Source organism: Thermobia domestica, chromosome 2 (genome assembly GCF_964235325.1).
Source record: "Thermobia domestica chromosome 2, izTheDome1.hap1.1, whole genome shotgun sequence".
Classification (NCBI taxonomy): domain Eukaryota; kingdom Metazoa; phylum Arthropoda; class Insecta; order Zygentoma; family Lepismatidae; genus Thermobia; species Thermobia domestica.
Window position 1 is genome coordinate 280,645,586 of NC_137455.1, and position 121,896 is coordinate 280,767,481.

General features: G+C 34.9%; 2 protein-coding genes across 2 annotated transcripts; one reads left to right on the top strand and one right to left on the bottom strand.

Annotated features, from left to right (window-relative positions):
* Positions 1-7,479: 7,479 nt before the first annotated feature.
* On the top strand, positions 7,480-18,863 carry scu (hydroxysteroid 17-beta dehydrogenase 10). The gene has a single exon (XM_081748769.1). The coding sequence runs from the start codon at positions 7,632-7,634 to the stop codon at positions 8,397-8,399; it is 768 nt and encodes a 255-aa protein (XP_081604895.1). The 5' UTR covers positions 7,480-7,631; the 3' UTR covers positions 8,400-18,863.
* Positions 18,864-29,675: 10,812 nt separating this feature from the next.
* On the bottom strand, positions 29,676-121,645 carry LOC145678523 (uncharacterized). Its single transcript, XM_081748768.1, has 6 exons — positions 121,536-121,645; positions 108,937-109,002; positions 88,604-88,709; positions 81,951-82,052; positions 46,735-46,891; positions 29,676-35,987 (listed from the first exon to the last, which is right to left on the bottom strand). The coding sequence occupies exons 1-6, from the start codon at positions 121,618-121,620 to the stop codon at positions 35,523-35,525; spliced, it is 981 nt and encodes a 326-aa protein (XP_081604894.1). The 5' UTR covers positions 121,621-121,645; the 3' UTR covers positions 29,676-35,522.
* Between the last annotated feature and the right edge of the window lie 251 nt (positions 121,646-121,896).

Sequence of the window (121,896 nt, forward strand, 5' to 3'; positions counted from 1 at the left end):
TTATCTTCAGAAATGGTTTCTTACAGATTGTAAAGAACATTTGGTATAATATTTATGGAACTCCGTTGAAAGCAGAAAATATCATGAGAATGATCAAAATTCGAACATTGAAGAACATAATTAACAGAAAAGAAATAGGATACCCAAACCATAATTTTAAACCTACTATAAAATGTATATCCTATATTTTTACTAATTCCTTACTCCCATGAAAGTATCCTGGGGAGGATATTCTCTCCAATTTTTTCAGACTGAAATCCTTTTATCCCGTACGATTTCACCCACTGACACAATACGAAAAAAACAAATGCTGTTAAAATCCATACACATGACCCTTCCGGGACTCAACCCGGGGCCTTCAAGCCGATGGTCTATCGCCGCAGACCGCTCGGCTTGGTATGAAGATGTACGTTGTATGATTGCAAATAGATCACGACAATATTAGAAACTTTAATAAAAAAGGTCCACCCAAAAATCAACTTTTTTTTAGACCACTAGCTAATCTGGGTGTACTGTCATGAGTTTGTTACACAAACGGGGCAACCACCATATAGTGGCACACACCCCGCGGTTATGGGAACAGATTTGTACCATGGAGGTGAAGACTGGCCCCAAGCATTCTTTGGTCCGATGTGTCGTTCAGCTCCCATTACTATAGCACTTTAAGTAGAGCTTACTGTGCAGTAACATATAAAATTTCAATCAAATACTTTCCATTACTCAATATATTTTTTAAAAATTTCAAGTTACTCAATAAAATTATTTGGTTTCGACCTTTTTTTTAAAAAAAAAAAAATAATTGCAACAAATCTAAACATGCTAAAATGGAAAGTAGGTTTTGGATTGGTATGGAAATCTATAGGCTGGAATACTGTATATGAAATCAAAGTGTACACACATATCTATCTCTCTATTTATCTATATATCTTTCCATATCTCTCTCTCTCTCTCTCTCTCTCTCTCTCTCTATATATATATATATATATATATATATATATATATATATATATATATATATATATATATAGTGGCGGATCCAAGGGGAGGGCTATAGGGGCTATAGCCCCCCTTGACGCTCAGGTATACACTGGATAAAATGGGCTTCAATCCTGCTTTACACTGGATAAATGGCAAAATATGGTTTAGCACCTCCCTTGATCATATCCTGGATCCGCCACTGCATATATATATATATATATATATATATATATATATATATATATATATATATATATATATATATATATATATATATATATATATATACAGGGACGTACGCAGGGGGTGGTTCCTGGGGGTCCGGACCACCCCCGAAATTCCAACTTTTGTGTAAATGTAGCCTAATTTTTGGGACAAGTTTAGGAATTTCAATATGAAATACACAGATATTGAGTTTGGACCCCTCCCGAAATAAATTCCTGCGTACGCCACTGTATATATATATATACAGACACTATAAAGCAAGTGGGCTGATACTATACGATAGTTTCGGGGATGATGACACCTTTACATCGAACTTTGCTTAGTCGTGTAAACATTATTTGACATTAGTGTCTTCATCTCCGACGTACCTATGAGCAATTTACTGTATATTCGTGTATTGAAACTGGTGAAACAAATTTCAATGTTTCAGAATGTTAAAAAAAAAAAAAAAAAAGCCAGGGTCGAGAAGCCTCAGACAACTAACAGCAGAGATATATTATCTTGTAAACTATTTGTCCTTCCCTTATGAGCTTATTTCAAATTATTTTAAAGACCTTTAGGCAACTTTGGCCCACCCCGAATGCATGATGATGGGAAAATTAGTGGAATGAAGAAAGTGGTATGATACTAGACAACTTCGAGAAAACACACACATTCTAAAAATGAAATCTTTGAGTTTTACGTCCCACAGTTATGCTGGTTAGGCTAAAGGAGACGGTAATGATGAGTAATGAATGAAATGGTGGAATGAAGAAGGTGGGAGGAAACGGGAGAACACCGAGAAAACCCACGCACACGGTGTTTGTCCACCACAAAGTTTACTTGGCACTAACCGAGATCGAACCGACTACCACATACACCAGAGGTGAAGGGTTCACTGTGTAGCTACCTTGATATTTCTTGTCTTGTGTGTTCTGGGAAATATTTGTAACTTAGTTGTATCTTGATTACCATGGTGCAGCCTGCTACATTTTACTTTCGTTCCCATGGTATGCTGCTATATTTTTTACGAGACAAGACGAGACAAAACTAGACAAATGAGACGAGACGGGACAGAACCTCTCGAGACGAGACGGGACGAGCACATTTTTCGAGACGAGAAACGAGACGAGACATGCTTTGCACGAGACGAGACGAGACAGCCTGAAGTCTCGTCTCGTGGCAACACTAGCAGTGATGTAGGCTTGCTCTTGCTCAAATGCCATCCCATTGGTTAAAGCAGACGCTTCGTTCAATTCAACGTCCAATCCCAGGAAAGAGAAAATGCGCGAACACAAATACCAACTTAAAAGCACGCTCCGTCTCTACAACAGAAAAGCGAAAGGAAATGAACCGAAATGGGAGGCTCGTTTTTAATAAATATACTTGTCATCTTTGTATAACGATAACTGTAGTTCGAGGAGACACAAATACTAAATTTTTTGCTTTTATATTTATATAACTTTCATGAAGAATATGGTTATTTTATATTTGAATTTTATATTATAAGTATGTGGAAAATAATTTTAAATCATAGCCATTTATGTTTATTCTGTTCTAACAGCACTCAGATTTCAACATGCTACAAACTTTCGTTCTATTGAAGATAGAAACAAATATTCAGTGGACGAAATGGGAAGGGAAGTCCAAGGTTTATTTTAAAGAAACCCCCCTGTCTTCACCTATCACGGTCCTTGAGTTAGAGGATGATATGTGAACATGTTTCCTGGTCGCGGAAACAGAGCGTGGGGGCTAGTGAATGTAGCAGGAGCGTCATTTCAGGTTTTGCTTGGAGGGGGCAAGACCCCATGATATAAGTAAAATTTCGCATTTTTCACAGATTTACTACCATTTTATTGATAAGATCTATATAAATCTCATACTCAGAGGGGGGCAATTGCCCCTCCCTGCCCTTCCTAAATGACGCCCCTGGAATGTAGCTTCGAAAAGTACAACATTTACCAATAGGACATAAGAACAGCACTTTCAGGAAATACACACAAACAAATTAATAAACAAAAGCAAAATGAAATGAACTGAAAAGCGCGTGTTTTCTTGGTGTAGGGCTGCACAGTCTGTGCTGACTGGTGAATTTTGTCAATCCTTTGTTTTATTCTTGTTCTCGAAATTTTGTGTAAGAATGGATGATAGTACCGTAAAGAAAGACAAGCCATTGCATTGTGATGCAGGAGACATAGTTTTTAATGTTTACAACTTTTCTTGCAGCAAACAATAATAAATCTGACAGTGTTTACAACCAGTACATTGTATATTTGTAACTTTGGTTATTCTAAATATGTACTAGGCTGGCTGCAGAAGAAGAGAAAGAAATGTTTCAAATAATATGATGGTCGATAATGTTAAATAATAAGACTTTGGGACGTTGTTGTCAGGACAACATAGATAAATATAAATAAATGGTATCAAACTAAGGGACGGAGTGTGTATTATTTAATGGCTCGAATTTATATAAAAAGGAACCAGTGATTTAATCGTTGTATATGGTGCCGAAACCCGGGAATGGAAGGAAGAAAAGGTTGATATTTTAATCGTTGTAAATGGTGCCGATACCCGGGAGTGGAAAGGAAAAGCAATTGTATTGTTTTCGAAGTATAGTAGGAAACAATCAAGATTGAGCCATATATTAATTGTACTTTTTCATCCGACAACATGTTGTAAGCTTTGAAAGAAATATCCCGGCAACTCAAAGACCAATCACAGCAAATCAAAGATCAAGCTCGACGTAATGATGAGCAATTTGAGAAGATTCAGAACCAAGTTCAAGAACAGTTCGAAAAAGTAAATTCGCAATTGGAAAAACTAGACCAAACGATGGATCAACGAATGAAAAGAATAAAACAAACAATTACTGAAGAAACCTCATCATCAGTCCTCAGGAACACGTTAAATGAACCTGAACATTCTACAGATCCTAGATTTTTATCGACGAAGAAATATGACATTATTGATTTGAATGTTTGGATGAAATTAGATGAATGTTCGTATAAGCGTATTGCCGTACTGATTGGATCAGATCATCCTAACTTTTCTCTTCGTTCAAATGTTTTTAGTTGTCCTAATGCTGTTGTGTATAATAAAGATTTTGGTATGTATCAATGTGCGAGAAGTTATGATCATTTTCGTCTCATGAATGCTATTGATCGCTTGTATTCACGATATATTCTACATTATATTGATGCTGGAAATGGTGTAATGGTAATAGAACCGTTGGGTTATATGTACACGACATTGCTTCATGTAGCAGGAAGAAAGTTGATTCCAATATTTGTGAAATTCAGAAAGAAAACGTGCGTTCCCACCAGTGCTTGTAGTGATTGTTCAACTGAATTGGAGGTGTTGAATTGTGTATTCAACAAAAAGACCAGAGTGATGTTGATGAACGATCCGATGGTGTCTTCGCAGAACGTAATGCAGTGCGTTAATTTCAGTCATCCAGGTGTGGTGTTGCAAAGTTTTGAAAATCCATCAGTGATGCAATACATTGCTACTTGAGTCAAACTAACATTAATCGAGACCAACTTTGATGTATTCATGTGCGTTGAAGTGTGATCCCAATGTGCAGGAAGATGTTAAATTCATGTGTACCAGTGATACAACTGAACCTAATCACAGAAGATACAAAACCCATGGTAGGACAAAGTACCGTGAGCATTGTGAAAAGAATAGGTACAGATATGTTAAGAGACACGATATCTCGACCTCAGTAAAACGAATGAGAACTGAACCTTATTTTACCGGTGATCTAAATGAACCTAATCTTGGTAGTAACAGTGGTAGTGATTGTGTAACTCAACCTAATCCTAGTGTAGTACGATCACGTATGCCTAAGAAGCATGTAAGCATTAGATCTAATTTCGTTCGATGTGGACTTCGTAAAAATCTCATAGATGAAGAAAATTCTCAACGTAAGAAACGAAGAACTGAAGAAGTAAATAATGCGCAATATTGTGTTTCTATTTGTGACTTTCAATGTGACTTGAATGAATTTGTTGACCATGTAACTTAGACTGGAATTCCGATGTTCGAAAAGATCGTATTCAATGGATTTTACTTTAAATATCATTATGATTTCTCGGTTTATTGTATCTTACTTTATGTTATTTAATCTTGAGTTCATGTCTATGATCGCAGTTACTCAATTTATGTCAGCATATGCATTAATGTTATGTGTATTACTTAATATTTGTGTTTCATACTATTTATGTGTTTTTCTTATGATTGGCAAAATGCAATATAAATCACATTATTCATGTTATGATGTTAATAAGATGTTAATTATTATTTTATGTTCTGATTATTATCGATATTTCAATCTTAATCTATATCTTGTTTAACTATATCTTATATTCGATCATTTTTGTGTTCAAAGAACAACTATATGAATATCACATACATCTTTTTCAAAACCTTCTCCATGTTGACCAAATAGATAATGATTGGATTGTAACAAGCATGTAATGGTCCCGAAAAGGAATCAAATAACTTGTAAATCAAATCTCGAATGTGCCTTATCGTCGTTGAAATGAATGAATAAATAAAGATGATGATATAGTTTAAAATACTTATGATAATAATATTGTGATAAAATTTAGTATAATATATATGTATAATTATATGAATTGTAATTTCTAAATATACGAGGTGCATTCGAAAAATCGAATGATTAACATGTATATGTAAACGGTCCAGAGTTCTTTTTCATTTTATGGAGTTAATGAATAAAAAGAAAAGTCCGTCGGGTGCCATAATATAAACCAGTACATTGTATATTTTGTAACTTTGGGTCATAAGTTATTCGAAATATGTACTAGGCTGGCTGCAGAAGAAGAGAAAGAAATGTTTCAAATAATATGACTGTCGATAATGTTAAATAATAAGACTTTGGGACGTCGTTGTCAGGACAACATAGTTAAATATAAATAAATGGAATCAAACTAAGGGACGGAGTGTGTATTGTTTAATGGCTCGAATTTATATAAAAAAGGAACCAGTGATTAAAATCGTTGTATGGTCATGAAACCTCCCGAGCAACATGTGTCAGTGAGAGATCCGTGTGGCGAATTGTGAAAGAGAAGGAGTAAGGTCTGGATAACCCGTCGTAACACCCTGTAAAGCAATGCCAATTACAAAGAAAAGACAAACACATTTAGATTCTTTCGATGAAGTAGTAGCTCGTAGAACAATTCACAATCTCTATGCTAAGGCATTGTCGCCACCTCAAATAAATTATTGTGCGAACTTAAGCATTGACTTCAAAGGTTCTGAGTGGGCATTACAACAAATGCTGCGCAAGTTGGGATTTAGGTTTAAAAGAAAATTCTATTGGAAATAGAAAACTGCTTTGTGAAAGGAAAGATATTGTCGTTTGACGTCATAAATATAGGGTCTAATCTTATTTTTTCTTTCTTTGTCGTAACAATGCAGATATATATGCTAGTATTATTCAAATACATTGTTATCTAAATTCTCTCTAGTTCGCTACCAGCATTATTTTAAACTGTAGTTACGACGTGACGTGCGAAGCGTTCAGTGTACCATCTAAGCACTATTTGTGAATAGCGTAAGTTGGTAGCCTTGCAACTGAGAGCGTTGACGTCACTGCCAAGATAGTTCTCGCCGACTGTAGTTACAGTAAAATTTGAAACACGTCGCTTATACTTCCCCCCTTGGAAACTACAACATGGGTGCCCTTGGCTTCAATCCTGCTTTACACTGGATAAAACGACAAACTATGGTTTAGCCCCTTCCTTGATCATATCCTGGATCCGTCACTGTATATATATATATATATATATATATATATATATATATATATATATATATATATATAACCGGTTGTTAGAAAATTAGAATAGCACCACTGCCAATTCTTAATAATAACCCGCCTTATGCAGGGTCGTTTTGAAGAATGATTAGCGTCATGTTAAAAGCCTGACTACTGCACGAAACATATGTTAGTCGAACTCTTTAGTATGATACTAATCACTCATCAGAATGACTCTGCATATGGCCCAACATATTTAATAATGTAGTTATAATACCAAAATAAGCATCGTCATCCTTCTCGCTACATTATATGAAAATTGTACCGGTACGAGTAATGCCGTCGAGAGTGAAATGGCCAATGAAGAACGTTGATAAATATGATTGGCAATCAGGATCGAAGCAAGCCCAAGATGGACCCAAATGGCTGCTGTATCATTACTCGAATAATTTCCATTCATTTTTGCAACGCACAATTTATGCGTAGGGCTGATAACCCGACTCTTATACCGTTGGCAACACTGCGACCAGAGTGACTTGCGGGAACTTTGCTCGTGCGATAAGGAAACGAGGCACTGGAGGCAGTAGCACAAATAAGCTGATTGTGTGGAAATTCATAAGCAGGTTGTGTGTTCAAGAGGTTGCTTCTAAATTTCCTTAATAACATGTTGAAAGGCGTTGTTGGATTAGTAACAGGAGGTGCTTCAGGTCTTGGTCGGGCTACAGTGGAACGTTTAGTGCGAGAAGGTGGGCGAGCCGTTCTATGTGATCTTCCAAATTCCAAAGGTGAATCTGTAGCGAAGGAAATTGATGGTAATGTTATCTTTGCTCCAGTTGATGTGACATCTGAAAAAGATGTTCTCAATGCTCTTGAAATTACAAAGAACAAATTTGGTCGTTTGGATGTCGTTGTGAACTGTGCCGGCATTGGTGTAGCTTTTAAAACTTACAATTTTAATAAGAAAGTACCTCATAAACTAGAAGATTTCACAAAAGTTCTAACAGTAAATACTATTGGAACTTTCAACGTCATAAGATTAGCAGCTGGGTTACTGGGAGAAAATGAGCCAAACGAGGATGGCCAAAGGGGAGTTATTATAAACACAGCAAGTGTAGCAGCTTATGATGGGCAAATGGGTCAGGCAGCTTACTCGGCAAGTAAAGGTGCCATTGTTGGAATGACTCTTCCAATTGCAAGGGATCTGTCCTCACAAGGAATTCGCGTTTGCACAATTGCACCTGGTCTGTTTGATACCCCGCTTCTTTCAGCACTGCCAGAGAAAGTCAGAAACTTCTTGGCAAAAACTATACCCTTTCCACAAAGGTTAGGTAAACCAGATGAATATGCCCAGTTGGTGCAAAGTATTATTCTCAATCCAATGTTAAATGGTGAAGTGATACGGTTAGATGGTGCACTTAGAATGCAACCTTAGTTATTACAAATTTCATGGATTGGCTTTGAGGTATGAATATTAATGTATTGGGTGAATTGGTCATACGTAAGTGTCCCTTATGTACTTTAAATCATTTAGAAAATAAGTAGTAAGATTGTGCAGTAAGTGTTACAACTGGTAAATGTGTGGGATGGCGCTTAGTATTCCCCCTCCCAGTCCATCGACATTTCCGGAGTCGGTACTGTGATTTATAGTAAGCCGTTTTAAATGACCGTTTATGCATATACCCACCGTCGCCAACGCGGTTGAACTGCCTCCCGTACCCGCTTTCTCGCCGCTCGAGCTCTCCTGCTGCGCTTCTTTCTCTTACTCGGTTAGATGGCATTCGTGCTTTTTAGTTGCTGCCTAGCACAAGTTTGCTTTGTATGCACTAGTTTTTATGCCATACGTTCACATTGTATTTATGCTCATAACTACATCGCAGTTTCAAATAACGAGCAGTAATCACTACCAAGTGAGCCAGAGTTACTACGAAGTGATTTGGGGGAGAAGGTAAATAATGCCCAAAGTGACTCGCAGTACTTCGAATAATGTTAATTTAAGACATGTTGCATTTCTCGGTGCTGGTTTGTTTGAGAGCGCTATTCCATTTTAATAAGAGCACAGGTTTATAAAATTTACAGAGGAAATATGAATTATGATTTCGAAAGCGGGACATACAGAAATGGGAATACCGGTAATTGTAAATATGATTATGTGTAATACAGAGTCTGCACGTAAGCACATAAGAACGTACTGTTACATACTGAAGTCATACCAATCACTGTTGTAAATCGTGGTCCCTAATAAGAGAAGTATCCGAAAGTTGTCCAAAAATGTCCGATTTGTTCGGATGAGTGGTCTAAAGTAACGTACTGGCAATAATAATATTGTCCGAAAACAGTGCAGAACTCAGTGGTGTAGTGTTATAGCATCAGAGAAAATTAAGGCAGAAGTTAGAATTACTGGTTATTCGAAAACGTAAGCGTTAGGATTTCAAGAAGTTTGTCTAATGTATAACAAAGTAGAAATATGAAATGCAAAGTTTGTTCCATAAACAAGTCTTGATAAAATGACGTGCTATTTAAAGTTATCACAGACGTGTCACAAAAAGGCCGTGGTGTTTTTCCACTTTTCTCGTTCATGTATATACCCACTGTTGCTGATACGCCTGCTCCTACGGGCGCACCCTCTCGCTAAGCCCCAGGCCTCCTGTTGCACTTGTGACACTTAGGTCGAGATAAGTCTACGTACCAAGCAAGGTTCTAGGACACAGGTCCCCCTTCCCATTTAGCTGTAATAGTCAGAAAACAGCGTGCCCTGTGGGGCTCTAACCCACCTTCTCTCACTGACGCTCGCTCGGCAATACTATGTGATTTAAATATTGAACTTCGGTATAGAAAGGAACCAACCTAGCTACTAAACTATTTGGGGGCACATGTGTTCTCCATATACCAAGTGTAATCTTTAAGATACAAGCTGTCGATTTAAAGGTAAACGAAATATGTATGCAGTGAATTTATGTATGAGTCACTATTGTAAATTGCACCAATGAGGCGATAGAATTTGGCTCAAATTGCTTTAAAAAGTTACGAATTTGCTGCGTGAAGATGATTCGTTTCGTAACGCAGCAAGTATTGTAGGAACCTAGAGAGCGAAGACAGTCATGCAGGGTAGAAAGTTGGAATGTAGGGGCAAGCCTATGTAGATCAGTTTTATAATTAAAATGCCCTACTTGATCGTACCTAATTCGTGTGTCCATAACTTTACCTCTGTATTTACTTCTGGGCTTCCCTAATAGACTAACTACTTCTACTTGATTGATGTTATCTCCGACAGAGCCACGCCAAGGGAACAATTCTTTCACTTCTTAACGGTCTAATATTCATTACAGGTATCATTTCAAAGGTTTTCAGTTTTGATTCAGTTTGTACATTCGAAGATAAAGAACATTTCCAAACAGAAGGAAATACAACATTTCTAATCTCTGAAAGCGCACAATACCTTTACTATGGTCATTGGCGTAGTCTTGTAATCCAGCTCTCCTGGAGGCAGGATTTTGTGTTGGAAAAGATCCTATACTGTGAGGGTTAATCTTGTGTTTTAGGCTGTGCATCTGAGAACTGCATTAGATTTTAACCCCGGTCGTGGTTTGGAGCCCCCATTGGGACTCGTACTATATACCTCGGTATTGCATAATGATGCAAAACACGAGGGGAAGGGAGAGGCTATCCGTCGAGAAGATTGCGTCAGCGATGATGAATGTATTCGTAAACGAGGATAGTGGAAATACTTCATTTGGAATAAAACACACATTTACTTCTTGCACCTACCATGACCACTTTGTACAGTGCGTTCACATTAGTGCTTCACATTTCCTCTTGTAATGGTAAAGAGCACACTTTGCATTTTATATTTCTACTTTATTATACATGTATTGTGAAATCAAGTAGCATATTTTTTTTCTGTAATTTTATAAATAGCGCCCAAATTTCTTCTGTAAATTGTCTGAATATTAATACTCCTGTTCCTAATCGTCACCAACAAAGAGTGATACCTATTATGCTTTTTAATTTTGCAAATGTGCTCATCTGATGATGGTGTGGCAGTCTGCTGTTGAAATTATGAACGTATTTGCACAGTTAAACAGCATATTAGGTAACATTCTTTTATTTCGTTGTTAAATTTTATTGCAGGCACTTCATTCAATGCTATGATTTCTGATGTATTCATTTAAAATTTAACTAATTATTGTTATTAACCTAACCTCAACATCTTAGAATGGACACTAAATAGTTATTTTTTGTAATATGAAGAATACCTGATAAAAATTATTGTAATGTACTGATTGTCTAAAGCAGCGTTTCCCAACCTTTTTCAACTTGCGGCACACTACGGGTGTTACTTGGATTCTCGCGGCACACTTATAGATATTATTTGTAAATATAAAGCACAGTGGTATTTTTTCTGTGATTATTGATCTCCTCCTCGCAGAGAAGAAAGGTCTATCACTTGTTTTTCCTCGTGGTAAATCATTATGCTTATTTTTCATTCTAATTTAAAAATAGAACAATTGCAATAAAATATTGTGGACTCCGGTTTTTAAAAATACGCTTTCTTTTCAAAAACTATATCCAACATTTTACTAAGAAGGAAGATCACTAAATAACGAACGAAGAAACAAATCTCTTTTACTTTTAAAACACAAATGTAGGTAATTTGTCGAGAGGATTGAATGATATTTTAAATTTTCAAGTTAAGAAATAGTCTGCAACAATAAAGAAGCAATAATGGTCATAACAATGACAACAAATACTTTTTTCAACATTAGAAATGCAGAACAGTGACCCGGTATGAAACTTAAAATTGTCGATTCATAGTAGAGGTTCGTAGTAATGTGAAATACAAATATACATTTTTCCTACGTTTTGCAATTTTATTGCTATAAAATTATTAATTTTGTTTCGATTCCTCGCGGCACACCGGTTGGGAAACGCTGGTCTAAAGTCAAAGAACAAAATGTTACAGTGGGATCAATATTTTTGTAATAATACTAAGCTCTCTTAGTTTATAGTGGTTTGAGAAACGCTTGATATAACATTTTTATTAGACAGTGACGATAATTTATAATGTTGTCTGTGAGAGTTATCAAAAGACGAGAGCAAATGGTTATGTCACAGTCAAGAGTATAACTGATAGTTTGTACTTGAAATGTGGCTCAGTTCATTTTGATCTGAATAAGAGTATTTGTCCGTTATTTAAGTTAATTCCTGGATGAGACTTTGTCAGACGCTAAATGTCCATTTTATGATGGTCACATATAATGAACACAGATATGTGAACTCAAGCACAAGGTTACAATTTTAAATTTTCAAGAGTTCTATACTTTCAAATTTTTAAGGTTCTTAATTCTCACATATTTTAAGACAGATTAGAAATTGCTTAGTCAGTTTGTTCTCAAGCTGGCATGGTATGTGGAATTGATAAAGAAATAAATGATCGAAAGGGTGGGATATTCATTCTGGAACTGATTAAGAAGAAAAGCTTTTACGAGACTGCTGAGTAATTATCTATTTGGAACGGAGATATCATTGCTAAATCAATTTTTCATGCTGTGCCATATAATATTTGGTAATAGTTAGGAACAGCTACTTCTCATCTCCCGTGCACGAGGATACATCTTACTGTTGCACTACCTAAACACCCTAAGTACAAGGGCAAGAACTCAGTCTATTACCTACTTTTTAACATCCTAGATAGTCATTGAATAATTCCTGAAAGTATGGCGTTTCTCGTCCTTCCCTAAATGGGAAGTACGGCTCCTTAACTATAACCTAATATTTATGTAGTTAATATCATAATAATACGTGTGTACTATAACCATCAGTTGGAGAATATATAAATATATATATTATTTCAACAAACTCAGGAACACTACAAAATAAGGTTTCCTTGAAGTCGGCTAAGCAATTTTTAAATTCCTCGATGGCCATATTATGCATATATGTTAACATATTCATAAATTGTATACTTATAATGAGGTAGCTGTGGTTAATTTTTGGTAGTCTGCTAAATGATGTTGATATATTTGTTAGATCTGTTATTATATGATAGCTTATCTATAGAACATAATAGATGCCTTTTGTTTTATATGAATCTGTTTCCTATTGATAAATAAGTTAACAGTTACGATAATTTTTGAAATATTTTTTCGGTGCATTTGCATCGTTCGCGATTGTTTGTTCAACATGTCATTATTTGTTTTACTTAACGCTAGTTATAGACACATAAGTATGTGAGTATAGTGTGCTAATGATTTTCGAGCTTTGCTATATAAAAGAATTAGTGCATTGAAACCCGAAAACAATGATTTGGTAGCCGATGTGCTGACTGCGCATCGCTTAGTTGGACGTAGTTATCTGATCGGCCATGATTCTTCCTAGACATTATTAGTTTTCTCTTCGATTAATAATGAATAATAACTAGGTATTAAGAACCTTACAATTTCTCTAACATTGATTCTAATTAGAAAAACACATACTGAAAGGTTACGTGTACTAGTCCTTTGTTAGGTACGAAAACAAAAGAATTTTAAATCTCAACATAGGGATGTTGTTAGCCAGCTCCCCCAAACGGCCAGGATACAATTGATACTCCCGTGAAAGAAGTCAATTGGAATGTTGGCAATAACCTCTTGAATCCATGCCTCCAATTCCTCTACTGTGTGAGGTTTTGGACTTGTACGCCTCCTCCTTAGGGTAGCCACACGAGAAAAATTTCAATCTGGACTTCTTGCTGGCTGTTAGTGAGGTCCTCGCCGTCCAAGCTAACGTCCAGGAAGTTCATTCATAAATAGATAAGCGGTCTGCGTGATTATTTACATTCCATGTGGTGCTTCTACTGCGATTGAACTAAGTAAAGTATGAAGTGTGGAATCTTAATAAATATTTTGTATTATAGCACTATTTTCAAGATGAAGTTTGTAATAATATAATTTTCCTTGACTGTTAACAGTATCTACTTATTTTTCACCCACATGGTAGTTCGTACTGAGGGAAAAATAACATAAGTAGAAATATTGTCTTTGTAGTTTTGAAGAAGACGCTGGTCAGAATTTTGTTAGGTATTTACGTACAAGTCGGAATTTTGTCATTTTCTTCTACATTTAGGGCACAAACGTTCTTCACAATAGTAAATTTTGTACTAGTAAATACTAACTCGAAGATATTGGTTGACAGGTTCTAAACTATATAGGTTAATTGCTGATGCTATAGAATACATAGTGAATAAGTCAAATACATAAGTGTTACCGTGTATCACAAAGTAGCATAAAAGTGAAATTACAGTTGTCAAAAAATTTTGTTCCAGTTTTCACTGACGAGAACAACAAATTAAAGCAACTGTAAGCCAATAAACTAAGCATCGTATAGAAGGAACTTTCTCAGATGTATCTAACAGGGTTCCCACTCGTCCTGGAAATCCTAGAAAACCTGGAAATGTCCTTGTATTGATTTTGTCCTGGAAATGTCCTCGAAAATGCATTTCTGTCTTTGAAATTTACAGAAATACTGAATGTCAGATTTTTCATAATTATAATGAAGATTTTAATTGATTGCTATTTTTGAATGTTCTTCCTGCTTTTGTGCAGAATAATAATTTGTCATGATCCGGCATGTGTAGGTGGTTGGCTTCCTTTCTTCCAACAGGGTGGTTGGCTGGGAGATCCTCTCTCTTCTTCCATCCAGTAGTCTGTCAACCCATTCTTGGATGTTATCTTCACTAGCACTATCCTCCAGAAACTGTGCTTTGTACCAGTATCAATTTTCCATAATCAGTCTATTTTTGCAATAGTACTTATTCTTCAGTAAAATTTCATACGAATGCTATTTATGACAAGGTCATATGCAGGTCAAACTCAATTTTTTGCTAGGGGCCGCGGTGGCTCAGTGGTAGAGCGTTCACCTATGGTGCTAGGGGTCCCGGGTTCAACCCCAGCCCCCGCCAAGTGGACCTTGTGGTGGACAAACACCGTGTGTGTGGGTTTCCTCGGGGTTCTCCCACTTTCTTCATTCCACCATTTCATTCATCTCTCATCATCACCGTCTCTTTTAGCCTAGCCGGCTAATCGTGGGACGTAAAACCCAATAATTTCATTTCATTTCAATTCCTTGCTATACCAGCAACATGGTGAGTGCATCAAATGTGGACTTGAGATTTGCAACTTCACAGTCTCCATAGTACATGCGAAGAATGTTACTGAAAGGAAAAACTCCATTTTAGTTCAGTGCCAGACTTTCCTGTGAAAATTGCTGCTGTTTGTCATACAGAAGAAACCTTACATGCCTAGATCCAGATACTGTCATCCATTAAGTTTCGTGGTGTCTTTCAGTCACTGTTGGAGAAGAAATTAGCTACATCTAAAGAATGTGATCAACTGTTTGTTTTATATGGAAAATTTACTGAGCAGTTTAAAGGTGCACTTGCTGGGTATAAGTTGGACCCTGAGAGGTTGGACTGGTTTTACACAAAACTGTTGGATGGTTCGGAAGAATTTAAAGATTTGTTGTTAATCATAGAAGCTTCTGGTTTTGTCTCATGGACAGGCTGCTCTCGAACGAGGCTACAGCATAAATAAAGATCTGCTTGTTGAAAGTATGAAGGAGAAATCATTGGTCCGTTTTGAGATTGATGTATGATAATATTTCCCATAAAGACCTTACTTCAATCAACATCACGGAAGAGATACTGCATCATGTCTTCCATGCAGGGCGGCGCTATATGAAAAAAAAAGAAAGAAAAGGAAATCGTTTAATTATTGTGTATTAATATTGTACTTGCATTAATATCACTACATAAGCTACTGTACTTTTTATTTCACTGTTGGGAGTTTTGAACCTTCAGTTGCAATCCTGTTATATCTTTCTGTGCCGAAGTCCTGGAAAATTGGTGATATGTCCTGGAAATTTTTTTGGTAAAGAGTGGGAACTCTGATCTAATTTAGCACATTTAGAAGTGATCGACAAAGGTGTCAATACACGCTGAAACTGTTTGAGTGAAATACAATTACTTCGTGATATAATTAAGGCTATTTGTTTGAGTCACTTTATAGATGGTTATCGAGTATATATTTTACTTTGAAAATAATCTGATATATGAAGGAGTTAATGAATAAATTGAAATTACTAACCTTATAATCGTGAAGAAAGAAAGCTTTTAAAAAAAAATCTCCGTAATCTCTGCCACTTTCTTTAGAAACTTGTTGAACTGATACGCTGCTCATTGCACATTCGTAAATCGGTAGTTTTGCATAAGTGTTTAGTCAATGAAATTTAATGTTATTGTTTCTTAATATGAAGGAAATTGAAGTCTTGTATGTTCACTTGTACTGGAAAAATTGTATGTTATTACTTAGATTTCATGGTTTCACCATTTATGAAATTAAGCTTAATTGTAGTTTTACATCCTAAGTTTGTTGCCCTTTAGGCGAAAGGAGACGGAAAATTAATGAAAGTGAATTATTATGAAAGAAATGATGGAATGAAAATGAGGAGGAAATCGTAACTTTAAAACCTTGTGCAGCAATTAAAGAATGAATTACTTCAGAATTTTGTTTAACAATATATATTCAGGTTCTGAATGAGCATTTACTCTGTCATTTGATTTTTGTTTTATGTACTCTCTTGGTAAATTTCCTTCCTGTACTAAGTTTATTTCTTTCATATGCTACATTCAGCTGTTCTATCTCTTCTCTAGTTTAATGCAATAAAGATACCGTGATGGTCATGTACTTTGTAAAATTTTTGCTGAGGTATACCTGTAATTGTTTTTAGGGGGGAGGACTTTGCTTATGTAGGTGCCATACCTTAGTGACGTTTTTGTCCTAAATATGTGGAGTTCAAGGGTAGACTGAAGAGTCGTAAAATTCCTTTGTTCAATCCTGATTTTTTTTAAAAATACATATATATATTTATTTTCATGCATGAATTAAAACTTTATTATTGTCGTTCATTTGTGGTTGATAACCTTGAACGATTTGACAAATTATGGATGAAACGGTCTCACAATTTAAAAGAAATGCGGAATATGTGATTAAAAAACTGCAGTAAAACATACAAAATATCCTTACACATCTGCACAATGTATCGATTTCCTACTTGTATGCGTTGATACTTCTTTATACCAAATCAAGCTTCGTCAGCCAACACTATTAACGCAGACAATCCATATCATACTTTTGCTTGGAACATAAACATGAACTTTGGAATGTAGAAATTGTTCCAAAGTTAAATAATAAAAGAAAATAGAAACTGTCAAATCCAGAGGAATCCGCCAATCCTATGTATTCAAAGTACGTCTACGACGTATGTGACGTTTCATTTTGCAGTTGAAACGTCCTGCTAATGCAGAAGGAAGTGTATATAATTAAAGTTTTATGAAAATTGCTCACAGCTTCACATTCTAAAGTATTGTCTCAAATTGGAATAAAAGTGTGACAAAAAACTCACTACTTCTCGCTACTTACTGTTATTACAATGGGAGAGATTGCTTCAAGATGTGAAGTAAGTGATTTTCATAAAAAATGGATTATGTACACTTCCATTTGCATTAGTGGGGAATTTCAAATGCAAAATAAACGATAACATATATCGTAGACGTACTTTTGCAATAGGGTTTCCCCTGAATTTGAGGGAGTGCTTGCTTTGTTTCTTACTTAGTACGTTACAGTTAATTCTATTGTATTTTTATTCATTTAGCTTTGAAAAAAAGTTCTACATTCCAGATTCCATGTTTGTATTTCAAGCGGAAAGTATGATGTCGTTTTTCTGCATTAAAATTGCTGGCTGACGAAGATTGATTTTAATATATAAAGAAGTATTAAGGGATACAAGTACAAAGACGTTGCTTTAAATGAAATCAGTAGATTATGTAGCTGTGTGAGGATATTTTGTGAGTGTTAGTGCAGCTCCATAATTACATTTGGCATTTTTTTTAAACTGAGAGGTGGTTTGTCCATAATTTGGCTTAAACAGTGCAAGATTATAGACAGGAAATGGATGACAATAATGAAATTCTGAATAATGTGCGTCGGAATATGTAAAAAGATTCATGACGAAACTCACAACCCTTTCTCTTTAGTTCTGCAGATTTAGAATAAAATCGCAGTCTAAGAACTTTAAAGTATGGAAAAATGAAGTTTCTTTCTTTCTAAAAACAGTTACTCCAAACGAAGACCTGAGAACCATTTGAGAATAAAACATCAGTTATGAAATAAATAAAATGCACAAAATTAAATAAAACTTTTATTATATTTTTAAGTAAATTGTAGAGGTCAACTGAAGGTATATTTAGGATTTTGTAGACTGTAATGATTGTTTGCATTGTTCAGAACGAAATATTGTGAAAATATTCAATTAAGATTGAAATATGAACCATTTTATTTTCTATATTCTAAATGCGAGGTTGAAAGAATAGAAGAATGGCACTTTAAGAAACAAGATTATTCTGATTGTCATTTTAATGTGTAGTATCTTGTGGATTTGAGTTCTTAGTTTGTCAGTTGCTAACCCTGTTTGCTGGAATCTTGGCCATTGTGTCATGGATGGACGTTGCTTATTTCAAATAAACTGGTAATTTAACAGTGAATTGCAAATCTTACTGCTTCTTGTAGTACTGACTGGTTATATTTTTTAGATGATTCATGTATAGTTATATTAATGGTGGTAGGTAAGGTGATGTTTATAAAATATTTTTATCCAGTGGAGGGATAAGTTTTCGATATCTGCATTCATTGTCGATATTCACTCTTACTGGTTATGTGAACTTACTATTTTGGATTTGTTTTGGTTGACCTTACTTCTTTTGTTTCATATAGGTGACCAATATATATGTATTCCTTTTTTTTTCTTTTTTTTAACAATGTTGTTGATACAAATGTTTGTAATAAAGTTTTCTTGCAAATTGTAATTGCTTGAGTGTTATGATTTTGAAATCAATGCTGTATCACTTTTATTCGAATAGTTACACGAAGGTCACTGTGCAGTTAGAAAGGGAAATTTTATATACGAGTTTATTAACCTGGTTGATACAAATGTTGCAAAAGCTAACTCATATTATTATGCTATTTACGGATTTTCTGACATGCACATAATTTCTCAGAAAGAAAAATATATTAAAAATAGAGAATCTCGAACTCCTATTTATTGGTAGTACTGCTTGAGAAATGTATTATGCTTTCGATATATCATCTCCATTACATGCACATTCTATGGGAAATAATAATAAGCATCTAGTGCAATTATGTATTACTAGGATATACCAGTCTTTACCTGACACGCTTTCTATTTATACTGATTTTGCTAACATTGTAGAAATCTATTCATACATGAGGAAGGAATCAAAGCTTGTAAACCTTTTTCGTATTGCTAAAATTTTTCAACTATAGACTTAAGCGTTATTTATTTACTATTTAAAGAAAATCACTATGTTCACTGTTACATAGTCTTCTATTATTATCATTAAAATAACTATATATATGTGTATCTCTACTATTACACTCAATCGTGAAGAATCAGTGGCAGTCCCAGCTGTCTGCATTGGTTCTAGTAGCTTCAGATTTGGTTGAAAGCTCAATTTACAATCTGATGTTTACCGGATCTACTTTGTATTAAACTAAACCCATAAAAGTTACGGTGTATACGGTGCACTTAACAGTGAGAATCGAAAGTTGTAAGCGTGACGGTGTGTGTAGTAATTTTGGCAGGATGTTTCTAGTTTCAGAGATGTACAAAATATTTATTGGTTAAGAGGTAAGACATAAACACCTTTAACCCTTTTAGGATCTATGGTAATTTTTATTATCATGGAGTAGTGTTGTCTTTGACCGCTTATTTATGTCCTATTTCTATAATAGGTATTTAAGTTTTTCTTGTCAAGTCAAGCATGGACTAAAGAACACCCCAGGTGAATTTTGGAACCGGATGGTCAGGTTGCGCCAAATGGGGGCGGAGGGGCGTAACTTTTTTTTGTTTGTTTGTTTTTCTTAAGGCAAATTTCAAAAAAAATTCACGCACTTAGTTTTCAAGATATCAAATTGAAATTTTGCATACGGATTGTGTGTACATTTGAGTATTTCTAATTTTTTTCTTTTTTTAGATCCTGACGTGAACCCTAGGCCCGAGGGCGCAACTATTCCGAGGGGGTGAGATAGAAAAAAATCCGGTTTTTTCCAAATTTGCTGGTTCAGGTGTATGATACGAACACGTAAGTGGTACCGTTGGAAAGGGCGCGTTATACAGAAGACAATGGCATTTGAACCATGGCTCTAGGTCAAATAGTAATGATGCAGTAAATTTTTATAATATATACCGGTATGTATATATGGCTCACCTTCAGATTTTCAAAATTTTTTCTCCCTTTGTTTTCAAAATACAAGACCGAAATTTTGCAAACAAATTGTGTGCATAACTACGTATTTTTTAAGAGATTTTCAAATCTTTACGTGAACCCAGGCCCGGGGCAGAGTGGCGAAATGTTCCGGGGATAAATTTTGAGAAAAAGTTACGGTTTTTCCCGATTTTTCTCTTTCTGGTGTATAATATGGACAAATGAGTGATAGCGTTGGAAAGGATGCTCTGTTCTGAAGAAAACGAGATATGAACCATGATCCTACGATCAATAGTAAGGAAGCTGTAGCTGTTTGACTGAAAGACTAAAATTTACCTCAAAAAGTGGAAATCTTAAAAGGTTAACACACAGAGTATATAAGTTATTATATGGTAAAGTAAATTGATTGATCATATCTAGTTTTTCTCAGACTTGCATGATGTTTCCTATAATAATTTCATTTATTGTATTTGCGTGTGTATTATATTGGCTCCTACTTAAGAAGAAGATGTAAATAAATAAATCTGCACGGCTTCAGTCGTGCTTTCCTATAATTAGTCTGAACAATGAGTTACATGACATTTAGTGGTTGTGACACGACTCAAATCAAATTGTAGGCAGGAACGATTTTAAACTAATTTTCATAGCACTGAGAAACAAGTTAATAGTATCAATAAATATGTAATGCTTTGTAGACGGTCTGCTTGGGAGCAACTCTCAAAGCATGTTCCTAGGCAATGCAGAAATTGTCTTTTGCATTTTAGTAGTATTCCCTGGTCAAAATTAAGTTACCTGTAAATGCAATTTTGTTCCATCCTGAGTTAAAGCATACAGTTTTTGTTTTTAAAGGCATTTAAATATGTAAAGTGGTTTAATGATTCATATATATCTGCAAGCTTTAAACAATAAAATAATAGTGATTGTTTTTCAAGCAGGTCAAATAATCAGGCAATGACAAACAACTGTAGTATATCTACTGAAGAACGCATTGCTTGTATATCTATCTATCTAAGTTCGTTCAAAAAAAAAAAAAAAAAAAAAAAGTTATTGACAATCAGTTTGTTTACATTCCCAGCAAACATTCTGTACTTACGAAAACAAATATATACGTACAACTTACGAATTTCTTTACCGTTAAAAGAATGCTTTTCTCTTCTCTTAGCATAGTGACTGAGGTAAGAAGTAATACTCTCCGACAGAACATACTACTTTCACTTTTGCCAACAGCGAAGTATCACTAGTCTACTCAACCTTTAAAAAAGAAAAGTTGTAGTTTTAACGTCCCTCGATTCTTAGTCTCAGAGAAGTAATAAATAAGATAGACTTATAAATAAAAAAATGAACAGTGCGAACGTCGAAAGGTGCGAAGGCCGAAAATATAGGTCGAACGTCAATTTGAAATCAATTTGTAATTTGAACTGAAGGACACCGAAAATTCCAATATTAATTAAATGTTGGTAGTTTTGGTCTTCCTACAATTTATGAACCACTCAAAACTGGCATGTAGGAGGCAAGTTAGAATGTATTAAGTTTTTCATTCTTTAAAACTAGAAGTGGTGAATGAATTTTTCTCATGACATTAAAAATACAAGATAATAAATAAAATACTGAGGGACACGCAGATGGATAGATTTATTAAGCTTCAATGCACCTGTCACCTAGAGCAAAAAATCGCCATTTCTAAAACAATGAATGTAGCTTTCCGAAACAATGAAAACTGCAGCTGATTATCTGGAAATGTCTATCAAAAATAGCTTCGTGAAGGGAAAGAGATGGAAGGAGATTAAGAAGGCAGAGGAGGATTTTGTAGACGCAGAAGCACGTTTTCATTTGGGCGACGTAGTAGTTGAGAACAGGACCATTGTCTTTCGAGTGTAGGGACATTTTTGGAAAGCAATTACGTATTTTTAAAAATTATAATTACAAATAATAATAAAAATAATAAAACAAAAATAAATAAAAGGGTATAGGCCTTTTTCCATGGAATGGATCATCTCTTCCGGCAACATAATACTTCTTAACATCAGTTTTCTAGCAGAGGGTTGAAAATGTTTTTACAATAAAAAAAATGAATAATAAATAAATAAATAAATATGAATGTAGTGAGAGATCAATTGTGTATGATGTTCACTTTCCTTAGGACTACGGATTGTGTAAATGTATCACTGACTGGTGGCCGCAAACCTACTGGGCCCCGTGTGAGTATGCCGCCAACAATCACTGATCCATTCACCAAGCCAATCATCCCCGGAAAATGGAACTCAAATTTCCTCAAAGATGATAATTCCATAGCCTCTTCCACCTCAACCAATAGCTCAGCATCCAGGCCTGCAGTCCGTCATCCGCAATTCATCGTGAGAAAGATTGGGAATCACAAACTACCGACACAGAATGTCGACCTCCCAGTTAAGTCGGCAATGAGCACTACGGAAATCTGAAATTACATCTGTAATGGCCCTAACACAGAAAAGAAAGAAAAAATCCACAATAACTTCCAAACAGAATTTAGCGCAGCGGAAAATAATTAAAGAGAAAATCCGAACTGAAAATTTTGAGAAAACTGAAAGAATGAATTTCACCTCAGATTTCGGTTGTTTCAACTCCCGGTCACACTAGGAAAAGCTTTTCCATATTTCACAGCGTTAATCTTTTCACATGTGAGAGCATTTTCATCTACTGCTTTAAATCTCATCAGTATACCGTACACATTGTAAACATGACTATATTCTTAATGACAAAATTAAAGTGGGATTTTCCATTTTCTGCTTTCAAAGAAAATATTCAATTCACGGCTTGTACACTTTATTTCCATAATAGCTTAAAATTTGACAAGCTTTGCTGAAGAAATTAAAAAAAAAAAAAAAAAAAAAAAAAAAAAAAAAAAAAATAGTATTCTCCTTGGAATCCAATGTGACAGTTTGCAATAAAGATTTCTTTAGCTTGAACAATCTTATTCAACATATAACTTGTTTGCATCTTTCAAATGAAAAAAAAAAAAAAAAATGCAATTGACTCCCTGTATTATATTTTCAGTATCTATTAGGTTGACAAAATTAAAAAAAAAAAAAAAAAAAAAAAAAATGAAAATGAAACAGTCTGGTTACTCAATATTCTAATAATATTCGGATTACATTATTTTGCTTTAATTTCTGGTAAGCTAGTTTATTTTTATTTACCCTTTTTTATCTTTCTGCTGTGTGTCAATGTTCAGCTTAACATGGTGATGTAGCACGATTCTGTCATTTTTACCGTGTTCATCTTACTGACCCCTTTCACACCCGACACAGCAAAACATACAAAAGAATCATAGGAAATATTCTTAAGCTAAAATATCTAACTAAACTAACTTAACCTAAAGAAACAACACATACATTGACATTTTCACTTTAAAATAAAAATATCGGGTCATATGCAGAGTCCTTCTGACGTGTGATTAGTGCCATACTAAAGCGTTTCACTTACAAATGCTTCCTGCAGAAGTCAGGCGTTAAGCATGACGCTAATCATTTGTCGAAATGACTCTGCATAAGGCGGATCATTTCTAGCTACCACACTTCCTCAAGAACGTGTCAGGATCGAACCAGCTGTCTTTTTATTTGTCTTAAAAGATTTTCAGTTTAAATATTCCAAATTATTCTACTAAGAATATGAATTACTATTGTTCTTATCAGAATGTAGTAGTCGAGACACGAGCTGTCAATGAAAATCTCACCTTAACATTAAAAAAAAAAAAAAAAATAAAAATAAAAATAAAATAAATAAAAAAATGGGTATATGGGTACATTAAAAAAAATGCACCCATATACTTCACTTAAGCCGTGGTATAGTAAATTAATGCAATGGGAATCCACTTAAATCTGTTTTCTGTTTCAAAACATATTTACTAAATGACTTCTCAGAATTTAAGCAAAGAAAAGAATATGAGCACTACTATTGTCACCCAAAACACCAATTTCTGCAAGTTATATGTTCTAAAAACAAGGTTTAAATTTTGGATAAACGTATGTACGTGTAGTACATACATTTATTATCATTATGACAACCGATATTACTATCATGCCTCCCCCTCCCATTGAGTGTGTTCTTACATTCACATTATGAATCTGTATATATGTAATTTCTGGGGAAAACTTCAAAACAGCACATTATAGTAACTTGAACTACTCGTGCAGGGTCATTCCATAGTAACAGACGGGACATTCATAGATATTTCAAGTACAATGAAGTTTAATTTTCTAGTTGTCCTTAATAATTATAAATGTAATATACACAACAGGGAAAACGTAAGTAAAATAGGCTTTCTGTAGCTTAATTTCAGAATATTGTCAGAGATATGAACTGAGTTGTTAATATTTTTATGGAGCGTAACGGACGGGACACATATTGGACGTGGTTCGCAACTGTCAAATAGGTAGTGTAAATTTCTGCGAATTGTTAAGAAGTTTGCAAATGTTAAGTATAGTACGAGGCGTCTTGATCTTTCAACTACTGCTACACAACATATTGTGTCAATTTGGTTTGTTGGACATGAGTTCTGCTTGATTGATTAACCATAGTATAGCGAACGGACGGGACAATTTATCCTATGTTTCAAAAGCCATATTTTATACATACTACGTTATAATTTCTAATACACGTTTTACAATATGTGTGATATGAACATAGTTTTACTGATGTAACGTTATTTGTAACTAATAGGATTGTCTATTACACAACAACTTTGGCAACATAAAGACCATAGACGTATTCTGTAGGAAAAAAAAAAATCAGTTTTCATCGTCAGAGTACACATCAGAAAAAGACAGTTTCTGTTCTACTGCTTCTTTTGTATTAAACATACTCAAATCCAAATCAGAACTACTGCTGCTACTACTACTATCGTCCTCGTCTAACACTGTATATGCATGGAGCTCTGATAAAGCTGTTCGTCCAGCTACAACCTGAAATGGATTGATGCCCCTAAAGTAATGTTTGGTTTGAATGTGTGGTATAGCCTTAACAGTTTTCCACCTGTTTTGTAGGACGGATTTCTGCATGTCTATTGTTCGAATGTCAACAAAATAGAGTTTTATCCCTTTACAATAAGAAGAAGCAACATGAAAAAACTCTGGCTGAGCTGACCATCACCGTTCTTTCTTTAACCCTCTGCCAGACCGTTCTTTTTAAAGTCCCACCAACACCATCTACAGCTCCTTTACCGTGGAATGTTGCAAAGAAATTCCATTCTCCCTGTACTCCGAAATCGTTTTCCATGTAACACATGTTTGCAATGTTAAACTTGTTTTTAAACTGCGCGGCACAGCCATCAGAAAATATAGACACTTCAGAAACATTGAAATTTGATCGAAGATCGTCAATAATTATCTTCAGAAAACACCACACACTAACCTTATCATGAAACACATGATCACTCACAATAGCGTAAGAGATGGTATGATTTTTAACCCATGCAACACATGTGAAAATTGTAACTTGTTCATGATTCCAATGTGCACTTTGTATTTCATCTTGGGTTAGAGTAGTATAATTCTCTGCGAAGTCCACTTGTAACACTGCTTCACATTCTTCCACGCTTCTTTTTTTATATTCAAAATGTTGTTCTTGTGTCTTTTTCACAAAATAATGAGTCTTGAAATTTGTCAGTTGACCCTGAAGTTCATTTATAGCTTCAACTACGGACCCCTCGACAAATACTTGCTTTAGGCGGCCATCTATATCCTCCCATTGCTTCCATTTTATCCTGTCACCTAAGTTAAAGTCATCGGGTTCGGGCAATAAGGAAATGATTTCCTTACAGCTTTCGCATAATCCTGTCATGCACTTTTCGGATCCCACATTGCAGCATATTTCTTGCATAAGGTCACTGCTGGTGGAGGGAAAGCAAGGTATCTTCTTCGCCAAAGCTTCAATAATGAAGGTAAAATTTGAATGATATTTACACACACACAAATATTATGAGGCATTTCCGATGACGGTAACACAAACTTCGGTCGTAGTTCATATCTGCTGAGTTTAATCTTAACCGCAGGGTTTTCAGTTGTAAACAGACGGTAAGCTTCTTTAACTGTCGTCATCATGTGACGTTTCTGTAACTTCATTCTACCACCATCACTGCACTTAACACTTTTAAAGTCCTTTTTCCCAGGGGACTGACGGCTTACATCATCTCTGCAGTAAAATGCTTCAACCGTACGTACATCTTCAGTAGACATTCTTTTCCCAGATGGTTTTATTGTTTGGTCAACGAATTCACGGATGAATCGCAATTTCGAAGAGTATCCGAAAGCAGTTTCTTGAATACAGCTCTTTTCTTTCGTGGGCTTTGTGGCAGAGCCTTCCTAACTCTTTGGATTGCCTTTCCAAGAGATTGTGGACACGAGAAGGAGCCTAGGTCACTTAACACACTAATATGGTCTTTCTCTAAACTTTCCTTTTGTCTTGCTCTGTATTTCTGTTTTCTTACCCTTTCCATAGACCTCTTTGCATTCAATAGTCTTATTTCCTGCCATTCTTGCCTTCTTCTTAGCACGGGCTTCTCTCTTTCTCTGAGCTTCCTTCCTTAGATGCGTTTGCCATTCTTGACTGTTTGTCTTCAGCTTCTCCGTGTATTTTCTCATTCTTAATCTAGCCTTTTCAGCTTCTTTCTTTCTATCCACTTTTACCTTGAAAAGAATAGCAGCAAGTTGTAGTATCATCTTCCATGAACTCCTTTAATACACATCAATAAATGTAAAGCAAATGAATTATAAAGAAAACAACAAATTAAATTAGATTTATTATCTCTCCACCTCTCTCTCTCTCTCTCTCTCTCTCTCTCTCTGGAAACTGTGAATGAATAAAGACTTTTTTTTTTTTTTTTTTTTAGTTTTACGTACAACGGTTATGCCCGCAAGGCTAAAGGAGATAGTGATGATTAGAAATGAATGAAATTCCAGAATGAACAGTGAGGAAACGGGAGAACCCCGAGGAAACCAACGCACACGGTGTTCATCCACCACAAAGTTCACTTGGCGGGGGCTGGGATCGAACCCAAAACTCCAAGCACCAGAGGTGAACGCTCTACCACTGAGCTACCGCGGCCCCCTGAATAAAGAATAGGGTCCCTAAAGCACATTTGAAAAAGAAACATGACATATACTTTTAAAGATAGCCAGTAGAGGGGCCATTACGTGGTTGAACTATTTCAGTCCGCGTGATTTACTAACCTTACTAATGCATAATAAAAGAACGTTTATTAAAACGCACGTTCAGAAATGTAGTCGTTGGTTTAATTCTATTTATCTCTCCCTTTCTCTGTCTTTATCGCTCTCTATATATTCATAACAGTTCCAGTACAAACCACATAATTACAGTACGAACTGAAGTATTGTAAGCACAACTATACTTTTATATTCATCAGATTAGTAAACATTAAATGAAATGCTGATATTCTTTTCTTTCTTTTCAAGCACTTATAATATAATTTACATTAATGTAAACCAAGAATAACCTTGACCCTACGTCTGTACGAAAGGAAACAATGAGAATTTACTCACAGTCTGAAATCCGTAACGGACGGGACATTTTTTTAGTAGAACAATACGTGAACTTCAATAGCACATGATCACACAACAGTTAGTAATTTATAACTTACTACCTGAATACTCTTTAATACCAGCAGCACAAATATTAATTTTACGAACGTCAACATAATAATAAACTTTCTTTCCTTTCAGCGTAACGGACGGGACACAACACAATCGATATTTCATTCACACTTTCCTAACATCTCCAATGATGTATGTGGCTTGAACAACGTCAAATAAACTCTACCTTCCTGCCTTTCCTCACTAACAAACAACTAAGAAACACGTGAACACATTGATTGCTGCATGGGTGCAAACATTAGACTATTCTCACTCCGTAGTTGCTCCCACGCGGACCCTTGATTTCAGCGAAGCTAGATGACGTAATTTTATTTCGCCGCGAAAAATGTTCTCGTATCATTACCTGGAGACTTTCTCCCACATGACTACGTACTGAATGTTTTTTTTTTTTTTTTTTTTTTTTTTTTTTTTTTTTTTTTTTTTTTTAAATATCAATGTTTGTAAAATGGTACCCAGGCTCAGTTCGACGTGGAATGACCCTGCATAAAACACCATTTTTAGTGTCACGACACTAAAACAATTTTGAAGATTAGATACCGAACTGATTTTTGCTTCATTCTTACTACATCACTTACTTGATATACAGCCAACAACTGTTGATAGTTTGAAAGGTTATTTTGTAATTATAAATCCACTAGATCTTACCAGAAGATCCTATCCGTGGTTTCAAAACTTCAAGGAGTCTTTCATACAACAGCCATGTCTCGCCGTCATGGCGGACTAGTTAACTTCTTCGTTGACGTCAATCGCTGCTCATAATTTTAGCTTCACTGTCCTGAGAGCATTCCACAAGGAATTTCACTCACTTCTCCACTTCTTAGAAACTGTGCAAGTCCAAAATGCTACCATTATTTCACACTTTTTACGTTTTATAGACGACGATAAATTTTGATGTCTAGCTCTTAACACTGTTTCAGGTAAAATATAATAGGAAGAAAATCCCTAATTGGCTATTATTGATGACGTAACTATAAGACGAGATTTTATCTATTTAACATCAAAAGACGCCGTAAATCTCAAACGCAGCTGTGATTTCTGATGATCCAATAGCAGATAATTTTTACCCAAACAAAGGGATGTGCGAAGAAGACATTATGACTGAATTTCTAAACTTAAAAATTTTGAAGAGATTACGAAACAAAATTTTGAAATTTTCTTAAGAAGATTCCCTGCATCAAAATTACCTTTGAAATAAACTAAAACCCACTGAGAACTATAAAATATACTCTCGTTTCTTAAAATAATTCAATATTTTTAATTAAATTAACAAAATTCTGAAAATAATATTACAACATATATTTTTTTTATGGAATCTATACTTAAATATTACTCTTGACTAAATTATGAAAATTTGGCGACTTAATCCTACAGTAACACAATAAATTTCTACATATTTCTAAAATCTCTACTAAACAAACAAACAAAATAAAAGTGTGAATATATACAGGATGTCCAAAAATTCTCGAACCATGTTACATTATACCAAGCTATAAGGTAAGATCGTGCAATTTCAGGAATGGAAAGTCGATGTTTTCATTATTTATACTGGGCTTTAAAGATGGAACCATATATCATCCTATGTAATGAAATGTCAGAGAAAAATATTTTTAGTGGATTGAAAGACACAGATAAAAGTTCGTAGGAACAGCTGACTGTTTTCTCTTTGGAACTCGAAAAAATAAGAACTCATACTGATACCTTCTGCATGCTTCTGGATGAGTCCTTCAAAGATTTCTACTAATTGGACTCTGTCACCTCAGCTACGCTACTTTCCAGTTCTTTATTAGACGATGTTCTAGTATAGTGTCTCCAATATCATGATGATCTATATCCATTGATTGGCTGGTCGACCATGAATAGAAACAATTACCATTGATGAGAGCCCGTAGTTGAATCGATTGTGGATGCTTTATCGGGGACTTCTAGACCATAGATAATCATCGTCATCTAGAATTCGTTCGGTTTCGACAGCAGACGGTAATGATAATGAACGAAGTAGTGGAATGAAGAAAGCAGGGGCGTCATTTAGGGGGACAGGGAGGGGCATTCCCCCCTCAGTTTGAGATTTATATAGATTTTATCAATAGAATAGTAGTAAGTCAGTGAAAAACGCGAAATTTCACTTATATCAAGGGGTCTTGCCCCCCCCCCCCAAGCCAAATCTGAAATGGCGCTACTGGAAGAAAGTGTGAGGAAAAGGGAACCCATGAACATAGTGGTTTGTTCACCACAAAGCCTACTTGGAGAAAGCTGGGATCGAACCAGGGATCCACGCATTGGATGTGAGCACTTCATTACTGAGCCACCGTTGCCCCAATTAGCTGGAAAGAAAACTTAAGATTAAAGAATTGAATAAATATGGTATAACCGTAAAAGAAAGAAAAATCTTCTAACTCTTCAATTTTTATTAAAAAGTTATTTAATTAATTTACAAAACAGTTGTTCAGTCTTTACAAGTATATAGGGCTTACAAGTCTCTTCATAACATGCACATACGGATTCCTTCACGATTTAAATATAAGTGTAGTGTATATTTAATGTAAGGAAGAATTTAAATTCCTTCATAGCTTGTTTTTTAAATTTCACATCAATAAACCATATCAAGTAGTCCAACTCTTAAGTTTAAGGAAATTTGCTACAATAACTTATATATATATATAAAATTAGTACATTTGAAGAAGTGACCACAGTAACTTATTCTTCATTACTATGTTAAAAACATACCAAACATGAACGTAAATGTACAAATATTTTTTTTAAAATGTAGTTTCTTTTGAAGAAAAAACCTCGATATATCATAGGAGCAAAAAAAAAAAAAAAAAAAAAAAAAGAAAAGAAAGAAAAAAAGAAAGATACATTTCAACAAACTTAGAAGTTTGTTGGTCCTTATCCTTATAAAAAGTAAAGGCTTATTTAAATGTGCAAAGGCTCTAGGTTGAAAACCAAGAATTGCGATTTTCTTTAAAGCTGTTCTAACGGTTTTATTCGTAATGTTAGAACATCCATTTATTTATTTATTTATTTATTTACAGGGTTGAACGCAGTTAAATCATACTTATATTGGAATTCTACGGTAGTTTGTTGGTTTTGAGCTATAGAATGTAAATCCTTGAATCTTTATCAAGAAAAGAGAAGATATATTAGTTATTGGCTCATATGTATTGGTTAAAAAAAATCATTCCATGTAAATTCAATCATTTTTTTTTTTTAAATTACACCCACAGTCTCATATATTCTTCAAATTTGGTGAACATATTCGTTCACTCAAACTGTGAACACCACATAAACATTTCATTTATATGTTGCACTGCGTCTGTGTAGCAGCCATTACAAATTATAAAAGTGGCACATGTCATGTGTTTTCAGTAACTCTTTGGACAAAAATGGTTGTAGAATTTCAACTACTACATTTAGAATCATGATTCTTGTGTCAAAATAAGCGTTGATTATTACATATTTTAGAATTTATATTACTGTGAGATATAAGTTTATATTTTGTAGTTCGTTTTTTTACAATCATGTATAGATACACTAAATTTTAATCACAAATATGTTCCTTAAGGCATGCTCTATCTTCAAAATTGCTTGTATTTGGACATTAAATACCTAATGCTATAAGCAATAAGCACAAGAAATTATTTTGGAGAAAGGAGATTAAAAAAAAAACACTTAGTTCTCCATTCCTTACTAGTTTTTTTTCAGTAATACATATGTACGTTTTAATCCTTTGGTGTACTTCAAATTTCCTCCCACTTTATCATTCCACCAATTCTTCCATCCTCATTCATTTGCCTTCATCGCCGTCTCTTAGCCTAAAGAGCATAACCATGGGACGTTAAACTGTTTTTTTTTAAAAAAAAAAAACCCACCGGAACAATAATGATAATAAAAAGAATAGGTAATATAGTGCTACAAAGTGCACTAAACATATTATTTAAAAATCGTGGCTCTAGTTATCTTCATCCATTTTCTAAGTTTATTTTTGTTTAATTTTGCATTCGGTAATACTGATACCTGGTATAGATAGCTGAAAACTTTAACGGTCTGTATCTCTCAAACATTGCAGTCAAAGCATTAAAAGTTTGTCGAATTCCCTTTCTATTTCCTTTCTATTAAACAGAAAACTCCTGCCAAAATATCATGAAGATCGCTGTCGGTGGATGTCATGAGCGGTTGAATTGATATGAAATGACCCAGAATTTTCTTAATATTTGTGAAAGCAGATTGTTAGAAATCGTAAATTCGACTATGTCTGGAATGCGACTAAATATTTATAATGTTGAAATTTTTAATTGTGTGTGAACAAATTTTGTGAAGAAAAAAGAAAAAAGTAAAACACACACACACTAAAAGGTGTTGTTCGAATTATGTACACTTTCAGTGTGCAGTGTGGGAGTGTGTTAACAACAAATTTTATGGAAAAAAACTCAAGAAGCTTAAACATTTAATTTTTCACTTCGTTTTGTTTTCTTTTCTTTTCGTTCCCCCCTTTTTTTCTTTTTACATTTTTCAATTCCTCTCAAAATCTGTTTTTTAGCAACATATTACCCTTACCTTCGCCCCCAAATCTATAACAGACTGCATCTAAATTCTTTCTGTACAACACCTCCACATGCATAGCAACAAAATAAATATGTATATATATGTATATAATTAACATTGCACTAAAAACTTGCTGTCATATCTGTGCCTTAAATTAAAAAAAGCATTTTTTTAAAAATAAATCTGGTATAAAAACAATACACTCCACCCACCCAAAAAAAAACTATCCTTTATATCCTTCCTTTTACGTCATTCATAATACCTCTCATATGATTTTTTTAAAAACAAAAATGTCACGATAACCACAATGACTGTTGGTGCAATCCTGGTGGGGGACTGTCACGTACCCGCCAGGAAGGACGAACATTTTTTTTAAATCTTTAAGTGTTAAAAACAGTTTAAAATAGTAAATAACTAACGACGATAAAAAACAGTATATAACTAAATAAGACTTGTCCCCGCATCTAACACCCAACCTTTAAATAAATATCAAAGTGGTTTTTAATAACAACAACAACAACAAAAAAAAGATATTTCCAAATAAAAAAAAAGCTGGGTGGGAGCAGCGGGGGTCATCTCGGAAACCTTTTCTGGAGCATAAAACTAAAAACAATAGTGTAAGTCATTGGTGTTGTTCAAATTATGTACATTTTCAGTGGTAGAGTGTGTTAAAATAATTATGAAAAAAAGAATAAATGAATGATAATTTGTAGAAAAGTAATAGTGCTTAAGTGAATTATAAGAAAAAGCCTTAAAAAGTAATCAAAAGGAACCATTAATATGTTTTTCCTTTGTTATAATAACTTGTCCTAAGGGACAACGGTAATAAAAACTAATAAAACATTTTAATTGCAAAAAAATCATAAAGCACTTAATTTGAAATTAAAAACTAATAAAATTTAGTAATATAATGGAAATTCAGGCTGGCAAAATAGGAAGTAAAAACGGAGGCAACAGATATGTCGTTTTTTTAGCCATGTGCAAAAAAATTAACCTTGAACTTCGGGTGAGAAGTTACCTTGCTACCACTTGTAAAAATTAGCTAAAAAAACAGTCTGAGCTTTCTAGCTTTGGTTTCCTAGCGTAATTAGTTTTTGTAACAAGTAACTCAAATATGCAAATAGCATCATTAATATCATCTTGTGTATGTTTAATTTTTCTTTGTGTAAATAAAATTGTAATTAAGCATTTCAAGGTAAAACAGATTCTTTTACTTAACTTCTACAAAAAGAAAAAAAAAATAAAACCTACCTCTTATGCACAGATACAACAGCGTAAAATACTATTTGTCAGTAAATAATATAATCTAAAATCATCTACCATACCTGACTAAATATAACTGATTAATCATTTTTATTAATCAATTGGAAGCCCTACCTTCATCAGCGGCTTTTATTTTTGTTCACTTAAACACTAACTGCTGTTTCAATCGCGTAAAGATTTCGACATTAATAAATATTTAGATACATTTCTGAGTTCAAGATAACAGGTTTAACTACGTGTCAGTTTAATTCCTTTAGTGGTTGACTCTTGTTGGGTTTCCTTTCTTTCAAAATAATATACTTAATCTGTATATGCAAGAAGATTTGCTTTTCTTATACAATTACAATTATTTAGTGATACCAGTTTATTTAGGAAATAACTATCTGTGTTTTACAGTGACATCCCTATAAAGTCGCCAGCAAGTGCGTGTACTTGATTCACACGTTCTTTTGTCAATCATTGTGTAAACAAAGAACAATTTAGGTGGCTTTCGATTTTTACAGAAAATTATGTTCACTCTCCATCAGTAGAACCTAATAGAATTAGTCCACTAGTTCCGAACTCAATAATAACAGAACATATGTCAAGTTGGAATGTACTTGCTGGCGACTGTACAAATCTATAGAAACGGTTCAATAATAATGCTCCATTTCGGCCAGTATTTCCCTGTGGTAATTAGTAAATGTTGCAATTAAAATTGTATTTTAAAAGTCTTGCTTTAGGTAGAAATTAAGAAAATACTATAAAAATTGCACTTATCACCCGATATAATCACACAACACTAGTCGCAATTATCGTTTCTCTCTCTTTTAAGTATTTATTCTAAAGAAAAGAATACTCGTACTACAAAGGAAGTAAATAAAATGTCCCGTGTGCAAGAAAACATAACAAACTAGTCTGGATTCTAATAACTTTTCTGTTTTCCTATTTATGATTAAATTTGTTAAAGAAATTTAAGGACGGAATAGCAAACGTAAACATACACCGCCTTATGCAGAGTTGTTTTGACGAATGATTAGTGTCATACTAAAGGCCTGACTACTGCAGGAAACATGCTAGTCGAACTCTTTAGTATAGCACTAATCACGCGGCAGAACGACTTTGCATAAGGCCCACAGTATGTTAACAGTGATAACTTGTTGACGATTTCTTTGCTACTAGAAGGGAGAAGAATCTAAGAATCTGATATTTATAAATCAGTTTACTTAAAAAAAAAAAAAAAAAAAAAAAAAAAAAGTATATCTTGAGTTTCATTAAAAAAAAAAAATACTCTATTCCCTCCTCTAATCTTACAGTAATTCTAATATTGGGTGTTCAGAAAATAACTATGGAGTGCCATGTTGTGGTGTGCTAAGTGATGACTGATATGATTGTCAATTAGTAATACCATTAACATGATACTGACGATTGAACAAAGAATGTTTCTTGTGGAGTATGTGTTCCGCAATGGAGACAAATTTACCTCAGCAACTGGGTCTTCAAGTGCAAGGGGATCACTTCCAGCATCTCTTATAAACTTCCACGACATTAAAATTTAGTTTCGAGTTAATTTCAGTTGTTTACGTGTAAAGTGATTTGTGGAAAATAAAATACGGCAAATTATGAACTGCATAATTACTTTCTGAACATCCGGTAGATATGTTGGTAACACCAGTAGTTGTTTTCCTTCTTTCTTTTTGCACATAATGTACAGAATAAATTCACTCTAACTTTACGTTTATTTGGAAATGATATCTTTTCAGCTGCTCCAATATCATTGGCGTAATGAAAAACGTTTTCCACGTTGTGATTATATGTGATTGTCTTCGATTGGAGAAATATATTCTGAGGAGACAGCAGAATTGTTTAAATCTCTTGATACACTGTAAAGAGAATTGTGATATTCATTAATAGTTTGGTTTGATGATGGTATTTCTTCTATACTTCCATTAATAGACATTGACTCACAACTTGTCCGACTAAATGATAGTCTCACAAAGGAATCATCAATGTTAGGTTCCGCATTGGTCATAACATTATCATCCCAAAGGTAAGAAGCATCTGGTGGTAGTGAATCAGAAAGGGAAACAGACTCAAAGCAAGGATTTCGGAATTCCAAATATCCATCGGATCTATTGCTAGTGAATGTGCTGCCCTCGTCTGACGTTGTGAGACTTGGAAAATTTGAAGCTTGCTCCATTACCATTGTGTATGTTGGTGGCGGACCAGTGTCATCTGGGTTAAAGCTAGCGTTGTCTATTCCACAAGCATTTGTCTGCAAAAGAGTCAAATAAGATCAATTTTTTTTTCTGGAGCAACAAATAATTTAAATCCTAAAAGACCAAAACTACTACTTACATTAACGATCTTCGTATAGTTATATATTTTAGATATAATTCTGCATGTAATATTTTCTTGGAAGAAAAATTTCTATACGCGGATGATTCTAAGAGAACGGTGTTGGATGTTGAGGGACAACCAATTGACACTAGGAGTTAAAAAGAAGTTCATAATAGTTTCGATAATTTTCCATCATGAAGGGAATGTATTTGAATTGAATTGAATTGAATTGAATCTGGTAATGTTCAGGTACAGTAAACCTTGCTGTACGGTTTGGTTGACCTGGGTTTATTTACTTGGACTATGGTACGGAATTAACGTTATTAGACGATTATTGTGACAGGATGTGTATTTGTCTGAAAGTCGAAAGTATGGATAATTTGTTGATTATATCTGCACTTATTTTTCTCATTATTTTTTTAAAACAGATTTCAAAATTATTACCGGGTTTGAAAAGTCACTGTGCCTTATACTTACAAAACAGATTTTAAACAAAATATTTGGGACTACATATACCAATTTTATTTAGGTGCTCACAAATGTTCAGCATGCTGCACTGTAGATATCTGTCAAATATTCAAATTCTTGCTACAAATGACAGCTGAATTTTTGGTAATGAGACCCGTACCTTTAGCTCATCAATGGACTGAGTTAGGAGATGAGGATAAATAACATCAGAATTACATGATGAGAGATCATTGAAGTAGCCAGGATAAGAAATTATGGCACTCAATGTTACTGCGTCCATCCATCGCTGTTACAGTGTGTGGTTCAAGAAATTCCGCATCTTTATTTGAAAATGGGAAGGAAAAAATTCCTCCACTCCTGTCTCTGCAGAAACTTCTCATAACAAACTACTAAGAATCTTGAGATAACAGTATATGAGCAGGAAGTAGAGTAGTACTGCTTAAATGCAAAAATTTTCCATAATGAAGTGTATCTGATTGTACTGTAGTTCCATAGGTGCTTAAATCCCTGGAATGAGTATGTCACTTTAAAATTAAAAGGTGTTACTATAGATATAAAGACTAATTATTGATAACAGAGCGTGATATTCTATTTAAAAATTATAATAATTGACAATATACAACAACGAACATGATATACGATAATTGACAAGATATATTCATTGTACAACACGATATACATTTCAGAAAAAAACTCAAATCGCTTAGCCGTAATGGTTTTAATTGTTTCTGATAATGTCGTCGATCAATCTAATGCTAATTATCTTTACTTTGTTATAAGTTGAGTTAGTTAAGGCATCAAAAGAATGAGGCCCTTATTAGAATAAAATGAGACTAGAGCTTTTGGGCCTTATGAAGGGTCGTTTTGACGTATGATTAGCGCCATACTAAAGGCCTTACTACTGCAGGAAATATATGTTAGTCGAACTCTTTGGTATGGCTCTAATCACGCGTCGGAACGACTCTGCATAAGGCCATTTGTAATTAAAATCTTCCTTTAGTGTAGATTTATTTTTGTAACTATATTGATATATGTAAAGAAACATCTGTAGATATTTTGGGGATACGGACAGAAAATACCATAAATGACTTCTTATTGATTACTTTACATACAAAGATAAATAGATAAATTCTAGTTCTCCATTCTGCTCAAAGCTTTTATAGGTTGTGATGCAATAGAGGGCTTTCATTTTCGAACACAGGCTACCGAAAAACAAATTTTAAAAAGTGCCAAAATAGAATACAAAATAAAATAGTTAACGAAATAGAATTTCGAAACATAGAGTTAAAAATTTTAAATTTCAAAATTAAAAATGTATATTTTACTGCTAATAATTATAATTATACAGGAAGTAGAGAGACTGTCTACCCGCACTCGTAATGGTCACCATCATTTACGAGCATCCTTATAGTTAGAGGCCGGATGTTTAGGTATTAAAAACCTGGAAAATAGGCACTTAAAATTTAAAAAATAGGCACTAAAATGTAACTCGAAATAATGGAGATAAATTACTCGAGATAATTAAAAAATAAATTCAAGTCATAGATAATGTTGGAAAAATATAGAAACATACCTGTTTATTAATATATTCTTTTATTGTATATATATATATATATATATATATATATATATATAATATAAATGAAACATGACATGTATTCAATATATATTTGGTAAATACATTCTCTACATCACTTTATCACTACACATAACTTTTATACACTATAAGTACATACACCAGTCCAAAGTTTTACAGCACCTTATCAGTGTACCAGCCCAAAGTTTTACACATCTTATCACTACAAGAGGCAGAATCTTTTCTTGAAATACTAAATTATATATTTCCCCCCAATAAAGTCTTACTTTGAAGAAAATACAAGTATATAGAATAGGCAGCGTTAGGCACTAAAGCAATTATTTAGGCAGGAATGGGCGAAATAGGCAAAATAAAATTGTGTTAAATTGAAACTATAACACTCTATATAAACTTTAAAACGTTATTTTTCATTATATCTTTAATATTAAAGAATAGGCATATTGTCTAACATCTGGTCTCTACTTATAATTTATAGCCGGTCCGTTCATTGCCCAACATGTGTGAGGAGTATTTACAAGAGACTTCAAAAGAAATCCCTTGCAGAATGATTCCCCAGTTTGCTCAGCCCTTACGATCGTCGGCCACCCTAACAAGTGGAGGCAACCACCATATACAATTATGGCACCCGGGCGTTATAAGGTAAACTCACCTCCTTTTGGAGAACATAGCCCCAAGTTACCAAAAACCACGGTATGACCACAGCCCGGCAGAGTGAAACTCAAATCAGATCCTCGGGAGGGTTCGGATCCTGACCCCGCCTAACTCTATATCGTTCAACCAGCGCCAGAAGGTATCGCGCAGACGCCCAACCAACCTCTTCCCAAACCCAAGGGCACATCTTGCTCGCCCATTTGAGGGGTATCCCAAAGGCTTCCCTCCCCGGGTAAGGATGATAGAATCTCGATCCCTGCCTACCTCATTTTACGAACGGAAGAAGTACACCGTACATTATCTTCACAAGGCAGCTATTTCCGTTTGAAAGGCATCAATCACTCTACCTGGTAGGCGTGGCTACAATAGCCTACCTCATCATTACTCGTAATGAGGTACCATGTACACTCCTCAGTCCAATGATTTCGTGCCATTGACCCGTTTGGGAGGCTGGCAGCTTCCCCAGTAGAATATCTCATCACCATGCTACGTATAAGAAGAGTAATGCTAAATAGAGCACAAGGCAATGTTCCAATTCTCTCACACCAATTTCTTTTGCTAGATTAATGTTCCCCTACGTTCTCATCTGTTTACACAGGAAAGTGTTCGTTTAATGTTCTGTTCGCCAAGCTGAGAGTGGAAAGGTGAAAAAGTGTTTCTATTTTGTAAACAGAACTTACTAGCGCCGTTGGGATGGAAGAACAATTTTGGTCAAACATTTGTGAATAGTTTTCAATGCATTATCAGAGGCATAAAAAATTGAAGTTTCAAGACAGGAGTCTGTAAGAGATGTGTGAGGATCTAGAAGTGATACCACAAAATTCAAAGGGTTTTCAGATGATCTTATATTTCAAAACAGTCTTCTTCGAGGAAGAATAAGTAAACAAAGAGGAATGGCAGTAGCAAAGTTATTTACGAAGGCCTCAGGGACGCCCGAAATGGTATGAATTACGAATAATCATTTTCGGATAAAGATTAGTGCTTGTTATTTAATTTTAGATGTGTAGCCTATAGCGTTCATTAGCAAGTATTATTTAGATTTTTTTTTTTTTTTTTCGTAGGAGGCGGAAGGGAAAATTCAATTAAGATTATTTTGTTCTGCAAAGTTTGTATTGGCAAGGAGTTGTTTATATATTAGATAAAATTAATACTGTTTGATAATCTTTGAATATGACAAAATTTAATTTCTGCATTATAATAGTGCAAACTTCACAATGTGCGAAAATACTACACACATATGTGGTACTTGGAGAAAATATTTAGCATATTCTAACGTAAGATTAGTAATACCAGGTAGTTGTGTGTTTTTATTGGTATGTATATAGTTCTTGATGTGCATAATTGACAGTTATCAATATAAAAAATAATACAGTTCTAACATTAACGCAATTTGCTTTGATATAAATTTATTAAATTTGATTATACATATTAGTCTCTCTCATGACTATATATTTAGCGTACTCATGTTCGGCGCAGGAGATCCGGGTTCAGTTCCGGCAGGACCTTATATGGGTCAGATCCTACGTTAAGTTGTAGGTCGACGTTTCATATAGTCTCGCTGCTGAAAGGGACGCTAAACCTCAATTCAACCAATATTAAGAAATGTTTCTATACAATCATCCAAATTTCTCATTTAAAAATTTATGAATATTATAGAAACTATTGTCAATCTAACTTTTAATTCGTTTAAAAAAACTATCTACATTATTATTATTATTATTACTAGTTTTACGTGTGTTGGTAAGTGGTTAGAAAATTAATTCCTGTGAATATATATGTGTGTAATTGTGTAACTTCGTCCGGTGTCTATAAATCAGAAACGACTGGAGATAGGGAAATGCCAGTGACAGGATGGTGAGAAACTTAGAAAACCGATGAAAGGCAGGAAATTTGTGAAGACCGTGAATTCTGGTAAGAGTCAGGGAATTTTGATTTGCTAAAAATGAGATTTTTACAAACATTGAAAAAGAAAATTCTAAGATGATTTCAGATGTGGTAGAATGGTTGATTTTTAATTGCCAACTTCAAACTTAAAAACTTACTTTTTGTGTGTTTTCTACTAATGATGTGTAACAAACTTATGCTCTGTAGTTGTGTGCATTATATTTTGCTTTTGTTTGTGCAGTCGAATATCAGATTGGTGAATCATCCACAAAATGCAGTTGGATCTGCGATCTAATGGTAAATTTATTTTTGATGCACACATAATTCCAACCTTTTCCGATTTTGTTCCTACTAATTTATATTTTATTGGAGTTTCCTATCCTGCATTAAGTGAAGTTAGCTAGTCATCCACATGAAAAGAAATTAGAATATGCTTAGTCGTATTTGAGCTTCTGTGCTTTTATTGTAATATATTTTAATTTTTAAAGAGGTTTATTTCAGAAAATCTTAAGAGTTTATGAAAATTGCTGATAAAGTTCCACACCTGCGTATGCATTGAGTCAATACTAAGTGGACAGACGGACTAATTTTATCGGACTCGTGATCTTTAAATATGGGATACTAAAGTGTACTTTCTACTTTGTGGTTATAATGTAATATTTATTAATTGTTATACATTCAGAGGTATATGTTTAATCATTTTCCATCACGTATATTAATAATGACGCGTCTTATAAGCTTTCAAAAAATATTCTATGACTAGCGATTTGCAAACAATATTTATGGTACAAGAGTTCAACTAAAATTTCATTCTCTCTCTCTCTCTCTAATAATTTTTTGAGTCAAATTTTTGTATACTCTTGCAGTGCCAATACGAAATGTTCAACGTATTATAAAACAAGATTATTCCAGACAAGAGTGTAAAAATGTTATGTAACTGAAATGCAACTTTTTAGAAGGGAGCACTAAAACTGTTCTGGGCGCTGGAGGATGTGGCGCCATGGGAATAGCCCTACTAGCCCTCTCTTCATAAATATCTAACAAAGACTGGATTTCTTTATTTAGCAATTCGCAGTGAAATGAAAGAAATGGGGACGGTTAGAATTTACAATTCAAATTGTTGTAAAATAATATTCATTTGTTTCTAATTTATTGTGGTAGTAACGAAGTTTCATGATGTATAGTTCGTGATTTAATGTTGATCTCTTCATATCTATACTATAGGAAAAAAAATCGTAAATGGATCTGCATCATGTTTCTATATCTTAGGTTTTAGAACTAGGAAAGCAAACAGGTCACTTCTCGCTGATGGTTCATTATCACGTCCACATTGAATGAAGTAAACTGATCCAAGAGATCGAGCATGTTTTAGATCGAGCGGTTTTGACATATTTTACATGTTAATACTAAAACAAGTTCGGTGGTGTAGTCGGTAGAGCGTTCACTTCTGGCGCCAAAGTTATTGCGTTCAAATCATAGGTGCACGACATTGGTTTTGTGGTATATAAACATCGTATATTTATTTTATTATTATTATTGGAGTTCTTCCGTTTCCTCCGCTATTCGCATTCCCTTCGTTCTTACGTCGTTAACTTAGTAATTGATATTCATTGGTGTGATTTAGTGTAAGTTATAAATATTAAACAAACAGCTGTCGTCTGTCTATAGTCGTAAGGCGCCGTCAGGGTTCAGGCACAAGATTGTATTTTTCTCGGGAATAGGCTGTTCTTTGCTTGCTCTCTGGCACAGGAATTTAGTTTATTTTCACAATAGTATTTGTTGCTGGAAAATAGAATTTTGTAAATACTCAAATGTGAGAAACTAATAGTTTACGTGAAATATTGCTGCAATCCTTTTAATATTTATGGATATAATACATGTAGAAACTTGAGACCAGTTTCTAAGTGGATGATAAGGAAAGTACCTGTACTAAAAACTCAGCAGAAGATATGTGACAAATGCCGAAAAGAGTTGGCATTTTTGCCTGACGTCAAGGAGCATAATTCTGATCACAAACAATAGTGTCTTTCTGCACCACACCTGAAAGAGGATTTCAGTTGGAAGAAGGTTTAGGGAAACTAAACGAAAGCATTGGAGAATCGCCAGTTCAGAAAAGAAAAATTGAACAGCAAAAATGTCCCAAATTAAAACCTAAGAAGATAGAATGAGCAATGAAGAGAAGTATTGTTTATGTAGACAGCAGAGCTGATATGTGTAGTGATCGTCAAGACGACACTAGTGAAATAGTGCAACAATTAAAGGTCAAATTTGGGAGTTCCACGCAAAAGAGACAAAAGGTTCAGATATTAACTATTTTGCCTAAAACTTGATCAAAAAAGAATTTAATGGAAGTAATTATGTGGTCTGCAAAGCCAAACAGTTAGTGAAGGAAATGGGTGTATTGTCTACTTCAAATATAGTACCTGGTCTTTGTCTACTGAGGTTCTACAAAAAATTGCAGTTCTTTGAATCTGGTGATATAAGCAGGATCATGACTGGCAAAAATGACTGTATTTCTCTAAAGATTGATGGGGAAACTATACATAAGCAGAAGTGGTTGATTCTTTGTGGATTGAAAAAAAAAAAAAAAATGGATCAAGAATTCAAAGATCGTCATTCTAACATTAGTGTTGTGTTTTCAGAATTTGCTTAAGTTCGACCCAAACATTGTATTCTGGCAGGAGCTCCTGATACACACGCTGTATGTATCTTGCTATTCATCAGAATATGAAGACAATGGTAGAAGAAGTAAAATTAACTCTTTTAATTACAGAGAATGATAACTCTATAAAATACAAATCATACAAGGACTGCTTACAACGTATTATCTGTGAACTATTAACTCATTCATATTCTACTGGTTCTTGTGACACCTGCCTTGGAACAAACAATGTCATAAACCATCTGGAACGTATCATGGATAAACGTAACATTGACATCATTACATATTGCCAGTGGCTTGCCTAACAAATCCATACAAGAATCAACAATCTAAGGGAAAGACTTCACACTTCGTTACGTCATTCCTTCATTGCCAAAGAACAGAGCAATTATTTTTCCCACATCAAGGAAAGTCTTGACGCTGGTGACTTTTCGCACGATTTGATATGAACGGTTCATGATTCTCACAATTTGTTTCGCTACATTTCAACCACATCAACACATACACTATAGTCTGTCACCTCAAGGGATTCTTCCAAGAATAATTCACGTCGGCGAAAATTTTGAACGAAAATCACTTGCCTTATCTTCCGCTTTGTACTATTAAAATCAAGTTCCGTTTCACGTCAAGGATCTCAGGAGATAGTTCCTTCCGTCATTCATGGATTGTCCCCATTCCATTGTGGTATTCACTTTTATGTTTAGTGAAGATATTTTCAAATAACAGACACATTACTACTGCAATTGCAAATGTCCCAGTTATTTGGCCTAGAACGTAGGTTTTCCAACAGGTTAAGACGTTTGGAACGATATATTACTTGCACGATCTTCCTATTTGAAATATCATAGTTAGTTTGTTTCCTAGGAAACCTGACGAGAAAGCTATTCCAGTCTCAAGGGGTTATTCCCCTCCCCTTTTGTTATTCAGATTTTCGTTCGGTTCCTGTATTTTGAACAAACTCGGAGATATGGCCACTGGACGAACTTACACGAACATCTTATCGCAAGGCATACCTTGTCACTTAAGATTCTCAAGTGATATTCCAGGACCCCAAAACTTCCAAAATGCTCCATTCGATGCATCTCCAAACGACTCTCGTATCTTAGATTTGTTTGTTTGCTTCCTTTTTCTTTCTTTTTTTTCTTTCTTTTTTTTTTTTTTAATCTCCAACCGTTTTTGATTTATAAGCACTGAACGTTCTCCCTGTTAAATGGTGGAAATTTTGTAGACCGTGGCCTTTCCAGTGGTACATCACAAGACATACCTTGGCATTTGAAATTTTCGAGTAAACCTCAGAGCCCCTTTTTAGAGGGCCTTGAGGATAAAAAAAAAGTGCTCCATTCGATGCACCCGCTGACATCTTCCTATCTGAGTTTTAGCTTCAACCTTTTATTTCCAGTCGTTTCTGACTCACAGGCACTGGACGAACTTACAGGATGATTCTACAGACGTGTTCAATTTATTAGACTCACGCTCGAAAAATGCAAAATTGATGTAGGAGTCCTAATTTCAGAGTTCTAGAACATTTAATTTAATGGTTGAACCACTAATATAGGGTCCTTCATTTGTTTGCTGTACAGTTGAACTTGTGATGTCACCGTTGAACAGTAGATGGTATTAGTGAGGGGGGAGGGATTCTGAAAGTGGTGTTTCAGTTGTAGATAGCTATTGTGGTTCCTATCAACAACTTGCAGTCTGAAGTGTTGTGGTTGCTGTCGTAAGAACTTAATGACATTCAAAGCGTTCAACAGTTCGAATGGGACAGTTTAAAATGATCGTGACGTATTTCGTGTATCAATCTTGTATTCTGTGTAGTCCTGTAATTGCAGCATGAGAAAAGCAAAAGACCTTTCTTCTCGTAAAATGAAAGTTAACAAAATACCTCTGATGGAAATAAGATATACACGGCAATACATTGCTAGTAGAGTTGGGATAGAACAAAAATCTGGGAGTAGAATCTCTGTTGAAATCAACAAGAGCCAAAGTAGTGTCAGGAAGTGTAGGCGAAAACCAAAGCTATCACTAAGTGGTATCAGAAAACTAAAAAGATTGGCTCTGGGAAGCAGAAGTGCAACTTCTAATAGACTTAAACATAAAAATAGCTGAGTATGACGCAGACATTTGGCCTGAAAGTATTCGAAGGATTCTTTGTGCCGAGGGAATAAAAGCACACGGTCAAGAAAGAAAACAAAAATTAGAGTCTACTCCAATCATGACAAAGAAGCGCCACAAATGGGCATGAGGCCTAGAATATTGGACGGCTGACGATTAGAGAATAGTGTGTTTCAGTGATGAAGCATCTATCTTTGTGTCTGATGAATGTTCACAATATGTGCGACGTTGACCTGGGAGGAATTCAAGTTGGAATGTCTTTAATAAACCGTGAAACATCCTACTTCAGTCATGGTCTGGGGTGTGATCTTTGTCTTCGGGCCTGAAAGACTGTATATAGTAGAGAGGATAATGAAGCACGACTAATACCTACAAGTTCTTCAAGAAGAACTGCTTTCCCAGACTGCATTCTGGATTGATGACGTACAATTCATCTTTATGCATGATGGAGCCCTATGCCACTGGACCAAAGCTGTGACAAAATTCTTCGAGGACAACGAAATTAGTGTTCTTCCGTGGCCAGGCACTAGTCCTGATATGACCCAGATTGAAAACTTTTGGAGCTTCAAGAAAGAAAAGCTTGAGACGAAGCACATTAGAACCAAAGTTCAATTGATCAAGGAGATCAACAATTTGTGGTATCACGATGCTGAATTGAAGGCAAAATGTGTTAAACTTGTACATAGGATGCCACAAAGGATAAAAGACTTAATAAAGAATAAGGGATTTTATAAGAGATATTAATCTTTGTGTGAGAGATAATTTTCTTGTAAGTATTCCATTTCATTTTTTGTTTCCAATTTGGATATACACACTTTATAGTAATTATATTTGAATGTTACGCGCGCATTTGTATTATTGATATTGAAAAGCATACGCCACACCCACTAGAAATTAGGACAGAGTTACAAAGCAGTAATTTGGGCTAAGTTCGAACGTATTTTCTCACGTAATATTGTAAAAACAGTAAAATATTCAGAAACTGAATGGTGAGTCTAATAATTTGAACACGTCTGTATGTGTATGTAAGTCTTGAAAACTTATCTGACATAATTCAAATGGATATTCAGGGGCTACTTACATGTTAGTACAATATGCATGTGTATATCAGCATTTTTCTGGGTTTCGCTACCTTTATTAGCTATATACGATTAAGCAACTATTAATGTCTATAACATAGCAAGAAACGAAACACATAAGAACAGAGAAGGAAAGTAGAGCTGCTTGGCTGTAACGTGTATGTGAAATTGGTTAACAAATAAATAAAAATCATTAAAAAAAGAACAAGTAGTGATCCTTATTACATACCTCAGTGGCAATATCGTCATAGGCTGGAGGTTTCTCTGGGAGATGTCCTGCTTCGTAGTAAGTAGGTGGCCTGTCTTGTAATCTCTCTACAACGTAACGATCAACAGAAGTCAAGCTGTTTTCTCGGTCTCTTGACTCATTTCCACAAAGACGTCTTCTGAAATAAAGAAAGTAAATATATACAGATTTCTTATGGGCTATCTATCATTATATATATAAAAGAGGGAAGAACTAAAGCTTTAGATGAACCGATGAGTATTCACTGCTTTGTTTGTGATTTCTTGCGTATCTTGATTTAAAAAGTAAGGTTTTACTATTTTTCTATTTCAATTATGAATAAAAAAATAAAAAGAAAATTCTGTAATGGTGAAGAAAATTTAGTTAAAAATTTTAAAGAATTTCGAATTTACTTTCATGATCATTAAAATATTACTACGGTAAAACGCACACGTGAAGGAACATACCTGGGGAGACGACGTATTTTCGAGTGGATGTTGCGTAATCAACGTTTCACTTTCTAACACCATTATTTCAGGCTTTCGAGACCAGAGTTCATTACCTTTTAAGTTTGGCAGCTCGCTATCTGTCTTATGATGCCGGGTCAGTTTTGTCTCTCTGTCAGAACAATTCGACTATATAGAAGCGTTTTATTATTCCTACATATTGAAAAAAAGCAAGTTTTGGATTTCTTTTGTCTGTGTAGAGGCATAGTTTGTACCCCTCTATTGGATCTGAATTGGATCAATTTTAAAAATTTTTCTTACTTCTTCAAATAGAGTAGTGTATTCAGTGCGTACGGTTAAATTTTACTTGAGAGGGGTTTGAGAAAAAGTTATATAGGTTTATTAGGTAGTGAGTAATTTAATATGTACAAAATAAATAAACCACATCATGCACTTTTGGCAAACTGTGAAACCACTTCAGGATTACAGAAATTTCTCGAGTAACACTCGGAAGAGCTAGGTTGTAAATCGATATTGGGCATCTGTATTTGCGGGTAGCTTTTCAGACTCTTCAGTAGTAAAGTTTCTTTCAGTTGAAAAGTAGCCATTGCTGGTAACATTTCCATTTATTGGAATAAAATGTTTTACAATAATGCACCAATGCGTCAATACTGTTTGAAGTCTTTGTATAGACACTTCCACAATTCAAATTTAAGAAAGTGTAGTTATGGGATAATATAACGTACATGTATCTTGGCAGAATTTTGTACACATCCTCAACAGCTCGAGATGAATGCCTGAATATTTATAAGGAGATGCTCGTGGTTTACAAACAGCTCAACTCTGAAATAATCTAGAAATCGTATGATAACGGACCTCCTATAATATTCTTCTGGGTCAGATGTATAAATATAATTTTTCTTTGACCCTGACGAGAAAAAAATATTGATTTTTCAATAGTGATTGCAGTTGTAGCGGCAATGCTTGTAGCTTCTTCGAAACACAATTTGAATTCACTATCAGTAATGGCACGCCAATACATTATTAAAATATCATCAACATGTTGGCATGTCTACATAAAACCCAGAATTGGATGATATTTTTTAATTTCAACCGCAACATGCTTCATTTATAATGCTACTATGTCTTCACTACATTAAGACAATTATAGAAGATAAAAAATTCTACATAAGAAGTGTCTTATCGTTCCATAAAATTATTTAAATATGTATGATGCTAAGCTGGCTGTATCTTTATTATTATTATTATTATTATTATTATTATTATTATTATTATTATTATTATTATAGTAGTAGTAGTAGTAGTAGTAGTAGTAGTAGTAAATGATGTATTATTTTTTTTAATTCATTAATTTGTCTCCACTCTGGCCAGGGAGTGAGATGATTTTTTTTTTAATTTATGTTTTTGTTTGATGACACCTTCTTCGGATAATTGTCCATTATGTGATTTAGCTGTGTATGGTAGGCAGAAGACAATAAGATGTATTTTATGTTCGAGCAAAAGTCATTTATCTTGTTTTGAACAATATAATGATGGAAACAATGTTCATATAAATGATTACAAGTGTAATATTTGTGTTCTGAAATTGAAAACTGACCAAGATCGTTCTCCTGGGGTGGCCGGAGGTTCAACTCTGGGTAAATCAACTGATGATTTTGCAAATGTGTAAACGAAAGAAAATTATTTGTGTTCTAGATATAAAGGATCATTTACTGATCTTGAATACATATCTAATGTAAGTTGTTTGAACAGGGTATAAACAGAATAAGACTTACAACACGAATTTGGCATAATAAAGAAGGACCTTGATCTTTTGAAAAAAGAGAACTTTGAATTAAAGAAATTACTAGTAAAGAAACAAGTTGGAAGTGAAACAATTTTATCTAAATTGAATGATGAATCTGTATTAGACGTAAACGATAAAAATCAATTTCCTACATTAGCAATAAGTAGAGATGCAAGGGCTCGGAAAAAAACCGGCTTTTTTGGAAAAAACTCGGTTTTTTCTGCTTTGCTTTTTTGCTTGGGAAATTTTAGGCTTTTTTCAAAATACTGCTTTAAATTGATAAAACAGAATTTGTATCGCTTCTCTATAACACAAAAAATCATTTAATTAGTGGTTGATGCTGATAATAATATAAAACATCGAAAATAAACTATGAATTTCGAAAAAATATTTCAAACAATTTTTCTTCAACATATTTACATTATGAATTCCACAGGATTAACCAATGTATATAATAAGAATTTTTTAACCTCCTATATACAAAAGTAAGCAGAGTTGGCAAGAACCGTGGTTGTTTTTGAAAATGCCAAAAACCCATTTTTTGGGGGATGTTTAAACCAGGCTTTTTTGGTTTAAACCAGGCTTTTTTGACTTAGATTTTTTGCTTTATGTATTTATATTACATATTCACAGAAATAAGTTTGTTTCGCCTTGATGTTATTATGCAACAGCGGGGTTATGCCGGAAGAACTCCCGTAAGCTTAAAGAAGTGCGGTCAGTAAATTTCTTAAGTTGAGAATCTCCCGCCCTAGCCATTGGGAAAATCCCGTCATTACTTGAAATGTAAGACAATAACGGGAAAATCCTGTTATTGCTTTGCATGTAAAATTTAAAGTTCAACGTACCATAATCAGTACGCTAAAACAGGTATTAAATTACAAATTTAGTACCGGTACGTAGATATCATTGAAAGTCCAATCCAAGCTAATGTTGGAAGCTACGTAGGCAATCGATAAATTTTGCCAATTTCTATCAATATATTTAAGCAATATTGGCTTCTTTATAAAACAACACGCATTTAGGCATGTAGAAATATACAATTCGGTTTGTTTCGTATATTTAGGCTTAACATCCTCACGAAATACCGAGGTTATCAAGGAGAAGACTTTCGCTTAAACTGACATCCGAACCGCTACTTGGGTTACGCATGAAAGAAGGATTGTGGTTCGACCGAGAATTGAACATGGGACACCTTGATTAAAAGGTGAAAGGGAAATAAAACTATTGCAGATGGTTTGATATCTGGAAACGTTACCATGAAGTTCACACGATTCGCATTTTTCATTCTTTTTATTTTTGTGGTTTAAACCAGTTATTTAAAAAAGAGTTGGTGTAAACCAGCCAACCCTAAAAGTAAACACTTCTTTTTAAAGAATACGCAAATAACTAGCAAAATAGTATGTAGTATTTTTACTTCAAAATATTCCATACCCTCTTTTTGAAACAAAATAAAATTAAAATAAAACTTAAAAGAAATACTTAGATTTATATGATACACTTAAAGGCTGCACATCTAGAGGTTTTGGTTCTGTATATTCTTGAAATTCTACAGTTAAGTTTTATAGAACCACCATCACAGTTTACCCAATCCTCAAGTTTTCTAAGTTTTTAACAAGAGGGATTCAACATATTACGGAACTTCCCCCCCCCCAAAAAAAAAAAAGACTACGGAATATATTTAAGTTAAGCTAAATACAACTGCACAACAAACATGACTGAGTGATTAGCTTTTGCGCTTCTATCGGGAAGTTCGGGATTCAACCAGCATTCGACCATTCTGACAAAGCTTTTCTTCATTCCATCTGTGAATGTAGAAATAGTGCGTGTACTGTGAGTTGGGCGACTTCCTTTTTTATTGTTTTTAAATCGTTACTATTACTAATTACTAGCAGTGACGGTTTTGCGAAGGTTAGGGGGGCGGTCTTTCGGACTTAAGCCCGTTCCCCAAAGTTACGGAATGTCTGCAACAAACGAAATATCTATTATTTATGCCTTTACTCATAAACTTTAAGCTCCCGTCAAATAAAAATTACGAATGTTTAAAAAGACTAAACATTAGTAAGAAACCCTTCCCAAAATACTTTTCTAAATCCGTCACTGATTCTCAGTATAAAATAATTTTTAAAGTTGTATCCGGAAGATTATTGCTAAACATATAAACGAAACGAAATATTAGTTATGCCTATACTCATAAACTTCAAACACTTCCCAAATAAAATTAGGACTTTTTAGGAAACGAAACAATCAGAAAAAACCCTCCTAAAGTACTTTTCTAAATCCGCTACTGATTATTTGTATAAATTGGTATTCAAGGTTGTGTCCGGAAAATTATTGCTAAATCACTTCACAGCTACAGTATAACAGAAATGTGGAAGTACGGTTTGACGGATATATTGAAAAATGTACGCTTTGACGGATAAATAGAAAAATGGGCAAGTTTAACTTTTGCGCTAGAAGCTAGAGTACTAAAAGCTCTTAGAAATGAAACACGGATGACAAACTAGAGAAGAAAAAAGATGTCGATAACTCAAAAGTTAAAATAAAGTTAAATAGCCTCTAAAATTACCCTCAAATACTACATTCTTCATGTTAGCTTTAATTCGTAAAACATGTGCTCCATCCATCTTGATGGTGAATTTCAAAGCGAAATATCACATTCAGGTCATGGAATTCTTATCTAACTATAGAATATACTATAAGAAAGCCATTTAGATAGAAAAATCATGAAGTTGAAAAAAGCCAAAATTTCCAAAATTCTCGTTTTTTTCCCCAAAAAAGCCGGCTTTTTATGTGAAAAAAACCATCGATTCAAAAAAGCCGGCTTTTTTGCATCTCTACACAAGGTTGAACCTTCAAAAACTCCTGTACCACAGCCTAACGTTGTGAACGGTGCCAAACATACAATCAGCATGTGAGCAAAGATTGTTACTGCGGAGCAAGTGACGGAGGAACTCAATCAGCACCTCCCCCACCCTGTTTCGACAATCACAGTCCACCGCGAATTACATGACATGAACTTACGGGGTCGTGTTGCACGGGCCAAACCACTCATCAAGGACCATAACGCTTTCGCACGCCGCAAATGGTGCCGCGACCATGCTACTTGGACCGTTGAGAACTGGAAACGTGTGATATGGTCGAATGAGTTATCCTTCACCCTATTCCCAACCACGGGCCGTGTTTATGTGTGGAGAACGCCCAAAGAAGCTTATGATCTGCAGTGTCTCCGCCCAACTGTGAACATGGCGGCGGCTCCGTGATGCTGTGGGTCGCCATATCATGGTTTTAATTGGGTCCTGTGGCCACACTTAGCGGACGAATCACTGCCAACGATCATGTCGCAATTTTAAGAGACCACTTGCATCCTATGGTCCGGATGTTGTTCCCGGACAATGACGCCATCTTCCAGGATGATAATGCACCCATTCACCCAGCTGGCGTTGTTGCGGCGTGGTTTGAGGAACATCAGGATGAAGTTCAACACCTCCCCTGGCCCGCCCAAATCCCAGATCTCAACATAATTGAACATCTGTGGTCCGTTTGGAAACACGACTCCGGCGACGATTTCCACCTCCATCCTCTCACAGAACTGGCCGATGCCCTGCACAAGGAATGGTGTAAAATTCCACTTGCTACTATTCACGACCTCTATGCCTCCATCCCACGTCGCATCAAGGCTGTTCTGAAGGCGAAAGGTGGCCCGACACCATATTAATCTGGTAAGTTGCAATTGCGTTCAGGTGTTTCCATTTTTCTAAACACCATCTGTATGTTCTTACACATCCTGACGAACGCATAGACGACTTTCTAGTAGCATATCAACCACCAGATTTATCATCCAACATCTATCCATCTTTTGCACCTTAATTTGCACTAACAAGGGATCATATTGTCCCATTATGTGTCGAGTCGCCCCGGCACAAGAAGATAACTAACCAATATCACTGTGTTGTGACGTCTGATTTGCACTTCATCTTTCATCCCATCATACATACACAATGACAAATAATGAACATACGTTGAATGGCGATTATTATTCAATTCATGAATAAAGATCCCCATATAATGGATGAATAGATATCAAATAAATGAAATAAAACCTCTTTGTCCTTCCACTTTATCCTTAGTTTCCCTATACAATTAACTTCACTCCCAAGAGAAGGTATTCCCTTGTACGGGTTTTGCATGATAAAAAAGCGCTTTAGTTGTTATTGTAGCATTTTAATATATAGGTTACAAGAGGATTGTGAAATATTTTTCCCTCGTAACTAGAAGCAATATCAGACTGAAGTTTAGTGAAAATATGTAGAATACCCGCGCACATTTTTATGGTATATGATACGCACGTACACTCATGTTCAAAATGATTGTGGCATATCTATAATTGTGTTCTTGTAAGAATATAATTAGATAATGATTTTGCAGGGTACTTTTAATACTGATACTATGTGTATCGGGAAAAGTATGTTTGTGGTAAATTTCATAGAAAAAGAATTATAAATACGAAAATTAGAATGAGTAAAACAAAATGTTGCTAAATGGACAAGAAAGTTTTATTTTCGTTTATTGTTCTTATTTACTGCTATTTTAACACGAAATTTGCCACAAACATGTCTTTGCCGATTATACACATACTAACATTATAAGAAATTCCGAGCGAATTCGTTATTAATTATATTCCTACAATAACATATTTATAGACATGCGACAGTAATTATGTACATGAGTGTACATTCACCCGGGGCTGTTCTAAGAGGGACAAAATTCCCAAAAAAGTTATTTTTGGAGTGCTTCTTTCCCGATTTTCCCCCTAATTTCCCTTTCCACGTACATTACAGGGCAATAGGCATTAAACCGTCTGAAAGCTGGTTTTATTCTAAAGAAAATGACATGCAAACCAACAATTTCTGACGAATAGTACAGAAGTAGTAGTTACTTTACTGAAAGTCTACAATTTCCTTTAAAAACTCCGGTATTAAAAGGGTTAACCAGAGGGATAAAACTTATTCTTGGGAACTGAGTCAATATTAGAAAGGCATTATTTGATATATTTTAGCATTTTTGCTCTTGGGAAAGGTAGAGTGGGAGGTACTGGGTGACTATACTGACGTTGATGGCGGTGTTGAAAAGTTTTATTCCACCTTATATAATATATTTGACATATGCGTTCCGAAAAAGAAACAGAACACTCGAAACTATCCTAGCTGGTTCACGCTAGCCATTGTAAATAAAATTAAAATAGAAGCTCGTTACCGCAACACGATAAGATTCGGAAAGTCAAGTATAGATTTACATAAACGTGAATTTAATAAACTTCGAAAAATGATTAAGAAAGATATAAAAGTCGCATATACAAACATTGTTAAGGGAGCGGAATATTTAATACAAGATGACCCATCTACGTTTTGGAACTTTATTAAGGGTAAAACAAAGCATTTAAATGGTAATGTATTGTGTTATGAGGGTAAAGACTTAGCATGTGATAAAGATATAGTAAACGCATTTGCAACCTACTTTAAATCAGTGTATACAGACGGAGCACCACTGCTAGTTGAAACAGATGATTCGACATTGGTTGAAATGTATGAAAAAATTGATATGTTACAAATAGCGGTAATACAAGTGGACGAGATTCGAATGGCAATTAGTAAACTAAAATCAAAGTGTTCGATAGGTATCGATGATGTACCATCATATGTAATAAAAGGTTGTGAAGAGAGTTTCTTATTACCTTCACACATGCTATTTAACCTAATACTCCAAACCAGCACGTTTCCAGCAAAATGGAAACTTACAAAAGTTTGCCCTATTCCTAAAAAATAATGACAGTAAAGAAATTCAAAATTATAGGCCGGTTTGTATTCGAAACTCATTTGCAAAGATATTTGAAAGCATAATTTATAAGCGCATTGAGAATCACATTAAACCAGTAATATCGGGTTATCAACATGGATTCGTTCCTGGCAGATCCACCGTAACAAATCTCGCTGTCTTCACTGACCATCTAGTTGATACATTGGAGAGTAATAATCAAATAAGATGTAGTTTATACAGATATTGCGAAAGCATTTGATAAGGTAAACCACACGTTGTTAGTGAATAAACTTAAATTTCTCAACTTTTCTGATCAGTTAATTGCTCCTATGAAGTCATATTTGATGGACAGAAAAGAATATGTGGTTTATAAATCCTGTAGATCATTCGAATACATTCAATTTTCTGGAGTCCTACAAGGATCTAATTTAGGGCCGTTACTTTTTATAACATTCATTAATGACCTTCCTAATTGTATTAAAACATCACATAAACTACTCTATGCAGACGATCTAAAATTATATAGGAGAATTACAACAGCACAGGACTGTGTCAGTTTGCAGGAGGATCTAGACAGAGTAAATGAATGGTGCAAGAGTAACTTGTTAAACATAAATTCAGATAAATGCAAAACCGTGCCCTTCACTAAGAAACGGAATGTTGTTAAATTTCAATATAAGATAGATGGTAAACAATTAAAGGGGGAACAAACTGTCAAAGATTTGGGTGTAATATATGATAACAAACTATCGTTTGAGCATCATATAAATCAAATTGTAAATGACGCAAACAGAAATCTTGGATTCATTTTGAGAATGGGAAGGGAATTTAATAAGTCGAATGTTTTACTAAAATTATATTTTTCATTTGTTAGATCAAAATTAGAATATGCGTCTATTATATGGAACCCCCACACGAAGAAATACTCTATTAGAATAGAAAGAGTTCAAAATAAATTTCTGTGGTTTCTGGTGTACAAGAGAACAGGCATCTTCCCCACATATGAAAATAGTACTTCTCTTAATGAAAATTTTAACACAATGTCTCTCAATCACAGAATGACATGATATTCTTGTACAAAATATTAAACAACAAATTAAATAGTAAGGATTTGGTCTCTGCCTTTATTACGGTTCTGGGTTCGGGCAGCATTCTATTACGCACCTGGGTTCGATTCTTATCTGTCCCTGTTCGGGCGCCATTCTATTACGGTATCCGGGCTCGATCCGTGTACCTTCCTGATTGAGATTTTTGTCCCTGCGAAGGACTAAGCCATTCTGTTGCGGTACAGCATAGCGCTGCCCGGCACGTACCCACCGTAACGGTCCAGATTCGGACGGAACCACCTGGGCGAAGATCTAAGGCGTGTTATGAAAAATAGATGAAAACATCACCCACTTTCATGAACTACTTACAAGTGACTTAACAACCATAACCTTATTTCGTCATGCAATCTAGAAAAAGAGAAAACAAACAAATCTAAACATTAGAGTGCCATTTATTCAAAGATTAAACATACCTGTAACATATTAAATAGTTTGATATTTTGCCCCAAATTCGTAGCAAGTTCGTAATACATTTTGAGATCGTTCACAATATAGTATAGTTCGTCGTGGCGCCTATTGCAGAAATCACGTTTTGGTAAACTCACTGCGAATCCAAAATAATCTTTTGGTGGAGATTGTCCTTTCTTCCAATTTTAAAAGTTTATGAGGCAGTCCATCCTAGCTGACGTAATAACTGCATTATGAGGCAACTACTGTTGAAGAAACTAGATTATTCAAACATTTTTGCTTTAGTCTGTAATTGTAAGTCCATTACCTCCAAGTGCAACCTGCGAAGACCTTTTGTTTCACACTTAATCTCGATCACGCCTCCTCGTCGTTATAAAATATTACTTGGGGCTGATTTACTTTGACAACGACTCACGTAAAAATCACCAAAACATCCACATCAACAGCACTGTTTTTACTGGTTGTTTACGTGGTATTAAGAATATCAAAGTTTTCTTTAAAAAGTATATTACTATTTATATTTTTCAAAGTATATTGGGTTCTGGGCTCAGCGTTGCTCTAAAATTTTAGCTGAGTCATTTACAGCACACACACACACTTACACTGAATAACTAGCTGTTGCCTCTCATTACTTTCCTCTTCCTCTTCTTCTACCCTGTCTTTTAGCACCACCAGGCGGCAGCACGATCAATGAGAGACATATACCACACAAAGCGTACGAATTCAGATGAACGTTACATAACGCACTAACGCAGAATTTGCGTTTATACAAAAAATATTTTAAGCAAAATTTTGGTACAATTACATTGGCGGTCGAAAGGAATCTACGTGCACCATTGAATAATGGTAAACGTTCAAGAACCCTGACTGTAGTTTCACTTCAATAATCATCACTATTCCAAAGTCAAAATGAACACTAGTTCACAAGGAAGTCTATAAGAACTTTCGTCGAGTTACACCTTATCAGATGAAAAAGTTTCATTAAGTTTCATTTAACGTAGAAAAACGACAAACGCGTGGGGCATTTATACACTTACATAAAAGTTTTATGGGGCTTTTATATGTAAAGTCCTCTTTTTTATTTATTTTTTTTTACATTCGGCACTGTTACTAAGTTAAACATTTATATGTGCATGACTCACAATTGATATACAAATAATTCTCATGATATACCTTTAATATACGAATTACAATATTGCTATATGCGCTCTTATTATTAAAAATAACACAAACATTATACGAAATCATGGCATCATTTAAGCATAAAATATTCACATTACTTATTTTACGATATTATGCAAAAACTATAGAACATGAACAAATAATCATTATGAATTACTCAACTTTTCAGCAAATAGATAAAACAAATATTATTTAACTAATATTTCTCAATATTCCACAAAACGAAATGAATAAACTTATTCTACACACATTATACTTACATTGCATAAATGATGAAGCATACTTGCACTTCTCACGCTATTCTAACAAAGAAGTTACGAAAACAAAATTGTTATTCAAAAATACAAAGATTACACATCACTTAAATATAATAACTACATGAAGTAAATTCATTACCACTCTTTTGTACTGTAACAATAAGAGTGAGGCCGGATAGAAGTAAGTCTGCCACACTTTTACGCTAATAAGCGCCTATCCACTTAAGTTTATAAGTCTCCCTTCCCCATTACATTTATAATTTCATCCCACCCCTTTGGAATGGCAACAAGACCTTCTAGTGAGGTAGGAATATAAAACAACATAGAAAAATGAACCCAAAGGTTAAAAATAAATAAGGGGGGGGGGTTAGTTGCCATTCATATTTCAATACTCGTGTTACAGTGTTCCACTGACACACAAAAACTTACTCTCACTCTGATAAAATCAGAACTTATCATTGTTTACATTTGTAATAATACATGCACGCTAAACAACTCACCTCGTACATTTGGTGGTTTAAGATCTTATAGTTAGTCTTGATAACTTGTCGCAAAGCATCAACAAGACAATACAATAATTTATGTATACAAGAACTTCTAACTCATATTTCTTTTACATATGAATACTAATGAACAACAGTTTTATACTTATTAGCATTTAGAAAGCACTCATGTCCGTGACCTTTTTTTTTACACGTTACGTCTGTTTAGCTTAGGATTCAGCAAATGATTTAAAGCTAACATAAGAGTGCGATACCGACAATCTAGCTTATCGTTTAAATATTGCAAATATGTATCACATTTCAATAGCTCTTTCAACAACAACTGAACAATTGAACTTATTACTTTCGCTCTTGTTAAATACAGACAAACTAACTTTTGTTATATTCAAAGAATTCACATTTACTAAAGTTTCCGGTTCACAAGAATCAGTTTTTTCACTATTTTCTTTTACAGAATCAAATTCTTTTTCATGTATATGTTTCTTAGCTAATTCTAACCAGATGTTCCTAGTTTTCTCAGTGGGTCTCCACACTCTCATACGATCGATAGAATGTACACCACAAGATTCTCCGGTTAAAGGATCTACAAGTTCAAAGACTTTATCTGAAATTTTATTTTTACAAAACAGTAGACTTTTAAAAACAATTTTAAAATTTCGAAAGTTCCAAAATCATTGCAAATATCATATATTACAAATAAACAATCCGGCAGAAGGTAACAATATATTTAACCTACGCCTACTTTTGGTTTCTCTAACTCAGCAGTAATTTTGTACGGTTTCATATGCCAAAACATAATGTACGTGAAATCGCCAGTGATTAAGTGGTTTCTAATCACAGCTTTACTTTTGGAACACACCATATTTATATATGCACTGTGTTTTTCAGCACTGCAGTTGGCAACATTGCATAAAATATTGCTCTTTCTTTTGCATTTTAAAGCACTGAACTGCTTAACTTTCACTTTATTAGTATTAAATTTCGCATCTTTTAAATTTTTATTCATTATGGCAACACTGCGTTGATACTTGGATCGCATACCAAGTTGTGAATTAAAACACTGATTTATGTTAGAAGATTGATTCACTAGCTTTTGGACTATACCACAATCTCCACAATTTCTTCCTTCCTTTCGAAAACTTTTAACACGCTTTACTAGCATTTTTCGAAATTTTAATCGATCACTAATTTGACTTTTCATTTTAGATCGGTTTTTTGATGCACCTGCATGTTTGGGTTTTTTCATTGTGACGACGCATTTAACATACGGTTTTTTATTAACAAGCATTTTTGACCTACATTTCGTTTTGCATTTATTTTTATTTTTAATTTTGGTTCTCACCAATACGTGTGATTTACTCAATAGCTTGACGGACGTTTTCTGAAAAACTTTACAATTTTTAACATTTACAAATGATCTGCGGTCTGCACCAAATGCAACAGCTGATTCAATACTTAATGACCTACTATGATCGCTAGATTTCAAATTACTGTCATTCGTGCCACAACTTTCGGAAGACAATTCAGAGACATAAGCACAATCATTACGCTACAATGGTATTCAAATCTACTTTTAAGATTGGAACGCAGGACCTTGTTTGAGAATTTATGAAAATTATGCAATAAGCGGAATGATTTCTTCACTTTCTTACGGACTTTATGCAACTTTTGTTTGTTTTTCTTACTCTTTTTACTGTAAGCTAGTAAATGAACACGCTTTCTGACAAGTTTGCTACACATATGCTTTACGCTACTGAAAATTTCACAACAAACTAGACTCTTTCCTTTCCATGAGACAAAGTTATTACTACAATTGGGAAGCTCACTGAACACAGAACCATTATTTATGATTTTTGAATATCCAGACATCGTGCATACGAGTACAAAGAAAGTTATTCGTTTGATTTCCTTAACTTGTACTTGACTGACTACTAACTCACAACAGTGCAGATTACTTTCAACAGGACCTAGTTTAACAATTGTTACATTAACAAAGTAAAAGCAACTAGTGCGGACGGGGATACATTCTAATTTATTAAGCGGTACACTACCTAAGACACTTTCAAGTGTTTGCGATAACAAGCTACCAACGCGCATTGAGGTCTCCTTGCCTCGAATTTCATTACAATAAACAACGACATTAGTGCTGTTTTTCGCTAAACTTTATGCACACAGCTCGTGAATGTTATTCAACCCTTCACACAATACACAATTATCTCTTACCTGTCGCTTTTCAATTATTTTCAGACTAGGAGTGTCTGCTACAGCAATCTGACAACAAGAACTTTCGTCAATAGCTGGACTACGAGTGTTCGCATATTCTTTACCTGTGCAAGTACTAATAACTACAACACTATTTACTTGATTACTTTCTTTCTCTTGTGACTCAAACTTATCATTTAACTGCGTCGAGAGTCGTTTTACACTATCTGACCCTGCACGATTAATTTTGTCTACAGTTCTTTCAAGCTCTTTTTCAATTCAATAGAAGACTCCTGTAATGTTGATACTCCAATTGTAATACCGTCAAAACATTTTTCTAACTGTTGGTTAATTTTGTTATGACATTTTTCTACTTGTTGGTGGATTTCACTGTTTGTCTCATTAAGTTGCTGTTTGATATCATTCACAACACCATTAAAAGATTGCTTAGTGTCATTAACAGTACCATTAAGAGATTGCATTTGTTCTTTAGTATCGTTAACAGCATCGTTAAGTAATTGCATTAATTGTCTGGTGTCACAAGCAGTATCATGAACTTTATTAATAGCTTCAAGCAAAGTTTGCAAGCTTATATTCTCACTTTTTGCCATGACTACAAGTTACAAATATACAAACACAATAAACACCAATGATATCTTCAAGTTAGCGCATATAGCATATCATGAGAAATGAAACCTGTCGAATATTACACCTAGATCTTCTCCCAGATGCTACATCCGTTACGAATCAATTAATAAAAACGTGAATTATTATTAATTGATCCGTCCCTGGAGGGAAACGCCATTCTATTGCGGTCCTGGGTTCGTTCCATGTTCGGGCGTCATATTATTACGGTTCTGGGTTCGGGCAGTATTCTATTACGCACCTGGGTTCGATTCTTATCTGTCCCTGTTCGGGCGCCATTCTATTACGGTATCCGGGCTCGATCCGTGTACCTTCCTGATTGAGATTTTTGTCCCTGCGAAGGACTAAGCCATTCTGTTGCGGTACAGCATAGCGCTACCCGGCACGTACCTACCGTAACGGTCCAGATTCGGACGGAACCACCTGGGCGAAGATCTAAGGCGTGTTATGAAAAATAGATGAAAACATCACCCACTTTCATGAACTACTTACAAGTGACTTAACAACCATAACCTTATTTCGTCATGCAATCTAGAAAAAGAGAAAACAAACAAATCTAAACATTAGAGTGCCATTTATTCAAAGATTAAACATACCTGTAACATTTTAAATAGTTTGATATTTTGCCCCAAATTCGTAGTAAGTTCGTAATACATTTTGAGATCGTTCACAATATAGTATAGTTCGTCGTGGCGCCTATTGCAGAAATCACGTTTTGGTAAACTCACTGCGAATCCAAAATAATCTTTTGGTGGAGATTGTCCTTTCTTCCAATTTTAAAAGTTTATGAGGCAGTCCATCCTAGCTGACGTAATAACTGCATTATGAGGCAACTACTGTTGAAGAAACTAGATTATTCAAACATTTTTGCTTTAGTCTGTAATTGTAAGTCCATTACCTCCAAGTGCAACCTGCGAAGACCTTTTGTTTCACACTTAATCTCGATCACGCCCCCTCGTCGTTATAAAATATTACTTGGGGCCAGCGGCGTGCCGTCAAGGGGACTAGGAGACTAGGCTAGTCCCCTGGAATTTTAGTTAAAGTATTTGTGATAAATATATACCAAAGAAAACGAAAACATTTCTCTATTTTTGTAAAATAACACTATTTCAATTGTTCTGACACAACTATAGTCAGCGCCCGTGTGCTGGGTGCGATAGCGAAGTGGAGATCGGAAACGCTCGGGTTTTAATCGGCTTTTCTCGGGGAAGGGAACAGGGTCCAGCCAGCTAGTCCTCATATTATGTTGTCTAAGCTCTAGGCACGGGCGTTCTGTCGTAAGCGAATTTAATACTCGTTTGCTTTTTACAGTTAATAGTTTTAACGATATTAAATTTACAGTCTTAGTCTTGACACTTTAAGAAATCTAGAGAAGTGTGAACTTTTTAGATTATCAATATATTTTGAAAATGACTCAAAGAATAAAGTATGGAAGGGGACTCGTTTGAGAAACCGAGTCCCTTGCAGCAAAGCGATGGCGCAAGCAGTGATATTACTTCAATTGGTATAGGGGACAGTAGGGGTGGGGATTGGCTGTTTCAGTCTTGTATTCTGGACCATTGGATTCCTTAATTTTCAAGAAATGCAACAAATAATAACCAGTGGTAGAACAACTCCAAGCATTTCCATTTAGACAAAAATGAAAGATTATATACATAATATCAATACGGATTATTTTGCTTCTTCAAAATAGCTAACTGCATGTAAGACAAGAAACAAACTGTATTGCTGGCCTTGTATTCTGTTCCACATAGAAAAGGACGTGTGGAATAATGATGGCTTTTGTGACATGAACAATTTTCACAAACCCAAGTTCCGCCAAGAAAAATGTTATTCACATCTGTCCACAATAAGTAAATTGAAAACTTTCAGGAAACCAGAATTGATGTTTAATTGAGCAAGCAATGCAGAAGTTGAATGAAACCGAGAACTAATAAACCGATTGATTTATTCCTCTTGTTTTATGGCTAAACAAGAGCTATAACAAACAGGAAGATTCTGTCAATTAGGGAAATTATATTGAAGTAATTCAGTTACTTTCTAAGTACGACACTTAATGGATTTGCAGGGGCGCCTGAAGAAAATTTTCTAGGGAGGGGCCCATCTCCATGGTTGCTATGTTGCATCTGGTATTTCTGGTATTTAATATACGTGGTTTGCTATATTACGCATACATTTTCGTGAGCCAGAGGAAGGTCTGGGCCCCACCCTGCCCTCTCGTTCGGGCGCCCATGTTGACTTGTCAGCTTCACAGCATGGGAGTGTTTAAAGGAACGTCAAATAGAATTCAGAATTATATTATTAAATGTGTTGACTTTTGAGTAATTCTAGATAAAATTAAGTCAGAAATAAACAATACACTTCTTACAGCATTAATGTTGGACAAAACTACGGACATTGCAAAGATCTCTCAGCATTCAATCGGTACGTGAAAGGCGGCAATTCGTGAAAGATTTATTTGTTTTGCAGATGTTACTACTAAAAAAAAGAAAAAAATGATTGCACTGCGACTGCTCTAAGTGAGCATGCTTTCCAAATTCTCTCTCATTTTAATTGTAAGCAAAAGCTTGTAGTACTAGGCTATGGATGGAGCTGCCACATTTTCTGGACATTTGAACGGTTTACAATCTTTTGTGAAAAGGTGTTTGAGTGCACTCACCATACACTGCTATCATCACAGACTCAATCTCGTTGTTCCACAGTCTGTTAATCACATCAAGGAATGTAAAATATATTTTAGAATAAGTGGCATTCCAAATTTCTTTCCATATTCATCGAAACGCTGTAACGCGCTTGCTGAATCACAAGTAACTAAGCGATTTCCAACAGTTGCCAATATAAGATTGAATTACAATTCCAGAATTGTGAATGCAGTAAATGAAAATCAAATAGAACTCTTACGGTGTTCTGAGAACATTGTAGAAGATTCAGATAATTGCGACACCAAAGCTTTCATGACTACAAAAAAAAAAAAAAAAAAAAAAAAAAAAAAGTGAGAGTTATCATTGAAGGATTTCGATTTTGCATTTCTCCGCACGGATATACTATTCAACATTCTTTAAAGTAAAACCTTGGATGTGAAATATTGCATCCAGAAAGTACAAAAGATGGTATCTCAACTTAGAAATGCAAGAAACGATTTTGAAGACTTATAGAAAAGTAGAATTGGATGACAACGGGAACCTTCTAATAAAAGACGTAAAGTAGATGACTGAACAGATTCAGAAATTAAATATGTGCGTATCTTCAATGACATTATTGATACTGTGATTTCAAGATCTCAGTGAGTTACAATTTCTTGAGCTGTTAGATTTAAAGAATTTTCAGTGCTTGAAATCTCGATTTCCTGATTGCTTGTTTTTGACCCTTAAATCAATTTACGGGAGTTTTTTTTAATTTTAACAATTTGCGGAGTGAATTAATATAGGTTTACAGACTCTTAGATTTTTCAAATAAAACTGTGACTGAAATTATCCATTTCTTGAAAGAAAGAGGCTTGGTAGAAGAAGCGTTTACAGAAACATATACATTGTGTTATTTGGTGTCAACAATACTACTCAGGACCTCCACTCTACAGCACACATTCTCTTTGAACCTAGTCCCCTGTGAGGAAAGTCACGGCACGCCACTGCTTGGGGCTGATTTACTTTGACAACGACTCACGTAAAAATCACCAAAACATCCACATCAACAGCACTGTTTTTACTGGTTGTTTACGTGGTATTAAGAATATCAAAGTTTTCTTTAAAAAGTATATTACTATTTATATTTTTCAAAGTATATTGGGTTCTGGGCTCAGCGTTGCTCTAAAATTTTAGCTGAGTCATTTACAGCACACACACACACACTTACACTGAAAAACTAGCTGTTGCCTCTCATTACTTTCCTCTTCCTCTTCTTCTACCCTGTCTTTTAGCACCACCAGGCGGCAGCACGATCAATGAGAGACATATACCACACAAAGCGTACGAATTCAGATGAACGTCACATAACGCACTAACGCAGAATTTGCGTTTATACAAAAAATATTTTAAGCAAAATTTTGGTACAGTTACACCTTTCATCTCAGGGTACCCAATGGAAACATACGTGTGGGCAATGGAAATTTCTTTTATTGTAAGGAATCTCGAACAAATGCAACAAAACAGTCATGAACATGGAGGATGGGTACAGTGTACAACAAATTGAGTAAATGTAGAAAGTTCTGGATATATACAGTTTGAGTCAGAATAGATTTCACAAATATATTACATATATTCTATGTAACTCTGATATGAACACTGTAATTGGGTAGAATTACCTGTTGTGTTCTTCTTCAGTAAATAAATGAATAAATAAATATTAAAACTGGAAGTAATAGTATATTTCTAACATTTCAGACTGCAATCGCGGGATGAAGTCGGAGAAACAGTCTCTATCTGTCTATTGCTGTTTTGCAATATTGTGATCAGTGTTGAAACATAAAATTGTAGATTTCCATCATTTCCAGTTGGCAAAGGGATAAAGATTTTCTTGAGATATTTAGTGAATTCCGAAGGATCATATCTCGATGTCTGCAAGCGTTTTTTGCTGTGGAGATCTTAATTAGACCAGAAATTTTCTTCCTTCTTAGTAGAGAGATACAAAAGAATGTGGAATCTTTCCTTCAGACGCTGAAGTGATTTCAATAAAGTTCTGTCGCAGTCAACCATTTTTATTAACTGATTTAAAGAAAAAAAGAAAAAGAAGAAGATTCTCAATCCGACCTGTTCATGTAATATGAGACAAAGGTACCTTGTAAAAAGTTAGGAACAGCTAGAGTGTGACACCGTATCCTGAATATGGGTAATAGAGGTGCAACCGCTTATATTAGTGTATAATAAATTAACGCGGTCATCTTGAAGTACGCCATCTTGGATTTACGTCCAAAATTTTTAATTGGAAGTGGACTATGTGACGTATCGTCTTTGGGTAACTTTCCAACACAAAATATATATCTGATGTTATTTTCAAGTTATCTATAATTATTTAATAATTATTATCTTTATATCTTTTTATTAACTTACTTTTGTCCTTCCAAACCTACAAGGTTTCTTTGCCTCCCATTGTAATTGGATTCGAAACTTGAGGTCACATGGGGCACCATTTAATATTATTCAATTGGGCTAATTTTCATCATGGGTTACTTTGGTCTGATGCATAACCACTTTATAAGGGGAGACTCAAATCAACACGAAAGGCGAAAATAAAGATCGCCCTAATATCTATCTACCAATGTAGATTGATAGATATTTGGACGGTCCTTATTTTTCGCCTTTTGTGTTGTTTTGATTCAGAGCCGTCGCGTGCGTTGTAAGCGCCCGGGGCAAGAGTTCTCGGACGCCGCCCCCCCCCAGTGTATTCTGAAAAACAAACCAGAGTTTATTCTATACTCCTAAATTTAAATATGGAATGTAAGGTAAAAGAAGTTAGTATTATGTCAGTTTTTTAAAGTGAATGGCTTTGTAGTTAAAACATAAATGTTAATGAGAACATGGTTTTGAATTATTGAAATCAAGTATTATTCTTGTTTATTTTGAACTTGATGTACATCAATATAGCAATAGCATAGAATATACAAGAATATACAAATATTGTAACCCAATATGTAAGTGATAACAAAAGCTAATTTTCTGTCTTTTGCTTAAAAAAAAAAAAAAAAAAAAACTTCTTTTCTTGCGATTAACACACAAATTTTTCAGTAAATTTATCATAGCTTTAGAATACTGATGTAACTATTTCAGGTGATGTCTGTAATGATTTGTATTTGCTTCAATTCAATCCTACAATTATGATTTATGTTCAAAATCAAAATGTACAGTTTGTTAATGTTTGTTCTACAAGGCAATGTTAACGATACGTTGTTCCAAAACATGTAGTGTGAAGATCATATAATGATAACATAAATATACTAATAAATTAAAATAGAAGTGAGCAAAATTAACTGTATAATGATATATATATATACTATGTGATCAAAGGTGTCCGGACACCTGGCTGAAAATGACTTACAAGTTCGTGGCGCCCTCCATCGGTACTGCTGTAATTCAATATGGTGTTGGCCCACCCTTAGTCTTGATGACAGCTTCCACTCTCGCAGGCATACTTTCAATCAGGTGCTGAAAGGTTTCTTGGGGAATGGCAGCCCATTCTTCACGGAGTCCTGAACTGAGGAGAGGTACGGATGTAGGTCGGTGAGGCCTGGCACGAAGTCGGCGTTCAAAAACATCCCAAAGGTGTTCTATAGGATTCAAGTCAGGACTCTGTGCAGGCCAGTCTATTACAGGGATGTTACGGTCATGTAACCACTCCGCCACAGGCCATGCAGTATGAACAGGTGCCCGATCGTGTTGAAAATGCAATTGCCATCCCCGAATTGGTCTTCAACAGTGGGAAGCAAGAAGGTGTTAAAACATCAATGTAGGTCTGCGCTGTGAGAGTGCCACGCAAAACAACAAGGAGTGCAAGCCCCCTCCAAGAAAAACACCACACCATAACACCACCACCTCCGAGTTTTACTGTTGGCACTACACACGCTGATAGATGACGTTCACCGGGCATTCGCCATACTCACATCCTGCCATCGGATCGCCACATTGTGTACCGTGATTCGTCACTCCACACAACGTTTTTCCACTGTTCAATCGTCCAATGTTTACGCTCCTTACACCAAGCGAAGCGTAGTTTGGCATTTACCTGCGTGATGTGTGGCTTATGAGCAGCCGCTCGACCATGAAATCCAAGTTTTCTCACCTCACGCTTAACTGTCATAAACTTGGAGTGGATCCTGATGCAGTTTGGAATTCCTGTGTGATGGTCTAAATAGATGTCTGCCTATTACATTTTATGACCCTCTTCAACTGTAGGCGGTCTTTGTTAGTCAACAGACGAAGTCGACCTTACACTTTTGTGCTGTACGTGTCCCTTCACGTTTCCACTTCACTATCACATCAGACACAGTGGACCTATAAAATATCAACGGGACAGGCATTCTTACATAAATATAAAAAATAGATTTTTTTAAAAAAAGTAGATGTTTGTTGGACACATCTGTGTTGTTGACATTGTAATAGTTGACAGGGATTCAGCCAGGATTTCGATTCGTGGACACCAGCAAAGGGTGTCTGGAAATACCCCCGAGTACATGAGGTCCGGCAAGTATCCTTCGAAACTTTTTGTAAAACTTAAGCCTTAAAATTGCATTGCAATGCCTTTTTAAAAACGGTTTTCAGTTTAAACCAATATGGGATAGCCTAAATTTGAATTTTATTAAGATTTCTTTTTTCATTTTATTGGGGGAGGACCCTTGAGCCCCCTCGATGGCTACTTCTCTGATAGTTAATAACCTGTTGTATGAGGTTAGTACAGAATTGAAGGACTGAAAAGATATTTCTTTTGTTATTGATCGGAAAGTACGTGCTAAGTTGTATTGTGATGCTAATCTGTTATCAAGTGGTGTCAAAATAAGCAGATAATTGTAGCATTTCAGTTATTGAGGTATTACTTGAGCATTTCTTGGACGGAATTGGAATAAAGAAATGTTATTGAATTCTACTGGTTTCTTCAGTTTATACCAAACTGTCATACAGATAAGAAGTACATACAGAACAGTAGCAGATCTCGGTCAGTTTTCCAAGATAAAAACTTTTCTCAGAGAGGGCTGGAGAGAGTTCCAGTTGAATAATCCTAGATGATGTTTTACATTACCGGTAATTTTACTTAGCCGTGGTCTGATCATTAATAAAATATCTGAATTAAAAATATTTAAAGAAAAAGTCATTTACCAACATAATCTGAATTCCTTAATTTTGTGGATTTGTCGTTCCAGCGCCCCATGATCGTGGCGCCCGAGGCTATCGCCCGGTCGCTTCGCCCACTCGACGGCCCTGTTTTGAGTCTCTCCTGTAAAGTGGTTACCTATAAGATCAAAGTAACTCTTGATCAATATATATATACTCATGATATACGTAAATACCGAAACATTTGTTGGGGGCATGGTGTCTCAGTGGTAGAGTGCATACCTCTGGTGCGTAAGGTCCCTTGTTCATCCCAGTCAAATAAGTTTGTGGTGGGCAACATTGTATCCGGGATTTGCTCGGGGTACTACCATTTCCTCCTGCATTCTCATTCCCTCAATTAATTCCCAGTCTTCCTTAACCTAAAAGGGGCATAGTTTTAGGACGTTAAACCCAAAACAAAGTCATTTTCGTTTTTCGCAACATTTGTCTTAATATAATGCTACGTAAAGATAAGATGCATATGAATCAATAGATTACATTAATTTGAACAAAATCACATGCTTGAGGACAAATTGTTATGCCTGGTATTCGAGAAAATCGAAAAAGAAAAAAAAACTTCTGTGGCGGTAAAAAAAAACAATGTTCTTTCTTGCTTCAATGTATAAATAGTTACCGTATTGAATTACGTAATGTACTTGTAGTAGGTCTATTTATTATTGTTTGTCTTTTCCGTTCGGTGACGTACAAACACACTCGTTTATGCATGCATAACCCATCCTTACAATTCAACCGTGTTATGTGTTTTTTTTTTATTTTCTATTGTAGTTGCTCATTCTTCAGTCCATAATCCATTTCCGAAAAGAATAGTTTCTGTGTTCTTCTTCATTTGTTGATTTAAGTCAATCTGAACAAAGAGTGAGCGTTTTTCTTTAAGTTCCCGAGAAGACCAAAGAATTATCTCCCAATCACAAGTAGAGATGCAAGGGCTCGAAAAAACCCCGGTTTTTTTTGAAAAAAAAACTCGTTTTTTTCTGCTTCGCTTTTTTGCTTGGGAAATTTTGGGCTTTTTTGAAAATTTTGCTTTAAACTGGTAAAGCAGACTTTGTTTCGCTTCTCTACAACAACAACAACAACAACAACAAAACTCATTTAAATAGTGGCTGATGCAGATAATATGAAACCTCGAAAATAAACCATGAATTTCAAAAAGATTTTTTAAAATTCTTAACATATTTACATTATGAATTCCAAAGGGTTAACCAATATATGTAATAATATTTTAACCTCTTATATACAACAAGTACTTTAAAAAATGATACACAAATAACTAGCAAAATTGTATGTAGTATTTTTACTTCAAAATATCACACACCCTCTTTTTGAAGCAAAGTAAAGAAAAACATGAAGAGAAATCTGCACATCAAGAGCTTCGTTTCGGGTGGTTCTGTACATTCTTGAAATTTTTCAATTAAGTTTTAATTTTCATATACATTGTATGAATATTTCGAACAAATTTTTCACTGATTGATCACATACGTAATAATCTGTTACCACCTATCAGGTGTTTCGGATCTGCAAAATCGGTAAAGCTCCCAAATTCTGTAATGCACTGACTGCTAGTTAAGCTTGTTCAGAATCGGGAAAGTATCGAATTTTCTGTTCATGGATCATATACGTAATAGACGGTTCATCTGAGTGTATGGTTTCCTAGGCTGTAGAATATATAACCACCATCACGGTTTACCCAAAGCTGAAGGTTTCTAAATTTTTAACAAGAAAATTCACGAAACTTTTTTTTTTTTTTTTTTTGTTACAAAAATGAAAAACTATGGAATACATTTAAAAAGAGTGGAAGAATCAATCACTGTTCCAACTCACAAGAAAGACGACAAAATTGATTGTAATAATTGTCGAGGCATTTCTCTTAACATTCTATTAATAAGATTGACCCTATACGCAGATGAAATTATTGGTGATTATCAGTGTGAATTTACTCGAAATCGACCAGATATTTACCATTCGACAAATACACGAAAAGAAATGGGCATATATTACCCAGTACATCAACTGTTTATTGATTTTAGAAAGGCTTACAACTCGGTAAGGAGGGAAACATTGTACAACATTCTTACAGAATTTGGAATACCGAAAAAGCTAGATTTATTAAGTGCTTAAATGAATTTCAGAGTAAAGTCCGAGTAGAAAAATGCGAGCTTCCACGTCGAGATTGGCCTGAGACAAGGATATGCGTTATCGCCGTTATTATTCAGCTTTGTTCCGGAGTACGCTATATGAAAAATCAAAGATAGGAACCAGGGTCTAGAGTTGAATGGTATTCACCAGGTTATGGTGTATGCTGATGATGTAAATCTGATAGAATGATCGAAAGAAATGCAGAGGCCTTATTAAACGCTTGCAGGGACATGAGTAAATGCAGAGAAATCTAAATAGAAGGAAGTTCACAAGGAAGTTACGGCAAATTATGAATGCGTTAAAATGTCAATTAATACTTTCGACACTTCGACAATTAATACTTAGTGGATACTTTTAAATATCTTGGATCAGTATTACCAGACCAAAATCATACCCACAAAGAAATTAAATGTCGACTAAAATCAGGAAATTCTTGTTATTATTCAATTCAAAATATTTTGTTGTCGCGAATTCTGTTAATAAATTTAAAGCTTAAAATTTATAAAATGATAATCATGTCTGTTATGCTTTATGATTATGAAACATGGTCGCTTACGCTCAGGGAAAAACGCAGACTGAAATTATTTGAGAATAAAATTCTGAGACGAATATTTGGACCCAAGAGGAAGGGAAATGGGGAATGGCGGAAACTTCATAAGGAGGAACTACATAATTTATACGGTTTACCAAACATCGTTAGAGTCATCAAGTCTAGGAGGCTCAGGTGAGCAGGTCATGTAGCCAGAATGGAAGAAAGTAGGAACGCTTTCAAAGTTTTAACTGGAAATCCAATCGGGAAACGTTCATTAGCAAAATCTAGGCCCAGATGGGAGGACAATATTAAGATGGATCTAGCAGAAATAGGAATACAGGGTAGAAACTGGATTGAATTGGATAAGGACAGAAGTCAATGGAGAGCTTTTGTGGCCATAGAGAAAGAGAGAGAGAGAATACATTTAAGTTAAGCACAACTGTACAACAGACATGAGTGAGTGGTTAGCTTTCGCGCTTCTATCGTGAAGTCCGGGATCTAACCACGCATTCGACCATTTTGACAAAAGTTTTTCTTAATTCCATCTGTGAATATAGAGATAGTGCGTGTACTGTGAGTCCTGGCCGAGTTACTTTCTAATCGTTTTTAAATCTTTGTTATTATTAATTACTAGCAGTGATGGATTTGCGAAGAGGGTTAGGGTGGGGATGTCTTCCGGATTGAAGCCTCTACCCCGAAATTACGGAATTTCTAAAACAAACTAAATAGATGTTTTGCCTTTACTCATAAACTTCAAGCTGTCCTCAAATAAAAAATTAGGAATTTTTAGAAAAACTAAGCATTAATGAGAAAAGCCCCTCCGAAAATAATTTTCTAAATCCGCCACTGCTTTATCAGTATAAAATGGTCTTCAAGTTTGTATCTGGTAGATTATAGCTGAATATACAAACGAAACGAAATATTTGTTAGGCCTGTACCCATAAACTTAAGCTCCTCTTAAATAAAAGTTAGACATTTTTAGAAAAACCAAACATTATTCAGAAAAAAATCCTCCCAAATATTTTTCTATATCCAATACTGATTGTTTCTATCAAATGGTATTCAAGGTTGTATCTGGAAGATTATTGTTAAATCATTGCACAGCTACAGTATAAGGAAATGTTGAAGTACGCTCTGACAGATATATTGAAAAACGTACGCTCTGATGGATATATTGAAAAACGTAAGTTTAATTATGTGCTAGAAGCTAGAGTACTAAGCTCTAAGAAGTGAAACACGGAGACTAAAAAGAAATGATCTAGAGAAGAAAAAATGTCGATAATTCAGAAGTTAAAATCAAGTTAAATAGCTTTTAAAATTGCCCTTAAATACTATGTACTTTATGTTTACTTTAATTCATAAACCATGTGCTCCATCCATCATGATGGTGTTTTCCAAAGCGAAATATGGCATTCAGGTCATGGAATCTTATTTAACTTTAGAGTACACTATAAGAAAGCTATTTAAACAGAAAAATCATGAAAATGAAAAAAAGCCAAAATTTCCAAAATTCTCGTTTTTTTCCCAGAAAAGCCGGCTTTTTATGTGCAAAAAACCATCGATTCAAAAAAGCCGGCTTTTTTGCATCTCTAGCAATAAGTAATAAAGGTAACAAGGATGAAGGTCTCCCTCAGTCCTCTCAAACTTGGACTCAGGTAATTACAAGAAATATATATATATAAAAAAAACCGTATACAAAGTGAATCAACTAAAACTGTACAAGATAAATCAAATTTAAGAAAGGAACAGAGGAAACTAAACGTAGGAAGTGGATCAAATAATTCCAATTTGGTTACTAATCTAAGAAAAAAAAAAAGTATTGTTTGTAACTAGGTTCAATCCCTCAGTGCAGGTAGAAGAAGTTGAGAGTATTGTAAAACAACTTAATGTAACTGAAGTGACTTATACCAAATTGAAAACAAAGTATGATTCTTACTCTTCCTTCCATGTTGAGGTAAACGAACAAGACTTTTCTATTATATGTGATCCTGAGGTGTGGCCTAGAGGTTTTTTAATTGGTCCTTTCTTTGGAAAATTACGGAATCAAGATGAACTTCCTAGGAATACTGACTCTCATGCTAAACATGGAGAGTCTTAAAATTTCGTACCAGAATATTTGTGGATTGCGTACTAAAAGTAATGAGTTTTTTTCTCAATTTCCGGTTGTGACTATGATATTGTGTCCGCAACCGAAACTTGATTATCTGAAATTCATGATGACCAGGATTATTTCCCAGATACTTATACTTGTTTCAGAGCGGACAGGTGTTATGGTGAAGAAGGTGGTGATAGAGGAGGTGGTTCTTTAATTGCTGTCAGAAATAATTTTCAGGTGTTTCGAAAATATGATTTGGAAAGTGTAAATGAATGTGTCTGGATTGAACTTAGGTGTAAGTCAACGAAAAATCTTCTAATCTCTTGTGTATATTTTCATAAATTTCCTCTCGAAGTATTTGAGTACTATCTAAATTGTATTTCCAGTAAACTTAACCTCTTAAAAAATGATGTATTCATTTTTGGAGATTTTAATATATCTAAAATAGACTGGTTAAATAAAAAGCCTTTACCAGGAATACACTATTACTCTAAAGTCAGGTTTCAGTTATTGTCAACTTTTTTGGATAATACGAATCTAAGTGTTGAACCAGCAGTATGGTATTTAGACTTAGTTTTAACTAACGCATCTATAGTGTCGGAAAGACACGATGAGTATATGGTGGCTCCTAATGTACACCATTATTCAATTGTAACTAAAGTATTTTTATCTAGTGTTTGTAAAGTATATGAGTACACTGAAAAATTTTTATATGCTAAAGGTGACTATTTATCCTTGTATCTTCAAATTGCTAATGCTGATTGGTGTAATATATTGTTAAGTAATGATCTCAATTTAGCAGCTTGCAAACTAGAGGAAGTTATTAAATCTGCGATGGAGTGTAATATTCCTAAATCTAGGCCTTAAAAAATCTAAATTTCCCTTATGGTATTCAAAAAAATTGATTTCTTTATGGAAAGTAAAAAATCACTCATAAAAAATACAAAACTTCTCAATGTGAAAATGATTATGTAGTCTTTTCTAATTGTAGAAAAAGCTTTCAAAACTCAATTAAATGTGGGCAGGCAAATTCATTTTAGTAAAATTGAAACTGATCTTACAATTACCCCTGAAAAATTTTGGAAATATGTAAATGGTTCAAAAAATAAGGTAATATCTGGTATTATTGACAATGATGTTTTGTTGACTGATGATAGTATGTTGGCTGAAAAGTTTGCAAACTACTTTTTATCGGTCTTTCAAACTTTCTCGGTTAGTGTTACTAAAAATCAATGTTCATTTGAAGAATTTGGTCAAGTGAAACCCCCAGAAATTACTACTCAACATGTATTGGAAGCTATCAGAACTTTAAAGATTAAATCGTCAAGTAGGATAGACAGAATTTCAGCTTTCATTGTTAAAGGAATAGGTGAAACAATCGCACCAATATTGTCTTCTTTGTTTAACTGGAGTTTACCCACTTGTAATTATCCTAATGTATGGAAATTGGTTTCTATAACACCCATACCAAAAACTAATGGAAAGTCTATTAATGATTTTCGACCAATCTCTGTAATGAAGGTAATTCCGAAAATCTTTGAGAAAATAATCTATAAATATGTTTATAATAGAGTAAAGAATGAGATTAATATAAACCGACATGGATTTATGACTGGTAAATCTGTAATAACTAATTTAGCAAGTCTTATGCATTATACGCTTCCAGTAATTTGGGCTGGTGATCAAATAGATGCTATTTACTTGGACTTTGCTAAGGCATTTGATAAATTACCACATCACTTATTGATAAACAAATTGAAAAGATATAACTTGCCTAACTCTGTTATTGATTGGTTGACTTCATATTTAAGTGGAAGGAAATTTGTAGTGAAACATAAAGGGAAACTGTCTGCTATTCATAGTAATACCTCCGGGGTACCCCAAGGTTCTAATCTTGGTCCTCTATTGTTTTTGCTGCATATTAATGACATTTGTGTTGATTTAACTTGTAAATATCTGTTATATGCTGATATTAAAATTTTCAGTCAAATTAAGTCCAAACAAAATCAAGATACTTTGCAAAAATATATAGATATCATAGTTAAATGGTTCGAAGAGAATTCTCTACCCGTGAACTTTACCAAAACGCAAGGAATAACATTTTCGAGGAAAGTTAACCCTTCCATCTACAAATACAGGATAGGAAATCAACATATCCAACTCGTTAAGCATGTTAGAGATTTAGGAGTAATATTAGATGAAAAATTGCTTTTTCAGAAGTATCTTCAGGTTGTTATCTCCAAAGCTAGGAGGAATTTAACAATGATCAAATTGTTATTTCGAAATTTTACTAATATTAACACCTGCAACATTCTCTATATGTGCAATGTCAGGTCTCATCTTGAATATTGTACTGTAATTTGGAATAGTGAAGCAAAATATTTTAGTTCTTCGATTGAATCAGTTCAAAATTCATTCCTAGCCTGGTTAAAGTGGAAGTTTAAAGAAATAGGAGAGGCGAGCTTGTCAGACATAAGGGTGGATCTTAATCTTACCCTTCTGTCTGACAGGCGTCGGCTCTTTGACTTGAAGCTTTTTCATGTAGTTCTGCATGGAAATTTTGTTCTGGAGAACCTTTTCTCTTTAAAAATTCCTCACAGAAATTAGGAAATTTGTTCCGTTTATCAGTAAATATCTAATTAGGTCTTCTATATATAAAAGTATAGAAACAGCTAATAACTTTTATCCGGTTCTTGATTTCTGTCATAAGAATTTCAAGAAGGTGCGTGAATTATTTTTTAATTTTTTAAATAAACTATGAAATGTCTTAGTATTTTTAGGCTTGCAACTGATTCTCTTAATTTTATTTTGTATTTTTCTAAATACTGTATGGATTTGTTATATATATTTGTATTTTTTATCAAATTGTAAGAACCTTTTTAATTCTGAACAGATACACATGTTTGTTTCTTATTTTTATTATATTTCTGAAGGTCATTTTGTAAAGTTTGTAAGGTGCCATTTGATAGATCCTTTTATGTTTTGTTAGTTTTTTTATTATTCTCTTGTCTTTTATTTCCCTATCATCTTTCTTTTCTTCTATGCTTAATTCCTTCTTTACTACATATACTGCACTTTTTTTAAAAACTTTGTCATGGATTTTTTTTATTTATGTCATGAATTCTTATTTATGCTTGTTTTATTTTCGTCTATGCTTGTTTATTACTAGCCTTATGAATCATTGTATTTTACCTGAAGTATTTAACTTAGAAATATTTATTTTCATATTGTATTAACAGCTACAGTACATAGTGCCTTTTTGAACTTTTTTTTCTCTTTTAATATTTTGTAAACTGTTACAACTACATGGGTGGTAATAATCTATTTTTGAATTTTACACTGTATACTTATCCTATATGGTATACCTTTCCTATATGCATGTTAATTATGCTTTTTTGTACTATTGTTATTTTTGTATTTTCTAGTTTGTAACTGATACTGCATGTTTTTGTGTTATTTTTCTGAACTAATATTTTATCCGTTTCATCTATTTTTGTATTATCAGTTGTATGCTGTTAATTCTATTTGCATGCACTCTATGCTTGTAAAAACATTTTTTTTTCTTAGGGGCACCTGTGGCTGTAATGCTGTTTGCTTCCAATAAATATATTTCAAACATTATTATTATTATTATTATTATTATTATTATTATTATTATTATTATTATTATTATTATTATTATTATTATTATTATTATTATTATTATTTCATTGAATACAAAAGACATACATGACTACCAGAAGAATTTGAAATTATAATAGTCGGTAATTAACTTCTCATTAATGCCAAAAAGAAGTGAATAACATGATTTACTGTACCAAAATATTGATTATTTTTTCTTTTTAAAAAATGTTCTCAAATGTTTCGGAAAGGGTTTCTACTCCTACAACCACCTATACCGTACTCCTAGACATTAAGAATGCATTGATGAACGAAAATCGATTATTATTATTTTCTTGAAAATGGAGCTATTAGTTTTGTTCAAAATTTATATATCATAAGATTGAATTCTAATGACTTAAGCCCGGAATTAATGGCAGGCAAAATTGCAAGACAGGTCAAAAATGGCAAAATAGAAGACAAGAAAAAATATAAATAATCTGGTATTAAAGCATTTAAAACAAAGAACACAACTATTTATCAATCAAATAGATAATTGGATAATAAGAAATAGAATATAACTCATTTTGCAATTAGTACTTAACACTTAAAATTGCTGAAAAGTTGCAAATTGCGGAATTCGTAAAGGACGACATATAATGAAATAAATTTATGTCATTATTCATTGTTCTTCAATATAATGAAATGCCAAACGCATGCACGCCTTATTCATACACACTTGCATTAGCAATTTAGGAAATATTTAATGTACGCGCATTACTAAAATGAAATTATTTTACTCCACTCTCACTTCACGTTCACTTCAAGTAACTAAATCTTTTTGTTTTGTAAAATAACAAGTTCTTAATGTTTTCAAATGAAAAATTCACCTTGTCAGAGAGAATGTGCTTCAGATGTGAAAATAGTCTCTCGACATCTACAGATGGCACTGGAGCGGACGGGAAATAAGTAATTCGGGAAAAATTTAAGTTGACGTCAACAGTAGTATTATCTTCCATAAATTAGCGATGTTCTTATTTTTTTTATTTTTTTAATTTTTTTATTTTTTATTTTTTATTTTTTTATTTTTTTTTTGAAATATAGCTTAGCATTTACAACACGATTACACTTCTGGTGAATGTGCATGCCCTTGTTGTGAGTTACAATGCTCAGCTTATTGACAGTATCGTTGAAGATTTTAAAAGAATTAGTCGCAGTTTCGTTTATTTTCTTTCAGCTTTGACAGATAATAGAGTCTAGTAATTTAGCAAAATGTGTGGCAATTTTTTTCAGGAAATTTTTCTTAGCTAAACTAAAAAAAAAAAAAAAATGATGACGCATTATCCCCATCAAAAGTATAAATGGGCCGCAATGATAGAGCGCTCACCCCTGATGCGTGAGGTCCCTGGTTCAACCACAACTCTCACCAAATAAACTTCGTGATGAACAGACACCGCTTCCATTTTCTCCCATTTTGTTCATTCTACCATTTCGTTCGATATCATCACCACCATCTCCTTAACCTTGAAGCGTAATCGTTGGACGTTAAACTAAACTAAATAAATAAATAAAATATGAGATAATTTAATCTGATTCAAAGTTTTAGCATAATAGAGAGAAGTTCTAATCCATGTACTCTATTTGTCTCATTGAGACGGGCTGGGCTGATAGTGCAAGTTCAGAAGCCATCTCATGAAAGACATTGGTACACGAGGGACTTTCAGAAATCGTTTTTCACACTTAACACGAGAGGATCAACAGGGGGTAAGATAATCAGAACATACTTCCTCTGCAATTCTATGTATCGCGTGTGGCAGACAGGTGACAGACAGCATATTTGAGTCTTCTGCGTTATTCATGCATGTAGCTTATTTGTGATAAAAAGAAGAATGCATTCATGTTTTGAACTTTCTTGATCATAGCACAGTCAGGAATTTTGTAAGAAGCTGCACCACTTACTTCTTCGAGAACTTCTAACGGAATAAAGTACGTGAAAAATTCGTGCCTTCCGTCACTTCCAAAGTTTGAATTACATTAAGAATGGAGCAGCCATTTTTAAACGGTGGACCAGCATTAAAAAAAAAAAAAAAATGCTTACTTGTATTTTTCCAAACCATAACAATAAATGTTTTTCGTTATTTCATACTCAGGCAGTTGCAATTCCAGGAATAATATTTGTCTATTATCAAAAATACAAATCAACCTGCATCAGTTGAATTTTTAAGGTGTGCCATAGGGTTTCATATTACACATTTAATGTTCCAAAAATGGAAAACTATTGAAAAATGTCACATCTTTCATAAATTTGAAATCCAGATATTTCAATCACCAACACCTTCATGGATTTGGTTAACATTCTTTGTACACACTATCAATGTAAGTTTTTCTCAAAGACAATTCGCTTGGAACTTTATGTTTTGTGTATTCTTCCAGAGGATTTCTTAAGAAAATATTTTCTGACTTCCATAATGTTGTTATTAATTAGGACCTCAGAAAGATCATTCGTAAAATTGTGACGCTGATTTCGTGAACGTTTGAAGAAACTTTTGAACATTTACTCTAGGAGCAGCGATTAGGGGGGTCAAGAGGGGGCAGTTGCTTCCCCCCATTTTCTGAAGTGATCCCTTAAATGTGTCATTTGGAAATGTAAAGTTTTTGTATGTATTACTGGTCCATAGAAAAAAAATGGTGCCATATAATATTTGCCGTTGCGTCAGTACGTATTGGTTATTTGTCTTCTCGTGAAGTTAAGAAAGCTACAGGAATTGGAAGAAATTAATATTGCAATTGCGTATTTCTTTAAATGTCGTAGCATATGCTTATAGTATTTACTGTCTTTCATGTTCTAAAGTAAGAATATACATTTAATGACATGTGTGGAATTAAGATAAGTTGTTCATTAATAACAAGTTTCAATATAACTTCTACAAAACAAGGCTCATTATTCATTACTATGATTAATATTATCCTTTTTATTTATTTGTTTTGCAAATGTGTTATTAAATAATCTGACCACACGATTTTCCGGACAGTATTTTAAGATGTTCATGAGCAAGGAATAAAATCTCTTCTTACACTTTCGTTGTTTAAGAGTACAAAGGGCTAGTACCCATTTGCGTTGCTCTTGTCAATTTACTTAATAAAATATGAAATACGATATACAGTATTTTAACTGAGAAAGATAGTGTTCTATTAGTTATACAACCTTTTGTCAAAGAAAGTGTTAAAAATAACCAGGAAAACTAACATTGATATACAAATATTTAGATCATGTCTTGCACCCCGCCCCTTCTACCCCACACTTTTAACGTCTAATTGCCGTCACTGCTTTACTCCATTTGATTTGTGTGTCTTTTAAGATTTATGATTCCCAGTGCTTATAATATGGTGTGTAACAAAATAACTTATTTTTCGTGGAAATGAGTTTCACACAATTCACAAAACAGTACAGAACTATATGTTGAAGTACACTTCCACACAAACTCAGTCATAAATCTTCTCTTTCCTAGAAAGGCATACTTTTAAAACACTTAAATCATCAACAGCAACTATGTTTTACTCATGCCAGAACTCGCAATAACTGATACCTTCCAAATTAAGCATTTTTACTTTTATTCGTCAATCAAAATTTCTAGAACTGAACACGCACCAGGTTTCCCCTGCATTTGTCACATTCCAACAGCAGTTAACTGAGAAGAACCTTTTATCATTATTATCAGACGCTGTGATCATTGATAAGTCCACAGGTAAGTCTTGTTTGGTATATTGCTATTCACGCATAAATAAAACAGTGAGGGAAGAGAAAGTGAAAAAAGGCAGCAAATGGTTTTTAAATTCAGAAATTACAATCTTCCTGAAAATATCATAAAAACTGTAAAATATGGAACATATGCTATTAATTCCAATCTTTATTACCTGTAATGACCCTATATACGATTTTCTTAGCTTGCCTTGGAAAAGTTTAGGTAAAGTATTTATAATCAGTATACAAGGAACCCATATGCAAACAAAAGTAAACCATGTTTATGTTTGACGTACCAGAGTAAATGTTTACAATCTTTTTCAGTCAGAAGCATACTAGTAAGTTATTTAAAAAATAAAAAAAAAAAAAAAAAAAATAATAATTAAAAACAAAAAAGGTACTTTTTTGCTTTTCTCTTTTATCAGATTTTCAAAAAATCGATATTTTAACCCCATTAGAAAATAATACACAATATATTATTTTCTTACACTTATGAAGCAAATCTTACATTCGAGGATTAGAAATTGCTCACCCATAGCAACGCATTATATAATTACTGATGGACGCTCTGGGGTCCATCTTATAAAAACTTTGCCAAAGGTAAGCACAATGCATTATTAATTTGGTACAGGAGACATGCAATATATTACCTAAGACTTAGTTAAAAATTATTATGAAATCTACTTGCTACTATATATTGCTACTTTTATTTTAGTAATGTTAGACCCCGTGGCAATGCCTTATTTAATGTTAGTTTATTACCAAACACACATGAAGCATCTGGATTGAATTTTGCGCTACACATGTTACTACTACACTTTTAAATGCTGTAACAACTCTTGATCTTTGTGTTATCTATCGGAGAGACTTATACTATCGCAAAAGGATAGACGGCCATAATTATCACCAGAACTGTTTTGAACTACTTACTTAAGGCACATTTTCCAACCAATAGCTGTCAAAGTTGCGATCACTATTGTCAATGCACATCCCACTGCTATCTCGGCAGCCAATATGAAGGGTGGATATCGTCTATAAAACAAACAAATCAACACTATTACGTGAAACTGCACACTACTATATTAGTTTTAAGAGTTAATCTTCTAGTTTTAAGAACATAATAAATAGACAAAAGATTCTTATTTTTCATATCTTCCATAATGATCGTTTAATAGAAGTAATAGTTGTATATTCTTTGTTCAATCTTTGGTAAACTCTTTCAAAGCAACAGAAAACTAATAAAAGTAAAGTAAAATGTAAAACAAACGAAAAAACGTTAATCTGTAGTATAAAAATATGCTTGTCCAGGAAGCTGAAGGAAGTATTCTATCCTTGATTTACTTTGAACTATAATGCGAGTTGCCAGGACCGTTGAAGCAGGTTATCGTTTATATCATGTGGGTATTGGATTGTCTGTTATGTTTAACAAAGCTCTTTACCAATGAGTGACATGTTTGGTTCAAATTTCCCTTACCAACGTTAAGCATTGTGCAGTTATCTTACATAGGATGAATGAAATATGCTACTTTGGAATGTTGTTTCTAGTTTTTATGTTGAACATTTACTTTATTCACGATACCTTATTTTGTACATATAAATTTTTACGTAATCAACAGTCTATCATCAGGTATATGATGTTTATATCGGTGCAATAACTTTTGAACAACGTTACATTTTCTCGGTTCTTATAAGAGGAGTTTTAGCCAATTCGAAGTGGTATTTTGTAGTACGCTTTGTATAATCAGCCATCTCCAGCACAATGTGCTTGTAATATGTAACCACGGGTAGAATTGACGAGAATTTATTATTATATTAAGCACATTAATATAACAATTCCATCTTAAACTACTATATAACTACCCTAGGAAGTTTGTAACCTCAATACATTCAGCAATCTCGTCATTGAAAGACCTTATAAAATAGAAAAGATGCTTAAAAGATGACATTTAATTTATCAATATTTGCGAGTAATTTATTATGATCAAACCATTTTAGTAGGAGTGCAGATTTTGGGTTTGGGCATGAAAACGCTATCAGACATACATGATTATATATACATATCATTGCATTTGTCTTGAAAAATTGATTCTATTGCAGTCTTTGCAATAAATTAAAAATATTCGTTTTTCTAATACGTGAAATGGCTCAATTATGTAGTTTCTCTTAGAAGTTATTGAAAAGACAGTTTTATTTTATGAGACTAACAACTCATCTTTGAACTCTCTGCAAATTATTATCAAGAGACTTGTCAGAGAACTCTCGGATTACTATTTGTAGCTTGTAAAATATATATACGATATATAGGCTGAAATGCATTTAACAGGGTGCTTATAAAATTAAATTCCCCGACGAAATTAAAATTTTCCCTAACAGTCGCTAAAATTTTTCTTAGTATGACTCATGAAAAATAACTTATGTTTGAAGAGAACTATAACTTTTCACCATTGTTCATATGGTTACGCACTAAATTGCAAACGACCAACTAACCACTCATTTATTATCTATAATTTAAATGGCTTACTAGAAGATCATTAACGTTCGCAAAATAAATTCTTGCATAAAGATTTTTCCCTGATCCATAATGAAATACCTTACTTTCCCTGACCATACAAATTCCCCGACTTTCTCTGGCTAGTAGACACCCTCTTTAAGAACACCTGTATTCATCATCCCATTCGCACTACACAATTGACTTATGTTTAAATGGTGTCCAAATGGATTCACAACTACTTCTTTTCTTTTTATACAGTATTTTCTCTCTTTTATATTCTGTCCGATGAAGCATTTAACGAAAGTAATTAACCTTATGTGTTCAGCTGTGATAAGTAATTATTACTCTGAAACTTTTCATTAATATTTTCGGCGTAAATATCGAACGCCCATCGTCGGGATGTTTTAAGCTAAATTTTAACGATGTTCGTTTGTCATATTTTATACTAATTAAAATTTAATCTATCACATGTCTTCAAACGTTAACAAAACAATCTATAGCAAGGTAAGTATCTAGTATTTTCTGTATATTATATATATGACCCTAAAGTACACTTATGAGTCAAATATAACGTAAAATTTTTAAATTCAGGTTAATATTATCAGCTTCAGGAACGTGTCTTCTTTACAACCTCCAGGACCGGAAGCTTTCATGCATTTAAATGTGACGTAATGTTAGAGAATCAATTCTGTATTTAGTTCGGTGACTTTTTTTTTTTTTTTAAATCTTTAATGTACAAACATTGTCTAACAAAGATTAAGATCATGTAGGCGCATGAGAGAATCATTCAAATTAACAAAAGATTGGTTCTTACCAACAAATCCTCCCATTAGAAAAGTAAATATTCACCAAACGTATCGGAACGAAAGTTAGTTCCGTCTTGATTGGTAAGGTAACAAGAACAAAAATGGATGAGAATAAAAATGGATGAGAACAAAAATGAGCAGAGCACAGTGAGTGAAAAAAGAGCGGTGTCTATGTTACATCACTATTGCCAGATCCAAAATATACGTGGAAGGTAGGTAACCAGATTTTATCAATCTTTCACTCACTGTGTTCTGATCATGGTTTTAGTATCCATCTCTCGTTATATTTATTTGGTGGTATGTATTCCTTTTTTCATACCACATTTGTCTCATCCATTTTTGTCCTTCTTACCTTACCACTCAAGACGGAACTAGCTTGTAGTTCCGATATATTTACAAAATATTTAGTTTTCCCACGGAATGATTTATTGGTAAATAACCATTTTTTTTTTTTTTTTTTTTTGCTAAATTGTTTAAGATTCTTTTTAGTCCTAAATATAATAAAATTTCTTTTCTATATGTCTATAAAAAATTCTTTTGTATACGTTTATAATAAAAAATATTGTTTTTCTTAATCTTATATACATTAGAAAATATGTAAATTAGTTTTTGATTATAAAATTGTTAATAATGTCCTCCCACGTTTTACTCAGATTTCTTTTTTTCATATTGAGACTCGAGTTCTTAGATTACATCGCATTTAAATGCAGAAGCTTCCGGTACTGAAGGTTGGAAAGAAGACACGTGTTTTAACTAATTTTCCGACAGATTTTTAAAGCTAGGTAGCGTTAACGTGGAATTTAAAAAGTTTTAATTTGTTTGACTCGTAAGTGCACTTTAGGGCCATGTAGATACCAGTAGTGGTTCGTGGTCTGTAGAAGCACCGGTTGCAATGTTGCAACATCAAAAATGTGTAGGTACGCGCAAGTGTTCCCTTCCCCAGCAAGTGTTCTTGAGTCTTATCCAAAACATATTCAGGAAATATGAAGAGGAAAGTCTTTTTAAGCTCTATTTGTATATTTATTGATTAAAATATATTATCTAATATTGATTTAATATAAGCTATTTCATTTTTTTTTACAAACAACCACTATCAATGTACGTTTATACACTATTTATATACAAACCTTCTTCACTCATGTCATTGAACAAGAGATAAATCGAAATATATAGCATGTGCTGTAAGCCATGAATGATATCATTAACCCGAAAAGAAGAAAAAAAAGCAAGAAAATTGTATATATTCATGCACGCCGTTAAACAAAATTATTTAATTAAGTAACTATGCATTATTTTAAAATGAAAGATCTTTCTTCGTTCTTTTCGAGCTTCAAATTTTTCTATGACTTCGTTGAAATCTGAAATGCTGCTCGCCAAGTTTTTCTGAATAGAAAGCATCGCTACCGCAAATATTTTCTGCTTATTTTCTTTAGGGTACAGAAACACCTCTCTTTTCCGACAAAATGCATTTTGTTAGCATTTCTTTGAATGAATATAAGGGACAAAGAGTCCATTTTCAGTAACCATGATTTTTTTTCTGCTGTTCTACTATAAAGAAGCATGAAATCTTAGATTTTTTCCCTTTGAAAACGAAAAAAAATATTAGTTTAACATTCCAGCAATTTAGGCTAAAGAAGACAGATGAGTATTGAAAGTGAATGGTTTGAGATTCATTTTTTATGCTCTCCGCCGGAAATCGAAAACGAGATCATGTGCACGAAAGACACAGAGCTAGGAATTAGATCAGTGATAAGACATTTTCTGCTTCGAGACTCGATCGACCCCATCCAGAATAGGATATTTTTTTATTTTAAAAATAAAACCTATAACAAGAATTTTCACCTTTGTATTATAAATGTAAAATAAAACCTATTGACTTTGAACGACCGCCTTTCCCCAAACATTCAGCCTGGATCCGCCTCTGCTACCACCAGACGCGTATTTGTTCTTTGCGAGTTTCTGTTTTGTGAATAACTTCTTTCTTCCAAGCGTCTATATCTCACCCACTCTATCAATTGAGTCAAGCGCTGCCAAGCGGTGGAATTCGTAACTATTACAGAAGCTGACTATATACCAGTGGCAGAAAAAGGTGCAACTGGAAGGGAGCAATACAGGAGGATAGCAGCGACGCAGGAATAAATCCACTTCCTCATGTTAAGAGATAGGAGCTCGCTACCATATGCTCAATGTTACTGCTTCCAGTGGCAAAGCTCACTACAACTGGAAATGTAAATCACCCTCTTTCTTTCAGTTTTTTTATTGAATTTTTTTAGAAATACATCAATACTGTTTTGTGCTCAAGAGCAAAGGTTTATTTTTTACTGATACACTACTTTAATACCTAAAAATATCTTTAGTATTAAAAAAAAATATCCGGTTGCACAACCATATAGTACCAGCCGCCACTGGTAGATATATTATATTGCTACAAATTGTCTTGTTCGTTTGAAGAACTGTGATAGATTAAATTGATAAATGCAATCGAAGTGCTCTATATAAAATGTGACGAACCAACATCGTTAAAATTTGGCTTGAAACATCTAGATGAAGGGTATTCGATATTTACGCCGGAATATCGATGAGAAGTTTAAGAGTAATAATGACTCGTCACAGCTGAACACATAAAGTTAGTAGGGTACGGTATAATGCATATGTATACACGTTCAACTAGTCGTTATTTGTAGTTGGCTTTCTTCTCTTGCTCTGTTTTTACTATTTTCTCGTAAGTAATTTGTTTCCTATGACAAAAATTTTTAGACTAATTTTTTATTAAAATTTATAAGCACTTTTGGAACTTCTTTTCTCCAAGGTCTCTTCCAAACGAGTTTTCTTACACCAAGAATTAGCTGAATCGAAAGCGGTAGAATTATTCCATGACAAGAAAAACCGCTATACGCCTGCCACCGAAAATACAAATATAGTATACTTTTGTTTCTACCAACTAGCTCTTAGTTAAGAGAATAGAAGGCATAGCTTAGCAGTCTCCCTTTCCTATCAGTGTGGATTAAGTTAACATTCGATTTAATTAGCAGAACAGAAGTATCGCAGCGAACTCTTTGAAATAGTATATTTTGCATGTTTGCTGAGGTTTGTTCCTTCGTTGAAAGACGTATTTGAAATAAGATTTTCTAAAGACATCCTACTCCGGATTGTCGGTAACAAACTCTCAGTGATTACTATTAGTGTGCATGTTGGGATTAATAACGAAGATAGTAATCTTATTATTTATAGTTACAGTTCGATAGAGGAAGTTATATGATTACTCCAGAAAGGTTTCCTGCTTAGTTGTGGCCTCTAAGTCTATGTAGCAATCGCCATAATTATGTACAGTCATACACAATATTAAGTATAGGTTGGAGGTATAAGAAATGATAGCTCCAATCTAAACTTAATATTGTTTCTGACTGTGACCTTTAAAGACGGATACGTTGACACAAACCCTTAACTCTAACTCATCTCTCTAATAATCAGGGCCGGCGCGAGGGGGGTCTAGCTGTGCCACCATCAGGAGGGCAAGCCTGATGGGCGGCAAAATTTGAAAAAGAAAAGAATACAGGGGCGGCAAAATCTAAGAAGGAAAATAATAAAGGGCGGCATGTGAAAGTGTCGCCCAGGGCGGCAAAACTTCTAGCGCCGGCCCTGCTAATAATAAACATGTTTGACCATCTTCATTATAAAACCTTTATTTAAACTTCAGGCATCTCAAACACATTGATATTCTATAAATCAATCTGAGGTCTTAGGCTTCACTGATACATCTCAAAATCCTCAATAATTATATATTTATATTCTCCTAGATCCGTTCTTACAATTCATCTTGAGAAATAAACTACAATCGAATAACAGATTGCACTTTTCGATTTCTATTATATCAATTATCTAAACATATCCTATCCTCTCTACCCATTGCTATTAAATTTAATCTTTAGCAGTACAAAATTTGTAACGATATTTTCAGCTTTTTAATTATTATTTTTTAATTAACAGTCATTGATTCAAGGAAAAGTGGAAGTGCGTACCGTATAAATAAATAAATAAAAATTTAGAAAACAAGTAAACAAGTACTTGTACGTAACGTACTACATGTTCAGACACGAAGTGCATGGTTTCTTGATTGGGAACATCCTTTTCGAGCATATTTTATTTGACATGCTATGTGCATCTGAACGGATAGCATAAATCAAACCTAAGAGTTTCACTTAATGTCAACTAAGTAGAACTGGAATTCTTACGAAAAACATGTATTGTCATTATATTATATTTGCTAAACCAAACTGGTTACGTACATGCATCTGCCTTCGCTACAAAGATAACCTTTGAGACAAGGACACACCTCTGAGCATGGATAATAATCAAAACAGCATTTGGTTTCATTACAGGGCCTTTTATAAACTGTAAATAGAAAAATATATATTTATATACAATGCAAATGTAGTATCAAACATTAAAATATATCAAATTTTAACTAAAGCTTTAAAAATCCTAGGCGTCAGGTACCATGGCGACTGGAAATATGAGTCTGGCGCCTAACTTTTCTTAACCTTAATATTTCCAATTTCAACTTGCTAGTAGTTCTGATTTATATGAGCTAGAATGAATTGGAAATAAATTATAATAAATTCATTGTTAAATTTAAAGTTTCTAATTTACCTTAAATCTTAGCATGAATGACTCATCATTAGAGGATTCTGATCCATCCAAAAAAACTGGACAATTGGTATTTTAGTGCTCAAATTACAAGATATGTATAAGGATATAAAAAACAAACTGTTGCTTTCTGAAACTTCACTTATATTACCTTCAATTGCTTACATCTTTGAGAGATATCCTATAGACTGAGGTGACCTTATGCTTTTTATACCAGTAACTATAATTTTAGGCCAAAAGATGACAGTCTAGATATCAAATTGGATTCTTACAGGATGGCCCATGTAAAAGTAGGCAGGCAATACTAGAGATGAGCATATAATCGTGTGTGTTTTTCTGTCTGTCACCGGTGTGCCACTCGATCCGCAGTTGTTTAGATGGAATTCTCTGCCTGCTCAGTTCTGGTAAACAAGTTGCATAGAGATTTTTTTTTTCGTGCAGCAGCGAATTGTGATAGTGGGAGAATATGTGGAGACAGGATCAATTAAGAACAATCAAGAAGTTTTCACTACCAGCTACCCAGGAATAAAATCACCTCCGAAATGCTGTGTTCAGAACCTGGTGAAAAATTGGTGTCAAACCGGATCTATGGGGCGAATATGAGTAGACGGAAACCAAATGTTATCCGAACACCAGAGTTCTTCTGTGATATTCAGCAGCGAACAACATGAAGGCTGTAAAAGTCTACCCAAAAAAATTATCTCAGCAAGTCGGTGTCACGAACAACGTCAGCGTGTGCTAAAGTCTCTGAAACTGAAAATACACCGAGTAACATGTGTCTAGGAACTTAAAGAGCAGGACAGGTACACACTGTGGATGATTGTGTGAATCTTTTGCTGCACTTGATGCCCGACAAAGCGTGGTTCAATTTATCAGGTTACGTGAATGTTCAGATTACACGACGAATGTTGTCTGTTGAGAATTCACATATCCTGCACAAAACACCCCTCCATGATCAAAATATTGATGTTTGGTGTGCAATTTCAGCGACACGTGTAGTGAGTCTACTATTCTTTGAATTAATAGTGAACAGTGAAGTTTATCGTGGGTTCTCTCAACAGTTTTAGGACGAACTAACACCAGAATAACGACTGCTTTTCTACTTCCAACAAGATAAAGCCACGTATCACACTTTGAACGAATCCCTGGGGATGGTGTATGAACTGTTTATGAGCGCATAGTAAGCAAGAGGTTGTGATTCTTTCTTTCTCCGGATGTGCCCTCCTGTGATTTTTATCTCTGGGGATGCTTAAAGTAGAAGGTGTATGCAAAATAACCCCCATGCCCTGGCTGAACTCAGCAAAACATTACTTACACCATCCGGAGTTCAATATAAGTCGTAAAGAGCTACAGTTCGAAAGCCAATCTGCTACGACGTGGGAAGTGTCTCGACGTTAAAGGGGATCACTTTCAGCATCTTTTTTTAACATACAGGTAAGTCAATGTTTATATTTTCCTACTCTTTCGGTTGGTATTCGGTATTACCATCCCGGGCTACTTTTATGTGGGCCACACTGTATTATTGTGGTGCTTGGTCTCCAGAACTGACACCTAGACGAGTGTGTTTTTATCAATGGATAGTATTAATTTATAGAAGTTCCATGACTATTCATCACACTAATTAAAACTGATCTTTTCATATTTCCATGATTTGGTATTCGATTAGAACCTTGTGCAGTCATACATTATGCTTAAAATAAGGATAAATGGGGAATAAACACTATACACACACACACACACACACACACATATATATATATATATATATATATATATATATAAACAGTACGTACTAATTGAAACAAAGAAAAGAACATCTAGAATATTAACACACAAAACAGAAAGAAAAACTTACGCCCTTCGCTGATTTTTTCTTAGACTAAGAGGAAATGAAATAAGAAATATTAAGGAAATATCTAACCGACTTCTACAAGATTTGCACTCACTTTTTGCTGGAATTGGAATGGCAAGGTAAGTTGACATCAAGGAGGAAGACTTAGGTATTGGAGTATATAAGGAATCATGTCCTAAGTGTCAAGTTATATATATATATATAGTGACTGGTAATTCGATGCATTCCTTGCAAGGAGATATTTTACAAATACTTTGAAACTTTTTCACCTGTATGAACCGGGAGTCACATACCAATAGTTTCTGAGTAATTTGCACATGCGCGATTTCTTTGAAATTTGACGGTTAACGAGAGGTGCGCGAGACAGTTTTACTCTGACCTACTTCCGCATACCGTAGAGCGATGAAACGTTACAAGTATAATCCTGCATATCTCTGTAGATCATGTGGTAATGTACACCTCGTCGTAACTCTGTAACGTTGCTGTGTTCTGGGTCCAAACGTGAAATATGGTGTATTGGTCCAAAATCCATTACTGCACCTCAGAAAGCACCGTGGCAACACCGTAGAAGTACTTGCACCAAGGAAATGACTGCATAGTTGGGAAGAGATGGAATGACGATGATGCTGCCAAGAGGAAGCGCTAACTATGACGGATTTTATCCCAGGGTCGTGCATTTGTCTAGCCAAGATTCGAAAGGTGAACAGGTGCGTTGTTTTCCAGGAGGCGGACACATTTTGTCAGCATACCACGCTTTGGGATTTCACAGAATCCCGCAGCGCACACAGCAGTGATTCATAGTATATTCTGGTAATTGTGGTACCCTTTGCCTGAAAATCAAGTAGTAATATTCCATTTTGACCTCAAGAAAAAATGTGATCATTACTTTGGTCTCTCAGAGTTGAACACGGACTTCTTTTGGTAGTGGTACGTCGGCACGCTGTCATTGGTTTGACTGGTTTTCTTCCCTCCCACCAGGCGAAGGCTGAGATGGTACCGTCTAGAAGGCCATGGACAGTTCCTTCCCTAATGCTAGATCCACCTAAAAGCAGTGCCGTAACTTAGATTTTTTTCTGGGGGGAGGGGCAAGCATTAATATTTGGGCCCCCTAGAAAAAGTTGTTTTGGGCCTTCCCGCAAAATCGAAAATAGGTCCCTTCTTTCCATCTTTCTCTTACTTTTTGTGGGCCCCCGGAGTCTATGGGCCCTCCCGCACGCCCCTGGGCCCGTTCCATACATGGTAAATTAATTAAGGGAACAATATTGACAAATCTCAAAACCATACAAATAAATATTATTTTTAGGGCCCCTAATAGTAGACTTTTTTTTTTTACTGAAATGGGCTCACGTTTTTGTTTTTATATACCCTTTGTGTGCTGTTTTGTTTATGTAATGTAGTGAACCTGTTTGATGCTTCTTTTATAATTTCATCTTCGTATCGTATATGGAATAAGAAAATTTTATCTTAAAGTGGGTCCCCTCGAACGGCAGGGAGCTTCTCTGGAGGGGCAGTTGCCCCTCCTGCTCCCCCAAAAGTTACAGCCATGCCTAAAAGACCGATGTGATCCTGGAGTTCGAGGCCCGAACCCTTCCTTGAGTCATTCATTTGCATAAATACATGAATAAAAACGCAATGAATACAATGACAGCTTACCGGCGTATCATCACCAAAGGAAGTCCGTGTTCAACTGCGAGAGAAAAGTAATGATAACGTTTTTTGGGGTATTACTACTTGCTTTCCACGCAAAGGATACTACAATTACCAGGATATACTATGAATCACTGCTACGTGCGTTGCGGGATTCTGTGAAATCCCAGAGCGTGGCGTGCTGACAAAAGGTGTCCGCACCTGGAAAACAACGCACCCGTTCACTTTTCGAATCTTGGCCAGACTGATGCATTACCCTGGGTATGGAATCTGTCACAGTTCGCGTTTCCTTTTGACCACACACCACCTTCATCACACCTCTTCTCAACCATGTAGTCATTTTCTAAGGGCAAGTACTTCTGCGATATTGCCACGGTAGTAGTAGGGGTCCCCGTTCGCCCGAATGACTCATCCTCACTCTCTTTTATGACCAGGATTTTTGAAATTTGTTTCCTTTTAGTGCTTTAGTACCTCGATTCTGATTGGCTGAGAGAGGTCACGTGACGTTAGGCCCCGCCCACGCGGGAAATTCAAATTTCCAGGTCACGTGGTATGACGTCATGAGTCACCCCGACCTCACCCGGGATTTTTGAAATTTGTTCCCTTTTACGGGTAAGATGAGTGCATTGATACCTGATTCTGATTGGTTGACAGAGGTCACGTGATCTTAGATCCTGGGATATTTGAAATTCGTTCCCTTTTACGATTAAGATGAATGCTTTGGTACCACGATGCTGATTGGTTGATAGAGGTCATGTGATTTTAGGCTCTGGGATTTTTTTTAAAGTTCGTTCCCTTTTACGGGTAAGATGAGTGCTTTGGTACCTTGATTCTGATTGGCTGATAGAGGTCACGTGATCTTAGGTCCAGAGATATTTGAAATTCGTTCCTTTTTACGGGTAAGATGAATGCTTTCGTACCATGATGATGTTTGGCTGATAGAGGTCACATGATCTTAAACCCTGGCATTTTGGAAATTCGGGTATCCTCTTTGATGTATACTTTGGTACTACGATACTGATTGGAGGATAGAAGTCACATGATTTTAGACCCACCACACGGTGAACAGGTTACATGGAAATCCCTCACTCATTTGTTTCCTTTTATGGGTAAGATCAATGTTTTGGTACCTCGATTTTGATTGGAGGATAGAAGTCACATGATCTTAGCCACAGCTTATGCGAGAAATTCAGAGTGCTATGACGGCGATCCATTCTAGACCAGGATTTTAGAAGTTGTTCCCTTTTTTTGGTATCTTAAAGTTCCCATGGAGGATTCAACCCCTCCTTAAATAACCCTATTTTGGTATCATGATATTATACTGAAGTTTACCTTAAATATTATCGTTCTCTTTGACAGATAAGATGATTACCAGCTTTCTTACTTTTTTAAACAATGGTAAAAGAGGGGGCCATCCTTGTCGCTTGTAGATTTCTTATAACACATTGTTGTGAGTTTAAGCGATTTTTTAAACGCTCAGTAAGCGCTTCATTATTGGAAATAGTGTTGCCAGATCTTTCTTACCTAAACTGCTCCGATTCTTTTCGAAACGGTTCCGCAGAGTGCAAGAAATTTTAAACTAAAATTTTTTCGAACTAAAAAAATTTCAAAACTAAAAATTTTAAACAAAAATTTTCAAACAAAAAATTTTCGAACTAAAAAAATTTTAAAAATTTTCGAACCCCAAAAAATTTCGAACTAAAAAAATTTTCGAACGAAAAAATATTTTAAACTAAAAACTTTCGAACTAAATTTTCAAATCAAAAATTTTCGAACTAAATTTTCAAATCAAAAAATTTTCGAACTAAAAAGTTTAAAAAAAATTTCGAACCAATTTTTAAAAACAACTTTCGAACTAAAGATGTAAACCACATTTGAAAATTTTCAAGTCAATTTTTTGAACTAAATTATAAACCAAATTTTGGACACTAAAAATGCTTTAATTAATTTTCCGAACAAAATATTTTCAAACTAATCATTTAAACCAAATCTTGGATATATTTTCCACCTTAAATTTTCAAGATTACCATGATTTGAAAACAAGTGTTCAGGGTTTCAAGAAATAATAAAACATATTTTTTTCAACTTGTTGTATTTCAACGAAAGGTATGTGCTCTTCTCATACAATTTTATTAACATAATAAATACAGGATCTAGTTAATGAATATTTTGGACGTGTCATCATCTTCGAATGTTGTAGACGTATCCTGTAAAGAAAAAGGAGAAACAACGGATTACTTTATGAATTTCTTTTTGTCCTGAAACAATAAAAACGAGTCAATATTGATAAGAGAGAAATAAAACTTACTCGTAAATGATGGATCTGTTTAGGCTCATCTTCCTCCTCGGATACGAGATGACAGCATTTCTTCCACTGATGGTGGTTTATGAACTCTTCTGGGTACTGCATTTTTCTTGGTGTTGCTGCATTATGGTCAAGGTTCCTCCTTGGATACGAGATGACTACATTTCTTCCACTGATGGTGGTGTTGGTGGTTTATGAACTCTTGTGGATACTTCATTTTATTTCTTCTTGGTGTTACTACTTTGTGGTTAAGGAGGGAAAAGAGAAAAGGAAAAGGAAAAAAGAAATGGTGGCCTCATTGGGTGTTTACAGTTTTTTCTTCATCTTCTTCTTTTTCCAGTTCCAACTTCTGTTTTTTAACGTACCCGTACGGAACCGTATCATAAGAATTGAGTTCTTTAAATCGACGTTTTGTGTACTGGATGCTGTACATTTTTTCTTCTTTGCGTGTGACGATGGTATGGTCTTTGCTCCTGCATATTTTATGGGGGATGGTAATGGTGACTTGTCCACGGCATTGATTTGTTATCATTTCTTTTAGCGTGTTGAAATTTAATTGCTGCCCTGCATTGTAGTTTAATGTAAATCCTCTAATTTTACATATGTAACTGGTGACGTTGGTATCTGGATTGTATATTTCTAAGCTGTAATTTTTCGGTCCTCCACTGACAAATGTCTTGATGTACGCTCGTTGTCCATAAGACTCCATCTCATCCGATAAGCATCCCAAGTACGTAGAAGGTTCAATGGTTGGCTCTCCGGGCTTTTCTGTAAATATCACAGAATCCGTGTTGAAATATAAAACACGTTCCTGCAACATTTCCAGGTACTTGTACAGTTCCAGACGTGCCTGACATGTTGTAAATGCACCTAACACGACATTGGTGTTTCGGTTTTGAACAGGCACATGTTCATTGTACTCCCAGAACGCATACAACATCGTATCATTGATGGGTACAATTTGATGGAGTTTAATGTCGGGGGAAGTGAGTTTTTCATAAAATTCTTCCGGCCGATCAATAATTGTGGTCTGGCTAAAGCTTGTACGCTGGCAAAGTTTTCCCCATAGAGCGTTCACACAAAGCTTAGATAAACTTCTTCGTGCAGGATTATTTTCAATTTTGGTCGGATCCAATGCAATACCTTCACGCTCCAGGACGGTTTGTATAAATTTTGATTTGTCTTCTTCGCTGACACAGGAACTGGGCCAGCCAGACGCTTCCATTTTCGATTTCAAAAACGTATTGATATATTCCGTGAACAAGCCACCTGTTTTCGTGATGGGATCATATTGTTCAATGTCATAATCCCAAATTTCAAAGATCTCCACCGGTTGATATCCTAATTCTATTGCCTTCTGTATTTCATATGATACCCATGTTCCAGTAAGGCATCGCTCCTGATCGTTGTGTGTACACGTTGCTGTAGGGTCTGGGTTCATTTCTTCGGCACAAGCAGCACACAGTGGAAACAGTAGTTTCTTGTTGCATCGGTAAGGCAGGAGACCATGATAAAGATGCCGACTTGGTAATATCGTCATTTTGATCAGACCATTGACTTTATTTATTGGTGGTATATTTTCATCACCCTGTAGATAAATTCTAGGATGTCCTACAGGGTATTTAGTACACTTATTTATGTAAGGATAAAGCGAGACAATATCGAAATATTTTATTACTTCTCCTGCTTTTTCGTCGACTTGGTGGTACAATTTCACACAATTGGTCCTTCCTCCAAAAAAGCTATCTCTTGGATTTAATGGTCTACGGTTCATGTACGGGTGATTCTTCAGATACGTCGCCATTGCTTGATTTTGTTTTAAGAACTGATTAAATTCGCACTCCCACATTTCATGTACAATGTACCCCAATTCACGCAGTCTTGCATTTTTTCGTTGCGTTCGTTCATAACGGAATTCCATGGTGTCTTCTGGATTGCCGTAGATGGGCTGATTACGGCCTGTAGTAATACACACTTTACACCTGTGATAAAAGCAGCCAGCATGCTCGTAGATGTGCTCCTCTAACGTCTCAGGATCTTGGTAGTAGCCATCAACATGGAATCCCGCAATAAACACTTCTTTTTGTCGGGCCGCATGTAAGATTTGTTTTCCTTCGGTTTTTCAATGTAGGCCAGCCATTGCATTGCAGCGATCGATTGGGTACTTCTCCATCGATAGCCATGTGCCGGTAGAATTCCAATGGTGTTGGGTTTGAGGAAATTCCGGCGGAATACTAAATTAGAAGCACTGGCAATCGTGATCGTCTCCAAGAAGGGATTCACTTTGGTTTCTGCTTCAAATGACGTCATAAATGAAACACATGCTTGTCGCAGTACATTGACATCTTGAATACAATACTTGATAATTTCTTTCTGGAAATCAAACGTGTCATTACGATGATCGTTGTACCACTGCATGAACTTGTTCCTGTCTTCGACGGCCATTTCATTTGCACCATAATACTTCGTTTCTGGAAGTGGTCCAATATACGATTGATTCTCCTTGGTGTTGAAGAAATGTGGGAAGTAGCCTTTGGTTGCGGGTAAATTGAACGCTTTTGACAATTTGCTTAATGCCATAGGTAGGAAGTTCAAAGAGTCAATGAACGTCAGATTATTCAAGGTTAAAGTCAGTATCTTGGTTCCATTTAATATAACGTCAGGTCTCCATTGGCATTGTTCTACCATGGTCTTTAGAATAAAATGTCCATCGTAGCCCTTCGAGTTGTGAGCGAGACAGAAAATTCTATTTATATTGGGACGACGTTCCCGCAAGTACTGAAGAAAATCATAAACTGGATTGTCCCCCTGGAAAATATGCTGGCGCTGACCACACGTACTGCAAGACTGCTCGATATTATTGTTTTCAACACATGCATAACATACTTGTTGTGCAACCAATAAATTCGGAACGTGTACATACATATTATCATCAATATTTTTGTCCTGCATAGATTCTATATCATAGAAAATCAACAAGGCTTTCTTTGCGTGCATGAGTGAAGGAACACCAGGTTTCAAACATTGTCGATCGGGAAGCATAAAACATTGATGTGATCCTGGAACAATCATCTTACATACATTGCAAAAGATCTCATTACAATCATGAATGCGTTGTCCACTTCGTACAAAAGAATATACTCTGTAACATTTAGTACATTGCTTCACCATTTTGCATACAGGTTCCCCATGATGATATATTGCATTCCGATGATTGTTAAAACATTCTTCGTCATAAAATTGACGATTGCAGTCGTTGCACAGCACTAGCGTTTGATTCTTGTCGCATAGAGGTCTCTGTAAACATTTTGAACATGTTACAGGACAATTTTTCACATGTCTGTTACGTTCACTATACTTTTTATGGCACGCTTCACAGTAGAACTTGGTTGCAAAACAAGCAGTTAAAGATTGGATGATGTCAAAATGGCCAGCCAAACAAATCAAATTTATGGGAGTGCGATTTTCATCATTGGGCCCCTCGTACATGATATCATGGCCTGTGAAACTGGTATACACTGTAATTTTATATTCTTTGAGGTATGACTGGAATTGCCGAATTTCATTTACACTGGCACCATGATCCAAATTGACTCCTGCATTTGCACATAGCGCATCGACTTCTTGGTCCACAACATATTTCGATTGGCGTTGATACTGCTTATAACGTTGCACATCTACATTCTTGTATGCCTTCAGGCCAATAGCAATGACAAGGGCGTACGCCAAACACCTTGAATCTTGATTTTGTACACGTACAATCCCTCGCTTGCTTCGTAACAATTCTTCGTTTTGAAGCACTCCTTGTCGCAAACCGCCATAGCCACGTGGAATATCCACACGATGAAAATGAACGGTGAATGGCTCGTGCAGGAGAAATGAATTGTTACTTTGTAAAACTCTTTCGAACGAGGCCCACATTGTTTCCAGTGTCATGTTTCGTGCTTGGCGAAAACTCACCCAAAATGGTTTATTGGTATTCCGTGGTGATATTACCGATAAACCAACCATCGCCTCATCGTCGACATTGGCTAATAAATGGTTCAACATTGCTTGGAAACTGTTATGCACGTATTGGATAATATCGGTTCCTACGGGTGGTGCGTTAAATTGTACTTCGAGCATTCTGCCTTCAATGTTAAATCGTCTATAATGACGAGTGATTTCATTACAAACAGTAAAACCCGATTCGGCCATGGTTAAGAAAGGAGAAAACAAACAAACAGGTACGGTAAAACAAATATGTAATGTGGGGAAAAAGGAATTGTGCAGTGTGAGTTTACTACAAAAGAAAAGAAGAAAGAAAAATCTTAATCACCTGATAAACAGGAAATCATAACATTCATGATAAATTCTTAACTAAGTAATTCATGTAAAGGTCCTGAGTTTGATTCCCTGGCGGTGGCGTTTAGAATCTCATTATTAAAGCACACGTACTAGAAATCAAAGTTAAAAAATAATTATGTTACTGAAATGAGTGTTTTATTGCTGTCAAACTCGAGACCATTACATCAGCATGTAACTGACCTACCATTCTATAGTGATAAAAAGAATGCATGAAATGAATGAATGTTTTAACAGTGCTGAGATGTGACAAAGTACGCGTAAGCATTTTTTCCACTCACAACGACCTTTAAAATGATGCGTTTGCAAGTTGAAGAGATTCATCAAACATTAACGTTACGCATACGTAATTGTCAAAACAAAATATGTATAGCGTAAAACTTTTAACCAAATATTCATGCACTCTTTTTATAAGCGGTTAGCGTAGATGCTTCTAACGTGGAAGGCCCTGGTTCAACACTCGGTGGGTTTGCTTTCAACGTCGGGGTGTTGTCAAGTTTTTTTCTGAAATTTAATATTTTCATGCGTTATCATACATTCTTTTCAAAACTAAGCTAAATGGTTGACGTACACACCTCTGGCCTTGGTTCAATCCCGGGCGGTTTCTCGAATACCACGTTAAATTGAAGGGGCGCTACACTAAAACAAAGCGTTTGCAAGTTTAAGAGATTCATCAAACATTAACGTTACACATATGTAATTGTCAAAACAAAATCTGTATAGCGTAAAACTTTTAACCAAATATTCTTGTACTCTTTTTTATTTAAGCGGTTAGCGTACATGCTTCAAACATGGAAGGCCCTGGTTCAATCCTCGGTGGGTTTGCTTTCCACTTCGGGTCGCTGTCAAGCCTTTTTTTTGAAATTTAATATTCTCATGCGTTATCATACATTATTTTCAAAACTAAGCTAAGTGGTTGACGTACACACCTCTGGCTCTGGTTCAATCCCGCGTGGTTGCTCGAATATCATGTTAAGCTGAAGGGACGTTAAACTAAAACAATGGTTTCAAAGGGAATCGAACCATATTATTCTCAGACGTAGTTTTTAAAATTCTGTAATGCATTCCTTTTAAAGCCAAGCATACACATTTTCTGGCCATGGTTCATTCCCGACGGGCGCTCAGATTCAACATTAAGCTGAAGGGACGCTAAATAATATCATTTCTCGTGCTTAGTTTTAATGTGTGGGGTTTCCTGATTCGTACTCTCACTTTCCCATTCCACTAATTCCACATAGCGTAAATATTTCGTACTAAAAGTAAAACATTGTATTAGTGATCCGCCCACAAATATGAAATAAAAATGATTTTCGAATCTTGTGTGAAAAATAAAATCTCACTGAACTTACCTCAAATTCAATGAACAAAAAGTCGGCGCAATGAAGACACTTCTAAAAAATTAAACCTTCTCACTTGATAGTTGAGAGCGGTGTAGGATTTGAAAAATGAAATTTAGATTTTTATTTAGGTCGCTATGAAAACGATGTCACCATCAACCAATCAGAAACGAGGAAATTCATAAAATGACATCACAACGAACCAATCACAACGCTGCTTTTGTCATGAATCACGAACCAAAACGATGTGTAAAAATCGATCGTGACGTCATTCAAGTTTCTCAATAGTTACAACATCTAGTATCGCAATTCTGATCATGACATCATCCCAAATGCCTTCTGTCAGGATCATGTCACTACCTGTCGTAAATTGTGACGACATTTCATTTTCCTCATATTCCGTAAGAAAATATCAATGTTTGCTTTTCTCATGAATCATGCTGACACGTTCGTAGTAAAACAAAAGTAATACGATACAACATCGGCTGACGCTTGCATTTTCAATCATATGTGCTTCTATGTCAACACACAAAAAAGTCTATCAGCATTTTATTTTAATCCACGTTACACTGCCAGATTTATTTTCTTAAAGTATAAGTGTATCATTTTCAAGAACCATGGTTCGAAACCCACCAAGCACGATTAAAACCGAATTCATTCATAGCTAAGCGGTTAGGATACACGTCTTTGGTTTGAAAGACCTGAGTTCGATTCCTGGAAAAAACATTTCTTAGGATTTTTCTAAAACTTTGTTTAAATTTCTAGTTCGAAAATTTTAAAAGTTTAGTTCGATAAAAAGTTTGGTTTGAAAATTTTTAGATGTGATTTACATCTTTAGTTCGAAACTTTTGTTTTTAAAAAATGTTTTAGTTCGACAAAATTTTGTTTCAATTTTTTTTAGTTCGAAATTTTTTTGAAATTTTTAGTTCGAAAATTTTTTGTTTAAAACATTTTGTTTCAATTTTTTGGTTCGAAATTTTTTAGTTCGATTTTTTTTGCAATTTTTGTTTCAAAAGTTTTAGTTCGAAAATTTTTTGTTTGAAATTTTTTAGTTCGAATAATTTTTATTTTTGAAATTTTTTTAGTTCGAAAAATTTTTAGTTTAAAATTTCTTGCACTCTACGGAACCGTTTCGAAAAGAATCGGAGCAGTTTAGGTAAAAAAATCTGACAACACTGTTTCTATTAATGAATCGCTTACTGAGCAATAAATCGCTTAAACTCACAACAATGTGTTATAAGAAATGTACAAGCGACAATAATGGACCCCTCTTTCACCATTGTTCCTTTCAGAGACATAGGCTACTAATTCAAGGACAAGATCTCCATACGTAAACATATAAGGTAAGAACCATCTTACCCATGAAAGGAAATGATAATATTTAAGGTGAACTTCAGTACATATCAATAAAAGGGAACGTAATTCTAAAATCCCGGTCAAGAGTGAATCGCTGTCATATCACTCTGAATTTCTAGCATTGGGGTGTGGTTAAGATCATGTGACTTCTATCCTCCAATCAAAATTGAGGTACCAAAGTACTCATCAAAGAGGATATCCAAATTTTAAAAAAAATCCCAAGGTCTGAGATCACGTGTCCTCTATCAGCCAATAAGAATCAGGTATCAAAGCACTCATCTAACCCGTAAAAGGAAACGAATTTTAAAAAATCCAAGAGCCTAAGATCACGTGACCTCTATCAGCCAATCAGCATCGTGGTACCTAAGCATTTATCTTACCCGTAAAAGGGAACGAATTTCAAATATCCCAGGGTCTAAGATCACGTGACATCTGTCAACCAATCAGAATCAGGTATCAAAGCACACGTCCGTAAAAGGGAACGAATTTAAAAATCCCGGGTGAGGAATTTCCCCGCGGGGTGACTCATGACGTCATACCACGTGACCCGGAAATTTGAATTTCCCGCGTGGGCGGGGCCTAACGTCACGTGACCTCTCTCAGCCAATCAGAATCGAGGTACTAAAGCACTAAAAGAAACAAATTTCAAAAATCCTGGTCATAAAAGAGAGTGAGGATGAGTCATTCGGGCGAACGGGGACCCCTACTACTCACGGTGCTCTCTAAGGTGTAGTAATGGTTGTTGGACCAATACACTTTACTTTACGTTCGGACCTATAACACAGCAACGGTGCAGAGTTTGGAACTGTACATTACCACATGACATACAGAGGTATGCAGGATTACACATGAAAAATTTCATCGGTCTACGATATGTGGAAGTGGGACAGGATAAAACTTTTTCACGCATCTCTCGTTAGCGGGCAAATTTCAAAGAAATAACCAGGGCCTAAAATTCAACGAAATCACAGCTTCACACTGGTAAAAATTTTATATAGTATAGAAAGGTGGGGTGCTGACTGCAACGGGTGCTGACTGCCACAGCCAATTATTGGTGCTGATTGCCACGACTGGCGCTGATTGCCAATATCAAGGTGCTGACTGCCACGATGGCGTGCTGACTGACACGAGCCTGAGAGAAAGTTGCTAGACGTAACATTACCGGACGCCAAAAAGCATGAAAGAAACTAGATGATCCTTAGGATCGTGTTGTTCAGACCAACACTTAACAAAGGTAAACAGGTCTCTGTATGTACTGTACACTCATGTCCAAAATCATTGTCACATGATTATAAATATGTTGTTCTAGTAATATAATTTAATAACGAATTCGCCCGGTATTTCTTATAATGTTAGTATGTGTATAATCGGCAAAGACAAGTATGTGGTAAATTTCATGTCAAAAGAGTAGTAAATAAGAACAATAACACGAAAATAAAATTTTCTTGTCCATTTAGTTACATTTTATTTACTCATTATGATTTTCGTATTTATAATTCTTTTCCTATGAAATTTATCACAAATATAAATTTCCTGATTATACACATAATATAAGTATTAAAAGTACTCTGCAAAATTATCAAATTATATTCTTACAAGAAGACAGTTATAGATATGCGACAATAATTTTGGACATGAGTGTACTTTCAGTTTTGTCAGGGAGCGGTGCGTACAAAATTGGAACGATTGGGATTTCTCACTTGAACTCCCTATGTCAGCATGAACTGTGTACAGCTGCGCAAATTGTTTCGAGCAGCTCTTGAAAGTTCCACTGCCGTGTCATGACAAAACGCTGTAACTTTGGCGGAGAAGTTTTGCGAAAATGAGCCGTAAAGTTTTCATCAGAAAATGTGATCTGTATCGTGTAGAACCAGTGTATCTTGACTTTGGAAATACATGGCTACGTGTAATGTTACGTAAATGCATGTTGTGATTAAATTTGGTGAAAATTGATTGGTTGACCATTATTGCCTAGTTACACTGGTTCTACACGATACAGATCACATTTTCGAGTGAAAACTTTACGGCTCATTTTCGCAAAACTTCTCCGCCAAAGTTACAGCGTTTTGTCACGACACGGCAGTCCATTAAAAAAACACTGCTGGCTGTACCTGACAAGGGAAGTTCAGGAGAAAGCACTTGCCTGCAGAGAAACTAAGCATGCCATTTGAAGTCCCAATTTATGCTGTTTATAACAAGCTAATAAAATTCCTGTACGGTTGAGAACGGTTCGAGATATTCAACTTGGAAGTTTATATGAGAAAATGAGGATATACGCATTTATACGCGTTAAGTACAACATAATTAGTAACGAATATTGACATACAAATTGAAAGCTGTCGGAAGTAACAGAAAAAAAGTGTTTCGCAATAACTAACGGGTTTGTTAGATACAATTAGTCATTACATTGTTCACAATAATCATAGGTTAAAGATGAAAATTGATCACTGTTGTTCTTCTGTTTTATGAATAAATGACGCAGGCAAAATACTCCTTTGCACCATGAACATTTTATATGTGCAATTGTGTTGCATCCGTCAAGAGAACAGTTCGCAGAACTAAAGCAAAAAGCATATTCGACAAGTGATTCAAAAGTTATAGGCCTATAATTTGTTCGTAACCTGCTTTGCAGAACGCAAACTGAAACAATCCTATGTATCGCGGTGATCGGAAGTGATTCGTATGGACATGAACTTTATTTGATTGTTTCGTTGGTACATTATAACGTCCAGATGAAGAAGATTCATACTATGTACAAACACATCAAATGGTTGCACAAATCGTGTGCAATTCTTTGGTATCTTCTCAACCATTAGGTCTTTGCCATCCGTCATGCAACCTGTAATGAACAATTTGTCTGTGAATGGACCCCAGTGATAAAGCAATAGCAATTTCAAACCATCAGGCTTCGCCATGGGTGAGAATACTTAACGCATTGAAACATGCATCCACTCATATAAATTTCCAAGCTGAATATCTCGAGCAGTTCTCAACGTACAGGAGTTTTATTACCTGTTGTAATCAGCATGAATTGATCCTTCAAATGACATGCCTATTTCTCTGCAGGCGAATGCATCTCCCAAACTTCCCTTGCCAGCTGGCTTCAGACCATCATATCCATTAAATAATACAATAAAACAATTAATATAAACAATGAAATGTGCAAATTGTAGATATAACAGAAAAGACAATCCCTTTATAAACATCCAAATGTATGTCGTTCCATTTAGTGAGCAACTTTGTAACTTACAGGATGCCACATAAATTTGCTGTGATGATTACTAAATTAATCCCTACTAAATTAATTAATAATCATAAATTTAGTATGAGGGATTAATTCCTCTCTTTCCAAATATAGTTTCTCCCAGGCTCGTGGCAGTCAGCACGCCGTTGTGGCAGTCAGCACCAATAATTGGCTGTGGCAGTCAGCACTCGTGGCAATCAGCACCTATCCTATAGAAAAACTAGTTTAGTCAGCATTTGTTTAGATATATAATCAGTGTTCTGTCCAGTACATCATGTTTACCTGTGACCAAAAAAAATATATTATTATTATTATTATTATTATTATTATTATTATTATTATTATTATTATTATTATTATTATTATTATTATTATTATTATTATTATTATTATTTAGGAAAATTTTGGCATCCAGAGCAAACAAAATTAATGGCACATTAGGATACATATTTAATTGTATTGTATTAAACCATAAAATACAGGAAACAAACCGGTAAGAAAAATAGTCACACTGGAAGAAAAAAGTCACTTTTTCTTACATAAGAATTTCACTGTCATTTTTCGGTGATCATCACGCTGTCTCAGTCTGTTTTCTGCCTAGGCAAATACACTGTTATACCAGGGCTGTTCCTTTGACTTCCTACCAACTTCAAAACGCCTTTCCTTTCTGGCCAGCCATTTCATAACAGCAGGGGTTGGGCTAAAATCTTCCAACGGACCCATATTTATATTAACGTGAAGGTAATTTTTCACAGTAGTGGGAGCTAAAGACAGTCTGTTATCTGTTTTCAATATGTTGTAGTCACTTATAAGTCTTTCAACATTGGAAGAAGATGGTTTCGAAGCAACAACTCGGCATGACAAGGCATGAAATGACTGATTTCCACAGATTTTCATGAGAAGGCTTTTAACGTCCAGACCTTTCAACATACTGCACGATGATGCCTCTCTATATTGCATTGCGAACTGCAGAAGATATGTATCAGGACAAATAACTTTGTGGCATTCTCTTGGGGCATCATCAGTTATCCTCTTGCAAAACACGCAAAGGCTCCAAAGCAACAATACTGTCTTCATACAGCAAACGCTGACTAACAAAGTTAATTATGGAATCCAGGACTTCGTAGCGTACTACAGTAAAATCTCTTTTCACACTGACATATTTGTTATGTGATTTATTGCGACGTGTGTTACGATGAAGTTGAATACCATGTAAGTTAATGAGTACTGTATTTCTCCGTTGACGTTCTCTTACACACGTTCGTTTAAAAGCGTTTTTTCCACCCGCCTAACACAGGTTTCTCTTTTATACTCTCCAATTGTGCTATAGTTCTATTTTTATTTGTTATTATGTCCAAAAGAAACATTTCATCAGTCTCAAACTTCTGATGGCAGTTCTTGAAAACATATAGAGCGTCTGTGACAAGACACAGAAGATGAAGGCGATCTACTTCTATCCATTTACGCAGATGACCATTGGCTTCATTACATACATGGCTTTCCGTTTACAAGTAAAGGCAGCTTGGATACCAATTTTTTAGGAGAGTAGTGAGCATACTGAATGAAAATTTTGTCCACCTGATGTCAAAATATTCTGGGTAGTGCAAAACTTCTAAGTTATTTTCTGAAGCTACCATCGTTAAACTTTTAAACTGCTCTGAAGAGTGATAGAAAGCACACAGTCCAGATGCTGTTTATATGAGAGATGAAACTTCTTGGACATTCGTGGTGACATCTTTCCATGCTAAATTAATGCGATGGGCAGCACACCAAATTTTCAACAGAGGTAACGTTTCACCTGAAGCAACTCTTTCATAAGTTAACAATTTCCACATTCCTTTGTGTTCTCCTGTATTCATGTTTTCACTATCAGTAACTATCGAAGTCACTCTGGGAAACATTACTCTTTCTACTGATTTTCGTAACGCTGTGTTCGGCTAAATTTTTGGCGGTTATTGATGTATGTTATCTCTGGTAGTACATATTTCTATAATGGGTTGTAAGGATCGTGTAATTTTTATCTACAAAACAACACATTTCATTATATCATAAAAGTGTAATGTCCTATTTAAACAACAGATGAACGTGCAGTTAGTTGCCTATTTTAAAACTATATGAATGCAACCGAAAACGTTTGAAAACTAAATATAGTTTAAAAAGTTCCTTCACCTCAAAATTGACAATGGTTTTCCCTGCCATCTAGGAGACATCTATACGTATTAACTCTGGCTTAATGTCATATACTGGCAGTTATATGGAATTGAGTAACACATTGTATAATGAATGAATTGAATCAGTAAGACTTAGTTTGATACACTAAACGCGTTTAAATGCATAATCCGAGAAAAGTAAGGCACTCACATAAATACCACTCCACACTTTCAGAATTATAGTTCCACACTCCTTTCCTACAGTTCCACAAAGTGTGGAGCACTCCACTCAATTTTAGGCCCTGGAAATAACACATGTGAAAATTAGTCAGAAACTATTGATATGCTATCCCCGGTTCATATAGGTGAAAATGTTCCAAAGTACTTGTAGAATATTCCCTTGCAAGGAATGCATCGAATTACCAGTCACCCTGTATATATAAAGGTAACCAAGAAAGTTCTGTCGCCACCTTCGAACATCGATATGTCATCTAAGACGTACCTGCAAGATCAAAAATAGTCCTTATCAGCATCGACGACCTTCTGCCAACGTTTTAGAAGACCATGCATTCCATCGCGGTAGAAGTTGGTGGGCCGTGAAGCGAAGAAGTTATCAAGTGTATTTTGCACCTCTATTAGGGATTTGAACTGGCGTCCTCGAAGGTGATGGTCCAAGAAATGCAACAGGTGCAATGTCCAGGGAGTATGGCGGATGCAATAGTGTTTTCCATCCAAGGTGTAGAATGGTGTCCCGGGTCAGCCTAGCCACGTGGAGCTTAGGGTTGTCCTGTAACAGGAGAACCCCTTTCCGATTCAAAAGTGCTGGCTCCAGAGTTTTGAGCTTTTCTTGAACACGGCTCAACTGCTGACAGTATACAGTTGCATTGAGCTTGTAGCAGCTTGTAGCAGTTCCTGATGTACGATGCCGCGAGCAGTCCACCAAACATACAGGAGGACCTTCTTCTGGTGTAGTGCTGATTTCAGCTGTTTTGGAACCGGTTCATGGGATGTTAATCAATGATGATGGCGCCGTGGAACTTCCTATAGGACCCACTTCTCATCATATGTTAACATTCTGTCTAGAAATGGCTCCTTCTTCAGACGAGACAACAAAGAAACACATATCTCTGCTCACATTGCCTTCTAGCCTGGAGTCAAATCATGTGAGACCCATCGACCCAACTTGTATTGTTTCCTAAGTTGATGGTGGTGGTGCCGAATGGTTCTTCACTGCACTGAATTGTAGTCTCAGTTCCTCACATGTCTGGCCACTGTTCGCCTCAATTGCTGCCTGAAGATCTTCATTTTGTACATGCGTTGATATTCCGGTACGTGATGCGTTTTCGAGTGTTTCGTCACCGTCCTTAAACTTGTTAAACCACCGCTGTACTCTCCGAGTAATCACGACACCCTCATCAAAGACCTGGCATATCTTCTGCCCCACTGCAGCGGCGTTTGACCCCAGTTTGAACTTGTACAACATACATTTCCTTATGACGATGGAGATCCCATGTTTACTCTGTCCTTATGCAAGTTCACAGTGAAACTGAACTGCCACAACCCGGTAGTATGTTGGATATAGCCACACCTACAACTGACTTTCACCTTATCCCCATTCGTATTCAATTCACGGTGTGACAGCCAATTGAACACAGACCTCCACAAAAAGCGACAGAAATTCGTTGGTTACCTTTATATATTGTAATATCCCACATGGTTTTGTTTACAACAACCTACCTGTGCTTATATTGACAAGCAGAACAGTGGGGAGTTCTTCCTCCGAAAATTTGGAAATTGAGTCTCCTGAAAATATCGTTACAAATATTTTAGAATGCTTTTTGTTTTTCACAGTGGAAAATATTCTTCAATGAGAGTATGATGGCATAACCAGAGAGGTTTTAGGTTCTAATCTCCTAGGTTAGTTTTTGTCATGTCATTCTGAACGTTAACCGTTACATTTACAAGCTTTAAAAGGAAAGAAAGCGAATGAAGTTAGTTTTAAATAGAATAAAATTTAAGCGCACATTGTTGTATAATGATGCAATGAAATAAATTGAAATGAAAGGCTGATCTTTAGTTTAAAAATTAAAGTCTGTGAAATTTCTAATTCTTATCTCACTCATAAAGATAGTGTTTCATCCAACAGTCGTTCGTTAGATGAAACTGTTACCCACAATTTCGGGGTTCAATTTATTTTTCACTTTGGTTTGTGAATATGCATGATTTCGGTTTTCCGTTTTTTTTTTTTTTTTTTTTTTTTTTTGTGATGGTGCTCGAGCACCAGAGCAGCCCTGAAGTCTACCAAATAAAATGGCCAATTAGGAGACAAATTGATACCAATCATAAGAGGACATATCAAACTGCTAAGTATCTAACTGCCTTTTAGGGCCTCAGCTATTGATAACACAGAACCCCACCCCCGCCCCCACACACAATTAAAAGTTCTATGCACCGGATCTGAGGGTATGGATTCGATGTATTTTGTTACACAAAATCCAAATTTGAAACCCCAGGAAGATCGAACATGTGAATTTTTATTTTTTTTTTAATGGCCAAAAAAACGTGAGTGATTTTGGATAGGGGAGATACACTTAATACAGGTATGTAAAACAAAACAAAAGTTCTGTTCAGCGGACTCCATGGTATAGATTCGATGCATTTTGTTATGCAGAATCCAAATTTCGAAACCATAGGACGACTGACCGTGTAAATTTTGTTTTATGGGCGAAAAAAATGTCCTCCCTATCCAAAATCACCCATAACAAAGAATTGGCACGGTCAATCGTCTTGGGGTTTTGAAATTTGGATTCTGTGTAACAAAATATATCAATTCCATACCATGGGGTCTGCTGAACAGAATTTTTGGTTTTTGTATAGCTGTACAACGTGTATCCTCCTTATCCAAAATCGCTCAAGTTTTTCACCCATAACAATACATAGACATGGTCAATCGTCCTGGCGTTTCGAAATCTGAATTCTGTGTAACAAAATGCATCGAACCATACCCTGTGGTTCGGTGCACAGAACTTTTATATTTTTTGTGTGGCTGCGTAATCGAAAAAAAAAAGTTGCATTGCCTTCTTTGTGCATTTGTAAATTGCAGATCCAAAAAATAATGAGTTTCATACAAATGATAAAACATTTGGAGCAATAGCTCTTATTAAATCTGAGCTGGCAAGGGAACACACCAGACCTCAATCTCACAGAGAACATAGTTGCATCATGAGGAATCGAAATATACTACAAGGCAACGAAAATTCATTTCTGAACTTCAAAAGGCATTAAGTAGTATTATAAATTAATTTTCTAGAAGTCTTTACATTATATTATAGTCACCTAGATTCAATTAAATGTTAATTTGCAAATACTAAGTTTCATTAGTTATTAAATGCAACAGGCCCTAGTGCAAAAGTTAGATACTATATGGAATTCCTAGGTGTTGCGCTCTTAATATAACTTGGTAACTTGAAATACATGTAGTATATAGAATTTTAATGTACACATAATGTTAATTAAGCAATAAATATTGTGATTTTTTTCAGTGGTCTTGAATCATAAGCTGTGCTGCTGAGGAATGAGTGTGATAAATTCGTTACATCAAATTAACTTTCGTTACATCTTTATTTGCTTAACAAATATACTGCGTGAGCAATCGAAAAGTCTTAATTCCAAAGTGCAAAATAAAATATTATACACAATTCATCGAGTGCACGCAAAAAACAAAACTTTACAATTCTACTTTCAGGACTTCCAGATACTATTTACCGTGCGAAGCCACGTGATGAAAGGCGCCATTTGAGAAATCCAAAACTACATTAATTCACGGATTAGAATCAAAACTCATAACGGGAATATCTTCGAACAGAATAACAGTTACAAGTTGCCAGTTGCAGCTGCCATGAGTCGGTAGAAGGCCAGCGATATTTTGGCCATGTGACCTCAAGCTATGTCCTGGTGCAGTAACACAATGGGTGTCTTCGCCATACTGCTAGTATTTCGTTTATGTAAACTGGTAGATAGAACATGTTCTTGGTAACAAAACGAAATTGATTTAGACACTAGGTTGTGTCGTGATGTTAATGCATACGCGCTGGTCTTGCAGACAGTTTCCAGCCTCAATTTGTGATGATTGCATGATTCAGTGTTGACTGGACCACATGCAATCGTTTGGCACATCACGCTGGTCGTTGCCAATCCCTGATATTTTTTATCACAAATTTTGTTAGTTTCACTGACACCCTCTTTGGATGCAATTTCATCGCTGGTATGCGTTGTGAAGGAAGCTGTTGTGTATGGGGTTTACACTGTATTACTACGCCGGAAATGCTAAAGTTTGTATGGGAAAGATTCATAGCGTAGTCTTCTCAAAATAGACATTTTTTTGGTTGCATTTCACCCATTATATCTTCACTCTGCTACACAACAGCTGAAATATTGGTACACGTCTGCGTACATTTTTTGTTGTACTGCAAAACTTGGTTTGAAAGATGTTGCTGTGTGCAAGATGTTCGTATGGAAACGGACCAACATCTGTAGTAGCTTACAAAAGTTTAATTTTGTTTTTGAGTCATAGTCGTTAGGTTGACTAAACCTTACTTCCTTTATTTACACAAGCGAGTATTTAGCGATATCTCATCATGTCCAAGTACAAAAAAGTAATATTAATACGGTCAAGAGTGAAACTATTTACTATAAAAATTATAATTATTTATTAACATATTTTATAATAAAATTAATGAGTTTTTTTTCTTTTTCAAGCACAGTTCCGAAAAGACAAAAAACAAGTAGAAGATATCCATGTTAGTCTACGAAAGAAATCATTAAGACGCTGAAATTAAAATATTACTATCGAAAACATATCGGGAAAGCGGAGGAATATAAGGAATTATTTAGTCAAGTAAGGGAAAACTTAAAAACTATGTTTAATGAAGCAGAGTCAAGTTATTTACAAAAAAATAGAAAATAATATAAAATCCGATCCAAAATGATTCTGCAATTTCTTAAATAAAAAAGTAAATTGTAAAGAAGTATTCAATGAAGTTTCAAGACATTTAGAACAGTGCAATTAGATTTGAACCCGAAAAAAAAAAGCCGAAACCTTTCTAAAATGATCGTGATACTCTATACAGTAACTCAGAGAAAGTCCCGCGTCGGGTTTGGTCACTATGGCCGCCATGTTATTGGACAGCCTATTTCTAATGCCAAAAGTTTTCGTGAAGACCTAGCATTCACTTTAACTGACTATAATACAGGTTACAAACAAAATAGAGATATCAATTATACCTCGTTGAAAAGATATTTTATTAGTTGTTCTTATTGTGTGGAAATTGAAGAAAGGAAGAAAAAAAGGGAAATTCTACAAAATTTCTTAGAACAGAAGTGAAAAAGTGAGTTTTGGGATTTTTATTACAACATTGTAGGGAGAAAAAAAATCCAAAACCTTTTCTAAAATGATCATGATACTCTATTCAACTCTATTCAATAACTCAGAGAAAGTCTAAAAAAAATCCCGCGTCGAGTTTGGTCACTATGTCCACCATATTGGGTAGCCTATTTCCAACTCCAAAAGTTTTCGTGGAAACCATAACATTCAATTTAACTGACTATAATACAGGTTGTAAACACATCAGAAATATAAACTATACCTCGTTGAAAAGATATTTAACTAGTTGTTCTTACTGTATGAAAATTGAGGAAATTTTCACTTTCCCTAGATGAGAAGAAAAGGAAATTCCACAAACTTTCTCAGAACAGAAGGGAAAAAATTTCTTTTTTTCATCCTTAATACAATATTGCAGGGAGAAGATACTTAAAATATGTGCAATTTTGTTGGCTAAACTTTTCTCAGTAAAACGTTAAAACTACACAATATTAATACCTTCTGAAGCTGGGATTTTAAACTTAGATTCACGTAATGCGTTAAATTCTTTCTTGTGCAATTATTTTAAAATTTTCACTTGTGCATCCACAAGTTTTGAGTGAAGTTATCAATGGATAGGCATTTGAAAAGGCTTCAATATCTCATACAAACGCCGATGTCGACTGCTTTTGGGAAGGGAAAAGGGAAGAATCCCAAAATTTGAGGGATGTTTGAAAAAAAAAAGTGTTATATTCTTAGCAAGCGAGATTAGTTGGAGGAATTTAACATGTATACAAAATTGTTGAAAAAATCATGTTTAGTAACGTATAAAAATTCGTAATGTTTGGGCTAGGAAAAGGCCTAAAAAGTGATGCTTTTTTATGTAAAGGTTAGCATAATATATCTAAGTTAGCATAAATTCGCTAACTTAGATAATTTTGATTTTAAACTAACTTACGTTTACTTGAATCTATTCCAGTAAGGATGTTTGGCATCTTGGAATGTCTCTTATTCGATATCCTTTTCGGGAACTAGCAAATCTCCATCCACTTCCACTTCATCTTCTATGTTCCTGTTGGTGCATCCATGCATACGCAATAATACACATAAATGAGCATTTTAATATACCTATTCGGCACTTAGAACTTCCTTCAAAGTCGTCAGTGCAGGAACAAGAGATAAGATGTAGTAGGTCTTCAGGAGCAGCGGACTTCGAAGTTCGTATGGGACCTAGATAACTATTGACCATGTTCACACCCAAGCGTAAAGTGTCCATGTTAACACCATACCATTGCTGCACTTGATAAAAGACTCGGAGTGAATGATCACGAGCGGCTCCTGTTGTAGGAGGAAGTGCAGCTAAGTTAAACTGCAAATGTATAGGTTGTTTGGCAATTGTCTTCTCATATAGTTGGTGACATAAAATGTCCAAGTTCCTGATCTATTTTGACCCATATAGTGACAGAAAGAAAGATTCACCAGCTTAAGCCACATTTTCAGCTGACACTCAAGAATTATTGAAAATACTTAGTTTCTCTCTAGGTTCTTTATTATTCTAACTTTTTGTAAGCAGAGATTTTGCCTTTTCGATAAATTGACGAAACTAAATCGAATCCTGTGAAGCCGTGTACAATTAGAAGAAAGTGCTTCATACCACCTGTATCATACTGAACAGTTCTAATATGGTTAATGTCTGGGCAAGTCTTCGTTCCTGGCATCATCATTTTCCAAGATGCGTCTGATGGAGCAAGGGCAACTAGAACAACTAATAAATCTTTGTCTTCACCAATCAAAATAACTCTAAGGCCTTTCTTGGCCTCTGTAGTAGCTGCGGTTACAATCAGCATATCAATATTTGCCTTGGTCTGCAGTACCTTGCATTCTGATTTCTGAAGATGCTTACTCAAAAGATGCAAGATTTCTGAAGATCTCATTTTGTTGCTGTGATTTAGGTAAATTCAGTTTGCCCTACTGTAACAGTAATATTATCTTCTAATCAGTGTTCGAAGTGGGAAAAAAGCAGAGACTGTATGTTTATTACGATTTTGACTCGACATACCGTCTATCTAAATGTTGAAATGCAGTGAGGGTATGTTGTCTAAAAGATTGCATTTCTATTTACATAATGACTGAAAACCATTGGAGTGAGGGATATGGAGAAACTTTGATTCCAAGACAATAACTTTCTGAAGAAAAAAATCCCCTTATGTTGTATTATAGAGAATTATACACGAAAATGCTTAAAACCGAATGACGATGTTAACAATTTCCTGCAGGAAAGCTCCCGGTCCCCCTCTCGACTGTGGGGTATGCCAAACACCCGGAAGGTCCACATCATACCAGACAACCCCTAAATCCGCCCATGCTCAAAATACGGCATTTATATGCATTAAGGCAAGAAGACACACACACATAACAAAGAAACAATCCAATATGGCACATCAAAATATAAAGTAGGTGACTTCTTTGAAGATATTTGATTTTAAAAACAAAAGATAGGAAAAAGATGATAAAAATATCGGTGTTATCAGCTTAGAAATTATTTTTACGTAAGAAATAATATATATATTTTTTTTACGTGAAATGCTATTCGTTAATTACTGTGTATAAAAATGGATTTATTAAAGGTATTTAGCATCTACTTTCCAGTGACGGCATGTTTTAATCATTGAAAAAACAGAGACGGTATGCCATCATCTCAGAAAAACCAGAGGCGGTATGGCATACCACCGCATACCGTCTCACTTCGACCACTGCTTCTAATTCTATATCTATGTGGCAAATCTTTTCTGCACTTCGCAGTTGCTTCTCATCTTTTGTCCTTATATCTTCGTTACTTCCATAAAAAACGACGAGAGTTTTTCCGTAATGTGTAATAACGTATGCAGTATATTGCTGACATGTTTCTTTGAACGTGGCTGCACGCTGCCATACAACACAACGCAGGAGGTGCCCACCTTTAACTATGTAGGATACACCCTGTTTTGCGGCACTACTTGTTTTCTGGTTCGAAGTTCAGGACAAAACGGATATTGTCGACGATTTTGTACCTTTCCTGATTAGACCTCCTTCATCAAATAAGGAAGGAGGATACGCAGTTAGTTCATATTCGAAGATCTCGGACAACTGTTCTTCAGAGCTAACTGTACATACTATGCAGTGCAGACGCTAGTTTGGAAATGAAATGAAATCTTTAAAGTTTACGCCCCACGGTTATGCCGGTTAGGCTGAAGGAGACGGTGATGATGAGATATGAATGAAAAAAATGAAATCTTTAAGCTTTACGTCCCACGGTTATGCCGGTTAGGCTAAAGGAGACGGTGATGATGAGAGATGAGTGAAATGGTGGAATGAAGAAAGTGGGAGGAAACGGGAGAACACCGAGAAAACCCACGAGCACGGTGTTTGTCCACCACAAAGTTCACTTGGCGGGAGCAGGGTTTGAACCCGGAACCCCAAGCACTAGAAGTGAACGCTCTACCACTGAGCCACCGCGCCCCCAGATATGAATGAAATGGTGGGATGAAGAAAGTGGGAGGAAACGGGAGAACCCCGAGAAAACCCACGAGCACGATGCTAGTCCACAGCAAAGACCACACGGCGCGAGCTGGGATCAAACCAGGGACCCCAAGCACCGGAGGTGAATGCTCTACCACTGAACCACAGCGGAAATAAAAAAAAGTATTTAAAAGAAATTCTTAAGATATATCCATTTTAAAAAATGGGAGCTTCCGATATAAGAAAAAATATCGTATAAAATTCTTCTAGATAAATTTAAATAGGTTAGTTTGAGTAACAGATGTAAGTTTTTTCAACAATTATTTCTTTATAAAATTATGAATTCTCATATTGACAAAGTAATTTCTTTATTTTTTTTTAAAAAAAAAGACAATACTAGATTAGGTTATCTATAACTGACAACTATTTTCCGTAGATGTTCCCAGAATTCAAATGTATAAAGGCTCTCCTCTATTATATAGAATATACATTAGGGTTTAATAGCATATCAATGCTAAACAGAGATCTGGATTTAGCATTACCTCTATATCTGTACACAAAGAAGTTTAAAAAAATCATTGTATTTATTTTTGTTTATTGCTTATATTATTTCTTATCGTCTGCTGTATTTTGTTATACAGGGTGTTTCACTCAATACGGTAGAAGAGTGTATTTTCTTGAGGGGGATGTAGCATTACTTTGATTGTTCTGTATTTGTGAAAGTATTCTACATTGTAAAGTTCAATGTTCAAATGTCAATTAGGCCAATGCACCAGGAACAAGGAAGAAATATAAAAGATAAAACAATACGAAGGCATTATACTCTAAGAGAATAGAAATGCAGACGCACAAATGTTCTAACGCGGAACTGCTAGAAAACAATGACTGTAATTTTCTGTTTATGTTTTCAAGGAATGCTTGGTAGAATCACAAGTTGTCAAAATTTCTTCTTACGTACACATTGAGCAAGCCATGAGGTGACAAACATATGATGTTAAAATAATAAAGAAGAACCCAATTCAAGAATAAGATGAACAATGAAAACAAGGAAGTGTGAATTTATATAAAGCATCATGATTGGGAGAATTCGTAGTGTTTTTTTTTTTTTTTCGATGTTCTTCGCCCATGGTCTTTCATCGTCGACATTCTGATTATTAGTCTTTGGGCTGTTGGTCGCCACTCAGACAGTATAAGACTCACTTTTATTGTTTTGAAAGTTGATTCAGAGACAAAGACAAAATGTTAGTTAATTGACGTTCACAAGTGAAGTCAGAAACCAACAGACAATTTTTAATCGGATCGAGACACCATACAGAGGAAGAGAGAGAACACAACTGCCGTCAGGTTCATTGCCGCAGATCAACTGGAGTCACCGGGTCCATCTCTCCGGAGACAAAAAAGAAGGCTAAGGTGTTCCGGTACCAGTTGGAATAAAAAGGTTAGTCTTCTTCACATGTGATGTTGCGTTTCATGGCAAATCGTATATTCTGCTAAGACACTTGAAAACATTCCTAAAGAATTGAGATCACGATTAAACTCATTCAACCAATTGCATTCATGTTTTTCATTTGTGCACTATACAGCGAACCAAATGAGGTTAGGCTGATTTGGAGTTACTACTCACAACAGAGTGTAAATGGAAATCGCTCACACTCACTGCTATTGGAAATAACTAGTTTTCTCACCCTTAAATCATAACAAAATGAGGAGGAAGGGAAAATATAAAAGTGTGTTACAATGTGAATATATGATATATGTGTTTGTATATAAATGTGTAACGCGGTTATTTGACTCTTAATACCTTTTTTACTTGTAATATGGTTGACATTTAATGTTTTTACAATAGTCATTATTATTGTTGTCAGATATCAATTTTGTCAGTATATTTACTATCATGTATAATAATGTAAATATTATAATATATGAAGTATCTATATTATGTACCTTTTGTAATTGGAGATTCTATTGTTGAAGGACAATAAAGAAATAAATGTCAGACCATAAGATTTTCTTTTTAGTGTGTAGGACGATAAATACATATACTGTATGTAATAAAATCTTCATACTAGTCCCGTAGTTCAGTCTGCACTATCAGATGCACATTTTGCGTAATTTATTTGATTAAACTCAAACATCTATTTCTGGGAATGATAACAATTATTTTGTATCTTGTTTGAGGTAATTAACATTTCCTATATGAAAAACAGTCCTAGCATGAGAATAACGAAATTTTCTGCATCATCGTTTCAGTGCGTCTTCTGGTTTTAACCATTTTAACCTATATTACAGTGACTCATTGATTCCTTTAATTTTCACATAATTATATAATAAGATTTCACTCATTTTCTACTTTATTGGAAGTTTTTTTTAAATCATAATTTTACCTTGGGTACTTCTTAGTTTTTATTATTTGTTATATTTTTTTCTTCCTTCTATTTTTATTTGACCTTTTCATGTGCTACTCGAGTATTTTAATTGGATTATTCAGTATTTTTTTTCCCTAATACAAGTATTTCCGCCTCTACCCGTCCTATTTTATATTTTCCTTTTAAGTAAAGCACCTTTTATCTATCAGTCATTTTTTCCTCTTCTGTTCTTATATGTATTTCTTCTACAGTGTGTCCATAAAGTTGTGCAACCCAAAGTTTGATGGCGTATATCTTTTGAAACAAGAACGATAAAGACCTGAAATTTGAAACAAATGTAAGCGTGCTCTATGTAGATATTTTCGAGATCATGACTGAGGTTGAAATTTGTAAGTTTTTGTGTAGTAACGAAAGAAAGTATCGAAAATGTAAAATAAAAAATGTCCAAAATGAGGAAAATATTTAGTTGCAGAAAACTGATTTCCTGCGGGTAAATCTGTATATACTGTAGGTACAGTACGCATCAACATTTATACATTGTGCGAAAATATGACAAAGTTGATGCAGTGTTGCCATGTAAAAAGGCTATTTAATGCAAGTCCATAAAACGGGTGTTTTTTTGACAGGAACGCGGCCCCTGCAAACACTGTTGTCGTAAAATTACTCCAATAGGTTTGTTTTAGTTTAATTATAAGTAATGAGAATTTACACATAATTGATAACCTGAATTTTTATGCAAAAAATTGCGATAAAATAATTACTCACCTACAGCTGGCAACCCTGGAATCCTCGTAGAAAGAGAAGGGCGCTTTACAACAAATGTTAGGAGATTTATTTAATGATACATCTCCAAAAATTTGTGACCCTCCCGTTCTCCGAACTTCATATGACCTGACTTCTTATCGGGTTACCTGAAAAATGTGTACAAGAATAACCCTAGGGCCATTGAGAAACTGAAGACGAACATTGGAACAGAAATTCAATCACCAGGAACACTCTTAAAAATATATCAAGAAACATGGCGAAGCCTGTAAATTTGTGTCTACAAGAACGCGGCAGCCACTGCGAGCATTTGCTGTACAGTGCTTTTCTCTTTCCACGAGGATTCCAGGGTTGTCAGCTGTAATTTGTTATCGCAAATTTTTGCATAAAAACTCAAGTTATCAATTATGCGCAAATTCTCATTCCTTACCATTGGGGGCAGTAGTTTTTCGCAATTTGAAATTAAAAGTTTCGTATTTTGTTGCATTTTGAGATATAAAATTTCTCATTTTGTCGCTAAGTAAATTATTTTACAAACTCTAATATAAATTATACAAATTCTAATGTAAGCCCAATATAAGTAATAAGCAATAAATCAATAATGCTGCTTAGGACAATGAAGTTATTCTTTATGCAATTACTAAGAACAAATTACTTCTTCTTCTTTTACAATTTCAAAAACTTAAAATACACTAGCACAGTATCATCATGATTGTACCACAAAACACCACTCATTGTATTAGTTATACACCGAAAACATATATACATGTAAAAACACATACATGCAATACATTAGTGCAGTATCTTCTAGTATATCTCGTCTGCAAATTATTATTCTGATGAAAAGTGCAGCATGTTGCATGTTTCAACATTTTCTTCTTTCATTTGTAGCTTTCTATCATTGATTATCAAGCTGTATTTCAAAAAAATTTCACAGTCAGTATTCGAAATTGGAAGCCATATTGCCGATAGGCACAAGTTATTTAAGTTTAAATTTTTTTCCCCTTTGAAAAATTGTACTTTTTATTTCTGTATTTTAACAACTAAAATTGGCGTTTTTAAAAATTCGCAATTTGTTGCGTTTTGCGACAAATTTCGCTAAAAATGCCAGTTATCGCATTTGTCGCGACTTCAAAATACCTATTTCCTTACTCAATTTGACGTAGTTCGTTGGAAAACCAACTCTCGGCTTTGTAGGCAAACTTTCGCGATTTCGCAATTTGCGAAAAACTCCTGCCCCTACTTATCATTAATTAACCTAAAACACATCTGTTGCAGTAATTTTACAACAACAGTGTTTGTAGGGGCCGCGTTCCTGTGAAAAAACAGGCACAAGTTATTTAAGTTTAAATTTTTCTCCCCTTTGAAAAATTGTACTTTTTATTTCTGTATTTTAACAATTAAAATTGACGTTTTTAAAAATTCGCAATTTGTTGCGTTTTGCGGCAAATTTCGCTAAAAATGCCAGTTATCGCATTTGTCGCGACTTCAAAATACCTATTTCCTTACTCAATTTGACGTAGTTCGTTGGAAAACCAACTCTCGGCTTTGTAGGCAAACTTTTGCGATTTCGCAACTTGCGAAAAACTCCTGCCCCTACTTATCATTAATTAACCTAAAACACATCTGTTGCAGTAATTTTACAACAAGAGTGTTTGTAGGGGCCGCGTTCCTGTCAAAAAAACACCCATTTTATGGACTTGCATTAAATAGCCTTTTTACATGACAACACTGCATCAACTCTGTCACATTTCCACACCAATGAATAAATGTTGATGCATTCTGCACATATACACAGAGATTCACCCGCAAGAAATCAGTTTTCTGCAACTGAATATTTATTTTCTTCATTTTGTAAATTTTTTGTTTTACACTTTCGACATTTTCTTTCGTTACTACACAAAAGCGTTACAAATTCCAACTTCAGTAATGATCTCGAAAATATCTACATAGAACACGCTTACATTTTATCAATTCTCAGGTCTTTATCGTTCTTGGTTCAAGATATACGCAATCAAACTTTGGGTTGCGCAACTTTATAGACACACTGTATTTACCTGGTTTTAATTACGAGAGTTGTACAGACGAGAATTTATTATTGGAGAACTTGCAACATATTCATTATTGGAGAACTTGCAACAGTCAGCCGAATGAGTGATATGTTTAGACATGAAGCCCCATCTAAAACAATCATTTTGTATTAACTCTTGTATGATGCGTAAAACAACTATGGAATTGTGATAATAATAGAATAAATGGCAAGGCCATACTATCACTAGCACAAGAGAAAAGGCAACATATCGTTAAAGAGGAAGGTTTTAAAACCAATTAATAAAGTAATCGCCACTCACCAGTGAAATCAAATGTTATAATGTCCACAGATGAAGCGAAAACAGGAAGGATACACCAAAATAAATAATACCAGCTATTAGCCATAGTCTGCGCTCTACCTCAATGTTTTGTCGGATTTTCTTTAGTCAATATTTTATCTTACCTCTTATCAATCACAGATATCACTATCTAATCTTTCTGTAAAGCGTACATATGATGTCACCAATAACTACCTGACGTATCCTGATAACCCTCAAAGTCGTAACTTAAATAAAGATTCTTGTAGAAACAAGCCTAGCAAAATTCCTAAATGTAAATGCTAAATATAAAAAGTTACAGTGGAATATCACTAGAACGGCATTCGTAACTACTGAAGTCGTA

Bases quoted from the DNA above. Each gene is read 5' to 3' on its own strand.
- scu (XM_081748769.1), top strand. From the start codon at position 7,632: ATGTTGAAAGGCGTTGTTGGATTAGTAACAGGAGGTGCTTCAGGTCTT.
- LOC145678523 (XM_081748768.1), bottom strand. From the start codon at position 121,620: ATGGCTAATAGCTGGTATTATTTATTTTGGTGTATCCTTCCTGTTTTC. The intron at 82,053-88,603 runs GTACGTAACCAG...TTTGTTTTATAG, and splicing joins TGTAGCGAAGGCAGATGCAT to ACGATATCCACCCTTCATAT. The intron at 46,892-81,950 runs GTAAGTAGTTCA...TCTTTATTTCAG, and splicing joins GGTTGGAAAATGTGCCTTAA to AAGACGTCTTTGTGGAAATG.